Here is a 144,179-nt window from a genome sequence, read left to right on the forward strand (position 1 = left end):
CATGGGAACGAGATGGAGTGGTCCTATTCTTTTTTTTTATTGGTGCCGGGAACCACTCGGCACGGCATTGTAAAAAAGCGAGATAAATCCACTGTTTTTTAATTATAATAATCAAAAAGATTTATTTTGATTATAATCAAAAAGAATTAGGTACGCAAGTTATTCGTTTTTGTTTATGATAATAGTTCATAGTATGCAAGCATGTCTAATTATATAATTATACGTACATTATTAATACGTTAAATTTAATAAGTGTAATGGTTTCGTAACATAATATATTATTTACAATTTCAGTAAAATCCTTCTACATTCATTAGAATTATATCCCATTATCTGCATTAATAATTAAATGTAGCATGGAGTTATTTATGTCTAAATGTGAGTTAGTTTTAGTAAAATCATTTAAATTCAGAACTTCTATTGCGAAGTTGGATATTTATGGAACAAAATAATACTAAATCTAAATCCTACTTATATTATTAATGCCAAAGTTTGTTAGGTTGTGAATAAATAAATAAATAAATATTAACGGGACAAATTACACAGATTGATTTAGCCTCGAAGTAAGTTCAAGACTTGTGTTACGAGATACTAACTCAACGATACTATATTTTATAATAAATACTTATATAGATAAACATCCAAGACCCAGGCCAATCAGAAAAAGTTCGTTTCTCATCATGCCCTGGCCGGGAATCGAACCCGGGACCTCCAGTGTCACAGACAAGCGCACTACCGCTGCGCCACAGAGGCCGTCAAGAAACGAAAGTGAGTTTGTTACTCCTTCAGAAATACTGAACGGATTCTAACGGACGAATCTTCTTCTTACTCTAATAAAATAATTCAAAGTTGCTTCTTACTCTAATAAAATAAGTTAAATTTTTGATAGTAATATATTTTGTCAAGTATGTCGGCAAAAATCAACCTTTTGTAAGCTGTTTCGGCTTGGCAGTTTCTTTGTTCACGTAAAGAAGTCGCGGGTAACAGCTAGTTTTTAATAAATCCACTAATTGACTTTTAATCATTTTGTAACTTAATAATATTAGATATTTAATGGGTCCAATAACGGGATGGTACTAAAGAGAAACAACCCAAAGATGGTGTTAAAAGAAGATTCTTAACATTAAAGTGCGTGATTTACGGGTTAACAATTGTAATCATTAGTGAAGTTATTTCGGGTCATTATTTTTCTAAAGATTTCACGTCATAGGTACTGTTGATTTTTCATGCATTTGCAGTAATTTGATTTATTGTTTTCGTAATCACAAAAAACCTTTTTGACCTTTCCCCTCACTAGCTCTAAATTGGAGTATTATGTGTTTTTAGGTTAAGTGTTTCAAGTAAATGACGGTTGGTATACTGCAATGTATTTTACTAGTACGCAATCATTGCAATATTTCTAATTTGATTTACTACTTCATATAATTTCAGCCGAAATTATAACAATAATGCTAAGTACCGTCGACGTCCTATTTTATTAATCGTTTTCTAATTACCAAAATTTTATGATAATGACTTTATTAATGTTATCAATCAATGCAGCCAGTGTGCTATTAGGTTACTTGTTATAAAAATATTCCGTGATTGACTTATAAAAACTACTGGGCGTAGGAAGCTAGAATTGTTTAAGTTTTAACGTTTCGGAACAAATGAGAGCTTATTTACGCGGATGGAGCCACGGTAGTACTTTTATAAAACTCTTGCGTTATGAAGTGTTTCACAGCTTATTTTCGGCCGAATCTGTAGAGCTGACATTTGGCACGATTATGGTGGAATAAAAAGTATGGGGGATGTAGTTAGTGAAGATATCCCGTAATTTCTGCGGGAACTAGAAATAAATGAGATTCTTCGTTTTAGATAGCTGTAGGCATAATCTAGTGGATTAATATTATCACTATTTTATGTCTCAAGATACTATTTACCCCCGTTACAGTCCTAACCTAACAGTAGATAGGAAATGATGAATAGGCAATATAACACGTAGATTGATAGCGTCTCCTCCAAGTCCGACTTGCCTCCACACAATGGGTTGTCAGCAACCAATTATTCCTTATTGTTGGTCGGTATGATTGATTAAACATGACTGCTAGGTGCTAACAGATATTATTACCTAGGGATGGGAATAACTAAATTATCGAAACAAACGTCGACAAAATACTTATATAAGTAATAGATACTCTAAGGTACAGAATTATTTTCAGGCCTTTCAAGCGTGCTTCCAAGGCACCTATACTCGATAGGCTTTGAAACAGTTATTAAATAAAAACTTTAGCAACAAAGAATGCAATATCACCTAATTTAATAGGTATACGATAAGTACGGATAGGAGTTAACAAAAAGATATTGAGATATGGAAACATATTCACAAAAGGCATGATTTCATTTTATGTATGTACTCGTATGTATGTAGAGTAGAGAGGGAGAAGATATCGTTTGTTCACTTTAAGAAAAAAACATTTTAGGACAAAGTCGCTTTACGTCAGCCTTATCAACGTTCGTTAATAAATTCTAATCACGCCGCAAGTCATTACGAAAGTCGTGCTTTATTTAGACTATACCACTTCATTAATAAGAAATTAATTTAGTCATTATATCGATATCGATTTTCATCATCGATGCTACACATTCACATCATTCATTTATTTGTTTCTTTCGGAGCGGATAATTCTTCCTTTATCTAAGAACAATGTAACTTGTTATCATTCTTGTCACTGAAGTGTTACACTACACGCAATAAGACCGCCATATAAATGTATGGTGTCTATCCCAATACTCATACTTTATAGAAATTGGAAACATATGTCCTTAGGGCTGGTTCAGACTTTGTGAGTTTTCCGATAGCCTTTTTTTATATTAAACCTTTTTTTTTTTTACGTGTGGAAAGACCTTCGTCTACCCGGCCGGCTACGGGAAGTCGGACGGGTTATGTGGGGCATGAACCCACTAAAACCACACGGTGCCATCGCCTACCGCTTCGTTGCCAGGAGTGTGAGCTGCCCTCGCTCATACTCCTGACGCGGCGGCCGCTTCCACGGCGGCCTCGGCTCGGCCGCTCTCCACGGAGCGGCCAGCGGGGTGACCCGTCGGCCTTCACTTCTACCCGCTAGGGGAGGGCGCGCCTGGCACAAGCGCGCCTTCAACTCATACTTTATAGAAATTGGAAACATATGTCCTTAGGGCTGGTTCAGACTTTGTGAGTTTTCCCATAGCCTTTTTTTATATTAAACCTGCCTCAAAATTAAAGACCGCCGATGGTCAATACGGTAATCAGTCGGCTCCGGTGTAAATGCTTGATGCGCATAAAGGTACAGGTCCAAATCCCATCTTGTCTATATGCCAATGACTATTTAGAAAGTTATGTACACTAGTTTGAATACTAACCGATGTTCTGATGGTAGAGAAAATACTTGCACATTCAGGCAACTGGAAGTAAAACCATGATCCAATACAGGTTAGGTCCCGCTGTAAAAGTTAATGTAAAACCTGACTAACTGGAAGGCTAACCCCGGCACCACTCCAAAGTGGTGAGGATGTAACCAGGACTAAGAGCCAGGATTAAGAAGAGCTACTTAAAAAGAAGGTTTCACCAAATTAATGGAGTAGTCAGTGAGTTGCTACATCTCGTTGCTTTACAGTACTAAATACTGAACTGGAAACCTACGTATAGTAATTACAATGTTCAAACAATGAAGCCCATTGAACGAGGGTTAGTTAGGTGGTAGATTAACTCTATACGAAAGGTAAATTACTAACTTATATCTGATTCTTGGTAAATTCGGCCTTTCTCAACTTTGTCTGTTTCTAGTTGCACCTCCTTCCACACTGCTTCCGGGATTGGGGTCCGCTTCTCGACATTTCTCTATCCAACCTTGGATTACATATAGATATAGATATTTACCAATAGCTTCGCCTCCGCGATTTAGCGCCACCGACAAAAGAATATCAGCTTTTCGAAAATCTCACGGAAACTATAGTTTTGACCGGTACTTCTCCAGACTCTAAATTATATAAGTAAGTATACGAGAAATTACCTACAAGAAAATTGGTACAGTTTAGATATCCCGTCAAGAGAAAACAAACAAATAATCTTGCTTTCGTATTTATAATATTAATTCGGATGCTGCGTTTCGTTAATAAATATTTAAGTAGAGCATTTCTTCTATTCGCCCCTGTTCCACGATACATACAGCATGAGTGAATGTGCATCATTTGAGCTTGCGTATTACACTCCTCATCTTGCTGGTCACCAGGCGGCTCATAGTGCGGTCAATCAACTCACTCTTTTAAGAAAAATATTTTCTTAATTTTAATATGTTGACTGCGTTCAACAAAAACACTTACATAAAGGTACGAAGATACTCTTCTATGTTAGAAACAATTTTATTTCGTATACAAACAAGATAGAAATTAAATTTGTTATGAATTTTCCCAGTAAAAGTTGCAGACGTTGTCAACACTCTGGACAAAATTGCGCGCAAACAAGAACAATAAACAGATTTAAACTGTTACCTGACGGACAGTAACTATATAAGTTGTGTTATAGTTTGTTTTTTGAGCGAGAAATTTTCGCCGTGTCTGTTTGACAATATACCAACTTAATCTAGCTGAAACACTTGGATGGAAAAACATACCATGGTCTGAATAAAATATTTATTTAGATTGCTACGCTATGGTAAGATTAGAAGAAATAAGACAAGAATGACGATTAGATAGGAGGCATAAGTCTGATCTTCTCACTCTTTCTGTCTCTGTCTCTCTCTTACTCGTTGTGTATAAAGTAAAAGAAGATAAAGTAATTGCCTTACCAACGTTTGTGAATGGAATCATTTTACTTATATTTGCATTGTTATGCACCATGAACAAATTTACTAGAACCGCTGAACCTGCACCACTGCACTGAAAATAAATAAAGATAAACTAACCATCTCCATCAATTACCATCATTGGCATCTCCGAATAAATAAGCATAAATAGGTATATAATATTTTGATTTATAAGCTATTATTACTTTTTCGTTTCATCTTAAAACGTAGCAATTATTTTATTATTTTTACATATCTGCGTTTATGTATAATGCCAAACATTGACCGAAAATATAAATTTCCTCGGAATATTCATTTCTTAACAACAAAATTGACCAAGCAGACTGGAATCAACGTTTGAACACACTAAGGTTTCAAATAAGCCACCTACCTGTTTTACATTTTTCAAGAAGCTGAGCTGAGGTGAACCTCTCGAGATTCATTTTTTATAAAATTCAATTTCGCATATTGGCTCTAGGTTCATAGTTCAAGTCTTGTTTTATGTCGAACTATTAAGCTATAAGACTTATATTATATACTTACATACATACATACATATGATCACGTCTTTATCCCTTACGGGGTAGACAGAGCCAACAGTCTTGAAAAGACTAATAGGCCACGTTCAGCTGTTTGGCTTAATGATAGAATTGAGATTCAAATAGTGACGGGTTGCTAGCCCATCGCCTAAAAGAAGAATCCCAAGTTTATAAGCCTATCCCTTAGTCGCCTTTTACGACATCCATGGGAACGAGATGGAGTGGTCCTATTCTTTTTTGTATTGGTGCCGGGAACCACACGGCACACTTATATACTTAGCTGAATATAATGAAAAATGGATCGTGTCAAATGGAAAGATGCAGTATACTCTGGAAGACAGAAGACTCTGGGAAAGAAGCGTGTATTGTGTTGAATTTTTTTTTTGTAAACGTCGTCTTTTATACTTTTTTAGCACACTAACATCGAAACATGAAATTTTTTTTTCTATAGTTATGTCATTCAATTGGAAAACCAGTCAATGCACAATTAACAATAATAACTTGGGATTATTTTAGTCGATCAATCGAGTGGCAATCTGTCACCACCTATATCTGAATCAAAATTCATTACCTACCATAAATATAAACGCAGACTTCGAGTCTTGACTTTTCGCTTTGTCTACACTGTAAGGGATTAAAACGAGGTATGGGCAGGTGAATTTCAAAGTGACTTACTGACTTATTCGATGAAATTATATTCCACCGCTTTTGATTTCCCCATTGGCAACGTGAACTCATAATTAAATTACCTACTTATGCTACTTCAGCGTTTAAATCAACATAATTGCTTGTCTAAAAACGTATCAAATATTTTCATGTAATAATGAATCTAGTGCCCTTGGATTAAGGGTAGAAATATGCAGGAAAATAATTTTAGACGTATATCACCTCGTGGCCGAGTTCGTATATGGTTTTTGGATGAATATCGTGTTTAATTGTTTCCGTTGTAACGTGCCCTACGGAGGAATTGATAGATAACATATTACAGTCGGTAATTAATTATGATAAGTCTTATTAGGTTATTAATGTCTTTAAGTAGGTTCCATAATTTAACGAATTGTTGAAATGTAACTGGTTTTGCGGCGTCGTCTGAAGAGTCAGAGAAATGAGAAAGCAAACCGGGACTAACTGCAGGAGGATGATAAAATATTGAAGAGCAAACATTTATCAAGCAACTTTATTCATACTATATATGTTTATAATCACGTCTATATCCCTTGGGGGGTAGACAGAGCCAACAGTCTTCACAAGACTGAAAGGTTACGTTAAGCCGTATGGTTAAATAATGGAATTAAATTTCATTAAGTTTCATTGAGATTTAAATAGTGACGACATCCAATAAAAAGATATGGAATGGTCCCATACCAAAGTGGTGGGAACCACGCGGCGCATTAATATTACTGATGTCTATGAAACTTTCAGGATATTCATGATCTAGACAAGATTTATGCTTTTGAATATTAATACAGTTACAGATGAACGCTTTGATTGAGACGTTGCATGTTCCCCACAATTATGTTACACAAAAGGAGCTGTGTCTGGAATTGATAATTTTTGTAAGACACGAAAGCAATGAAAAACTTAATTAATGTTTCAATTCATTGAAATATTGCGAGGTTTTAAATATCTAACTGCAAAGATATACTGGGAATAAATTTTGGTGTCTTTTGATATATACATACCTAGTTTCCATTCTAAACTTACTTTTAATTTTGGATGCAGATCTACATATAAATATATATAACTAAAATACTAACAATTTAGTGATACCTAAGTGCTAAGTTTCTTTGTCTATCTTTTAAGTATCTTTTTTTATTTCAAAAAGATGATGTGTGTATGCCTACTTATGTAGGTACCTATTCCATTATATAGGTCTAACTTGCGCCTTAAAATTTTCCTGAAATTACAGAAGAGTATAATTGAGGCACGCAACTCTAAAATATTTAAACCTTTATTGCTGTACTTATATCAATCATTATACAAATCGTAGCAATAACTTAACATATTAGGTCGTCATCTGATATGAAAAATACCGAGAGCATATAAAACAAATGGAGATTTTACTACTCGTACAAATAAGTATATCATGAATGTAAAAATCAATCAAGGCATTCAAATACGTATAAAATATATATTTACTTTATATCTATGTTTTTTCCGTACAGGATAAAGACGGAATATTTTTTTGTATTATATTGAAAAATGACATCACCCCGTGGCGTAAATTTAATTTTACTTATCACGCCATCAAGGGTCTTCCAAAACCCTGGTAGGTGAGGTATTTGTATTTATTCGAATTTCCAAATAATCTGCGATGCTGCGATCTGTTTATGTTAGTTATTAATTAGTTTTAACTACGTAAGTAAGTTTAGGATTTAAATAATTGTAGGCATCCAGTAAAACTAGAGAAAATTTCATTACAAATCTTTATACAAAGTAGACTTAAAAACTAGTAGAGCGTAGGAAGAGCTAAGTTCTTACGAAACTCTAAACTGATAGGTATATGTACGACTAGGTGAACCTTATATGGAAATGTCTTGTGCAGAAGAAAGTGGACTTCATAATACTATTATATTATACTAATGATTTGTAAGGAAATAATTGATAAAGAAATCATAGTTACAAAAAATGTCATTAAAAGCGTCATAGAATTCAGAATAATTACTTATAAGTTAATTATCTTTTTTATGAAAAAAACCGTGTCCCATCAAAAGCCGGTTTCAAAAAGCGAAAATAATATTTGGTAATTTAGTACCTACTTATAAACCTAAACCCTAAATATAAACCCTACTTGAAAAGATTCTAACCTTCTTGTGTTTAGAATCAGAGCGGCATCCCGTCAAATAAATAATGCGCGTTCCTATTATACCGTGTAACTTTGAGCGCCACCAATTAACTGATGATTTATCTACATCAATACACCACCGATAGCATGTTACCTACACAATTAATTACTTAAATATCTGAAGATCGCGCTCTGAAAACGATCAAAGGAATGTTTCAACGTAGAAATTGATTAATCTTATATTAATTTAGGTACAGAGCCCGTTCAAATATGCGTAAAATTGTAAATGTTGTTAATGGAGAGGCAATTTTATACGAATTTAAGATAAAGACGATTCTACCGAGCTATTCTATTGGATAGGATAGATAAACAAATAAGAATTAAAAAAAATTATAAAATTATCACTGTTGAATCCTATAAGAAGGTAACAAAATTCATATTTTTTAGGCTAAATGGAAGTACTGAAGAATGAATTGACTTCATGCTTTCGGGCGAAAGATGATGAGATTATCAGTGAATTTTTATAGCGATCGTAGTCGCGGCCAACAGATAGTGAAAAATATAGGCTAAGCCAAAGCAAAGCTTTTTTTCTTTTACGTAGTTATGTCGGAGAACAAAAAGATCGTAAACTCGATGAGTACTTGCTTAATGACTTTGAAATGAATAACGATTTGTTTGGTGCACCGAATGCAACATGATGCAATGCCGTCATTAGGATAAATGATGGGCCCAACAGAGATCCCTATCTCACGAAATTTAACTGGTTCGGTTAATCCTTATTATCAACTATCTGTTATCTGAAAGTTGGTACTAAATTAAATAGATATGAATCTTAAAAAGTATCAATTTGAATAAGTAGGTAGGTAATTACTTAGAGTCTTACTCTATATTTTTCCCAGCACTTAAAAGTGCGACCTCCATCGCCATCACTTTCCTTCATTCGTTAGACGAATAAGGGAATAGGCACATGTACATCCATCGAGTACAGATCTTCTTAGATCCAACATGGGTTACCTTCCTTGGTAAACATAGTCAAAAACAAATCCTGGGCTCCGCTACAAAGATTAACATTATAAAGAAGAAGAGGACCTAAGTTTCCAAGCCAAACAATCATCCAAGCTTAGGATCCATTGAGACCTTGAGGTCACGGAGTTTAGACGGAAGTAGGTTTACATAGCTTATTCACTCCTGGGGTAATACAGGGCATGACGGGATTCCCACCGTTGAGATCTCAACCGGGGAATCACGGCACATCCTGACGGAATTCCTTTCCGGTATATGCTGTTAAAGCTGCTTCATGTCCGACCGAATCTCGTGAGTCAACATTTTACCAGCATCGGCAAGCGCTTAATTTTTTGGCCAGAAAATTGGAAGAATCTCGAAGATTGGAAGAATCTTGAAGAACACGTGCCCATTTGTTTAGACTTAATGGAAACAGCCCTTTTTTCGAGATGAAAGATACCTTATGTCCTGCATAATATATTCCAGGATTAATAATGTCAAAAATTATGGCAATGTTCGTTTCAATCCTTTCGTGTAGGGTTGCAAACTTTCTTAGCGTAGGTATGTGTAGTTACAGCTGTAATTGTTTGCAAAAAACTTTACCTTTGTCTTTGTGTTGTACAAAGTTATTGATTGGTAAAGATATGATGAGATGAACCCAAAGGATAGTATCTCTATTTAGTTTGTGCCCGAAGGTATGTTCCTATGTCTAGTAAGAAACTTATTTATTAAGGGAACTTTTAATTTAACTACAAGCCCGCCATCTCTGGGATAATTAGTAAATTGTAAAACAAAACAAAAGTAGTTACTCAGACGTGAATAACAAAAGCATTAGATTCATAACCTATTTTATTAATGATCCTTTTTTGAAATGTCTCTAATTGAATATTTGAAGAAAAACAAGGAAAATAATATAATACGTCTTTTTTATATTACATTACATATTTGATTATGTTTACAAATAGTTTTGGAAGGGTTACAACGCCATCTTTTATCAATTATTAACATTATCCATTTAATTTATCTGTTACTGTGCTTCCATCTCTTGTTGCCGTAGTTAAATGTTTGAACACATAGTCTGTTTTCTACTGAGGCCATCTGTTTCGTCACTGGTCACTTATCTGGTGTCATTTAATATGGACCAATAGAAATATGACATCAACTTGAAAAAAAAAAGAAATTTATTCATTCAATGAGAACAGGACTTAGGTACTTTGGCAAGTTGGTTTTTATCTCGTGTCCGTACTGTGCAAGTTCACGAAAACAAAGTATATTTTTATGTGTAGTGCATTGTAAAATGACATAAATTGTGATTTGTGATATATTTTTCGGTGTGAACATAAACAGAAGCCAAAAGGATAAAGTGGAAAGCGATATGATACTCTCCTTGGCAGTGTTCTAAGATTGTGGTCATATCGTTATTTTCTTTACAGTGTTGCTGATAAAAACAACTGAAATGGCTTCAAAACCTGCAAATCCAAAGAGGAGGTAAGGCTTATTTGTTTCTGAGTAATCTACAATGCCATCTGACCCGACCGTAATCAGTCAAATATTGTTGTGTAAGCCCGACATAGCATTTTCCTCATTCAGTGTCAAATAAAACTTTCTCTGCATAACTAAAACACTTCGATTATGTAAATTGTCTTTATTTTTCTTTTTAATTAAATTTTCCAGAGACAAAAGAATAACATGTAATCAATTGAAGTCTTTGCTATGCTGACAGAATTAGGGGACGTTCAGTTACCTAGCTACTCTCTATTAGAAAGCAATGGTTCATAAGAGTGATGCAACTATGCACTTTGATCCGTGCCCTAAATATTTCTCATGACACAAAGTAAAATTAGTATGTAGACCAAAATTTTAACAAGTGTAGCTCGTGAACTTATACCCACAAGTATAACATGTTTGAGATAGGTATCTGTTGTTACATAGTTATAAGTAATGAATGCTCCATGTTCACAGTGTCGTTTATTTCTTTTACACTGAATCAAATATTTATACTTATCATACCTTCCTAACATTACTTTCTAAGTAACTACATATGGCTGCACCTTAAACATTGGAATATCAAATAATCAGTATTATTTACTGACCAAGGGTGCAAAACCTTGTTTTGATTTAAACCCATCTTGAAGAGGGTCACTCTTCTACTGAATTGAGATAATTTGATGGCAAAGATTCTGCTGAATTTTGGTATAAAATGCAATGTGGCCTGTACTGACAGGATTTTCAACAATATACACTCTTTTCTATCATTAAGCCAAACATAAAAAATATATGTATGTTTACAAAAAAATATTAGGTTAAAGGTAATTTTTGTTTTTTAAGGCTAGTAATAAAATTGTGTGATCATTACCATCACATACATTGGTAAATTCTTACTTTGCTTAGTCCTCCTCGCGTCGTATACCTCATTGCTGAGGGTCGTGACTCCCCCGCCAAATCACTTTCTCTTTGATCTCTTCCTTCCACCTGTTGCGATCCTTTGCATCATGGAGGGCCTTATGGAGATCGGTGTTTAGTGACGATCGGATTTGATCCGACCATCTTGTAGGGCTGCGACCTCTAGGTCTTTTTCCGTCAACCTTGCCTGTCACCATTAGCTGCTCCATGTTGTGACCGTCTTTCCGTGCAATGTGGCCGAAAAATTCCAGTATCCTGCGGAGACAGGTGGAAGACAGTCTCGTTTTGATTTGGAGTTCACGCAGGATAGATGCATTGGTATGGAAGGCAGTCCAGGGTATCTGTAGCATCTTCTTCCAGCACCACATTTCAAAGGCATCTATGCGGTCTCTTTCAGCCTTTTTCAGGACCCATGTCTCGGCGCCGTAGCAAAATATGGAGAAGACCAGAGTGTGGACAAGTTTCTTTAAATAAAGTAATAAAGTTATCCAATTTTACTGCAATACTGTCAATGTAGTGTTACTTGATATGCATACTGTAGCTGGTCCAGCTCCATATAACTGATGTGATGCTTCCTGGCAGAAACACTTAAATTTCACAAACATAAATATATATGGTATAAGTATAAAGTCTTTGTAAATCTAGGATCTGTGGAAACTCATATCTTTTACTTACTACTAAGTAACATTTTGTCCAGGTTTTGATGAACTGCAGGAGAAGCCCTTTTTTAGGAATATGGTCTGTTTTATCCCAATATAAATTTGCTGAATATTTGTTTTTATAAATTAATAATTATTGGATGTAAATAAAAAAAAATACACTTTATTTACCTACTTGTTGATTATTCACTCCTCCATTATTGCAGTGTAGGTATTGCTACTGTAAAATTTATTTATTTATTAAAATTAAAAAATACGTGAGCAAATATTTATTTAGAGAAGATTTATGGTGATTTTATTTTATTTTTTTATTAAAATAGGTCAGTTTTAATCCAGTCCAAAGTGTGGCAAAGCTATATAATCACAACGTGAGCGCTATTTCTTCCCCGGGCAAGTGCATGGAGGAATTCCCATTACGGACGATGTGCTGCCGAATATGATAGGATTTTCTGAGAATCGTCCAGGAAATATTTTTAGGTATCTTTGTTTTCTTAGTTTATTTACATTTAAACAGCAATCCACGGAAATACTTACTTTAGGGTTCATTTCTTGAAGGCGACGGGCTAGCAGTTTGTTACTTTCCGAATCTCAATTTAATGATTAAAGGCCCAAGCAAACCAAAAGCAATTCAGAACCAGTGCAGTTTATATGCGGTCTGCACCAAGTTGTAATACAAGAAAGTCTTCGAACTCGGTCACATCAAATTGAAACTCGAGCCCACGCTCGAACTGCTCTGCCGCCGCGCAGCAATGTTTCGACTTTAATAAGTTTCTTGTATTACAACTTGGTGCGGACCGCATATAAACTGCTTTTGGTGTGTTAGAGGCTTAGACCATCCAGCTAAATGTAGCCTTAGAGTATTATGTGTAGGGTTAAAGAAATGATATGTGTCTTATGTTCGTCTAACTATACCATAATTAGGCAAAAATATGCGTTATCTTGTTTTCGTTGGTCATGCCTTAGGTATGTACATAGATTATTAGGTAGTTATAAAGGAAGCAGTACATTGCATGCTTTATCTTCAATGGCTTAAATCGCTTTAGAAATATCAGTCATTGGACAATGCTTTGACCTTATTTTGTTTACAATATTAAAATTTACATGTACCAATACCATGTGTACCTGTATCATGTGTTCTAGCTTTAAATTAAAATTTCAACAAACACTACCATGCACTACCGTACCATCAATTATTAAATCATGTTTGTGACCACAAAATTACTAAATCCTACTTGGTTGGTATTTACGTAAACATCAAATTAATTAAGATCCCTATAATAGTTTTTGAGATTAGCGTTATGAGTTTCCTGTTTTGCCATATATGGTATTTCGCAAGGTTGAATAGATACAGGCTGCCCTGTTATTTTGCGCGTTAGTTCGAGACAGCAGACACCAACACCAGTAATTGTCCCTCCAATTTTTGGGAGACTCGCGCCATCGGTAAAATATCTGGCCAAACAATTGGGACTAGCAACATGAAGGGTTACGATTAGTAACAATATATTTTCATCGAAATAATCCTTCTAGAACTTACGGCCAACAGCAAATCAACCTACTCAAATCCACTGAAAATTTGCCTCGCGTCATAGATGCGGTTGATTGTACATCTAATAAATTTATTGATCGATTTTTATGAAATCAATGTTCTTTTGAAGGATTTATAGGTAAGTACATACCTACTATTTACGTACCGGACAAAATTGAAGGAGAAATATAGCGTATGGTGCAACTGGGAGCACACAAAGATGTGAGAGACACTATTTATATATCACGTTTTAATCCTTTACGGGGTAAACGGAGCCAACAATCTCGTAAAGACTGAAAGCCCACGTTCACGACAGATAATTCATACCTCAGTTACTTACATGTAATATTATACCAAGTAACACCATACCCGTCTCACTCTACACTTGTATCACATTAAGTTTAATGTGACAAGTGTCATCGTAATTGAGCAATTTCCCTGATGTGTAATTTTCAATAGTATAAACATACATACATATAATCACGTCTATATCCCTTGCGGGATAAAAAGTGCCAATAGTCTCGAAAAGACATAGGCCATGTTCAGCTGTTTGGCTTAATGATAGAATTGAGATTCAAATAGTGACAGGTTGCTAGCCCATCCCCTGCAAGAAGACTCCCAAGTTTATAAGCCTATCCCTTAGACGCCTTTTACGACATCAATGGGAAAGCGATGGAGTGGTCCTATTCTCTTCCTATTCGTGCCGTATACTACACCGCACTACACGTAGTACTTATATAGTTGTTGGTACAAGTTTTCGAATGTAGTCCTTTGAGGGTACCTCAAAATGGTTGTCTCAAAAGTAAAACCGGAAACAAAATAATTCTTCTCATAACAAATAGACTCGCAGTTCTACGGAACCCTCGATTCAAGAACACAACTTGCACCTGCCTGATGTTTATTTCATCATATTTATTCGAATCGGGCTAAAGTGCACTGATAAGGGTAGAAAGTCCGTATCAATGTCAAAAATGTTCTATGTAAATATTGTTATCTCTGATTGGGCATAAAAATACATTTATTGATTTGTTATGATAAAAGTTAAGCGAATAGTTATATTAAAACAAAAAAAAAAACGCTGCGCCTACGTCGACTACAACCTTTCATCACTTGGTTGAATATTCCGTACATTTTTAACATCTATACTAATATTATAAAGCTGAAGAGTTTGTTTGTTTGAACGCGCTAATCTCAGGAACTACTGGTTCGAATTGAAAAATTATTTGCGTTGAATAGACCATTTATCGAGGAAGGCCTTAGGCTATATAACATCACGCTGCAACTATAAGGAGCAAAGAAATAATGTAATTTGTGAAAAAAAAACGGGGTTAATTATTCATCATTGAGAGCTTCAATGATGCCCAAAATATCAACTTCACGCGGTCGAAGTCGCGGGCACAGCTAGTTATTCCTATTTACACAATAATACCTCTTACCACTCCATATTTTTTCCATGGATGTCGTAAAAGACGACTAGGGCAAAAGCTAATAAAGTTGGGATTCTTCTTGTCGTCCGTGGGCTAGCAACATGTCTCTATTTGCATCTCAATTCCATCCATAAGCCATACAGCTGAACGTATTCTTGTCTACCCCGCAAGGGATATAGACGTATGTATGTAACAGTTCTGGCCTAACACATGCAAGTCTTCATCCCTGACGTTGTAGGCAGGGCCAATAGTAAAATGCTCAAATGTCAAGTACAGCTTTTTATGTTTTGTGACAGGTTAAGTGCCCATCTCCTACAAGGAAAAGCATTTCCTTTGATTGAATTTTACAATGTATGCGGGATGAAAAACTGACGCATACCACATTTTTCACTATTAAACCAGTATGTAATCTAGCACTAGATGAATCCGCTTATTCACTTACTTTGCGCCAAATTGTCTTAAAAAATTACATGACTTATGCATTACACTACACCTGCATACTTATCGTTATCATCTTGATTATCACTACTTATCTTTGAAATGAACATGAAAACATCATGACTTTTGCTTTGTTTTTCTATGTTTGAGATGATATTTTATTCTTCAGTGTGCAGAACCTCACAGAAATCCTGATTAATTAAGACTGGAAAAAAATCCTTCCAGCATTAAGTTCACTACAAATTTCAATAAATACATGTAAACTTTATAATATAAATGATAATGTTTTGAGTTTTTAGGATAATAATATTCACAGCCCAGTTTGAGGCAATTAAACAACATGTTACGTCATATCCGCACGGACTTATTGAGGTCATATGCGTCTAGAAATTTGAATAGTCACTGTGTACTTGATAAAACTCGTGATACATATTAGAATTACGTTGAGTTATGTTAAAATGTAGTCAGGTATGTCAAAATCTACTTATTTTAAGTACTCTGATTATTTGAGCGGTTGAATTTTTACCGTCAAATTTAAGGGTCCTAGTCCAAGTAGAAGCGGCAAAAATTAAATGCATTTATTACATTAACCTTTCACGAGATCAACTGGAAGGAATTTCTATAGAAATAACTTTAGGAACAAAAAAAATATTTTGATATTCAACATTATCACAGAGATGCAGTCCAGCACTTTTTTTTGTACATATAATATAATTTCTACAACTTAACATTCATACTTTCTGTTATGGCCATACATGACTGGTTAGTCCTGCAGGCAGGTTTGCCTGCAGAGTTTGGCATTTCAATCAGAATTGAGAAGATGTACCTTTTCTTTGTTACCTGATACATGCCTTGTCTCCAACTGTATCGTCGAATCTTATCTTTTTAACGTTAGACATGTGATAAACTCGACAGAAGCCGCAATGCTAGCCATAATGGCATCAGTTTTGTGCGTCACCTTCATGCAATGTTGCCTTTCTGATTAGTCTCCCTAACTTGATTTGCATAAATACATGAAGTCACGTCTATATCCCTTGCGAGGTAGATAGAGCCGACAGTCATTTAAAGACCGTTCAGCTGTGTGGCTGATGATTGAGTTAAGATTCAAATAATAAGCAATCAGCTTTTGAACCATTCGGCGAGGGCAGCCTCCACAGAATAGTGGGTAAGCAAGTACAATACAGAATTAAAGACACTAAAGATATTGTATGGAGTCAAGAAAGGGTGCGCTGTTAAAGAGCAAACGCGAGAGACTCCTCTCATGACTGCAGCGCATATAACCGGAAGGTTGGTGGAGTCATGAGTGGTGGTGGTATAGTTCAATTAGCTTTGAGGTTAAGTTTTTCGTCTTCTTAGCTAGTTTTATGAAGTTCTTATCTCACGTACGTAAGATAATTAGCACACGGTCCATGTTGGCCCTTTGACTTTAGATAACAAGTAAAAGAGAGGTTCATTATGCATTTACAAAAATGTTTTGTCTTCATTTACTGAATTCCGAACCGATAAAGGTCCAAGATCGTCCATTATACATTTGTTTTTTGCCTTTGTAATGTGGTTTGAAGTTGAAGTAAGTAATAACTATTTCGTTAATTTAGTTTTGCTACTTACTTAAGTTTCTCTTATTCTCCTGTAAGTTTTTGAGGTCGGTATAGGTAATAACGATTCATTCTGTATCTATCGTTTGTATCATAAGCCTTAATATATTTAAATAGACAATAATTTATCAAAATTTTCTAGATTGTTCTGCATCAATGCACCTTAGACCTCAACTTACCATCAGACAGATTGAGGTCAAATGCACTCAAATTTTTCTATAAAGAATATAATTGAAGAATTTAATCCACTTGATAAGAGCGAAGCACTCACAACAGGCGTGTTTGCCAGTGCCCTTGTCATTAAATTAAAATATGTTTATCAAGTTTGCTTCTGCAAGATAACTTATAGAGAGGTAATTTACTTTCTACAAAGAAATATTTTGTAGTAAGTATATCAAATAAATTGTCGTCATTGTCATAAATTTAAAGAATTTTGTTGTCGGTTTGTCAGTCTGGTGCGTTTAGAAACTACTCGACGGATTGGAACGTGGTTTATACAGGTGGATTACACAAAATTACCAAAACATTGTTTCGATAAAATCGGTTAAGGGAAAAATAAGTTATGGTCAATTGAAAATTTACTTCAAACACTGCTTCAAATCTTTGTTCAGAGGTGAATGCGGTTTACATAAACGTAATTTATTTAGATAACGCTAGAATTTCCACTTTGTTTATCGATATCAATAAAGACAGAAACACAGTCAGTCTTTATTGAATTTTAATAAAATAACACATTGAATGTGGTCGTATAATTTAGCTACATACCTACTCAATACGCACTGACTACTTTAGAACTCGCTATGATTTATTTCAGCAATTGATTCGTAAATTTAAAGTATAGTTGTGTATAATGTGGTTCTTTTGGTTTGGTGTCTATTGTTATGGTTGGGAATAGGAATCAATAGAATTAAATAAAGTCTTTTATAGTTTCCACAGGATACGCGAAAAGCAACCAACACGTGTGCGTAGCCGCGGGCAACAGCTAATTTTATTTTACAATATGATAAAAATATTAGGATTTCATGGCATATCTCTTATTGACTAGCTGTCTCTATATCATAGAATACCTCAGACGACAATTCGCAAAAAACCCCTTTTGATATCATGTTCGTTTTTGTCTATATTTTAAGTATAAAAGTGAACTTGCAATAGCACAATAGAACAATTGAATAAATTAAGATTGCGTAACTTTTTTTATATACATAAAATATTCCAGAGTATTTGAGTGACACCAATGCTGTTAAAGAAATAATATCAAAAAGATTGAACTGAAGATATTTAATCAATTCAATTTGACAAGGTCTTTTGAAGGTGTCAGTTGTTCAGATATTAAATAGGTACCTACGCACAAGATCCTGCTCATGTCAATACATATATTAAATTTTCTGGCAAATAATAGCGATGCCAGGCTCCGGAATTACTGAAAATCTAAGAAACAAGAAACATTATCGTTCAAACATCGATTCTGGACATGGAGATTAAATATTTTAGGTATCGTGCTAATTTTTAAATATTTTGCATTTAAATTTTGCATGTAAAAATGAACTGTAGCTTAGATCCGTGTGGATCTATATCTGTCTAGACGGAAAAACTTTGATCTGTTTTGAAGTGTTTTCACGTTTTGTTCAAATATATCCCGACATGCTTATCGTGATCAGATTTGTTTTATTTGTTTTAACCGATATGAAATTATTGTAACAGACAAGTGATACGAAGTTGAAATCGAATGATTTCAATTCTCCGATAAATATATATAAGACGGGATGTATGGTAGATAGGATCGATATTACTCGTGAATATTGTTATCTAATAATTCGTTATATATCAAGTTTTTGCTACTATGCGACTTCAAACAGAGATAAGAACATCTGCTGCTATCAGTCGCACGTCGATTCCGTTCCCTGATGGACTACTTCGTTGTGCTTTCAGAGCCGTCACCAATATGCTCGTTAATGGTGAACACGGGACGTTCCAGCCAATCAATCAGTTCAATGAGGTTAGCTGGAACTCGTACCCAAGACTAGAGTCGCAGTGGCCAATTCAAAATGTGTGTTCCAGTGTTCAAAATCAGAATTTTGTCGAACCTCAAGTGCAGTGTTATAACTATGTGAATCAAGTGCCCCAGTTCTACCCTCAGGAGTATAGGCCTCCTCTGGTTAGATACATTCAGCCCCCTCAACCTTTGATTCCTGATCTGCCTTGTCATCAAGTTCAACAATGGAACTACAATACCATGTGCTTCGATGTAAACGGGCAGCCATGCCAGTATACGGGAATGGTCGATTTGGAAGACTTTATGTAAGTCATGTCTTGTTTTGTCACGTGGCGAGAATCTTTCCTTAATATTGTTTTGATGTTATTTTTCCATCTAATTGTTTGTTTACCATGCCGCCGATTGATCAACGTTTATTGTAAATGGATAAAGTAATAAAAGTAAAGTGCCGTGTGGTTCCCGGCACTATTACAAAAAAGAATAGGACCACTCCATCTCTTTCCCATGGATGTCGTAAAAGGCGACTAAGGGATAGGCTTATAAACATAGGATTCCTCTTTTAGGCGATGGGCTAGCAACCTGTCACTATTTGAATCTCGGTTCTATCATTAAGCCAAATAGCTGAACGTGGCCATTCAGTCTTTTCAAGACTGTTGGCTCTGTCTACCCCGCAAGGGATATAGACGTGATCATATGTATGTGTATGTATGTGTATGTAAAGTAATTTTGGACCTACATATTTTAAAGGTTGATAAATTATTGTGTTTTGTGGACTTTGACTATTGCGTATTCTTGGGACTTGCGCGGAAGTGCTTGTACCGAAAAATTTACAAATATGAACTGATAAGGTAAATGATGTTTAAATTAAATGTTTGTAAGTTGACAGAACTTTAAATAGATAATTCCGACTAAATGTCATAATTTACAAAACTATTTCATACACTAGATTATCATGACCTAACTGATGACATCTCACGCCTTTACCAGTTTTGTTGTAAAAAAATATTCTCAATCGATAAATATAAACTTTAATTCGTATTAATTATTGATATTTTTCAAACCTCGTATCGTCTCCCCAGCTTCGGGTAGTGTAATCTTATCGTCTTTGACTCGTGTGCCTGAACGTGTTAATTAAGAAAATGCTTTGAGAACTGCTGATTAAAGTTGAAATTATAAAGCAGTCATAATATTTTGATTTGATTGATGTTTGCTAATATCGCACTGTGATTATCATAAATTACTTTGGACTTCAAACAAAGAACTTTTTTGCAGTATGGGGAAATTAAGTTCACCATAACGTCCACGTTTACGGGGGAGATGAAATTTCTACGTTGTATGACCGACTACTATTACATCGTCTCAGTCTGCCGCTGCAACCATTTCAATACCGTGGTTTTTATGATCTTCTTTGTTAGTATCGTTCCTTGCTGCAAATGCAACGCCTTGTGCTACAGACGCATGTAGTTAGTATATGGTAGGTGGCAAGGTGGCAAAAGCAGTCCAAAGTATCAATCTTGCGTGTTCCCAGTTGCACCCTCCGCTACTATGTTTTGGGTCTGGAGTCCGCTATAAGTAGGAGAGCTGCGGTCAAAGTATCTATGCTTGTCAAAATAGTTGGGGCGACTACTTAGATTGTATAAAATGCAATGAAAGCATACTTTGACATACTGCTAGTCGTGTTCTACTGATGTTTTCTTCAAAACTTCTTCAAGAGCTACTCTGTGAAAATCAGAAACTAAGAGCGTGTCACTACGAATCCAAGTAAACTTTTATGAAAGCTACTTTGACAAAGCTGACTTCGACCTTGACTTTACAGACGGATGACCGTTAGATATTTTTGTTATTGTGTTTATATTTTTTCGTGCATAATGGCTTTAGTTGTGATTGCATGGAATGGTCCAGCGGAACTTGTGTGATTAGTACACATTGCACAGACCCTCTTGACCATAGATTTTTCTTTTATTATTCCGATTTCAATGTTTCTGTGGTAAATTAATTATAACGATCATGTTGATTTCTTACTACTGCCATTCACATTTATGTTGTTAAAGACCGTGTGGTTTCCGGCACCAATACAAAAAAGAATAGGACCACTCCATCTCTTTCCCATGGATGTCGTAAAAGGCGACTAAGGGATAGGTTTACAAACTTGGTATTCTTTTCTAGGCGATGGGCTAGCAACCTGTCACTTGATTTGAATCTCAATTCTATCATTAAGCCAAATAGCTGAACGTGGCCGTGGCCGTGGCATTCAGTCTTTTCAAGACTATTGGCTCTGTCTACCCCACAAGGGATATAGACCTGACCATATGTATGTATGTATGGAACATTTCCTTGGATTCATAATCACATGATCTGAACATATGAGACGTCCAAAAAACTAGTAGTTAACGACTTTTTATATACTATTTTGAACATATTTTTGTCGGTGTTCATGGAAGAATGCCAAATAACTCATTTTATCAGCTGATTGAACCACGTGCCGTCTTATGATTTCACATTAAAGTGGGAGAAATTGATGTAACGAAATATTTATTACATATTTTTTCATATATATGGGAAAATTGGAAATATAAATGGGAAAAAAATATATATTAGCCGTGTGTAAATATATTTTTATATATATATAAACACGGCTCAGGAGATATCTGGGCTACCTATCTTACACAACCAAGGTGACATGGCACAGCTATCTTCTGAGCCCACTGTACAAAATTATTGACGTAATTACGTCATTTGCTTTGTATAAAAGTTCCCCTTCTCGTTGAAGCAATTTTTTACTGATTTTTTTTGTTCTCTAACCCTTCGGTATAGAGGCGTGATCGTATGTAGGCAGTGTCCTGCAGAGGCATTATACTTTTTCATAATAAATTTAAATTATACGAACTAAACATTTGCCTGTTGTTAGTCTTACTATAGAATGTACTTTTGATGGCGTGTGCGACTTATAAAATCTGCCTACTATCAGTTGAGGGGGTCAAAGTAGTTATCAATGTCTCGACTAGCAATGTAAACTGCGATGTTTTGTGTCAGTTCAATGATTTATTAATCAACGATGGGTACCTGCGAACATAACATTGTTATTTTTTTCGGACTATTTCTTTAACTATAGAAACTATTTTGTACTTATCCTCATCTGATGGTATTTAATTTCAAATCACCCAAAATGCCTTAAAAACCTATAGTTAAAAATTTTATGCGTAAATCCATAATGTCAAGATGGTCCAAGTGGAGTAAGTGATTATTAATAGCTAAATAATCGATTCCAATAAGAATAACTAATTGAGGAAAATCGCATCCGGTATAATATATTTTAAGTAGATTGTAGACTACCTTCTGCCTTTATAGCGACCAAATGTACTCACTCGTATGCTCTTTCTTTTTCATTTTCTTGTCTTTTTCGGATAACTCTTTTTTTAGTGTTTTTGACGTAAAAAAAAAAGTATCAAGAAACAAGAGAAAGAGGGGTGAACCCTCTAAGCCAGTAGTAGTTAACGCTTACGCTGTGTATATATGTATGTATCGATATTGAAAATGTTAATGTTGCATAATGTTGCAAAAAAGAAGAAAAGACAGGCAGACCCGCCTGTCTTTTCTTCTTTTTTGATGACTGGTGCAGATCGGGTAGACTATATACAACATCCTTCCACTTGCCACGATCCTTGCATACTTCTTTCGTTTCATCCACATTTATGACTCCTTCACGCAAGCTCGTCGGTGTCGGTTACAGACGTAAAAAGTAACAAACAGATGCATTTTAATTTGTTCCTGTGTCAGATCCGGGGCAACGATCGTTGACAGTCATGTAGGACACAATCATTTTACAATCCGCGTTGCTACTCCTCAATTGGCAGACCGACACGATTATTTTTGCAATCACACTCAATTGTCCGCAGTTACCTACGTTAGTTGCTATGATTATATAATGTACATACAATCAAGCCTTCCTGGAGAGATAGGCAAATCTTATCGCCACGGTCTCTGCATCCAGTTTCAACACTTTCATGCAAGCCCGTCAGTTCAGGGTATTTTGACCCGACTTGGCCAGGTCGTCCTATGAGTGTATCCCCGATAATAATAAGACTTGAAGGCCTCGTTGTACGGCTTATAATGGAATCTAGATTCAAATTGCGACTAGCCAATCGCCTAAGGAAGCATCCCAAGTTTATATGAAACACACAATATTTTTTTTCTATGCTACCAGACCAGCACAGAAGATATCATAACGAGTATAACCCTTGTAAAGTGTATAGCCCATTGAGAGTCGTGTAACAATTTGAAAACAATTAAAGGCGTCACGTGATGATGATGAATTGCTATAAATAATTTCATTTTCATCATGTCGTTACAAGAAAACTTAGAACTTATTTGACTCCGAATTGATTTTAATACTTGCCTGATTATAATATTTGTTTTAAAGAGGAATTTAAGGCCCGTTATTTTTATAACAAAATTATATTTTGAAACGGAAATAAAATCTATTAATATAAAATGTCAACTTTAATTTTTACTATAGATAAATGCAATCACAACCACACCAAAGTCATCGTTTTACGACCTATTATATTCTTTGTCATTATAAATGACGCAAATAAGTTGAAATTTGTTTATTTTAATTAGTTTGTAATTATACTATATTTAAATCTAATAGATCACTAACTTAATAAATAAAAATAAGTTGACTGCTGTAGATAATTTATCTCGTGCATGAGGGTTCCTAGAGCTGTTGTACTAGATTCCTCGTTATATTTAGCGCGAAAAGATCGATGGCTTGTAGAGACAGATCGCCGGTGAGAAACCATTTTCTTGAAAAGTTTCTGAACTGGAATTCGAAAAAATGTTAGAATCTATACAGAATGTATTTTTTATCGTAAAGGGAATTTTCACACACATGTTTGGAAGATCAAACTGAGTAGGTTACCATATAAACAAATAGCAAAAAGCGAAAAAAAAGACTTTCGCATACAAACACCGACCGATCAGCTGATCAACTATTTTCCCTATTTGTTTTTATGAAAACCTACTCTGTTTAATCGTCCAAACATCCTGTGAAAATTTCCTTTACCAATAAAAATTCACTCTGTATAAATGGAATTGTTTGTTTGTTATATATGTATAAATAACAAACAAAAAACTAAATGGCAGTGTTCTCGTCACTCAACTGAAAGCTTAATTTAACCGCGTCTACTACACGTTGTCCAATCGGCCGACATTGGCCTAGAAACTGTTGTTTTTCATACTTCATACTTGGCGTTGATTAGATCGACTGATTTGTGTCGATATGTTTGTGTGGTGTAAAATTATACCTTTGTACTTTTGTCTTATCGAATTTGGCTACATGTAGACCCGTGTGGTTCCCGGCACCAATACAAAAAAAAATAGGACCACTCCATCTCTTTCCCATGGATCGAAAAAGGCGACTAAGGGATAGGCTTACAAACTTGGGATTATTTTTTAGGCGATGGGCTAGCAACCTGTCACTATTTGAATCTCAATTCTATCATTAAGCCAAATAGCTGAACGTGGCCATTCAGTGTTTTCAAAACTGTTGGCTCTGTCTGCCCCGCAAGGGATATAGACTCTCTGCCTACCGCTCCGGGAAAAAGGCGTGATTTTATAAATGTATTATCTGTTTTCTATGATCTTTTTACATTTTATTTTTTCAAAAGAGAAATTTAAAGTAAATTTCCGAATTAAATTTCTTGTGTCCCATACTTTTGTGAAAGCCTATTTGACAATATTACATCATCGTGTTTTACTCGGTAAGAAGTTACGATTGCATGCAGTGCCACTTAAAATTTTTCTAAGGAACTGGTTGGGATTGGAATTGGAAGTTGCGCTGGCACTTATTTAATTTAGATCTTAATCTTATGAAATTTTCTACGTTTAAAGTACATTTAAATTGTTTAAATTAGCAAATAGAAGAAAAATAGATAAGTCGTAAAAGACGACTAAGGGATGGGCTTATTAAATTGGGATTCTTCTTTTTGGCGACGGGCTAGCAACCTGTCACTATACTCGTATGAATCTCAATTCTATCATTAAATCAAACAGCTGAACGTGGCCTATCAATATTTTTCCAGAGTGTTGGCGTTGTCTTTCCCGCAAGGAATATAGATAGTGTTTATAATTTTATACGTATGTATGTAGAACAAAAATCTGGTGCACTGCACAGTCACAAGATAGAATAATTCAGAGTGATTTTGTTTTGCTCAAAACAATTTTGTTTACTACGGTGATAAAAACAAATAAATCACAGTAAGGCCAGTCTTAACACTGTTTGATTAAAAAACGGAATTGTTACTCGAATCTTTCACGTTGTTTCATGCTTTATTGCTTCCATAATTATCCGATGTATATTTTTCCTCAACCTGTTGCGCTCTTTTGGTATCCCTGTCTTCTTCACACACAACACCCAAACTTATTTATCGTATATATAATTTAATATTGTATTCAGTCAGTTTATCGCACTAGATTTAGTTATTATAAAAAAAAAACAATTTGTTTCTTATTCATATATGTGTCACATCCATTAGCTTCGATAACGCCCTTATAATTTTAGATTGATCGAAATAAATTATCAAATCAAATAGAATATTTACATTTTCTTCATTTTATTATATGAATTCCGAAGTAGGTCATAGTCTAAAAACACTGACCACTCACACATTACGAAATCTCTAAAAATTCCGATCCAATATGAAGAAATTTTGTAGAAATGTAGACTGTAATTTGGGGACGTCCGCTAAGAAAGGAGTTTTGGAAATTCCCAAATTCCCGTGAAAATCCGCGGATGTGTAAATACTATTTTTTGTTTCTATTTTCCTCTACTCTTATATATGTATATATTACATCTAGGTACTTTCCTACTAGGTAATTTTTTGGCTTTTTTTAGAATTAATTTTTATTCTAGAAAAACCATCACATTATTATATGTTTTTTTAACAATACCTACTCGCAATATTAATCATAACTACATTCCGTACGATAATATATTGTTTCGTGTGCATGGTGACATTTTTATAAAGTGTCGACCGCACTTTAAAGACGATTATCAAACCTGTCACGTTTTGATGTCCAGTGTGCGTCAATACAATTCACCTAATGGCACAATCTGTGTAATGACATCCACCACATCACTTATATCTTGCAATGTTATTGTTTCTACTACCTCTTTGAAAACAATAGTATTAATAACTAACATATTGTAGTCATCCGTATTAATACCTATTTAGTTATGACAATCTTATCATTTTATTTAGATAAATTTTAGGCGTCACATATCAACAGTTACACAATTGTAAAAGTACTTAATTAATTTTGTTTCCTTAGTGAGGTTGTATTTCAAAATACCACATTATCATGATTGCCCCCTAAATACTTGGTAACATTCCAAATAAGCTTATGTGTAACCATTGAAATCTTGTATTCAAAATAAACTATTTATTTCGTTTTAATGTAATTATTTTAAAGTAAATCTCAAGACAAATGTTATTAATTAATTTAATTACATTTATAAATATCCAATCGATAGGCGCCATTGTGGTGGCTCAAACAACATCATTCAGAACCAGCCTAACTACTAACTGCAGGAACCTGTTACAAAAGGCATTTGTGATGACTCATTTTTTTAATGCACTATTTGGAACAAATGATAATTATTACTGTCGTTCTTAATAGCAAATTAATGAAATAACACAAAATATTACTACTCGTACAAGTGGTTGTGAATGGACGCGTATTGTGTTATATTTTATTTAATGTTGATTAAATTTTTAAATTAAATCAAAGTATTAAGTATTTAAGAAGTAATATTTGTTTTAAAAATAAAATGTGTTTACTGGGCGCCCCGGTGATGGGCGAGACGAGGCATAAATTATCATCTATAACTAAAAGGTACTTGTTCCAAATCAATCCGGTTTGTATAGGGTCCAACACACAATCCGATCTGATACCAACTGTGTCTAAACAATGCATCAATCTCTTTTTAATAATGATTTTGATTTAAAAAGGGTTATTTATTATACTTTAAATTTCTTTTGTTGCATTTCTTTTGTTGCATATCTACTATGAACTTATGAAATATAATAATTTATGATGTAACAACGATTTAAAGATAAATATTTTCTATTGCACAGGAACAACGAGAAGAGAAAGGAGAAATCCCGCGTTGCAGCGAGATGTCGCCGCACGAAGGAGATGCAGATATTCACAGAGCTTACAGCGGCCCTTCCCGCCAAGAAGGAGGAGGTGGAACAACTGGACAAGGCCTCCGTGATGCGTCTAGCGATATCTTATCTGCGCGTGCGCGACGTCGTCTCTATGCGTGAGTGTTATCTGATTTTTGGTGAAATGATGCGTGGAAAAGGCCTATATGGAACTATGAGGTGTTTAAAACAATAGTGTAAGGCAGCCCATGATCGTGCATGGGTATATCTCTATCCGCGGTTTTCATATAAGTAACACATTCATTGCGGCCGATGTTGTAGTATGAGATGTAATAAGAATGAGATGTTCCAATATGGATAATATTCAATTTGAAGTGTACTAAATTATTTTGTCCATCGACTACTGACCTTGAATATATTAAAAAGGGGTAAATTTTTAGCTCAATCTTTTTTTTTACTGTACCAAATGTCCTTGACCCTGGCTGAAGAAGTGGTCTGAGCTACTGTATTTAACTTGGGCAAAACAGCAGTTCTACTCGAAGCTATGATGCCACGATGCAATACAAGAGACATCGATCAGAGTAGAAAAAGGGTATTAAAATTCTGTTCAAGGAAACTAAAATTATATTCAACATCGACAAATTATAATAAGTACCTCAAGAAGCACAAAATGTTTGATAACACTAAAGAACTAGGAGTGAATGAGTGGCTTGATGTTATTATGTAGGTACCTACTCAGGTCGTTAATATTTGTGAGTTCCAATACCTATCCCGCCACTGATAAGGCATTATCTGTGGTCGAACAGGTCGTTGTATTTGTACAATCTACTGAACACACAGAGAGAGAGGCATTAGTCAGCGATGCGTTTACGGTTAATATACATACATATAATCACGTCTCTATACCTGACGATGTAGACAGAACCAACAGTTTCGAAATTACTGAAGGTCACGTTCAGATGAATGGCTTATTTTGGAATTGAGATTCAGATAGTGACAGATTGCTAGCCTATCGCCTACAAGAAGAATCCCAAGTTTATTAGCCTTGCTGATCGAATCTTACAATGTGCACTGGGAAAGAACTAGCTACACTATGGTTTCTCTTTGCTACCAGACCAGCATGCCACGTTTGTGTTGAAAAATATAGATATTACTAAAAACCAGACAGCAAACAAATCAATAGCAAAAGAAGGTCAACTACTATCTTATCCCGCCGCCATTGCCGTATTATCGCAAAATTATTGTAATATACGATTAGCAGTATCGGACCGTTGTGTAAACTAACTTTAGGATAACAATGAAATGACTTATTCTTTGTTGAGAAAACCTAGAATTGGCAGAACTTGATACTTAATTTTTATTTGGGGTTTTGCCCCTGTTTTTCAGAAGCAACTTGAAATACCGAGAACTTCCGAATCAATCGTTGTTACCGCAAATTTCCGACTTACAAAATGTATTGTTTAGTCACCTATTGAAATACAGACGCCGTCCGTGACCCCAAAACAATACAGTCTGATATGTTTATTAAATAGATAACTCCAATAGCATGTATAAGTTCTAAAAGGCACATGTGGAACTTTTGATACACAAACACTGAGCCGAGTAGTTTATTAGCGGTTATTGGTTAGAATGCTAAGCGCACCCCATGCCCCGACCACGAAGCAAAGCCGAGATTAACTTTAAGAATGGAATCTGAGTTCTTAGGAATAATAACTTAATACAAATTTATATATACAAACTCCTAGGCGAATAACAAATTCACAACGTCATAAGTTTTTAACTTAAGTCCAAAGATATAAAATCGAACAATGGAAATTTTATTGTCAGGAGTTTATTTTTTGTGTAAATTTCAGCACTTTAGAATAAGATCACTCTATCTTTTTGAGCGTAAAAAGCAAGTTCCTAAGGCAATAGGCGCATTCGTCTAGTGCAGCTTTTACCGTCTACCCTCTGTAAAGGTGCGGGGGTCAGACGGGGACGGGAGTCGCTAAGTTTATAATTCTGACTTACTAATCAAGGTTCAAGGTCAAGAGCACCCTGGTCTCTTCTCCAGGGGGATGAAACGGGACTTACGCCAGAAACAAAAATAAAGTTTTTGTGAAATCTCACCTGTGTGATTCTCAAAATACATACATACATAAAATTACGCCCCTTTTCCGGAGGGGTAGGCAGAGACTACCTCTTTCCACTTGCCACGATCTCTGCATACTTCCTTTGCTTCATCCACATTCATAACATTGTTCATGCAGGCTCGGCGGTTTCGGGTACTTTTGATTCTCAAAATTTGCAATAAAATATAGGCTTGGGAGAGAAAAGGAGAGGGTAACTGAACAGAGCATGTTTATTTATTCACCAAATTTCTTACGTGATACAATTCCAGTGCCCGGTGACAACACAGAGCAGTCCAAACTTGAGAACCCCAAAGGTCTGGAGGAGGTTTCATCCGAGCTGTCGTACATGAAGGCTCTCGACGGATTCGTGCTGGTGCTGTCACAACAAGGGGACATTGTATACTGCAGCGAGAACATTTCTGATCATCTTGGAGTGTCACAGGTAAATAAAGCTGTTTTTACACTAGAATCGGGTCATTGTCGATATAATTTTCACGGCTAGCACATAGCATCATTAAATTCAGCGATGGGCGTTTATATCATAGGTACATTCATCGTTTAGTTTACCATATATTGGTGTAATGGCTGTTTATTCGAAGCTCTTTGTCAGCCTAACATAATAACAGTCCCTCAATATCTAGGGCTAATTCCGCAATTTGACTAAAAGGAAATCTATCTCCTTTTAGTCGGTACGATGGAAACTATCGATAATTCCTCGTCTACTTCTACCTTAACCCGGTACTAATTATACGTTTACCGTTCAAATTAATAAGCAGAAATGAGTAGTCTACCTGGTTTAAGGGGACAAAAATGAGTAGTGAGCCACCTGATCTTGTTGATATCAATCAAAAATAAAACAAAAGACTGTTATTACTGTTATTTAATACATATAGAATTTCTTCTTGTTTTTCTTTAATAAATTTTAATCCTTGTTTATAGAGTTGTTGTCCTCAAAACGGCTATAGCTTTCTGTTAACATATTTATTCCGTATCCGGTTAGCGGCAATATTACCGTAATCGTAGATATCCGATAAGGAAATTGAATCTATGTAAATGTCAGATATGTTGAGATTTTTCCGCCTATTGAAATTATTTTTGTCGAAATTTATCAAACAAAAAGATAATAGAGACTTTTCGCTTTAAAATATTTTCACGAAATGATTGATATAAGAGATTGTCACAGTCTATATCGAGTCCCATGAAGTTAAACGGTATAATCATCATTTTGCAATCATTCATCATGAAAATTTATGCATTATGATGATTATGACAAATCTCGTTATTCGAAACTATGATTAGGTATGCCATGAAAACTTATGGGAATTTTAATCTATTTTTTGAAGAAGACTGACTTAATGATTGAATGAAAACACATCAATGCCCAAACCGCTGGAGCTAGACATTTTAAATTTCACACCAAATTCTCCCGAAATTAACATGGGAATAGAAATTAACTGGATTATTCTTTTTATACAGACAGAGCGGCGGGCGTATGCTAGTATTACAAATCTGAAGTAATTCTAGGTCATTGATCTGAGGTCAGGCATGATCGTATGATTATAAAAAATCACGGAAAAGCATTTAAGTGTAAACGCTATTTACGTTAAAGACTGTAATATAAAAAATGCGCATCAGTTTTCCTCGTGATAACTATTTGTTGACTGGCCTTAGATTTTTAGGAATTAAGTTTAGGTTGTAGGTCAAATGGAAAAAATGCATTGAAGTATTCTAATAAGTACAGGTATTACCTACAATACCACTTACAATTTGCTACGTATTGAGTACCTATGTAAGTAGTAAGTAACATTACTTACATTTTGAATTCAAACAAAAGTAAAGTCATGTAAATCAGCTGTAGTTTAATAAAAGTTTGATAAATTTCAGTAAAAATAAACCCCCAATAAATGTGATAATAAACAAACATAACTTAGAAACTATGTTGCCGATGTCACACTAATGATGTCGTAAATCAGCTTAAGACAAGGCAGTTAACCAATTTTTGAACGTTTAAACGACTCTTTATCTTAGTGCAGTGTGCACACACAACACAGACCACGTGGTATGCATCTACAATCGGCGCCTAGCACATGTAGGTCAATCTATTTAGTAGCTAAATGACACTTAATATGTTAACAATAAAGCTTAAAATGCGTCGAACTAACTGCATATGCGTTAATGTAACTAGCGCCAACAACGTCACTCTTTTAATTAATGGAAGAATCCAATACGAAATTTAAATTATTTTTATTTTTAATTTCAGATGGAAATTATGGGCCAGAGCGTGTTCGAATTTAGCCACCCGTGCGATCACGATGAGATCAGGGAAGCATTACGTTCGAACGGAACAGGACGTAGGGACTTGCTCCTACGTCTTAAATGCACTCTCACCAGCAAAGGAAGAAACGTTCACTTAAAATCAGCTTCGTATAAGGTTAGTAAAAAAATCCTGGCCGAAATATTATAACTATAAGACAATTATGGATAATATTCATTAGAATATTTATGTGAGATAACGCCGGTTTTCAATTGACCGCTTCGAGAATATTCGGAGGGCCTTCAATGGATCATTAGTCGCGTCGCGTGTCCGTAGGCTTGGATATTAATGAGGTTAAAGGAATACGATGGTATGCTTGGAAAGTTTCTTTAATATAATGTTTCTATCACGTTTCTATGATATACACTTTTATACGTACTGATATAATAGAGTTTGACAGTACCAACCAACAGTCTCAAAAGACTGATAGCTGCATGGCTTAATGATGAAAGTTTATATAAAATGTAACGAAAGCTGAACGATTTGGAGTCCAACATAAAAAATCCACGCTTTGTGAATCTGTCCCATAGAAAATAACTCATCTAAGTATATCCTGTATGGTTAGACCGAGGCCACAACAACCTTGGAAATATTAGAAGATTGGGGTTCAAATAATGACATACTAAATGATCGCTTATCATTGCCATACATCCAGAAAAAAAATGGCTTGTGATATTCCTACAAGTCTTGTCAACCTCTGTGACAAATATCATAAAATACCCATTTTGGACAACCTTATCCAATGTTGTAATGGAGAATGATTTGATATTATCTAAGTATATTTTGTTATTAATCATTTTTATACATAGCGCTATGTAAAAGACGATACATACATACATAAAATCACGCCTTTTTCCCGGAGGGGTAGGACCACATCTTTCCACTTGACACGATCTCTGCTGATATAATATAACCCTAGAAAAACATCATAAAATTTATGAATATTTTCACACTAATCTTACCTTCAGATTGCACTGAAGCAATTTAGTACATGTAAGATCTTATTTAATTATTTTTCCGCAGGTGGTCCACATTACTGGCCACATGTTAACTCCTGAAGATAAAAAAGAAAACTCAGAGAAGGAAGATAAGAATTCCGAATTCAAACCGCTGAAGTGCGGTTCGCTCATCGCAGTGGGCCGGCCGATACCCCATCCTTCAAACATCGAGATACCGTTGGATAACAAGACCTTCTTGTCCAAGCATAGTTTAGATATGAAGATAACTTATACTGATGAAGCGTAAGTTTTTTTTACTATTATCTATTTAAAAGATTTTTCTGCTTTTATAAGAGCCATCTGATGAACTGAGTTCGTACTAGTTTGTTAGAGGTAAAACCATGTCTTGGCAAATGAATCACTGAGCCACTGAACTATCGCCGTATAAAAGTACCTAAAGTAGAACAACCTGCTTTTATTTTGTAGTATGAGTACTCGAAACTCCGAATAGATGGCGCTGTAAATAAAACCACTGCCAATATTACCTGACCGAATGCGAGAAGCAACATTATTAGCCACACACCGATAACAAGAAAACCCCACATTAGCCGGTCATGTTATATCAACAAAAATATCACCTTCAAATGCATTGTAGGTTAAACACGGTGTGATTTCGCGGTTTGTCGGTGATTTTGTACACAGTGGATGTTAAAGATACAAGTGTTTATGAAAAGAGTGATGATTGGTGTGGTTTTGTGTTGTGGTGCCATTTATTTATATTGGTATTTTTATGAGTGATTTGTTGTTATCCTACCGGGATATGGCGGGGATTTCAAAATATGTAAGTTCTGCCCTGAATTTCTTATAAAATTTAGTCTATATTATATGTAGACCAACAGTATTTTTTTAAATTTTGCAATATAGTTGTGTTTTTGTGATTCAACCATCGTTTTATACCTACTGCGATGGCCAGAGTATCGATAGGTCATTCAAGGTTAACTGTAAAGGGACCCGTAAACATAACCTAAACTTTAAATCGAAGGAGTTTAGGTCACATTGAGTTTGACCTTTGTGAAAGTGTATGAATTGCATACGTAGTCATAATAAGTATAATGACTCTTAGAATTAAGTTGAATTTCTCTGTCAAAAATATATTTTTACAATCCTTATCATTTTATGATTACTTGAATTTCTCAATTCTTTGAATTTTATTTATTTTTCTAAATACCTACTTTTAATCACTTTTGGTACTGTTCAGAATTTTATATTATACTTTTTATAGTTAAAGGCAAAGTACGTCCTTTTTACTTAAAGAATTTCTGTGAAATGGAAATAAACAAAGGAAATACGTGGCAACTATTTGAGTTTATTTGTGATGTTTAAAGTATATAATATTTAGGAAAAAAATACACTTACATAAATTAGTAAAATATGCTAATTATGTAAAATGACTGGAATTTAGAGATCAATTTTAATTTTTCTAAACGATTTATTCTAATTATGACGATTATTATGTCATATAAATTTATTCTTTTCAAAGTGAAAGTCAGGTGACAAACTTCCTTCATTTTCCAGAATCAAATGCTGATGTAATTTTTTGGACTTTGACACCTTGACGCTATATCACCTAATAGATCGCTTTCTCTCCAATTGTTTCAGTCTGTTGAACACCTTAGGATTCGAACCCGACGAAATGGTCGGCCGTTCCTTGTACGACTTCCACCACGCCGCAGACAGTGCCTCTCTTTCTCAACACTTCAAGTCATGTAAGTTTTTTTTTTTCGCGACGCATTTATATTATTTCTGGACATATAAGACTTAGGTAATGAAAACGACCAACACCAAGCACATTGCAATAGCAAAACAAAGAAGACTTTTGACCTCTTTATTTGTTTTTATTTATCTAAATAAAACATAGTAGTTAATTAATTCAACGCCATCTGTAGCCGAGTTTGATAACTAAGTGGCAGGACTTTAGCGCCATCTAGCAGCATTACTTGAATTAAGAAAGGAAGATGGCAGCACTTGTTTCGAAATGAACTTTGTACAATCTAAAAAAGGTAGCAATTTTGTAGACTAAAAGTAGTAAGTAAAGGATAGAAAGGCGAGAAATTATTGATCATCAATTTTCGCACCAGAAAAGGTAATATTACCAATTTATATTAGGCTAAACGCCATGCTAGCAGCGACGACACAAAAGAGAATACTTAAGCACTATTATTTTTTACTAGCTGTACCCGCGACTTAGTCCGCGTGGAATAGTTATTTTGGTCATCATTGAAGCCCTCAAGGATGAATAATTATCCCCGTTTTTTTTTTCACATTTTCCATTATTTCTTCGCTCCTAATAGTTGCAGCGTGATGTTATATAGTCTTAAACCTTCCTCGATAAATGGTCTATTTAACGCGAAAACAAACAAATAAACAAATTCTCTACATTTGGCATGTAAATTTAAAATAGGCTTAATTAATTTAACTTAGGCTGTAGTTAATGTTTACTTTTTATTATCATTACAATGGCTTTTTAACATAGTATATGTTAAAAATGTTAAAATTATGAAACTTTCACCAGAGGGTGATGATAATATAGTTATTATCTTTGTTGATACTTCTTTAAATATATGTATTTCTTCCAATTAATCGACTATAGGACTATTGCACTAAGAGGCATTTGGCTTTTGTGTTTTAGGAAGGTAGTCGCTAAGAACGGATCTTATATTCCTTTTTGAGCCTTATAAATTCTCTCCAGATTTTCAATCTAAGTATATATAAAACTCTTTGATTACTGAGTTGTTGACTCAAAGACAACGCACAGCCGAAACTGCTGGGTTTTGAAATTTGGCATGTAGGGTCCTTATATGGTCTTAGAGATAGGGTTATGATGCGATGACACTAAGAGATAATTTCCTGATATTGATAAAATAAATATAAAATTAACTTACCGTATAAAACACTGAAAAGCTTCATACGATTACCCTCTTCAAGTTAACGCATATTTACAAGCATCATTAACAAAATGCGACCTAAATGTTGCGTAACCATGTCGCAGTAGAGCGCGCCATTTTTCGCTATTAAGCCAAATTCAGCCGATTTGTTTTGATATTCGAGACACGTGCTACATCCTCTCACCCGCTCTCTAAGGTTGTCAACCCTAAGTAACCAGGGAAAAGATAAAAATAAAGTATTACCGAAGATTATCCTGAAATTACCGTTTTAAATGTTAAGCGTGTATCATAACAGTAATGAGCGTAGAAAGAGAAATCAGTTAGACTTGTGTCTAGATGAACCTAATTTGATCAAATCAAGGAGGTTTTTAGAAAAGAGCTACCTACTCAAAACTACCAAAAACCGATTTCATGAAAAGATTCAACGATATGAAGCAAAAGACACGCGCAAATGCAGTGGTAAAATCTGTCGACTTTTTCGAGTAAGAGGCGTTATTTGAGTGCGATTTCAAATCCAGATTACAAAACGTTTGATGGGAACAAAGGTTTCCTTCATCAAGTTAAGCGAATGTTTGCCACCCCTATTGGCAGTTAAAACCAGCTTTGACCGGTAAGGTCCCGTTCATGTGCTGTATGTTTTATTACAGGGTCGGTTTATTGTGATCTTTGCTTTATTTCAACACGACATTACAGAGTTATTACCACAAAGATGATATTACTTCTTGATTAAAACTCGGAAAGAAGGACTAAACCTGAATAAATTAAAGTCAAATTAATTTCCCAAGGGAATTAGGTTGCTCGAGTTAACCATAAAAATCTATTCTTTTCCTCTTGTCAGAAGTTTTTAACTGAATTATTTATAGTTCTTACAATTTTGTGATACTTATTTCTAATACTTATATCCAATAATTGCAAGAGATTTAATATTTTTTGAGTTTTTTTAAGAGTTAATGAAACTGATTTCACTTCGATATCAAATATTAATCATAAAATATTTTCATCTTTGCCGACTGAATAACCTATCTCAAGATTTTGGCTCACAAACAATAAAATAATTAGCACATTTAACTGGTGTTTTCGCTTTAACAACAAATTTAACTATTCATTTCTAAAATTTTCTGAGCTGGCAATGGCTATTTCAGAATTTTATTACTTACAATACCCTAATAGCATTGAATTAATTAAGCACTTACTTTCTAATGGCTTTTAGTATTAACAGCATGAGGGCCCCTTTCTCCCCCATTCCAAGACATAAAAATAACCAAAATGCGTATACGTCTACTTATATAGAGAATACTACTGTTGACGGCCTTTGCCAAAACAGAGAAATACTTATATAGTACAGATAACAAAAGCTATAAATGGACCACTTGAAATGGTCTACAGCTCTACATAAACTGGTTGTTATATCGAGACACGAAATAACTATGGAGCTAATATGAATAGATAATGTAGTACGTACCTACCGAAAATGTTATTATATAGTCCTCCGAGTCCATGAAGTCCATACTAAAATTAGCCAAGTGAGAGTTGGACTTGTGTACCGGGGACCCCCGTTTGATGAATCATCGCGTTTCTGACAAAAATGATCAACGTTTTTCCTTATGGAATCCGAAATTCTGCGGAATAGCGCATTTGATCGAACTTTATTCACACAACATGATCTGTGTTAGATAAGGTAAATTTTTGTAAAGTTAGAGAATGTTAATGTATGAGACAACAATCTGATATGACTACTCAGTCATTCCAGTGATAATACAAGAATATTCCATGTAAGGCGAATTTGTCACTGTACCCTTAAAAACATTTCCAAAATCGCCAGCCTTGAAATCTATATTCTTGTGCGACAAATACTCTTTGTAACGTTAGCCCCTTAACACACAAGTGCCCTTTCAGCCTTGTGTGCTCCGTACCAATAAGGTGCGTCTATAAAACACGTGTTAATATGTTGTTTACGAGGATCTGATAAAAGTCAAGGTTTCGTGTCGAATAAAATGGATTACTGGAAGTGTGCGTTTTATCTCTTTTCACTTGTTCAGACGGGTTGAGAAGCCGCTTTGCTGATTGGAATAGAAAATACTTTTATTTTTTCAAATTCATTTAGAACTTGTTTATATTAATATGGTCAAATACGATGCTTCTCAGAAAACGTAAAAATATTCTGACGCAAGCATACTCTAGAAATGATATTATAATATAGCGCTAGTTTTATTTATACAGAACTTGATGATTATGATCAGACCATTTAATTACCGAATAATGACGAGTTTTATACTAAAATAGAATTAATTAAGGTAAATAAAACTTAACCTCCAGTTAAATCATACGACAACATGCATTTACAAATTAAATATGTTTATGTACATATATTATTTCGTGTGTAGTCACACACTATTGTTCCATGACGTTTTCCATAAAAAAGTGCTATTGCGTAAATGACTACGTATCTTTAACACAAGTATATAATTAAGTTAAGACGCTTACGTGTTAAGAGAATGAGCCTTTAGTCATTTTTAATTTTGACAGAAATATATATAACCTATCGTTTTCTGTATTGTCCATTTTTCTTATCGTCCCAAAATCAATGTATTTCACAGATGAGTTCTGCTTTTTTAGGAAAATTCTTAATGGGAACAGATCGAATAATAGGAGTTCATAGGAGGGACTTAATCCCGTTTGGCTACCAGTCTTTCAGCTGACCAAACAAAAACGAGATAATGGTGCGATAAAGTGCACATGCATACTGCAAAATACATACATTACAAACAAAGTACATACAACCATAAGGTACATAAAATACATTATAACAATAAATACACATACCTACACTCATAAAATTTCAGATCAAACTGTATTTTTGAATTTTACAATGCTCGGCAGAATTCCTACATTAACGATTTCGTTCGATTTCAGCCTTCTAAACGCAAAACAGTCCTGCCATTTACTGCTTATCAATTAACAGAGAGCCCATCTTAAAATTTACCGACCATATTTCTTAATAGGAACCGAGTAACAAGCAATTTCTCCACCGCTTCAAGCCCAAAAGTAATGTTCCGAAAAGGGTTTATGGCGTCAATTGCGTGATCGAGTCGTATAGTATCGACACGACACCGATTGCCTGATTGCATCTTTATTTTACTGATGGAATGATTCGAGAACGCAAAGTGTCTTATTGTTCATTTTATTGCGATGTATTACTGCTGTTACCATTTTCAGTGCCTAACACTTGTCTAATGTTTATTCATTTGTGTTCAAGATATAGTGCATGTTCCATGTTTATATTCTTAAAAACATACCAGGTGATAACTTTATAAATATACTAGCGACCCGCCTCGGCTTCGCACGGGTAATATTTATAGATATAAACCTGCCTCAGAAAACCCTCTTTCCAACATTTCAAATAGGGACAAAATCCGTCAAAATCTTTGCGAGATTAGCGCATACAAACAGAAAATAGGAATCAATAGACTCAAATGCCATATTTAGCCCGTAATGATAAACAAAGTATATGATGGCTTGCTACTTGCAAGCTCATTAGACTATGGGAAAGTCCATAAAATGTAGCCAACCTCATGTTCTGAAAGGAAATATCCCTGTATTTGGGCCTTTCAGTATCAATTGCCCTGGCGAGATAAGTTTTATTACAGACTGTCCCTGTTATCCCGTATAATAAAATTTATCTCGACTTAGATAAAGTATAACAGTAAAATGCTTTCGTTTATTATTATAGTGAAAAATAGGCCCAAGGGGGTATTCACTTACGTGCTAACTTGTAACGTTATAAATGCGTCTCTAGGGATAGGATTTAGAAATTCCATTATGTTCCTATCACTAAAATTGTCTATTAAATCAAGAACTAATTTTTGTTGTTATTGAAAATTATAATGAAATTGATGACTCACTAAAGTGTAATTTAAAGAGCTTTAAGAAAAGCGACTGAAAAACTAACATAGGAATTTTTGTATCTCGTTCTAGATCGTTTCTGCAAACGCTACTTTTCGTGCTTATATTTTGCAAATTGCGGTCGGTCATAAATTAAATTGCCAGAATTTAGTGTAATAAAATGATAAAAATTTGGTGAAGAAATGAGTAGATAACTATGTTGCGTAACTTAAATAACTTTTTCTAATACGCTTTCCAATGCATATTAAATGCGTAGTAGCGACTTGAATAAATTTTTCTGCTTTAAAATTAGGTGTCTTCACGTATAATTTCCCGCATCGATTCAATATTTCGCATGTAAATGAATGTGGAAAACCAATCGGGCGAGGAAGGAGAAACATCGATGAAATCAGGCAAATTTAGGTTGGTATTCACGAATACGTAATACCGATTCGTAATTTTTATCAGATAAATTTTGACGTGGCGGAAGGTCATGGCCCGCGTCAGCGCTTCACGTAGCTCATTTACATGCTCGCATGTATTAGGTATTTTGATGATAACATACATCTTAAATCCAGTGGCAAAGACTTTAATATTATAGCTTGTAGCTACAATACGGCGTTATAAAGGCGGCAATCAAGGCGTATCACTTTGACCGGTGAACCTCAACAAAACAGATATCAGAATGAAGTTAAGTAGTTGTCAAATTAGATTATCTAAGTGAATTAAAAAAGGTAGTGAAGGGTTTAAAGCGGGAGGAGCATGAGTAGGAAGGCAGTAAAGAGTGTCATTAAATAAGAGGATAAAATGGATATAACCACTGAAAGTAATAAAACATTAAAATAAATTAAATCAAATTCAACTCTTAAATAAATTGGAGGATTGCAAACATTTCTTTACACAATACACATGCCTATTCAACATTATCATTATATAAAGTTTCAAAATAGGTACATAATAAAAAGTATTACGTATCTCATTTTACAAGTTTTTTTTATCTAATTTGTTTAGGTATCAATGATCTATTACGTATTTTAAAATAAATCATTGCCTTCACGTGTTTGATGCGTGATTTAGAGAAACACGCGATTTTTATCTAAAATAGCGTACGTTTATTTTATAAGTATAGTAACTGTCAATACTTCAACTATAACACCCTGTAATTGAGAATTCTCATTGTGTAATTGTGTGTGTGATTGTCACTGTTCTCATTATATATACCCTATTCAAAGCTATCATGATGTCGTTAATTACAATGGTGTTTCACATTTTATTAAGTATCGCATGTCAATAATATTTATTCAGTAAGAAAGGTTCATCGAATTACCTAGCCCTACACTTCTTATGATAATAACTACTTAGATTTCCAACTGGTCCTTTGAATCATGTCTGGAACAAATTTCTAGATTTGTGCTAGATGTAAATAAACGAATGTATTCCGTAAAGTCGTGTTTAAATACTTATGCAGTTGCTCCTCGGGAGTGTAGCTCGGCCTGAATTAGGTGCCACAGAACATCGAACAGCAAACAGTTATAGTAAAATCACAATACTCACTCAAATATACCAGAGTTAATAAAGCACAACAAACATGTCGTAAATGAAGCTACTGATAATAAAAACGTAAACATAATGTTAGATTGTGAAGATAGTAATGAATGTGCACGCATTGATCACGACCACAGTTGCCTTGAACTTGAACAGCATAGAAACGAAAATATACGTAAATGAGTCACAGTCAACGACTATATTTTTATATTCCATTGGCGCCAAACATACAAGCATTTATTTAATAACCATTTAGCGTTTTTAATTAAAGCGGAGTGGACGTTTACGTTTTTTTAATCAAGAGGACTCTGAAATTTGTTAAAGATTGATTAAGTTGATCTTGGAATATTTGGCTAAAATTAAGCGGTAACGTTACTTCTCATACTGTAATGCTTCCACTGGTTGATAATGTTTCTAGCATTAAGTCTGCAAATTTGTATTTTGTGCAATGAAGTCTAAAAAATAAATAATGTTACAAAGTTGTCATTTTGAATAGTTGATAAAATTATAAACATACATACATTTTATCACGTCTATATCCGTTGCGGGGTACACAGAACCAAAAGACTGGTGGGCAACGTTCAGCTGTTTGGCTTTATGATAGTTGAGACTGAGATTGATTTGAAAACATTAAAATTATAAAACTTTCAAAAATTTTGTTCTTTATTACTTAAAGAGTATATTCAGTTTAATTTAGTATATAAAAAGCATTATCTTACTTCGCAAAGAGATCAATAAGGCGATATCAACCATACCTATATCTGCCTACAAACTCAACCGACAAATGGAAATCCACCACGGAATTCAATTTGATAAGACTGACGGCATTACGGGAAATTGGGATTTTTTTTTGTGCGAAAAATGCCCAGCCTCGTGATATGCGTATTTATTTTGGCATACTAACAACTGTCGACTAAAAACATCTCGAGCATTAGAGCTGCATTAGACCTTCGGGCAGCTTGAGAGGTCGAGGTGGCGACCAAAATATACGTTTCGTTTGTGTCACATAATATTGTGCAAACAACAGGATTGTATCATATCTCATATCTTTCATTTAATTATATAATCACGTCTATAGGTATCCCTTGCGGGGTAGACATAACCAGCAGTCTTAAAAGACTGATAGGCCACGTTCAGCTGTTATGCTTAATGATAGAATTTGAGATTGAAATAATGACATGTTGATAGCCCATCGCCTAAAAAAAGAATCACAAAATTATAAGAATATCCCTTAGTCGTATTTTACCCTATTCTTTTTATATTCTGATAGATACTCATATATTTCGTTGATTCGTTTCATGTATTATGATTTAAAACTTTAAACTTAGTACGTAAATCTCAAGGTAAAATTCCTTTTTCTCTTGACTAGTCTCATTCGTCATGTTGTTGTTACTTTACCATTCATTTTCTTCCGCATCTTGTGTGACGTCTTTTGAAACTAAATTTATATTTTCTTTTGATACCTCCGACGCAATTAACAACCATTTAATGAAAAAAAAATATAGGCACTTTTTGATAAAAAATAGAAGCGTTATATTTCCCCAAAGACTTAGGTATGTGAAATACCTAGTGATCTTTCACACAAGTCTTACACCTACATTTAAATACCCAACAAGGGTTTTAAGAGTTTCGTCGTTGGTATATGAAATATGCTTATAAGCAAAGTTAAGATTAAAATGGCTAGCCTGCCTTATGACTGAGATAATAAAGACCATATACGATTTTAGGGCCCAAAAATGGCAACGGTTCTGTCAGCATTAGAATCTTTATTGGTTATGATAATGCTGCCTCCCGTGTGTGATCTGGTAACTGCGTCTTTCCATACCGACACGAAAGCTGTAAAATTCTAATATACAAACATTGCGTTAATATTGCGCAACCTTTCCTTGGAGGAAATTTTAAGAACGCAAACATTTATCACTGCGTGATTTTTCGGCGTTTTAATGTATTTTGATAAAAATTAATGAATAAATACTGTGATCACGTTATTATAAAATTTTCAGTAGCTGTTCTGAAATTTGCTGTTAATTACATAAGCGCACAAAGACACACACATATTAAACTAACAGTTAACTTCAGACTTTTTTCTACGTCTATGATTTCATACTTGCTCGCTTAATCAGATCAGTTAATTTAAATTTCAGTTTGCGAATAACAATAAACTGGCCTTGTACTGGATAAATCATTGGGTCAAGATTTTCATTTAGTTTTTGCCGTCGAAATTTTCAGCTTAGCATAATTATTGCCAACAGTTTTAATTTTGTTAATTTGTTGTTGTACTGAATCGTTAATATGAAACGCTTTTGTTAACCAAATACCTCTCTAATGTTGTACGTGTTCAAACAACGCAATATCGCATTACTACATTCTTGGTCCGTCGGGACCGGGATTATTCAAATAAAGCGGATCCTTTTCTTAAAGTCCTACTTGAATGTAAAATAAAAACCCACACGCATCAGAAGCCCCGCTCGGTATAAATGTGTTTAACTAGTGGCCTAACACTATTAGATTCGGTGTCATAGTGGCTTATTTCCCACTAGGGAATAAATATTAAACCTTGTTTTGAAGAGAGATGCTATCATTTCTATAGAACCACTTTTTCGAATGTAGACAACTTTAGGGCATACAAAAGCACCAGCTAGTGACTCGAGTAATCGATTAAGGAATACATACATACATACATAAAATCACGCCTCTTTCCCGGAGGGTTAGGCAGAGACTACCTCTTTCCACTTGCCACGATCATACTTCCTTCGCTTCATCCACATTCATAACTCTCTTCATACAAGCTCGGCGGTTTCGGGTACTTTTGACCTGACCCTTTACCAGGACGTCCTTAATTTGATCAAGATACGTTCGTCTAGGTCTTCCCACTCCGACCTTTCCCTCCACACTCTCCTTGTATATCTGCTTAGTCAACCTGCTTTCATTCATCCTCTCCACATGACCGAACCATCTTAACATACCCGAAGTTTTATACGAATTTTGAATTGTATAACGTAAAGATATTATGCTTTTTTATAATCGAGCGTTTTATATGCTTTAATGAATAATTAGTTTTCTTAACTCACAATTTAAATATATTTCAGCCACATTCTCTGAATTAAAAGCGTTGTGACTGCAATAAATGATTTAGCTGTCGTACCAAACAAACAATGAGAGTATAAATACATACTTTAAACAACATTTAAGTAAGTGGCTGTATTAACTTTTTTTCGCAAGGTATAAAAGATATAAAAAGTAGTTATTTATTACTACAAAAATCATTGATTATTTGTCATCGATGTAAACGAATTCTCCAGGAAAATAATACCTACCGAACCTTGATTATTTTCGATTATTTATGACACACCGAGATTTATTTCATTGTTACTAAGTCCCGTTTCAATTAATCTAATAGCATATATCCTCTTTTGTCACATGACATGCCATCCCAGTTTTATAATCTAGCCAGTGGCTATTTCGGCTGCCTCTCATCTTGAAGATAACGAGCGGCGAATTTTACGACCGCCCCGAAATTTGTCGTCGACGGGTCTTGTGACTCCTGCGGTCCAGACTTTTCTGGAAATCAAATTTTACTCGACACATTATCTTCTTACTAGATCGATGAATAGGATTCTCTGGGGATTTCAGATTTTATGTCTTAGAAATGTTGTCGTAAAATAGTTTTCTCTTTTACCCGTAAATGTAAGAATGTCCAAGATATCTTCCAATAGCCCGTTAAATTGTAAAGAAGTAAAAAATCCTCATTATCATTTTCATGAATAATACAAATTAGTCACGAGGTTTTGCTATTAGTAAGTGCAATTGTATCCCTATATTCTTGTTCATTAGGGCGGTTGAACTCTCTCATGGACAAGTTTATTTTAGATGCTCTAAATATAATTTTCAATGTGTTCTCTTTTTCTTTAAAATGTCTCTGACGTTTTCGCTGTTTGAACACGCCCGCTAGTCGTGCACTTCAATTATATAATTCGTATTTGTTGTTGTTTGTTATATCATTAGTCAGATTTTAAATAAGTATTGCCATCATTTTTCATTGAAAATCTCTAGGTTCAAATCCAACGTTTATTGTTACGTACTTTCATTTACACTTACGTTAAGATCATATACACATAGAAATTCTCGTTATATATTTTTTACTTTTCACCAGAGTTCTAGCACATTCATTGTCTACTAGCTGTCTTTTAAAAACACCAATTATGTATGAGTTTGAATTTTAATCTATATTTGACCGTTTCTTAATTCTACTAAGAAATGTTATATTTGATTGCGACTTCAATGCTTTTGCTACCCTCTTATTAGTTTATATTTCTTCTATTTAATTGCCAAAATTAATTGGAAAATACTCTTTAAACAGGAAGACAACTCGTAATTCCTGAAGTTCTGCAATTAATAACTCGGATTCGAAAGCCCCTTGTTTATTGCTGTTTTTATCTGTACTAAAAATGTTTAGTAATCGTCGGGAAGTTGAGCGATAAAAAAACCAATTGTCTGCTTCCTACATATTTTAACATCTTTCCAATGCGTGATAATGATAAGCATTATCAATCATTTATCGTAACAGATATACACTTATGATAGCACGTAATTCTATAATCAAGACCCCCGTCAATAAACGTGTATAGGAAAATTGAGAAATACATATGGAACAAATTACACAGATTGAGTTAGCCTCGAAGTATGTTCGAGACTTATGTTAAGAGATACTCGTACTAACTCAACACTACTATATTTTATAATAAATACTTATATAGATAAACATCCAAGAAGCCAATCAGAAAAAGTTCTTTTCTCATAATGCCCTGGCATTCGAAAATCTTGCTGGCGTCCGAAAGTATGAGCATAAAACAATACACACATCAAAACAATATTGAGGCGAAGCACAAAAGTGTTGACAACTGTAAGGGGTTAAAATGTAATTAGATATTGAAAATTCCTGCTTTAATCAGAGAGTCGGTGGTCGAATCGGTAAGGTGCGCCCGGTTCAAATGCGGGTTGCATTAGGCACAGGTTTAAATACTACTTCGACCATGTACCAATGACTATTTTCGTAGTTATGGACATGAGATTGAATACTAACTAGTACTCTTACGGTAAAAAAATATCGTGAGGAAACCTGCATATTCAAGCAACTGGATGTGTAACCATGATCCTATACGGGTTAGGTTCCGCTGCAAAGGTTGGGGAGGTCAAATGGGAGTCGCTTTGTATAAAAAACTGACTCACCCAATCTAGGTCCCATGGTCAAGGGACCCCGGGCTCCTCTCCAGAGGAGTGAGGATGTAACCGGGACTTTAGCCATAAGAAAGAAGAGATGTTTAAAATACCTTAATTAGTTTTGTATATGTATGAACAAGGTGTTCCGACGGGAATGAATTTTCTATTTATGTATTTCATCTTGACAAAAAAAATATTTACCAAAGTTAATCTAGATATAACTTTTACTCTTCGCGTAATAGAACAGAGAAATAATTTGCGTTTCTTTAAATTATTCTCTGGATTAAAGAAAACATAAAATACATTTTGTGGCTTCAGTCAGCCGGTTAATATATTGCTTATGGGTGTTAGACCTAGTAATGCTGAAAAATCTAAGAGACTAAAATAATTTTATAGTTTTGTTTACTTCATGGAGGCGACACATAGCTGCATACTTTTTTATAAGTTTAAACTAGTACGATCAAAGCTTTATTCAAAATTCCTGAGTGCGACCAAAATAGCTGAGATGTGGCAACATCATTCTGACGATAGTTCCAATTGCTTCCCTCTGGAGAGAAGCCCAGGGTCCGCCTGTGGCCAGTTACTTGAGAGGTGCAGTCTAACCATACAAAGCTTGGATGTACGTATAGTTACATATCCAGTTCCTTGAATGTTCAGATGTAACATGTTAGTAGGGTCACGCCTGTACCCACCCACATTATGAACAAATCACGGTATTTTGGTGTAACGCTGACAGAGCCGTATGCGTGTTTTAGTAAAAATTAAAACTATATTAATACTTTACTTATCCTTATAAGTAGTATTGTTATATATTTTTTAAAGCTTAATCAAAGACATAGTATGTTTAATCTAAAAATCTACAATGTAATTTAATGAACGAGTAGAATATATACATAATGATATTCAACATTAAGCTCCATTGTTTACAACATCGCCCAAAAAATAAAAATTTTCACACCATGCTGTCATAAATTCTGCATCGCAATGTTTGAAATCGGGTTTTCACTTACGTCATTAGCTAAAGTGAAGCGATCCATTTGTTCTTTCAATTTACGATTGGATTAATTGAATTTTTAAACATTAACAAAAAAACACATACGAGCTTATAGATCGCCTAGTACATAAATGTTTGCAAAGAAGGCACTGCTCATATGCAAGTAATTATTTCCAGGTCTCCTATTTCTCCACAAATAAAACGTACCTACTTCAACTATTTACATAAGTGAGCGTTGTTATTTTTTCATTTACTTATGTAGCAAAGACATAACATCGCCACAATTTCAGTACTGCTTCGTCTGTTTCATTTTAATTAACAAAACGTTTTGATACGTAAACGGTCCGTGTAATTGTTACTACGGAAATTTCTCATGATCCCGTATTTTCCTTAAATTTTAAAAGATTTTTGCGAGTAATTCTTTATATATCGTTGAGTTACTGAATCAATATTAAATTGCGAAAGAATTGAATATTACTTACAGTTGCTTTTTAAACCGTACAGATTCCTTAAAGTATTACTTACCATAATTTTCTAATTTGCATTCAGACGGAATCCCAAAGAATCCTAGACCCCTGGAATTGCCTGTCTACGCTTTGCTATTAACATAAATCATGGCTAGTTGAGCGTTTATGGCTATATGCTAAACCAGTTTCCCGAAAGACCCACTACTATTGTATTGATTGAAACATTAGGTCAAATGCCATTGGCCTCCGTAGACTGAAATGGATTAAAATCAATTTTATTTGGATGGTTCAATGTCTTTCGCTGTCGTTTTTTAAATCTGTCTACGACGATGGACTTATCGAATATTTTGGCAAACAGCATAGGAACTTCATTGCACGATAGTGAATCACGTTAAAGTCTTCATAGATTTTCCTTTCATTACATCTAATTTTCATATTCGTAAAATTCTAATGTCCATCGGCTCCACGCATTACGAAATCTAAAAGACAACATGTTAAATTTGATTTAGTTCTTGTATTTGAGTAAGATAGTTCTCAAAATAAAAAAGAAACCTCACTTCTTCTTCACCATAAAGTCAAGTATTTATCTTCTGATTGTGGAATTTACAAAAAAACATGAAATTCCAGTAACCTATCCTAACTTTATCCGGATAACACAAAATTGCGAATTATGCTCTTGTTTATCTCCCTCTGTTGCTAACCGCAGTTTTGGCACTAGTCCAACTATTCGCATTTAATTCAACCGTACTAAAGTGGTTGTGGACATGTCATTTCTTCGCATGTCTTCTCAATCATCAAAATGAATTCAAATTGGTTCAAAAACAATACGTTACCCAATCTACTTAATGTGTACGTCCTTGTCCCTAAATTGACCTTTAACTCCTGTTATTTGATGCTTAGAGATAGATGGCTCATACATTATCAGAACAACAAAAACATCAAGAAAGCATCGTCTTATGTTTGTGTTATTGAACTTCTTATGTGACAATCTACTTTAAGACCCTCATCATTTTTATTTTGTTTCTTCTTGTGGTCCGGTAAAGAGAGACCGGCCCTTTTTTACTACGCTTTTATTAGCTTGGGTTGTATGTATGTATGTATGTAACGGAATCTTTGAGCTTAATTTTCACTGATTTCTAAACGTCTGATCAACTTGAAACTTTGCAAACGTATCAAGGACCGATGACAATGCAATATTTTGATAAGAGTTTCTCATTATCCTTATTAAAACTGCCAGGATTAATAAATTCATTTTTAGATCCTTCGTATGAGAGTAAGAGAGACAGAGATAGCACCAGTGCCAGTAATCTCCATACAAGAAACCAAGAAGTTCTGACGTATAAGGAGTCCAAAAAGAGATGTAATATATTTCCATATAATGTTACTATTAACCTGAGGCTTTTTTATTTCATCGCATCGCTCCATTTAGAATTACCATTAGAAACAATAGTAGAATTAGTAGAATATTTTAAAACAATAAAAAATATATAAGTAATAAAACAAAAGTAATAAATAAAAAATTGAACAACTAAATTTACAACAATACAAGAATAAAGTTACTACCTACAGAACTTTGCGATATTTAATACGTATTTAACATATTAATGCAATTCTTGAATTAACATTAGGTATCTTTTGCCTGTTTATAATAGCAACACTGTAATACTCGTGAGAGAAATGAGTGACAGTTTATTTTTGTCAATTAAGTTTTGCAGTAAGTTTTGAATTCGATTAGAAAACCTGTAAACTTTCTTTCTGTTTTTTTATACCGGTGCCTGTGTATTTACCTATTTGCACTTTGTTTTGTGCTGATAACTTGTCGTTATTTGTAGTTTGGAATCTTCCGTTGAGTCGAGCTTTGTTCTTCCGGATATTCGTGTGATTTTATCATCTGAGATTGGACTATGACTGTGTTCACTGTGTTGTGCAGATATTTTTTAGATAGGACTCCTGTAAAAAGTACCTGATTATTTGAGATAGGAGTCCCAAGTTTGTGTTTGTTTTTGTGAAAGACAGTTTTACAACGAAAGTGCCACGATGTCTTCAGATAAACATTGTTGCGTTCCTGGTTGTAAAGGCAGTGGAGGTATGTTTGAAATATTTTTGTTCCTGTATCAATCTGCCTCTTAATCTTGTGGTTTGATTCCTGGCAAGGCCACAATCGAAAATTATTATGTTTGCTGGATAGTCAAAAATATTATTAACAGTGATTTATCACTATAAAATTCTTTTCAACTGGGTTTAACAATCATCATACATACATATAATCACGTCTATATCCCTTGCGGGGTAGACAGAGCCAACAGCCTTGTAAAGACTGATAGGCCACGTTCAGTTATTTGGCTTTAAGATAGAATTGAGATTCAAATAGTGACAGGTTGCAAGCCCATCGCCTAAAAAAGAATCATCATTATGAGAATATTATGAGATTTAATCCAATCAGGCCACATATAACTTTAAGAAAGTTAGTTGTGAAAACCTCCGGCGATAGGCGCATGGTTGCAAAAGTCTTTTCTAGTATGATAGTTATACTAGAAGTGTTAACTTCCAAAAAATAATTGTTTAAACAAACTAAAAAACTACGCGTTTTATTGCTAATTGAACTAAAAAATAGAAAATAAATAATAGTTTAAAAAAAACTAAAAAACTACGCTTTTATTGCTAATCAAACTAAAAACTAGAAAATAAAAATTAATGACAAAGGAATTATAAAACAGTAGTAGCAAGTCGAACAATCAGTTATAGTCAATTACCTCCGATTAAAATTATAACAAAATTAAATTTATAAACAAAACAATTTAAATCGGAGTAAAAAGCGTGGGGTGCATTTTACTTCATTTTCATAACTCTCTTGTCATAAATATATGCTAATAGAATGATTTTAATATTTACTACATCAAGCACCCCACGCTTTTTACTCAGATTTAAATTGTTTTGTTTATAAATTTAATTTTGTTATAATTTTAATCAGAGGTAATTGACTATAACTGATTGTTCGACTTGCTACTACTGTTTTATAATTCCTTTGTCATTAATTTTTATTTTCTAGTTTTTAGTTTGATTAGCAATAAAAGCGTAGTTTTTTAGTTTTTTTTAAACTATTATTTTATCTTATTTTGCGTGACTCCTTGGCATTTCCGCTTATTTTAGTGTTTACTAGCACGCTAGTTTTAACACATGGAAAAGTAATAAGTATTAAATGATATCATCATCTTCTCTAGGTTCTATGTTTAGATTAAGCTATTTGTATGATTCCATTACAAAAGCGTAAATACATGCATGTGTTCATATTGATATTTAGGTTTCACTTCTTATTTTGGTCTGTATAATACTATAGTGAAGAAAATATTTGAAGTGTTGTTCTAATTAAGACTAGTTTATCGATATTGGATCTATTAAAATACTTTATTTTAAACGGCCATCAGTAAGAATTCAATAGCTTCGTGATAAATTGTTACACCTACCTTATTGATAATACAAAAACAAGATAGTAATAGTAATTACGAATATACTTAGGCACACTAAAGTTCAGCTGCTGTATTTTGTGAAAGACACTTTATATTAAGATTTTTATTGAAGTTTAAATATACCTCATTACTATGTGTAGTATTTTTTAAAGCCGCAGAAATAGCGAGACGTAAAACACCCAACAACAAAAATATATTATGCAACATATTTCTTTCGGCCATCCTCTGGTCACATGTATGCGTAGTTTTATTGTTAACAATATTATAGTGATAATCCTCAGGGGCTGATATTGGCGTGACTTCAACGAACAATAAATCTTTATTATCTGTTTTATGTAATTGTATTAGTTCATTAATTACTTAAAAATATTGGTTTAAATATTATTACATATTTTCCGTTCTTGTTTCTAAGAAGTACTGACTGTCAACTTTTTACTAACTGTATGATTTTTTCAAAATATTAAATATCGTATGGTGGCATTGTATATAAAATTTAAAGCATGTTAAAATCTGTCTAATCACGTGGCTAGCAACGTTACTCAAACTTAAATGTTTTGTTGCCAATAGTTAACTTATCGCAGTAAATAATTGACTTTACATTAAGTAAACATGATTTATATCATTATTCATAAACATTGTTACTACAATTATATGCGTAGTAAAATTTTATGCACGTGACAAATGACGCCAATGTAATACGTGCATCTTGATTGATAAGTAGACACGTGTGACGTAACACTGTAATAAAAATGACTGACTGACAGGTCTATCAACGCATAGCAAAACTCATATGAACGGATGTCACTGAAATTTAGCATACCATACAATAAAAAGATGAAAACATCGTCTTAAGTGTATGAAGAATTCTTAAATCTTAAATCTTCAAATTCTTTTGTATAATTATTGTAAGTTATTGGTTCACTGTCAACTAATGTTATAACTATTGTATAAGAAGTATGTATTTTTGTGACAAGGACAAACATTTCCAGTTATTGTCATTCTCGACCCTTTTCCATCCATGCAAAAGATGTACCCTTCATGTCAAGCCCTTTCTCGAACAGATCACATTTTACTCCGAATCATCAATAAAAATATATTCTTTTATTCATTTCAAAGGAAAAGCTTTTGTAAAGTTAACATTGTCCATTTACATTTTCATTTCAGTAAGGAAACGGAACGATACTGAAAAAAAACTTTCGTACATTTCTTTCTAATTCATTGTTCTGGGTAAAGTCCTTAAATGTATCGTTTTGAATATCAACAACTTGTAACTGTTTAGTTTCAGAGCCCTAAGCTTATTAGTTACAAAGTTTCCCCGGCCCTGAAACTAGTTCTACTCTTTCTTGGTACAATGAACTCTGAGCAGACTTCATTTGCTCATGATTATAGTCTATTACCGTATCTGTGACTTGACTTATCTTGTAAATATCGTTTTGTTATTTTATTAAAATAAGCTTTACTACCTGTGTTTTTTTTTCTGTATTTCTTTTTCTTATGGTGCAATAAAGAGTCTATCTATCTTTACAAAATTCTGATAATTTTAGCAGCCAGACTTTAAATTATTTCTTTGTTTTCACAGTATTCTCAAAGGGACAATGCGAAACCGGCCAGTACCGCTTTCTGGCAAAGAAGGGTGGTTACGCCTGGGTTCAAACCCAGGCCACACTGATCACCGACAAGCAACAGAAACCCATCAGCGTCGTCTGCGTCAACTACGTCATAAGGTAGGCCTAGATTGTAAGAACCGAAACAAACGCGAGTGATTATTGATTTTGTGACCTTTTAATAGACATTTCGTTCATTTTAATGAGGAGTTTAAACTACCATATTCATTAAAAGGTAAGTAAGTATTTTATTATTATTTTTTTTTTATTTAAGACTTATGTTCATACTTTTCATATATTGTGAATATCGTTTCGCATGGTGTTCCTCAATTTACGTGAAGACATTGTTGAGTGGTTCACTAAAGAGTGGATATGGAAGCCTGTTTACAAACTACATAATAAATTTACACCAAAATAAGGGATTCCTTCCAATCTTTACTGCTATGTAATTTATTTTTGACTGAACAGAGCAGTACTTAATTTATTTCGGCCGAGCAATTTCTTCCGAGAGTTTCATTGCTTACATGATACCATGATTGAACAATTATTCAAGTGGAAAAAATCTATGTTGGTTTTCAATAGAAGTAACGTGAACATTTTTGTGTACATAGTTATTTTCCTTGTCAGACTACCTTGATCGCAGATTCATGTTTAATGCAAAATCGAAGCGGTCATAAAAAGCTGCTGCCGATAACAGTGATCTGTTTGATCATCAGTGGTGGCTTACGTAACAATTTATCACTAACTTTCTATTTCTGTCGGAACTTACTCATCATACCACATTAAAGTAAATTACAAAATTGTGAAAGAATTAAAAAATATATCTCAATATAAAACAGTGCAAATCATTAAAACTGGGACTCACGGGATGAAATTTCTACGATGTTTACTGTACGTGTAACTCCCTTACAAAAAGTGTTTACGTAAGAAAATTTAGACCCTCGACGTTCCCTGAGCCTCACTTATCCTTAAATCAACTTGTTCATCTTTTATTAGGTTAGGCTTTTCTCCAGTCTAGCCTTTGTTTCTCAAACTCTTTATGTGGACACTTTTTCAGCTGTAGATATCCCTTCACTCTCACCTAAATTCGCAACGTATCGATCTCATAAGAAATGTATTACCAAATGGATAGTTCTATTATAACTTCTCTTATGGACGTCAATTTTTAATCGAAAAATTTGCAACCCTTCAAGCTAAGGGTTTTCAGAATCGATTTCTTTGGCACCAACATCATCAAAGCAAGCAATGTGTTTTCTGTCTGCGCGTGCGTCTGCATCGTTATCTAACGTTAGGTGGTCATCGTTAGATGTTGATTTAGGTTAGGTGTCAGGGTCGCCGCTTTGGCTACATTGACTATTGCCATTGAGCACATTTAATTGGCACAAACTTCATTCTACTTTGTTAATAATTTTGTGATTCGATAATCAACTACTTCTTATACATACATAAAGTTACGCCTCTTTGCCCGAAAGGGTAAGTAGACACTCGAACTTCCACTTGCAACGATCCCTGTATTTTTCTTTCGCTTCATCATCTTCGTAAATATATGATGATTAAAAATTACCAAAATAAGTAAATGAAGCGAAAGAAGTATGCAGGAAACCAGGCAAGTTTGAAGATAGAGTCTGCCTACCCCTCCGGGAAGGAGCCACGATTTATGTATGTATCACCAAAAAATAAACGTTTTTGTAGAACGTATCTAAATTGTGAAAAGTTTCTTTAACACCAAAATAATGTACGCCAACGTTGTTTTCTCAGAAAGACCAAATTTGCCTCGTCTTAATTAATTTTAGATTTCCGTAAAATAAGGCACAACGCCTCAAAATGTTATTTATATACAAGGCAAATGTTCTTCATTCATTGAATCTTAATTATAAATAAATGTAACCTCGAAGTTTTATATATATCACGGTGTTGAAGTTCTAATTTGAAACCCGTTTAAATTTTGCTGTTAAATTACCCAGCTTATTAATTACGTAGCGTCGCGAGGTTTTCTCAGAAATTTATTTTTTTAACGTATATCGTATGTATAAACGTAAATTGCAAGTAGCGACTCTTCGTAATATACATATATGTAAGTCTATCATAATTTAAAGTGTTTACCTGTTAATTTATAAATAATTTTCCACATATAAATAAACTATCCTACAGGTTCTTATGTGCCAGAAAAATTAAAATTCTAAAACCGTTATATCCATTTGAGTTTTTAAGGGGCTACGTACCTATACCTAATTCAATAGAGATCCTGAAACGATTGTATTACGTTGGGAATCTAATTTAACAGTGCCGTTTCAGAATATAAAGGACAAGGTTGCAGCAAAAATTCATTCCGTCTCCGGATTGAGCTTAATTTAGAATAGAACATCAAAACAACAAACCGTCACATGATTAACACGACGACGTCTCTCGTTCTGTTATTGACGTTATAGGTACTTCGTTAAGAATCTCATGCACGGAGATGACGAAAATATTTTTTTTTCTCTACGTAATAAAGTTGACATTTCATTATATTTTTACGATGCCATTCCATTCTGCTGTAGCTTTTATACTCAAGTCGTTACACCACACAAACAAGAGAATCTAATGGGTTTTTCGATGACAGATTTTTGAGTTTATAACATTGTATATTTTTTAATTTTTAATCTTGTTTTAATTTCTTAATCAACATTAACCTTCGTCGTATTTACAAATGATTTCTACCATGCTGTTTTTAGTTTTAGTGAACCTAATATAAGTTGAATTTTGCATTGTATTTCGTAGCCTTAATTTTTAAACTATCACCACAAATATCTTATTTGACATATTATAATTCGACGGCCTCTTTTTCGCAGCGGTAGTACGCTTGTCTGTGACACCGGAGGTCCCGGGTTCGAATCCCGGTCAGGGCATGATAAGAAAATAACTTTTTCTGATTGGCCTGGGTCTTGGATGTTTATCTATATAAGTATTTGTTATAAAATATAGTATCGTTGAGTTAGTATCTCGTAACACAAGTTTCGAACTTACTTCGAGACTCAATCTGTGTAATTTGTCCCGTAATTTATTTATTTTATTTTATTTAAATATCATGGTGAAAATAGTTATCAATAATATTTATTCAGTTTTATAACTCGTTGTAAAACTGAAAGTCGTGCCTAGAAAGATTTATGACTCCGTCCATAAACCCTTGCTCGTAAATCGTTCTTCCCTTTCCTATTCCGCCACCGTAGTTCAAGGCCATATTCATCATTCTACATGGTTTGCTTATACGTTCAAAATGTAAACAATAAAAGCAGGGATGATAGTTCATCTGAGTTAGATTAACATTTTGGCAGAAATTATTGAGCTGAAATCGCGTGGCTTAATAATGGCTTTCGTGATGACAATTTGAAATAAATTGCCCAACTTGATCAAACCGAATATTCCTCCTAAGTTGCTGTATATTAAAACTAGAACTAGAATATAGACCATTTAAATTTATTCCAACATTTTTTTAATGTTTTGCTATTGTTATGTTTTTTAAGCAACTATTAATTAGTGCGAACATGTGACCATCTGGGGTCAAGTTTATCTCGCCACGTTTCTGTATTTTTATTGTACAAAAAAAAATATTACGTTTATATATATGCAAACAATGATTACTTGTTTTTGAGGTCAAGTCTTTATTCATTTCCTAATTTATTTGAGATACGCACGTAGTATCCAATAGTGGCAATTTATTGTATGTCATCGGGTTAATTTATATTTGATAATAATTTTGAATAGCATTAAAAAATATTAATGTTATCCATATGTGTGTCACAATTTAAAATGCTTTTAATTAAAACTTACCGTTCTCGTTAAACAACCCTTGAGTAATGATAAAAAGTTTTTGCTAGTTTTTCGAGATACAAATAGGTCATTCAATTTAAATGTGTAATAATTGTGATCATACTAGAATTGTGAGAAATATAATTTTATTTCTTATTAACGTTATTGTGTGAAATATTTTTTTAAATATGATGATGTTACACCTGAAGTTTGTATCGAGTAAACTTTATATTATTGGTGCATAACAAATTGTTTGGCATCGAATGTAGGCAGCAATTTGCTGCACTGTCACAAAAACTGAACTTTCATAACTTTTTGATTCTCTTGAGGCTAAGAACTCCTAAAAAAGTTGTGTCCTTCACACATACGTAAATTGTATGTGATGTCGTTATATCTTCGAATTACGTGCGCAAAAATATGTGATGAGATTTTGGCTATATTCATTCTCTCTTACTTAAATTCATAACCTCAAAGTCTTATTATGTATTTATACAAAAGGAGAAAAAGAACCTAATTTACGTACGCATACATTAATCAATATTTATATCATAATCTCGGAAACAATAATTCGTCAAGTTTAATAAAGTTCTCAGGAGCATTGTTGACTACCACATATACAAGTTAAATGGAAAATTTATCTTATCAATGTTGACTGTGGCTGATTATGAAACTGTAAGCGCAGCATCCAGTGTCATCTGATGCGTGCGGTATAGGTTATCGAAGTGAACTGTTGCTATGTCATATCTATTGCACTACACTAGCATGTTATCAGCAGTAACAGTGAATTTATTTTAAGGATCAAAAATCATTTATTCACTGGCTGTTCTGAGTATTGTCACGAGATGATCCATTATTTTGGGCTAATGTCATGTGTATATTTAGTTAGAAAATAACTTCAAATCAAATTCTTGCTAATATATAAGCAAATTCGAAAACAAAATGTGTCATTGTTACCAAAAGTCACTAAAAATTAAATTTAACTTGTCTTTTTTATAATATTACAGTCATAATTGTTGGTATAAATTTAGAAAAGTTATAACTACTAACTTATCACTACTAAGGTCTACAGACAGTCACTCATGCAACATTCATACGCAACGCTCGTAAGCTAAACGTACTTACACTCCTGTATCATGTGAATTACACTCCAGCTTAGGAGCACTAACAACTTTCAGTAAACCCTTTTGGTGTTGATTCAGAGATTAATTAAAGTAAGCAGTTAAACATTATTAAATTTATAGTCTTTCCTTCGTAATAGAATTAGATTTTCTATGTTGTTTGTTTAGGTCCATTGTTAATGTTTTGTTGATGTTAATTCATTTGTTCTATATTTTTGTTACTTATTGGCTGGATGATAATAATTGGCTTGATGGCTTTATGTACTTATCCGCAGTAAAATTGTATTGTCAAATATTTGCATCTTTGTGATTTATTCATAACGTGCTATCATTAACGTGCCAATAAAAATCCCAGCAGTCAACCTACGTAAAATTTCTGCTAATTGTTTATAAACAGAAGTCAGACATAATAAAAAAATATTTTACTTATCATCAAGGCCTACGACCAAAATTTTATGGTTTTGCAAATATAGCCAACCATATAGATAAGTTTTTATTTCCACATTTTGATGACCCCCGTGGTGTATGGTTATCAGAATCATAACAGATTTCTATTGTCACTGTGTCAAATACTTCTTCATCGGTTTTTATCTTCATTTGATAGTATTGTGTGTTATTTTTTTTTCGTTCCGTGCCTGGATGGGTCCCATGTGTAGCTTCATAGATTGATTTTGAATGATTCGCGATTAAAATATTGACATTTAAGAGTTTTTTGAATATTTATTTAATTATACTGTAAGTAAAAAAAACATTATCTAACAGTTTACTATTAGGTTAAGCAGATAATTTTTGTGTGTAGGACAATACCTTTTGTATGATACTTACTATAAATTCTTTAAACCTTCGTATAGTTTTACATTTTATTTATTACATTTAAGTATATATCTAAGTTACAGTAGTTACCTATACTCAACCTAGCGTCTAGATGAATATTGTATTAATGTGGTCTCTCTGAGGGTTGTACGGTACATGAATGTATAATTTATTGTTTGGTATATATTCAGCAGGGAATGACGTACAATTTTATTTTTAAATGATGTAACGGTTACCTGGATTTAGGTCGGCCATGTGTAATAACACGCAGGCTGCGATACGTTAAAACCTGATGGTTAAAACTTTGCAAAATGACATGTCTGTACCCCAAGCTTTAAACCAGAGGATGTAATTTGCGCAAACGAAATAAAACATTATTATACTTGTAATAATGAAAACAGAAATATCAATATACAATTTGACCATAAGCTCGTTACAGATACCATTTCTGTAAATTAAGATAGATGGCTAAAATATTCATGACAAAGATCTAAGTTTATAATCAATTATAATGGAATCGACTTGTATTTCCAACAAGACCTTATCAGGAGGCTACAAGCACACCTGTATGCGATCACGCCATCGTGACATACACGACCATTTCGTTTCACACATGTGGGTCATTGCAACGAGTGTATTGAAAAGGGCACACCTCGATACATGATCAGTTTTAATTGTAGGTCTTAACGTAATGAATGATTGTTTTAATCATTTATGATATTGCAAGCCTATTACATTTACAATGAGAAAAAGTGAATTATTAAACACTTATAAAATAGAATGTATTTGAAGGCATGTCTGATTGTAATTTTCAAGAAATACTTACTCTTTTGCTATATATTATACTATATATGTTGAAAAATTGAATACTCTAATCGTACCTACGTTCAGTAACCTATTATAATATGTAGAATGGTGTGTTAATATGCAGTTTTCTTAACAATTTTGGTTATCAAGTGACATTTTATTTCTTGGTCGTCATTATCTGAGTAAATTTCTTAAGACCACTTTTCTTAAGTCGTACGGTTCTATTCTACTCTGGTTGTAACCGGTATAAAGGTTTCTTGGGTGGTAATGTTGAGTTAAACTTTCTTTTTTCCATTTAATTACATTGCATTTGCATTGCGGTGGGTCCACTTTGAAAGTTGGCAATTAAAAACAACATACTTAATTATTCGCAAATGTTAGCTATTTTTATAAGGATAGACAGCCGTGTTCGGGAATTCAGCGCAGGTCGCGATTTTCATTCAGTTTATGCAACTTTGAGCGAATGCACAACCACCACCCTCTTCCTTCCCAAAGGTCATTCAACTCTCCTTCCAGTTCCATTCCAGCTTTAGTAGAACAGCGCAGACTCGTTTCCCTTTGAATGAGACGCGTGGGTGTAATTGCTGTTGTTCCCTGGTCCGAAGTTTGTTACACGTAACAAACAAGCTCAGGAGTTGTATAGCAGTTGTTTCCAGACTTGTAAACTTTTAAAAATTACCGCACTGTAAATAAAATATTATATGGCTGTCGGTAATAGTCTATATATCTTTCATCTAAATATATTAAATAGAGGACACTGACTGACATATCAACGCAGTCTAAATCGCCAGATCTAGTGATTTGAAATTATTTGAATTGATAGAAAATTATCGTGGTTACGTAGGTTTCTTATGTGGTATAGAAGTGCACTAATATTGCAAAAGCAGAAATATACGGGGTTTGTAAATATAAGCGAGCGGTACACTAAAACGTTCACTTTGTGGGTAACAGTTATTTGTTTCGTTCAAATATTAACGATTGATCACGTCTTTACCGTCATCAGATCACGCTTTACGCCAAATTTATTCTCACATGAGATTATCGCGACACAAAGCATGGGACAATGACGTCAATGCGAATTGCGCCCATTGCACGTTAGTTGTAACAGCGTAACAGCTGACCTTGGAATTTTTAGACATCAAATTCTCTTTTAAAAAGTCCACTCCGCATTTTAAATAACGGCTGAACATTTCTTAATGAGTCAAAAAACTTTGAAACTCTTCTGATAGATTTTGACTGTGAAAGCTCAATTTAACTGTCTTTTTATTGATTAATCTTTTTTCGATAATGAGATTCCGAAGACTATTGTCGAAGTCCCTGAATAACATTGTTTGATATCTTCTTCGGAGAAACTTTGAAATTTCAAATCAGTTAACCTGTTTTAGAACAAAGTTAAGCAAAGGTAGTTCTGGATTTGTCATCATTATTATGCCAAAAAAAATGCAAACTATCTTTTAATATATGTAACTAGTCGTTTCAGGTACTACTACACTTTAAATTTTTACAAAATACGAATATCATAAATCTACCGAACCGATTATAATGCCCTACGAACTTAACAATTATGTAAAGATATCTTATTCACATTTTAAATTTCATCAAAATCAGGCCAAATCTTCGGAAGTTTTCTCGTTGCAAACATACCAACATACATACAAAAACGTTTTGTCGCCCCAAGTTCCAATATACTTGAGACTAATGTATACCACACTTCGCTCGCTCGGTCAACTAAAGAATGAGTATCTGTAACTATTTCTTTATTTAGTCTTTTATTTCTACTTAAGACACAGGAGACGTCAAAATTATAGTCACCTTATTTAATTAAGGTGGTCTTATGTAACCGAGGGTACAGCTACTTCTGCTAAATTTCGTTTATAATATTTCAATGATTTTCAACTACTATTGTCTTAACGAAGTATGCCTACATACGTTGTCATTAATTCACGTTCTAGAGTACTCACCCGCGGCTCCTCAAATAAATTTTGATCAATGTGAAGCGCTCCTTTGGCGTTGGTTGAATCTGGAGTAAGTGGTTCAATCTATTGGCAGTGTTCATGTCAATCGTAATGATAACGTTCATTCCTTGTTGCTACCAGAAGATTTTACTCGCATTGTTATTTAAATTAAACTTTTTCCTGTCAGTATACCTAGGTGATGTAATATATGTACATATTTGCTTTAGGCATGAAGTATTACTATTATTTGCAATTTTTTCCAAGAAGTGGTACCAAAAATAAATTTCCATTTAAATAACATTGATGTAATTAACGCTTCCTTTGATCTTATACATACCGTAACTGTTTCCATTAAACATTTCGCATTTTCAGTAATTAATGACACAGATTTAATTATTTATCATCCACATCCCCCAACTACAAGTTTTCGGGGTTGTAGTCTTGTTCTAAAGACGAAACACCTCCTCAGTCACGTAGACAAATATGGTCGCTGGCGGGGGTGGGGCCGTCGGTCGTTGAACCTGATCCGTCAGTTCTCCTTTTGGCCCAAATGGCACAATAGTCTGCAGCAATTCGCGAAGTGCATCACGTCACATCACGTGATTGGCGAGCCTCTTTTTCAACGAGCAACACCGTTACTCGAAATAACAGTAATGATGAATCGATTCGACACTCGGTAGTATCATTTTCCATGAAATTCAACGATTATTTCCTTTTTAAAATAACAACTTATATCTAATATTCTTTTTACACAAATTATTGTCGATGCGTGTGTGTCATCAAAATTAATAACATACATACATACATATAATCATACGTCTATAGTGACAGGTTGTTCCATCGCCTACAAGAATAATCCCAAGTTTATTAGCCTCTCCCTTAGTCGCCTTTTATGACATCCATGGAAAAGATACTATATTCTATAGTGCCCCGAACCACACGGCTATGAACCGAAACAAATGCATTTTTTTTAATAACTCGTTCTATAATTTATCAGACATTTAAAATTGAAAAGATTCATTCCTATATTCTGCTGACTTATATAAAATTACTCACATAAAAAGCGCCAGTTGACACCCCAAAACTTTCTCGCTGATTCAATATGGTGTTAGTCCACGTTCCTCGGGTCACGTAGCCCACGAAACTCGGAAATGCTTGACTCTCCCACCAAACTATGACGTACGTGTTACACCGACATGATATGGTATTACTTCATCAATACTCTTGGGTTTGTTCAATTCAAAACTAAGTATTGTATCACATTTATCGACTTTTTTGCCTGTCAAGACCTTTCGCCTACTGAGTTTGGTACACTATATTATAAATGAGAAGTTTCTTATACATGAATAGTAATATATTACTAGAATGATAATTATGCAGAAAACGTTTGGAGAAAAAAAAATAGTGATGTACTTACTTGCAATGTGAATCTAGGCAGTCTTGAAAAACTGGAACATTTAAGGGACAGGATATTAATATCTTATTTTTTTATTTTAAGTGATTATTGCATCAGTTATTGTGAAATATTTCGTATGGACTATGGCGCATGCGGAATATGAGCTCATTCATAGCGGAGCCAGAGGAACCACGGTTCTAGAGTTATTTCCATAGTTGATTTCTCTGCGAGTAGACCTAATTGTGACCTGTAATTATTTATGAATAGTTATTCTTTAAATTATTACATACGAGTAAATTATAAAAGTTAAACCTTTTTCTGACTTTGCCGTAGTCAGGACAATTTGGAAGAAATTTTATATTGGAGAACTACAATTTTTTGTAAGTTAATTATTTTTTGTATTAATGGTTTTTATTATAATCTGTATAAGACTCTCTACATATTCTTAATTTATTCAACTCGTTCTGACAATTAGTATCCGTTTTAGAATTTCGTCATAATTCTTTAATATTTATCCATATAATAAGTTCATAGCAATCTTACGAAATCGAGATACAGCATCAATACGAATCGAATAAAATACGAATCAATCAATACCAAGCTCTAATACGGGTTTGCCTTTTTTTTATCAAAAACTTCCGTAAACCAGTAATAATTTAAAATTAATAAGTAGGTACATATAAATCCAGATGTAGAAACCAAACAGCAGCACAGTAGCCCACAACAACGGACCATTAGTGTCGAGTATTGTGTTACGCGGCTAAATAGTGGAACAACGCAGCTTCATCGCCGAAGGTACAAGTGACGCTCGGCGGTCGCAATCCTTGATGGATTTGACGTTCTACTTCAGTTGCAGTGCTCTTTTGACATAGATTAGTTTTTGTATGGTATTTTGAAAGCATTTAATAAGAAACATCTTATGTTACTTCAGTAAACTACAATAAAGCACGCCTTTTAGAGATAGTTGTTGAGAAACTTTTTTTTGACTATTTTAGAACTCCATTACTTATTATATTAATTATTTTGCTATAGTTGTTTTTATTATTTCTATTTCTTATCGCCCAAAAACTTTACTGTCTTCTGCGCTGGCATGCCAACTTTGTTAATAATTTATTTGACGATCGATTTTATTTACAATTTAGGATTTACACCTCGCTTTGTTTTGGAAGTTATTTTGTATCGTACTCCGTACCGTAGTCTTGCAAAATGTACCTCCTTCATCTTATTATGGTCAACCTGCCTTACTTCACTTTAAATATAAAACTCACGGTGATTGTACCAAGAATCCAAGATACGTGTTTAGTACACACCTTAATGTGTGTCGTTTAATCAGATTGTTCGTCCCAAATAGTAGACTGTCGACCAGAGCGAGAGTTGACTGAAGTGTGAAAGTCGTTTGTGCTCATTTGTCAACAAGATTTTACTATTCTATTAGGTTTTCCTAGTAACATAAAGCATATATAAAAACAAGTCATAAAACTAGACAATAATTTGATTAAATGTTGTTTAATTTGAAGCCTTTTTATATACTAGCCCCGTATACCTACCTTTTCAATCAATAGCAATGAATACTAGATTCGAGGTTTATTCTTAGTTCTTCCATTTGAATAACTAACGTACCTAAGTTATATATTCACGTATATCATATTGTTTATCTCATTCAGTTTTTACTTCCATACAGTTGGCATATGGCCATTAAAGTCATGTTGTTGTTGTGTGGTATAGATCAGTGTTCGGACATCTGGAAGAATTCTGTGGTTTTATACGATTAGAAAGAAAGTGCCATCTGTAAAAAAGTGAATATTAGAGTTTAATATATATATTTTTTATGTAATATACGTATAAAATCCTCGGAATAATTTTACAATAAGAATGCAAGAAGTAAAAAAAGGAGATTCTTTATAAAGACGAGAGATATTTTTACCACCGATCTAGTACTGGGAAGGTAATATCACCAAATCCATAAAGTAAAACTGTTATTGATCGATGTTCTAGGAAACTGTTTGTCGAACTTACATTGAAAGTGTAGGATTTTCAATTTATGGTACTTTAAGTTTCTAAATCGCCACTTATCAATCCAATATTAAAACTAGAAATTTATAGAAATACTCCAGTGCACACTCGTACCTATATCTCTTCTTCTATTAAAGTTCAATGACCTAGCGCTGTCACCAAAATAACTCTTCCCTGTTATTAAATTTAGGAACTCGATATTTTACATTTAAAGCTCTTAGGATCTATGATGCATATGATATATGAAGATCTCCAATTTATTTTCTTCTCCGTAACTTTGGGTGCAGTAATAGTAGAACCTACTTCGTCTTATTATTATTCTCGTAAATGTTAGTTCTGATAAGTAAACCGTGATCATCGTGCGATTACAGCATAAGTAACGTGAACTTAGTTATCTGTTCGCGTGGCTGCCGAATGCCGACAATCTTCAAAAAAATATCATCGAGTTTATTGTATGTAGTGGGCTATAAAGTCACAATGTGGCTATGTAGACCGCGTCACACCACAAGCGCGCGGCTGCCACCGTCCGGCTCTCGTATCACTCGCGCCTCAGCCGCCGAAGTTATCGCACCTTGCGACAGCCCGTCACTCCGCGCCATATCGTTCGCGTTCCCGATCAGCTGATTCAACTAACCGGCAACACCCAAACTTATTTGTTCATAAGTCCTACTTCCGCACGCATTATGGTAAGAAACAGTGTTATGGTGACAGTGGAGTGTTGTGAAGTGGCCAAGTCTGTACATTTAGGATAATGCGTTTCATTGTTAGATACGGTGTTTCTTGCCTGACTAAAATTCGACTAAAGTTTTGAACATATCGCGGTCTTATTTGAAATTCAATTTGTATTTAAATTAGGAATTCATTAAATTAACTTCCATTGAATTAGTCAAATGAACCATTGCAGTTCCTATATCACTTTCCGTTATGAATTATTCGTGCCTATTTAGTGCTGTGGTCAATTGGTGTATACGTTGCATTGTATTCGTTGACGTCTTCGTTGGACATGCGGTGTTGTTTGCGAGATCTGCTAATATTAGCAGAACCGTCCCCCGCTGTCCCCCTCCAGGTTATATAACCGCGCCACGCCGGCCTTGACTCCCGCGCAGCTTCTTGCGACGCCATTGGCAGACCGATGCATTGATTCTGTTTGATTTGACCATCTTTACATTGTGCGATATTGACACAGGCACTTATATCATTACAGCCAATACCTAAATGTTATATCATTTTATGTGCTGTTTGAACATTTTCATCAATTGCCATATTTTTCAAGTGCTTATATTGTTTTATCATTTAAAGCTAAACGCTGTTATTTATCAAATTTAATCATAACATATAATAACGTAATGTTTGTTAAGTTTTGGTACTTTTTCAAATTAGTAATTTTGTGTTTAATCTTATAATGTCGAAGGGCCCTAAAGTAAAGAGTGCAACTGGGCACATGCAAATATAATATGAAATGAAATTTGCAAACTTTATTCTTATGTAAGCCCTGTGATACATTATATCCATTGAGGAGTTTCGATGATAAAACTATTTTCATCTAAAAATAACGTCATAATACCCAATTTTTATCTTATCAGAATCTCCTTGGAGCAAGTTGATAAATATTTATCAGCTGCTAACTCGTCTAGCTTTTTCTGAGCTAATTTTTGTTTTAATTTCCACTCTAAGCTATGTGCATGTGTATCGTTCGATAGTGATAAAACCCGATAAAGGAAACCGGTAATCTTTCAATATTACCTATTAGTGACTAGCATAAAGGCAACGTTATCATCGCACGTCTGTATAAACTGTTACGAACTTTGCCGATAATATCAGCTATCGTATAGAATTACGCAATTATTTTTCTAAACATGTACTTTTATCCGGATAATAATTTTCAATCAAAACAAAATCAATCAGAAAATCAAAAGGAAAAGTTAAAAAATTTGTTTCTGGTAAGAAAAGTCTAGTTGTCGAATGTTTGTGTGACGTCACGTTGTCCTCGACCATGGCAATTGTAATCGTTGATTTGCGCTCTTCAACGTTATGACGGTCAAGGTTGCGCTTCCAAAACAGTCGTTCTTTGCTTTAATATAGGTAAACTTCACATTTCCGTCTCAAGGCTATCATTTTTAGTGATGTTTATTAAAACATCTTTCTCTGTTACACGAAAAATGTTTCTGATATCGTTTGTCGACTTGACAGGTTTTATCACTTACTGGTTTGCTTTTTTTTCATTAATTCATTAGTTGTCGCATAAAAGTTGTCCGGTTTCAGCACGATTCGTTGGCATAGGCCGGATTGTAATTTGGAGCTTGCAATCGATACAGAAACGAAGTCTGCTTGTGTTTGGTGCGCGCGCATACTTCACTACGATCCTTGTGAATGGCTAGCGTAGAGAGGACTTGGGGGAATCGAGGGGTGAGGTTGCAAGGTCGTCAGCAAGGCCGTCTTTTACGACCATCTTTTTATCCCTTTCTAACTGCTTACATTTGAAATTGCCATCTCTCTTACACAGATTCACTTTCAATATTACGTATAAATGCAGCGACACAATAAAACACACCCCCCTCACGATTTATTTTAATTCAGTCCGTGTAATCGAGAGGCCGTTTGGGATTGTTGCGGCATGATACGTTGTAGTCTCCTTTATAATTTGGACAGATTGTCGTGACTTAGCAGTTTCGGTAACGGCACACGATATCCATCACTATGATACGATAGTACTGTTTCGCAATATTTGTTTTGTAAACAAATTAAAACACATATTGTTATGATAAAATTTATTACCTCGTAATTTTTCCTTAGTATATTGTCAGATTAAATACTGCAAAGTAAATACCATACCTGTGGGTTATTGAATGTCTTTCTCTCATAAATATATTTTCCACTTTTCCATTACGTAAATTGTCTATTTTTATCAAAGGGTTAACTGTAACGTGAACCTATGAACCTCAGTCAGATAATATCGGCTTAGGTTTTTGTTTTTGCCTCTCCATTGACGCAAATATTTCCCTGGGGGTGTATCACTGGGTTATCTGATCGTTAATTAATCTTTGCCATGGTTAACAATATCAGTTGTAGTAGCCGCATTATAGAGACATTCTTATCCTTATCAGGCGAGTTGTCAGTCATGCGAGCGCCGGCTTCGTTTTTAGACGCATGGCCATTCTTACTTCACTGAGCCAAATTTGTTTTGTGATTCCCTGTGAAATTATCTTAACTTTGTTATTATTTCGTAGTGTAATATTTCGTAATCTGTTAACGAACGGTTCAAATTTTATTTTAGTTTTGGTAAATAAAGTGATCTTTTAATATACTCTTATCAACTTGGCAACACCGATATCTACAAAAATATTCATCATGTAAACAGTTTTAAGTGATTATTTATTTTTCATTCATTTAACAGTAAATTAAATAATTATTATTGATATTCTTAAACTGTTATTATTTGACGATCACGTTTTTTTTTAGCTTAAAATGTTTATGTGAGAGAATGTAATTGAAATATCTACGTCTAGTCTCAAACGTAACATCAAACATCCATGTGTGAGATCATCAGCATAAGGCCTTGACTATTGTCGGCTGATTACACTACAAATAAAAGTGTATCTTGCAACGCGTTGCAATACATGATGCACACCACATAAATGAACGTTCTGTTAACACTTCCCTGTTCTTCACGCGTATGCATAACCAATTATCATAGTAATGTTCGATTCTCCTTACACTAAATAACCATGGCGATGTAACACATTAAAAGCGACACATGCGAGACGATTATGCAATAAGTAGTTGTTCTGTTTAGTTGCCTAGAGGCAATGCAATGTTACTATTTTTCTTCCTGTTCACAGCGGTATCGAGTGCAAAGATGAGGTGTTTGCTGCACACCAAATACGACACGCAGATTTGAAACCAGTCGTAATTCAGACCGTGCCATCCCCTGTTGTGGTTTGTCCTCCGTTGGAGGTGGCAAACGGCAGTATCATATCAGCGCCTTCCGAGGAGGAACGCCCAATACCCGTGACAGAACAGATATTATTCCCGAGAAAGAAAGAAATGAACACAGGTTTCCTTACGTTCCAAGACGAAGGACTTACGAGTAAGTGCCACTCGTATGCATACTTTCAGCTTAACCATTCATTGATTGCTTTATAGTGTTTCAATCCTGTTTTATCTTTCTGCAATTAACAATTATTATTGTCCTTTCAGTGCTAAAAGACGAGCCGGACGATCTTACGCATTTGGCTCCCACGGCTGGAGACACATGTGTACCATTGGAAAACAGCTCCTTCTACCCATTCGATGATGATTTTATTCTGAGTGACAATTACTGCAGTCTTTTGGGAGAAGATTTGGCCAGCACTTCGCCGGTCGATTCTTTAACTCCAGACTCTCTGTTCCTGTCGTCGCCTGAGCCACAAGTATATAAGTTTCCATTAAATTCAATGTGTGTTTTAATTTTTATGATATTGCAACGTATTTAAATCGTATTTTATTTTAGGAGACTGAATCATCATGCGAACAATCATCATTACTGAACGACTTATCATTGGATGCTTTCGACAGTACAAAGTCAGATAACGATATCGATGATGGCAGTTCGCCTTTCATACCGATGAACGATGAGCTCCCTGTATTGGAATCGGCAGTCATGTGGGGTGCCTTGCCCGACAATGTCAGTCTGGCCAGGCCCCAGCCCTCAGAACAATACCCGACGACTTCAGCTCCAGCCTTGCAACGCCTACTAGCGGGATCTACCACGGGCCCGGCACCACAAGATCTCATTTCAAATATTTACTCAGATCAAGGTACATTCGAAATACCAAATAATATCTGGTACATAGAAAAATTTGATAGGGATTTATTGCATTATTTGTTGTTTTAGGTTCAATACCAAGCCGAACTGTCTCGCCATGGGACACCGGAGTCAAAAGAGTGATGAAACAGGAGCAGGAACTTAGCGCGAAGCGCATGAAGCGCAGCCCTTCGCCGTCCCCAGCGTCTTCTCCTAAACACAGCTCTACCAAACCTTCGTCGAGTGTCCTCATGAATCTTCTGGTGAGCGGATGCGACGTTGACGCTGGCTATGTCTGCATGGTGCAGTGTCGGCCGCGCCAAAAAGCGAAGGCCTGAAACCCGAACCTCCAATAAAGAAATAACTGTGATAATACACGTCCAGTGTTCAAACAACAATTGCCTCTTATAATTGCGTGCTTCATTGAAACTTTTCTGATCGGACACGATACGAATTTATTGCAGTGCCGTCGAGAGTTGTGATATTATCGTAAAAGCATTGTTGGGGACTCAGTCGCTGTGATTTTATCCAAAGTCCTAGAGACAATAATGTCGGCAGGGGCCAGATTAGAGTCTGAGAAAGCAATATTAACGTCGGGCGGCCGTTCGATCAGGGTTTAGCGTTGAACTGGTTGCACAAATCTTCCAGACTTACTTTAATGTGGCGCCCCCAGGGCGTTTACTTTAGGTTTAGATGACGTAGACGTAGTACAATGTGTACATTTCAAGCAATCGATCGTCGTTCGTAGTTTTCGATTCTAGTGCGCATATCGTGGTGGTAATGTGATGATTGAATGGTTCCTAGGTTTAGTTACCGTGCCGCGCACCCAGTCTTATGTTCGTAGCAGAACCGAGTCAAATTATGGGTAGGTTTTACTATATACTCTATTCTCATAGGTTTACGTTATTTATTCATTATATTAGGTCTTGTTTAATTGACTTATTTTTATATCGAAGTAGGTAGATGATACGAGTAAGTTCCTCATCATATGTTATGTTTGTAACGATGATCGTTAAAGAATCACAGTTTCTATTAGTGTAGAGCTCTGGCAGTATAATAAAGTTAAGTTTGTTTGACGAAATAACTTTTCCCACTGCCAAATGAAACAAAGTACAACTTAGAACAATGTTTAGTGTACATACGGTTTATGTTCGATACTACCGAAAGTTTATATACCTTTTCAGATGCATATTTTTAGCGGGTAAAATGTTTTGACACATGTATGTAGTATGATTACGAACGCAACCCTATGATTAAGATATTAATGTAGCAGCTACGAGTATTTCATTTTTTAACTTTGTGCTTAATATAGTTATCAAATATTACGGCGACGAAAAGAAACAAAACTCATTTATTCGCATATGAATTTTGTATATTTTTACATAACACTCAGTAAACATTTAATGTACTATTAAAAACTTTCTGTTAAACAGAAATGTTTGTAATTTAGCAGAAAACAAAATTTTATAAAAATATTATAAAATATAAGTAAGTATAGTATTGAATACATTTATTGACTGTCAAATTATTGTATTGAATTTGAATTTATATTCAATGCAGTTATTTGGTACTTTTGCTTATGGGATTTTTAAAGCATTGAGACATTTATGTAGAATCGATTATAATTTATTTTCTGAGGCCTTAGTAACATCAAACCCACGGAATTCAGTAATTACATCTCCGTGTTATGTGATCAAACCCATACTTTTCAAAGTTCTCCTAAGATCAATACTTATTGCATTGTCAGATTTATACGGTTGTACATGTTAATTATTGCCTAAAAGAAAGATAATGCGTTCGAATACCCCGAAGTTGTTTTTATATTAATTCGAAATATGCATACAAACGAAAACATGTCTTTATCCATTGCGAGGAAGATCTAATACATAATGACATAATACAATTTTCCATAATGTGAAAAAAAAAACATTTGTATTATATTATCCATCCGATGATTTCCATCAGTCGGAATCGGAATATGCTTATTACAAATACATATTTTTGTTTAGCACACCCCGTATCATATACGATAGGTGTTACTGAAAGATGCCAATAGCATTTACTAAGAAACAATCTACTTTCTATCGTGATAACTTAGATTATATATTTATTTCAAATACTTATATGACCTAAGGATAATACCTATTGAATTCCAGATTCGCCTGACTTGATATCAAAATTATGAAAAGACGTAGGTAAACATAAGATATAATACTTGTTGTTGTTTTTAAAATTTATGGTGGAATGTATGATGTGTAATTAGGGAAATATTTTTCTTGAGAGAAATAAAACTGACGGAGTAAAATGAGAAATATAGTACTGGTAAAGTGCTTCACGTTGATTTCATTACCCAGCTTCCTTATATTCCTTGATCCTGAGTATTTGCTGTAACTTCTAAGGTTATTATTAGTGATAAGAACAAAAATGAGAATAAAACCGACGTAGGAAATCGATCTTATAATATTTGGCACTAATCGCTTGTGGAGTAGCGAAAGTTATGCATGCTGTTTGCCATACGATATTATACTGAAGTCTGGTAATCCAAATAATCGTGTCATATGGATATTCAAACATAACCCAATAATTACTCATAACAAAAGCAAGCTTCTGCTGATAAAACAGTTCATCTTAATGCTCAAATATACCCAAAACAATAGCCAAGTCATCGTTGTCTAAGAAAAGCCGGTAGTTATCTTAGAAACAGTCTTTATTGAACAAGTTTCTACATCTATATTTTCGATTGCGTCCGATTAATAAATATATTTCAGTAGCTGACGCAATTTGCAATCGAGCATTTGAAGAAATTTGTATGAGGAATTATCGTATGTTATTCTAAATGTTTGCCTTTGCAAATAGTATTTATATATCAAGTTGTTCATGCCAGACGTCTGCTAGAGGAAAAACATAAAAATGTTGTTTTGCCTTTATTGTGAGTATCTATAATGGGAATGTGGTACAAATTATTTCCAATGATAAGCTAGCAACAATAAATAGGTATCCGAAATTCCGAATATATTTTAGTAAATCTTCTAAGAGACCAAAGTAAAGATGGGTAGATGACTTTATGAAATTTTAAGGAATAGGTAAGTTGTAAAGAGAGTGTAATGCTTGGTTAGAGTTGAGGCTCAAGCGTGAGACTTTAATGTTTAAACGATGATATTCTTAGTAGGTACAGCACGATTCAAAGCTTAGGCATGTCGATACATTTGAATAAGTAATTAAACTTCCTTACCCAGTGACAATTATTGACTTATGTTACCTTTTCCTCATTAAATCTAGCCGATATACGCGCAAGGGAAAATCGCGTGCCAACACAACATGAAAAATTTGTGCGTTTGTTACTACTGATCGTCTGAATTTTATAGGGGTCGCAAACTAGTTAGCCGAATTAATGATATCGGTAGAGTTTATCGTAGTCGTAAAAACAGGTTTTGGTCTTAATAAAAGAAAGATTTAGAGAACTAGATAAGGAAAATCTGTTTTTTTTTTTTGAAGAACCAGATGTTTTATAACAAAAATTCTATAGAAAAAGCAAAACCTTTGTACAATAAAGTATTTACAAACAAACACACCTTTCACAAATAAAGAATGAATTTTGTGAGGGCCGCGAAATGCATATTGAATATTTTTAATACAGCTTCAAAAATGTGTAAAAATGGCCATCCACCTAGCACGCGCTTCAAGGATACGCATTTGGTAAATAGTACAGTTATTATTTACTTTTCATTCTATAATGTACCGAGAATAGTCAAAAACAGGTTCTACAAACTAGTTTAGTCCCCCAGTATATATCAATAAAAGTCGGTTGTGTCGTATGTCTGCGGCTACATCTGAAGAGTAATGAGAGAGCCCGAAGTTTCTTCATATCCGACCGCCCAATGGCGAGGGAAGTACTGGCTTGGGTGAAAGATAAAACTTACATTGTTGTCATTAGAGCGTGCCTTATCAATAAACTTAACTTTTGATGAAGAATTCTAAACAATAATATAAACGATAAACTTACTTAGAAACAGTTATAGTTAAAAACGATAATTATTTTCTTGGTAGAACTATGTAGTTTAAATAATTTTCGCAATTAATTTAAAAACCAAGTTTGTAGTTATTTTACAGAATATACTTTTTCGGAGATAGGTGGGGATGCGCTTTTTTAAATTAAATATACAACTATAAGTAGAATATTAAAACGAAACGTTGCGCGTTCTGCATAATACTCACTCTAAAACTACAATTAATAACAAAGTTAATGGCTACAGTATTATCAGAGATAACGTAGTGTTACGTTACTGATTAAAGAGCTAACGTAACGTTTGGCTTCGTTGGCGCAGTGGTAGATCAAAAAATATTTTTTCTGATTGATCTCGGTCTTGGAGGTTAGTTTATATTCAGATAGTATTTATTAAAACTTTGGATTCCTCTTGTAGGCGTTGTGCCTAGCAACTTTTCAATATTTAAATCTCAATTTTAATCTTGCGGGTAAACAGAGCCAACAGTGTCGAAAAGATATTTGTATTAATTAAAATCTTTTTTTTTTTTTTGCATATAACTCAGAAATCTCATTACTTTGGGATGTTGTATGATTCGTCGGTTGATATTTATCTATTTACTTTCATTCACGCACTGATACATATATATTTAGTGCATATTCTATTCTGATGGATATATTTTGTACACAAATATGTGTCGTACAAATTCTGGTGTCATGCCAATTTATCAGTCTTGTTTATTACATACTAAAGGTATTAAATACCTACCTGGTACAAATATAAAAGGAAAGCTATTTAAGTATGTATAAGAGTATAATAATATATAATCTTAATTCCAACAAGTTGTATGGCTTACTTAACAGCTGAACATGGCCTTTCAGTCTTTATCGAAATAGTTCTGTCTACCCCGAAAGGGACATAGACATGATGATGTATGTAAGTATTAAAATAGGTCGATAAAAATGCGCTATATTTTTGGCTGGCGTAGATAAGGTTGTTTACGATAGAGGCACAATAGGCAAGGAAATTCCCTTACTGAGAACTTGTCTCTCGGGAATTTTGTCCTCGAGAGATAGCAGTTGTTTTGCGGTCATTGACCTGAACGAACTGATTTTCTTTTTATTTCGAGTAGACTCTTATTTGCTCTGAATTTTTACAAATTGGTTTCTTTATACAAACTCTTTTTAGCGCCAAAATAATTACTAAACTTCTTGTAGGCGATGAGCTAACAACCTGTCACTTTTTGAATCTCAATTCCATCAGTTAGCCGTACAGCTGAACGTAGCCTTTCAGTCTTTTCAAGATTGTTGGCTCTCTTTTACTCGGAGGAGATATAAACGTGATAATATGTATGTATGTATATCATTACTAAAACAAAGTTCTTAGATCTTTATTCATTATAAATACCACGGGAACTTAATGCACTGCTATAAAATAAACAGTGCGGTATTGTTTTGTCGTAGTCATTGAGGAAACAAAGTAAGCACATTCCCTACTCACTATAAAAGTCCCCGAAATAAAATGACTTCATCCACGTAACACACGAAATATGAAATGACCTTTTCTAAACAAATCTCTTGAAAAATAATAATCTAGATGATTTATAAAAATGGGAGAACCCCTCAGGGAAATTCACGATAAAGACCGGGCAGTCCTTTGAATGGGCTGCCACTCAAGAGACAATGAAATAAGGAGCATTGACCCAAAGTAAAAAAAAAAATTATGTGTCATACCAAACTCCTCGAGGAAACTATCGGACACGACCAGTGTGTCACAAACATATCCCTAGGGAATACCAAAAGTCAATGACGGCGCACACAACGAAAGGAGTTCAACAACGAACTATTGTGTGAACCACAAATAAGGGCCCATTAAAACTTGCCGTGTCATGGTTTTGGGTAGTTTCCGGTAGATTATAGGACCACCAGGTTTAAGTAGCATATTTTGAAGCTTGCATAAAGTTTTGACAGAATAGTTACATCGTTTTGTATTTTACGTACCTAATTACTTATGCATATGAGAAGTTATGGTATATGATCATATGGACTCGCTCACGAAATGTAAAATATCATATTTTACCCAGAAATTTAGAACAAACAGGAGATAATGCTATCGGGAATATATACATACGATGAGTAAGAGACTCCTGGGCTTGGTGTGCATTTTAGTTCACAAATAAATGAACATTTTCCTCGTCTGAGAATGGCTAGAGCTTAGGGAGCTCCTGGAGACACGAACGAAATACTTATGTAAGTTGTCCTTATGCACTCTCTTTATTTTTCTAACGTTATCTACCGGATACGCCAATAACTTGCGCGGGAATAATCTCGTTATCGCCCTACCCGTAGAATCTGCATTGCCGTGATTGAATTAGACTTTACTAGCTGCGCCCTGGGACTTTCCTCCTACGGGAAATTCGTTATTCATTGAACCCGTAAAATAGTAACAAACAAACATATTTACAAATTGTCGCGTTTATATATGAGGATTAATGGATCTTTTGTTTGGGGGTCGCTATTTCTCTTATAACTAACTGAAGTATTGGGCTATTTATAAACTTCGATATGGCATGCGGGCTCTTCAAACACCATCGGAACCGAAAGAGAGACAAAAAATGAGAAGTATGTCCCATTTAAGTTCTCTCACTGATGACCGGGTTATCAAGGAGCAAGGCATCTATTTAAACTACCTAACTATATTTAAACCAATTGGACGTAGTATAGCTAAAACAAATATAGAGGCGCGTAGGCCATTTAAGGCAGGCGTGTCTCTTTATCATTCCTCAAGGATGGGTAGTCTTGATGAAATACATTTAGTCTTGCTTGTTAAAGAAACTTAAATAAAAACGTGAGATGTAATTTTTTTATTGAAAGTTGATTTCGTCCATATCCATACTAATAATATAAAAGTAAAGGTGTGTTTGTTTGCGAAACGCTCGCAAATAAACACACGTACAAAACCACACAGCCGATCTTCATGAAATTTTACAGTCTACTGCGAGTACGGAGAAGGACATAGGGTTTTATAATTTACTCATGCTCTTCTCAACAAAGAGATCTAATAAAAAATGCTATCTTATAAAACTTTCGTGATAGTTTTAGTTTCTCGCGCACTACTACACATTTTTCTTTTAGTGTGATTTATATCTTAAGACAAAGTAAGCCTCTAAGTTATTCAGTGACTATATTAAACTCAGCCTCGTCTCTTTTTAGAAATGAAATAACAGCCTGTAGTTTTTTATATTGAAAGGCTTCTATAATTTTTTTATGTAAATCATAAATATATAGCCAACCAGCTATGACCTTGTTCATTAACTGAACTAATCATTGTTTCAACTTCGCGCTCTACCTTCATAACTTTATACTGATAGAATTACAATGTAAGTTTGACCGATTCTTAAAGTGCCAAATAAGTATTCGATACCGACAAATATAGAGTACTATTGTAATAATTTCACCTAGCAACAACGTATTACCTACGATAGTCATGGAACATACAAGAACTACTGAAAAATCTCGGTTCTATCTACATATACTTAGGAATTATTTTCGCTTTTCACACGATGCAGATACATTACAGAATTTGAATAATTTACCCAATGTCAAGGTTACAGCAAATACTCAGATTTATTGTGAACATTTTACCAGTATTTCAAGTTATAATTTTGAACACTGGACGTATGTTTAAATTTTTTTGTGAATCTGTTATAAATTTGCTTGTTGTTACATATTTATAAAGATGTAATTTTTATATCTAAGTATTTATAAACAACAACCCAGACTTTAGACATTGAAATTTGAAGACTTTAAACGGAATTATCATTGTTTTTGTTAACGTTAATCATGTTTTGTATATCTAATTGTTTTCCTTTTAACACAATAACATGTATACTAACATTTTTTTTTATCTGCATTCCAGGATGTACAGCAGCAACGCGCCCTGCAGAACAAAGTTCACATCAACTACCAAATGGCCATCAACTCTCAGCAGAACTCTCACTGCAGCAACATGGCAGTACCCGTCATCAACATACAAACTATTCCCAGACTAACACCAACAAATGCAGTACCCAACAATATTAAATACAACGTTATGTCACCGCTCAGCCTGAACATCGGCAGCCCTATGTATTCCCTACCATCAAGTCCCAACACCCCGAACTACAGCCCTAACATGAGCCCCGCACAAAAAGATAGGATGCTAAGTCCTTATTCCACACCGCAATCATTATCCCCTGTAGGTCAGTACATGTATAGTCCAGGAAATAGGCTATCACCGACAGGGTTCATTCAAGGTAACGACCCCTACTTGACCAATAAAATGCAGGCCAGTCCAGCGTTCACCATTCAACCGGACCTTCTCTTAGATTCTAGCGTAGGGCTGTCGACAACAGACTTTTGGACCGATTCAGAAATGCTGCAAACCAACGATTTGTTATCGGCATTCGATGATGTAAAGCTAGCCTAGTCTTGTGTTATCAAGTGATTTCTCGTTGGAAAAATGTAGGACCATACAAGAAGGCTGCATGCATTTATGTTTGAGGAAATTCAAACTGCCATTTTGTATTTCCCGTTCATAACTTCCCACATTCCAGTACAGGAAATGGAAGGAATTATTTTCTCGATGTAAGTTTCCAATAGAAATCACTCGAATTGATGCAGGGTTGGTTAGATATGGGCGTATTAAAAGGGATTCCACACAAATGCGGTTACCAAACGGACAATTTTTTAAAAATAAAAATTTATGAATGATTTATATATGAGTATACCTACAGAAAATATAAGTAATCGTCGGCTTAAATTGTTTTGAATAGTTTTCAAATGTTTGAATATTTATTATATGGGTATTCGTGGTACCTACCATTTGATTCAGATTGCTTATTCCATAATAAAATTGTTTAATTACTTTTTCTCTTTATTCTTTTTGCAAAAATAATTCATGTTAAACTTTTTTCAACCTGGTTTTAATAATCTGGGTTTTCTTCATTATTCTGAATATCCTTTCTATATGGTATCACGTTATTTAGTAATATTTTACACGAACAACATATTTGAAACTGGTTATAGAAATAAACTATCATGTTGATCATGAAAACAAAACAATAAACAAACAATGTAGGGCTAATATTGTTTGCGCCACGTCTCCGCTTCTTGTTTTCGTTGAGTTACATACTTCAAACTATTCAAATAGTTTTAAAAATAGAACATTGTCACGTGCACAATCAACTGATACATCAATCATCGTCATTTGTTTTCGAATAGAAACGATCGCCCTAAGGATGCTAACTCACTGGGACGCCTCTATGTATATAATTTGTAATTGTGGTATTACTGGCCACAAATAATGTGTACAAATATAAAATTAAGAATAATATTTTACGCAACATTTATAATTGTTGCGTAAAATATTACTGCATGCAGACATTAAACATTTATGAAGGTATTAGCTGCAGTTAATCAACAGTCAAATCAAAAGTACAAGGCACGACTATCTACTTGTTTATGCAAAAATTTATAATAGCCAATCATTTCGGTAAGATTTTTTTATACTTTGCCAAGGTGTTCCAGTGAGGTAGCGCCCTTAATTTCAACAGTAGTTGGATTCTAATATGTACTTATTTCTCTATCAATCAAATTGACCGAATTATGAAGCAATATTTAGTAAACATACAAGTTTACGTTACTGATGTACATAAAACATTGACCGCATACACATAACAGTTTTAAAAAATTGAATGGAAAAAATTGGTCAGACATAAAAATCAAGCATATCATCAACCTAATAAAATCGATACAACAAAATCGATTTTATTAGGTTGATCGCCCGACATGTTGATTATAGAAAATGGTAGTTCCAGTATCCACCACAGAAAATATAAATTACGGCGCCAGCCAAGCCAACTAGCAATATTTTGCTTCCAACACATCTTAGCTTTTGAAGAAATCTATTGCACTGCAGAAGAAGCCAACGGCGCTTCTTAAATAAACATCTGAACTTTTGAAGAAGCTATCGTTAGCGGCTGATGCTAGTTTCTAAGGCGTTTTTATTTCATCATTATTTTTTTTAATTAGTGGAATCCCTTATATTATCAACGATGTGACTTAGTTACAGTATATATTGAGAATTAATTATATATCTTAATATAACATGTTTTGTACGGAAACATATAGTTTTAAGGGTGGAATCTAAGCTAAATGACTAATCTTAAGGAATGAATAAATATTATTATATTTTGGCTTTTTAAGCCTACTGTAACGTTGCATTTAGCCAACTTATAAATAGCATGGCTAAATGTTTGGTTAATGATTTGGAACTTTTTTAAGCAAATGAAAATAAAAGAAACTAAAAAAATGAACACCCCCAACTGCAGTCCTCGATGATTTAAAGGCTTTTTTCAAAATTCAAAGCACCTTTTCGTTAAATTTTTAAAGTAATATTCCGTCCGCCTAACTATCACTTTTATATATTTTTAATTTTCCCGGAGTTTGCGATAAACCGATTCTGGAAATTGTGTTTTAAAGCATTCAAATTTTACTTCACAAAAAAGACTTTAGTAAGCTCATTGTAAAAAGAGAGATGTATTACATGGTACATGTGAACTGTGTAGATACTCATATAAAAAAATCATAACAATATAGATCAGATCATTATTTGCTTACACATGATTTTATTCGTTGGGGGATTATAAAAAAAAATACTAGAGTTGGATTGGACTATGAATTATGAAAATTGGCATATTGAATAAGCAGTATAACATGTATTTAGTTTTTTCAGTACTACCTATAATTTTATCTGTTCTACAAATTTAATTTTATTTTGTTAAGTATATGAGGGCTAATTAAGGTATGAATTATAATTTACGATCAAAAATTATATACTCATTTAGATAAGTAACAATTTTACATAATTCCATTTTGATTGTCATATTTCCTGTATATTATTTCTATAAAATAATATTTTCTTGCATATATTTATATATATATTTCCTATTGATACGCACATTATTTTTTGTTTATAAAAATTTCGAATGTAACAATACAATTATAGTGCCCGGCACTTTTGTTGAACCATGCTCAGGGCATGTGTACAAATGAAGTTCAGATTAAATTACGGGTACGGTACAAGAGGTGACCTTAAACCTCATGACAAAAGCCTATAGTCCAAGATCCCAGAGCCGTAAGACACAACTTATTTTCTAAAGAATGGATCTTTCGATTCTCAGTAGTCTTTCATGTACTTTTAATACCTGCATGTTTGTGAGACTTGCCCGGTGACACCTGCGCAGGTACCAGGCGAGAAAGGGAACTAAAAATCACAGTTACTTAACTTAAATTTTTATGACTGATTTTTATATATATTTTATAGACTATTACTATGAAGTCATATCAGAGAAGTCAGACGCTTTCCATGCGCCAGAACTTTTGTCAGACGCTTTAAAGCTCTATCAAAAAAAAATTAACTTAATTTATTTTTAAATGTCTGACTTTTATATATGTAATTCAGATAACTATTACAAAGTTGTATTAAATCAGTCAGACAGTTTGTAATGACCAAACACCCCTTAAACACAAGAATTACTCAGCCTCGAGTATGAGCGCGATAGCACAATGCGCATGCGCGTCAGAGTAAAATATCTAATATTTGAAAAGTGCTTACTGTTTTCAATTTCATATTTTTGCATATCTATTCAAATACGATGAAATTTATAATTAAAATAATAATTAATCATTTTTAAAATAATATAATATATTGCATACTAGCTGTTGCCCGCGACGTCGTCCGCGTAAAGTTCGAGTTGAATCTTAATCATACAGTCTGATACAGACAGACAAAAAATGTAAAAAAAAATTCTCTATTTGTTTCAGTCAAAATATTAAATGTACAGACAAAATATTTTTACCGTATGATTATATGTAGTATTTTGATTTTCAGTTTTTTTAATAAATACTCAAACAACACAAAAAAAACATTTTTAATAAAAATTAAGTTATTGTTGGGACTCGAACTCGGACCGCCAACTTCACAGTCTCACGCGCTAACCACTGGACCATCGAAGCCGTTGCAGTGGTGTCGAAATTAAAGTAGACTACATACATATGGTCACGTCTATATCCCTTGCGGGGTAGACAGAACCAACAGTCTTGAAAAGACTAAATGGCCACGTTCAGCTATTTGGCTTAATGATTCAAATAGTGATAGGTTGCTCGCCCATCGCATAAAAAAGAATCCCAAGTTTGTAAGCCTATCCTTTAGTCGCCTTTCACTTATATTTATATGTTATAGGTTTACTATTACTATACTATTTTTTAATTGTTTATGATTTTATTTTTACGGAAAATTCTGCCAGCAACGACAATCTAACTGATGATGAGGACGATGACTTGAGTGGACAGTATAGAGATTTAATAAATGATGAAAATTCAAATGATTATTTTGATGATGAAGATGATAAAGAGACAATAAAATAATTTTTCAATTGATTAATCATAATTAATTATTTTTTTATTGAAATTATTATAATAGATATATTTTTTTAAATAAAATAAAAATCATTCTTTTTGAAGGCTATTGCTACAAAAAAAATCATTTTCCCCTATTTATATGCAATATATTATATTATTTTAAAAATGATTAATTATTATTTTAATTATAAATTTTATCGTATTTGAATAGATATGCAAAAATATGAAATTGAAAACAGTAAGCACTTTTCAAATATTAGATATTTTACTCTGACGCGCATGCGCATTGTGCTATCGCGCTCATACTCGAGGCTGAGTAATTCTTGTGTTTAAGGGGTGTTTGGTCATTACAAACTGTCTGACTGATTTAATACAACTTTGTAATAGTTATCTGAATAACATATATAAAAGTCAGACATTTAAAAATAAATTAAGTTAATTTTTTTTTGATAGAGCTTTAAAGCGTCTGACAAAAGTTCTGGCGCATGGAAAGCGTCTGACTTCTCTGATATGACTTCATAGTAATAGTCTATAAAATATATATAAAAAACAGTCATAAAAATTTAAGTTAAGTAACTGTGATTTTTAGTTACCTTTCTCGCCTGGTACCTGCGCAGGTGTCACCGGGCAAGTCTCACAAACATGCAGGTATTAAAAGTACATGAAAGACTACTGAGAATCGAAAAATCCATTCTTTAGAAAATAAGTTGTGTCTTACGGCTCTGGGATCTTGCTCTACTACTCTGATTGAGCCCAGTATAATAAGTTTCTGCGGGTCAGTCGAAAAAAATAACAAATATTAACTTTACCAATATTCTCTTTAATCAAACGGAAATCTTTCAATGATTTTGTAAAGAATAGAGCGAATTGTTAACATTTTTGTTATTACTCATTGTCGTGGAAACGATAAAACTGCGCACTCGAATACTTTTATTTATTTTTCTCTATCACTTCCGTGTGAGAAGTATCTTATTCATCTAATATTCTGTTACTATAAACTTTGTGTGGGATACATTCAGTGGCGATCTTTATTCTGCATTAATATTTTCTTAGCCTTTGCTATCTAGCTAGCTATCTGGTGGCCCTGATGAAAACCACGTCGGCACTGGAGGGCACTACATATCTCCAAAATACGATCCTTTTGTTATTCAGCCATTCATCAGACATGGTTATAGAAACTAATACCGGAGTGTCGAGTAATAATTGATAGTGTTGTATACTTTCATTCACATTTCCGTTAAATGAATTCTGGCTGAATCATTGGCATTCATTTCAAAGCAAATGTATTTTTTCCCACCTAAGTTACCACAGTTGTATCAGACACGAATTTGAGTTTCATCGGATGGTTACAATATGGAAAACAATGAGCCTTTTTCTACACGCTAAGTACAATTATGAAGTTATGTCACCGTAATGCAATGTTTTCTCTCAAATCTCGTTAGATTTTATATAATTTTTAATTTGTAAGGTTAACCCCGTTGGGATTATAACGTACGTTGGATGATGTTGTATTCGTTGTTATAAGTGTGTATATTGCATATGAGAAGCGTAATATAGATGTTAATTTGTACTAATTTTATGGGTGAATAGATGGGTACATAGGTCTTACAATACAAATGAAAATAAAGTAAAAAAAATAAATAGCAGCCAATATTACTTTTGACAACTTGTATCGATCTGTGGTTAAAAAAAAAATTGTTGCATTAATATAACTGTACCTCGTCAAATGTAACCTTGTTATTTTGTGCAATGTTTTTAGTACTGCGTGTTTGTAACTACATGTGCCTACCACATAAGTTAATTAACTTTATCTGTATTAAGAAATCATACTGCCAATTTTACTTGACTACTTTTTAATGTTCTGTCATTATTTTATAGTGAATATCTTGAGTCCGCACTCGTGCCATTATGTCACCATTTATAAAAAAAAATGAGAATTCTATAAAACTGAAACCATACAAAATTATATAATGAATTGTAAATAATAAATCAGATTGTTTATATAGATATTTCGATATTAAATTACTATCATTGGAATTGTTATGTGGTTTTATTGAAAACTTTCTTGTTTCTATCCAGCGAAAATCATTCGAGCGGAAAGCTGCGAAAGCGTAACAAACAAAGAAACCCACTTTCCCGTTTACAATATTAGTATGAAATCTATATCGTAAGAACTTCGTCACTTGGTTGTTATGATACTAAACTTAGCTTCCATGTTGATCTCGCAGATGGTAGAAGTCAATCAAGGGAAACTTTGTATTATACTTTCAGACGATGGGCTTGCAACCTGTTTCTCTTGCTCACAGGTCTCACTTCCATCATAAGCAAAGTTAACATGGCTTTTAAGTCATGTGACTAAATGAATCTCGTTTCGTCTGCCTCATAAGTTGGTATCTATAAAGACTATGTGTTTTGTTTTTAACTATCAGATATAACAAGTACATTAGCCTATTCATAGCAAGCTGTTGCTTAAATAAGCAAAATGGACACTAAAAAATGTAAAACGAATTTATTCAAATAACACCATTACAAAAAAAAAAAACAAGATTACAAGTTTACCTAAAAGTACGTAGGTAGGATGGTGTTCCCGAAAGAGTAACCCCTCATTAAAAAACTGGCTGTAAACAATAGGCCATAAAGCGAAATAAATGAATATACTATATGAGACAAATTACACAGATTGGGTTGAAATGGCTAAGAACTCTCAACGCTACTAGAAAAATAAGAAACATTGTCGACATGCTGGTGCTACCGAACACGTCGGGTACCTACCTAAAGTATCTCTTCGTGTTCATACCATTATTTATAAAATCGTGGTTATAGGAGGACACCGGGATGATATCTAGAAAAGGTAATTATGCAATCAGGAGTCATTTACCAAAGCGCGACACTAGTATTGGAAATTTACACTAACTTTTGATGGTACCCCAAAAAGTGAGAAAGGGGGAAGTAAATATATCCACACTGCTAGGTATTACTCGACAATTATTGACTGGACAATCATACGAAATATATGTATTTAAATAAATAAAAAACTACAGTCTATGGCTGTACGGGCTCAAAATCCCTTTGCCAGTGCCAGAAATAATGATAGCGAAAAAGTCTATGCGCAGTTACATTGACAGATTTTAAGTTTGACATAAACTATGACAATGACAACGACAGTTCAAAATAGTTCTTTGTAGGAGGCGGTCGGTTGTTTGCTAACGAATAAAAATACAAATTATTAAATTTTCAAGCATTGGCAGCGGTTGTTTAAATTCTTTACGATGACAAAAATGTCAATATAATTTTTTTCACGTAATAAACCGATATTTTAGTGCTGAATAAATCATAAGTGTCGCATCAATGGCTTCTACACCGAAGCAAGTCAACGGGTCCAATAACGGCCTTTTGGGAAAGCGGAAGAAACCGAAGCGCACCAAAGGATCCTATTTATCTAAATGGCTAGATAAAACTATACAGCACATTCATGAGGCGACTCCAAGTATGGACACCTATGAGCCGTTTTTAAATACCAACTGGCAGAGTTCTCAGTTCGCACCCGGCTACGAGCCGTGTAGGTACAACATGTATGGCTGCGCCGAGCCAATGTCGCTTCCTACTCTGCCCACTTACTATAACCATGCAATGCCGCCTTTCTACAATTCTGAGTATCGATACCAGCCCGTTAATAGGAGTACACAAGTTCAACGGCCAAGGCCTCGACGGCGAAGCGATCAGAAAGTGGAAGAGGTGCAGACAACCCCAAATAGCACTTTGAGTAACACAAATTACTTGCAACCAAAGAATTTTACAGATAGTCAAGACTATGCGAGCTTGCCGCCGATCGTGACGTCAGTTGGCGACACAAATTCTAATAGTGACTTGCATACTAATGATAAGGATGATTGTAGTAACACTAGGAGATTCAGTGACCCCTGTGTTAGGGGATTGCCGGATGTAGCAAGGCCTAATGGGGATGTGGAGTCTGATTCAGAGTCAGATTCTAGCTTCTCTGGCAGCCAAGTTGGCAGTCGACTCTTAGCACATTTACTAGACCAAATAACTGCAATGAAATTGGCAAATGATAGACTGAATAAAGAATTATATGAAACTAGAGGTGAGTACTTTAATTTTATTGTCAGACACAACAAAAAAATGTAAACTCATGTGTTGTGTGGTTCCCGGCACTTTGATGGAATAAGACCACTCTCTTTCCCATTGATGTTTTAAAAGTTGATTATGGTAGCGGCTATTAACCCTTCATTGCATGATTTTTCCTATTTCAAAAAAAAAATACAGGTTGATGTAATTAATGCTCGTGATAAAAGGAAAAATATTTAAAAAAATCCTAGTATTAATAAGAATTTGAATTATTTAAAAAACAGTGATGAAAATTTACATCATTATGCATTGTTACATATATAGCTCAGTACTAAATAAGTCAAAAGATATTGTTTACTTATTCTCCTTTATTCTAAATGATAATTTAAAAAACAACTATTATTTTTATTCAAGCACAAATGAACTCCACATTGATTACACGAAATTGTGGAATAGCCTTTACATTTGGGAAATTTACACCGAAGTGATCTTTCTTTTTATTTATTGTAATTCATCTTCTAGTAGACTGGTACTAGGGTTTTGTTGTACGCAATAGTCATTTATAAAGTTGCCAGCAACAACAAATTTAAAGTTTACAGTTTTTGAGTACCTTTTTTTCTTCACTTAATGTTATGATTGAAATTTCCATCATCATGCAAAGAAGGGTTAAACTTGTAATTCTTCTTGTACATGATGGGCTAGCAACCTGCCTCTATTTGAGTCTCAATGCCATCATTGGGCCATACAGCTGAATGTGGCCTTTTAGACTTTTCAAGACTGTTGGCTCTGCCTACCCCACAAGGGATATAGATGTGATAGTATGTTTGTATGGTAAACTCAGCAATATATTTAATCAATTATTCACTACGTGGGACAAAGTAATATGCTTGTATATATAACATATTCATATTATATTTATCTGTCCCATATATACATTATTAATTTACCAGTAGTCCCTCAGGCATTAGTGCATTAAAAATACATTTACTTATTAAAGTTTAAACTATATGTACTATATGTGTCACTCTAGCAATGAAATCCATTCTAGCAAATTTCTTTTGAGGCTGAAAACCCTAACTCTCATTTGATCATGCCTAATTGTGTTGTTGGTTTCAAAGTTTCAGGCCAATATCACTTAATAATACCCTGTCAATGAGTAGAAAGTAGAAACTATATATGTCTGTCATCAGTCCAACATTGTTTTTCAATAATGAGAATGCTATCATGTCAATGTTCATTAAAGTAACTATTGATACATAACTAAATGGTCTAAAATTCTTAAGGATGATGGGTTGTTTTCAAATGTTGCATAAAAACAGGTGTTAGTGAATCACTCTATGATTATGGAGTAAGCCACTTTTTATTTGGGTTCATTTGAACAGGTTTCTGCATTACCTAAGATAGGTACCACCTACTGTGATTTTTAGAAAAGAACAGTTTCACTCTGTCTGATCTGAGCCAAATCTGTTATAATATAGATCTAGAAAACTCAGACTGATTTCTGTATTGTTTATGACTAGTGAAAATCTCTGATACAAATCAAGACAAGAGTGTATACATTGTTGATAGAATACTTAATACTCTTGACAACATTTAGAATAATACCTAGTCAAAGGTCCTGTCCGATGAATTATTTAGGAACAAATCAACTGTTACAACTATATTTACATGGAACCAGTTAAAATTAAATCTTTATTTCAAGATGGATGTAATTAAAAGTTAATTAAATATTCCAGATTATTACAAGCAAAGTTTTTATGTTATGAGTGCATGGTAGTCAGCATTAGAAATATTGTTTTGACTATAATTATCTACTATCAACCTACCAGTACCTTATTTAAAAGAAATATGACCTTTGCTTTATAGTGTGAAAATAAATCTTTACATGTTAAAAATTAAAAACACTACCTTTTCAAGAGGTTCTTTCAAACAATGAATGAATTTTGTATTACAAAAACATTATAAAAATAAAGCCTAATGGTTAAGTGAATGGTTTAAATAACAAAAAAACCTTCAAACTTTTTTGACATATTCAAACTGATTCACAATCTAGGTTACTGCCTACACCACACCTACACAAAGCTCAAGTGTATATATTCAATCCTTATACAAATCACCCACACATAAATATATCAAGGCGAATGGTCAAATGTAACAAATAATATTTTTCATATTGTGTGGAACATACCAGAAATGCGTTTAGCCATTGTTATTAAAACAAAGAAAATAGAATCTGACCTCTATCTGTCATATTGTCAGTTGTTTCCATTTTGTGGACACACTTTGATTTTTAAAATGTTTTATGTACAATGTTTGTTTGAGTGGAATATTTCAACTGAATTTTGAATTAATTGTCTGCAACTACTTGATGTGACTTTAGTCCAAGAGTGTGATATCAGTCACAAAAATATAAATTACCTAGTAACTTTTTCAGGGAACTTCAGCTGAAAAATATGTCTAATTTAAAAAATACTTTTAGTTATTTATACAACTAAATAAAGTAATATATTCTGCTATGATAAGATTAGGCAAATATGCAAATAATACGTCCAATCCAATTGACAGTGCTAAGTCATATCAGCTGTTTGTCAGACCGATGATAATAACCAAAATGTTCATAAACTCTGTGGACTCGGGGCTCAGGTTTTGAGAGTGATACATCCACACATGAAAATAATATTTTGTTAAGGACTTATTGTAATAAATTGTAGTTACAAGAAAAGACATGAATACTTAAGTTTTATTTATTTTATAATTAATAGTTAATGTCTAATAGACTGCACAAAAATCTGGATAAAATAAGTATCACAATTTCTTGCAAAAAATGAATTACCATTCACATTTATGTTTCAGCTGAATTAGAGAACATGCGACAACACCATGCCATTCTCCAAAAAGGACCCAGCTCAAACATGGGCGCCACCTCCAGCCACCCACACCTCACCGACAATGGTAAATTTATACTATTTACTAGCTTTTACCCGCAGCTTCGCCGGCGTGAACTTAACGCCATCTACAAAAAGTGACGAAATTAGCCCCGCCTACCACAAACAACGAATTAAACTCAACCTATATAAAAGCCTCATTTATATTGTGTATATATAAAAACCACAGTTAAGTTTTTCTAGGCCATTGACGGTTACAAGTTTATCTATTTTAAATGAATATGTGACCGAGTCGCCCTTTGTAAACAACCTATATCTAAAGAATGTTGTTACGAAGCAATTAGTAATGTGCCTCACCTACGACCAATACATGCACCAATCCCATATTATATGGAACTGTATAAGTAAATTCCTTTTTTAATGCCGTAAAAGTCTGGTCGCAAAACCCACAAGCCACAAACGGCGTCAATTTTGCATCGCACAAGAAGTATCTACGGATTGGAGATTGCACGGGTCCTTTTGTGTTGTTTTATATACGTAATATATACTATTGACAACATTTATTTTGCTAATACCGCCCATTAAGTAGCAAAAAAACTAAAAGATATTGGTGGTTTTCATGGCCATTTCTGTGCTTCCTCAGGGACTGCGCCCTGTGCTTAGCCGCCGTTGGCACATGGAATTACTATAGTCTATGGTTGGCACACCCCTATTTATGGTACTGATGAGAGCATATAAACCCCTCACTCGGACATAACAGAAGCCGCGGTTCAACGCCAGGCCTGGCGGAAGATCTTCCTTTTGATGATGATCTAACCAAATATGTAATCGCTATCGCTACATATAAAAAACATACATACATATGGTCACGTCCATATCTCTTGCGGTGTAGACAGAGCCGACAGTCTTTTCAAGACTGAATGGCTACATTCAGCCATTTGGCTTAATGATAGAAATGAAGTTCAAATAGTGAGAGGTTGCTAGCCCATCGCCAAAAAAAGAATCCCAAGTTTGTAAGCATATCTCTTAGTCGCCTCTTACGACATCCATGGGACAGATGGAGTGGCCCTATTATTTTTTATATTAGTGCTGGGAACCACACGGCACAATAAATAACATAAAGTAATATTAATAATTACGGCGAAGGTTACTACGCTTCTTACTACGAAAGCATCCACCTTTGGCCTACTAATGAGCGCCCTTGACTGTCCGATCATTAGACTCAAGGTTTGTGAAACATATGTTTATGAAATGATTCAGGATTTATATGATTGCTGCTTACCATATGACATTGCAGATGTTTTCATTTTCTTGTGTTGCTGTTTATAGACATATCCGCCTACTTCTGTGCGCATTCTTACAAGCTCAGGCACATAGGTTACCTAATATTAATCTATTTTTATCATTTATTGTAATATTACAAATATCTATTACCACTCAACATACTAATATTAATGTACCTAGATACATTAATTAATCATCTTTACTGATGCAGAGTACCTATATTAACATGGAAAAAGATAAGCAGGTGGTAAGCCACTTACTATGATCCCTGCAAACTACTTTTGAGCCATCTACTTAACGATCATTAACCTATTCATGCAAGTTCGTCGGTTAAGAGACAGGTTATAAAAATATGAAATCACTGCATGCATTAAGCATATAATTTCAATAAGTAGGTACGTATACCTTATTGAATTTTTCCTTAGGATGGTAATGATATTGCGTGCAAGACGTGACCTGAGATACCCTTTATAATGCGAAGTTTAATATTCCACAAGTCTCTTCTTTATTTTGTTACATATAAAGCATATTTTTCATCGAATTAATATTTCGTGTCGTACTGGATGGCACCAAATGAACTTATTATTTTGATATGAAACCCCGTTCGAATATAAATGAAAATGATTTTATTTCGTTTGATTTGTATAAGTTTCAAGGTTTGTATGTACTTATTTCTATTCATGAGGTTATGCTTTCATTTCTATACAATGGCTTCATTCGACTTTTGGAAAATATTTATATTGGTTCCCACAATAATAGTTACATCTACTTCACATTAAAGTTGGTTGGATATTCACTGAAAAGGAAATGACGCGTCACTGTATGCTAATCACCACAAATGATTAAAGGGAAGAAAACTGGTGGTATGCAGCATATGGTATCGTTATAGGTACGGAGTCTTGAAACTAAGCTATGAATCACTTTGTAGTAGAATATAATGAGATCAGGTGATTCCTTGCGAAATAGTCTCTCAAAGCAACTTATGAGTAAGATGATAAACTTAATAAATGGCTCAGTAACTTTTTCTTATTTTCAGGTGTGCCAGGTGGGCATTACTCTCCTGGCTTCCTGTCTGACCTCGTGAGGGAGATCAGAGACGCGGCCAGGGTACGAGAGGAGGCCCTGTACTCCAGGGTGCGAGCTATGGTCATCGAGAGGACGGACGTAAGCTATTTCCTTATAGTTCTGAAGAAAAAAGTAGCATCAAGCTTTAGCCTTGAAGAATTGGTGTACTAAATCTTAAAAATATATTTCTCACTGCACGATATTTGTGGTTATTTGACAAGGGGCTTACGAGCCTTGTGACTTGATTGACTTTCACACCATAAAAATTGAGGAAGAATCCCAAGTTAACAGGCTCTTCCTATAATTTTGCTTGCAAAATTCATTGACACAAATCTCTTGTGTGAGCCGTATTGCTTCGTAATAACTTCAACACAGAAAAAAGTAGATGTCAATGATCTTTACTGTTTATTTTAGATTTCATGTCAGTGTTAGTCCAGTCTGGACATGGCATTTAGAAATATGTGGCTGAGAGCCAAGTCGCATTAAATGAGTATGTACTCAAATTACACACATTATAATTGTCTAAACTTCCTTGTCAATAAAGTGGGTAATGGATTATAGCCGATTTAATGTATAGCTAAACTATTTAATGTATAGCTAAACTGATTCTTCTTTGTTCAGTTTAAGTGTTACTCTGCCCACTATGTTGTCAGTTTTATATCTATTTTCTTCGCCATTAAACAAATGTAACTTGACCTATCTAAAACTTCATTAGGAATTATTAGAGTCTGTTTTCTGAATTTCCCACAGGAATATTTAAAACTTTAAAATATGCTTTACTCACGCTATATCAGACAAAATTTAAACTCGTAATTTTAACGCAACCTGCGAATTCTATAGCAAAATATCTTACAGCTCCATTCACGTTATCTGTTAGTATTAAGATAAGTTTGATGCATCTGTCTTCCCGCGTTACGTAAAACTATTCGATGACAATCCAATTAAGATCGATAACCGTGTGATCTGACATCCGAGTGATCGCACTCGCTCTGTGCCATTGATATGGCTTCCCTTTGACGATGTTCGTTTGTATTCGTTTGTTGATCGCTCACTTAAATAACAATTATCTTACATGTATATCAACATCATCTTTGTAATTTACATATGTACCTACCTAAAAGTTGTTCAGTGTGATTTCGTTCATTCCTTGAGATCACTGTTAGGGAAGAATGTTGTAATTGTTAATATACCTATTGTTTTTTTTTCAGAGTGGTATGGCATCGGCAGAAGCAAAATATCATGAGAAAACTCTTGAAGAGGTCAAGGTATGAAGCTTATTTTTATTTATACAATATGCGAATACATTTACAATCAATCATGTTTATTTCCCAAAAACAAGTATTGTTTTTGTACAAGTAACGCCATCTATCTGTGGTATGCTACACTTTGAATGATCATATACAGAAACGAAGCCTGCTCACGAACTTTGTATGCTTGTAGCATATCTTTTATAGTCTCCAGTAAAACTCATAGATGGCGCTTTCAAAAATATATTTTAATCCCATTCAATATTTTTATTATTAACTAGCGACCCGCCCCGGCTTCGCACGGGTGCAAAATTCGGAAAAAATTATACATAAAAACCTTCCTCTTGAATCACTCTACCTGTTACAAAAAACCGCATCAAAATCGTTGCGTAATTTTAAAGATTTAAGCATACAGACAAACAGATTAAAATAGCGACTTTGTTTTATACTATGTAGTGATAACAAATCTATTCCGTGGCTTGAGGTTTAGTTCATAATTAAAACAAAATATTTTTCGAAGTTCTATATGCAAAATAAGTATGTTAGTAGTAGTTGATCATCATGCTATAGTGTAGTCCCGGTTGCGACTTCTCTTGAGAATCCGGGGTTAGCCTATGACCATAATCCAGGAGCGGGTAATTCAAGTACTTAACTTAATAAACGCTGATTCCTGTCTGATTTAGATTATGACATAGGCATAATACAAAACACGTTTTAATGCTTTAAACGATGTTTATTAAATTAAGAATACTAACTTACTTACTTTAGTTTAAAACTAGGGCTCGTTAATGTTATTTTTCGTGTGTTAATTTTTGAACCTTATTTTATTTAACTCACTTAAGAAAATAAACACAAAAATCCTTCATTCCTTCTTAAAATTTGTGTTTATTTACAAAACCCTGCATTTTATCCAACACGTCAAGAAATCACGAACGATAATATTTTCCGTGCACGGTTTTTTTTTCGCTTTTTTTTCGTGTTACCTCAATTCGGTGCTATTAAGGTTTATTTACCGATCTGGGTGGTCCCATGGAGGGCACTTCACGCCTTGCTGTTGCGCCGCCGTCGCATACTTTTGTACAGAATGCACGCGTCCAAGCGAAACAAGTGACAGAACTTGTCTTTGCACGCCCTCTTGAGATGCGAATGCGTTGCAATATATGTAGGTATGTAGGTTCGCTGTGATGTCGTGACGAGACACATTTCGTGAGTGCAATTTCGTTTCAAACGTGAAGTGGAATAAATTCGATTTGTGAAGATTTTTTTCTTAAATGATACATATATATGTTATCTTTCACGTTAAAAAGTACTTTTTGAGTTCGATTTTTTCGTTATTGTAACCAGATTTTTTACAATCGGGATTTTTTTTAGATTTATCGTAGGTATGTTCCTTTTTAAATATAATGAACGTAAGTTAAGCTTGTACTCGAAATAATATTTTTTAATCATACTTCGTAGTTTATTTGTTATTATTATTCTGTTCGACATTTTTGAGCAAACGAAGATAATTTCAAAACCTCTTGAATATGAGGCGTTTAACAGCGTTTTTATTTGATTTTTGTTTTAATAAAATTCGATTTTATTTCAGGGATTGCGTTCTTGCAGGATTACTAATAACGTAATATTGTCCTCAAAATAATGTTTACACACCACGTTATGTGGATTTCACGCTTATTACTAAATATTCAAATAAAAAATTAAACGACATTTTATCTCTTGTTTGAAAAAACAAAAGGTAATTTTCTAAATAAGAAAACTTAAATACCTACATACATAGCTCAACGTGGCACCCCTATGTACCAAATGCGTGTACATTTTCGTAGCGGTAAACGCCCGCGGATTATAAAATCACGGTGATTCTGAATAAAACGGAACGCATCGATTCAACTGAGGGCATTCGCACATTCGCGGGTGATGAGACACACTATCACACCGTAGTGTAACAAGAATCTTAATCAAGTAATTTTTTATAGTAAGTTCGAAGTAATGGCATTTTCGTTAACTGTTACTGTTTTTATAGTTATGTTCTAAAACTAAAGAGGAGTTTATAAAAAAAAGGTAAGTTATATTAAAATAGTATAGTAATACTCCTATCATAACAGGCACACCCGGACTCTCCAAAGAGTTGAAAAAAAATAGTTTTACTATTATTTATGAAGCTTAAATTAAACCGTCATTAGTCATGAGTTAGACTTAAGGGTAGCTATTGCGAATATTTGAAAACATTTGTTTGTGCTTTTATATGTCAAGTAATACAGCTAAGCATGCTAAAAAGGTGTGGCGACATCTCTACGCCACTTGTCACAACATCAAATCACACAACAACTGTCAATCATCGCAAAGAAATTGATGCGCTCAACCAATAGCAGCGAAGACTCTAAATCGCGATTTCAGAGATTTCACGGATTGGAGCTATATATACAACGAATCATCGCTCCCGCTACAAAGGTTTTAACCTTACGATCATTTAAACTTTCGCTTATCATTAAACTAGAGGCCGCCCGCGACTTCGTCCGCATGGAAAACCTATTAATCCCGCGGGTACTCTGGGATAAAAAGTAGCCTATATTTTAATCTGGTACTACCTACATACTAAATTTCATCGTAATCGGTTCAGTAGTTTTTGCGTGAAAGAGTAACAAACATGCATACTGACATCCTGACATACTCAAAAACTTTCGCATTTATGAGTAGGATGTCACGCTACGGTGTAACATAAGCCCCGTTAACTTTGTATTTTGTAGTCTTTAGTGTCTCCCCACACCAGGCATTTGAAATATGAACGGGTGTGCGTGCGGGGTGGGGTACTGAGCAAATATTGGCAGATGTAAGTGGATGGCTGTGCAGTGTGGCGCCACCCTTACTGACGTCATCGCACCCGGCCGGTTCGATTCCCGCGTCGGGCCTTTGGGTGATGTGACGTTCGTGATTGTTGGTCTATGGTGCATGTCTTGAAAATAGGTAGGAGTAGGTGAGGTAGTGGAGGTGACTTCAAAAATTGTAATTCTCGTGTCTTCTTTTGATAACAGGAATTATTTATCTCTCTCTTTTTGTACAAGTCTTTATTTCATTTCACCCATCCTGTTCATCAATTCAAATTAAAATTTCATACATTTATATCCAAGTCTTAGATCAGCTTATATAGGTATTATTTATGTTCTGCCTTCTCGAGGTCTAACAGTCTTGAGAATTTTTGATATAAATACACTTGTTATTGTGATTTCATACTTATGTCCCAAAATAGTATTAGAATATGCTATTAACAGTAGGAACTCATGTAGTTAGTACCTTCATTATGTTTTATATCTTCGCAACTCTATACCAGAAGAGCTTCAAGCACCCGTATAACTTTAGACTATACACTATGGTACAACAAAGTATTTGCCCAAGAATGTTTTAACACTGGTATGTTTACTCTTCGCAATAAACTGCCTTTTATGAACAAGTATTGATGGAGTACCTAGTATCCTCTGTTAGCGGCGCTTTATTGATACATTAAATTAAAGGGCAAATTGAAAGGATTCCGCACTTACAATATAGGAATGCTTTGTTTTTCTAATAAAAATATAGAGAAATACCTCGGTAACTTATATTTTAAGTGCAACAGTGACGATTCACGATTAGACATGTTTTGGTAAAATTTTACACACTTTCGTGAGGAAGGGAAAAAAATAGCTATTTCGATTTTTATTATATAGTTTTTCGCGCGATAAAAACGCTACTACTAACGCTACGGGGGCTGGCGTCGGTTCTAGTTATATCTTAGATTGTGATCATATCCTCCCAAAGAATTCGGCACATGACCAAGACTAACGCCAGGATGAAGAATTCTGGCGTTAAAATAATTTGCTTACTCTATGGGGGTGGAATCCGCCAATGAAAACGTTATCCACAATCCTGGAATGACAGAAGCACAGAGCGACTTCCATCTAACCTCTGTGACCCCGTTAACCGTTAGCTTACATATCATGAAAATGTGTACGTCCAAAGAAAAACCGGTTAAGTGCAAAGTCGGACTCGTGCACGAGGGGTTCCGTACCATTATGTTTCAAAGCGCAAATTTTACAAAGTATTGGCGTAATCTAAAAACTGAGTTTTTGTGACGTCCATACAATTACCCCGCTCAATCCAACGATACCAAGGAAAGAGTACTTACCCTAAATTAAAAAATCCCACCGAACAATTTTTGTAACAGTTCATTAAATTAACTTCTAAATTACCTTTTAAAAACATATAGTATCTGAATAAAATGTCTGTTGCATTAGTTACGGTCTGACCGACGCACACGAATCTAAGAATATCGTTTTTGCCATTTAGCTAAGGAACCCTGAAAATATTAAGTACATGCGTAGGCGCTTCTGCATAGTGTATAGTGTGAATTAACACTTACCGCGCCCGTAATAAGTTAATTGAGGTGCAAAAACATCTCGTAAGGCGGTTAGCGCGGTAGGGTTAATGCGTTACGCGCTACGCTAAACGGATTATACTTAACTGGTGTTCGTTAGCGGGGTTTGTTCGAGATTTTTAAGACTTTCTAGCGTGGGTGGTTTTTGGTACGGCGGCGTTGTGGGGTTATGCGGGTTAGAAAACGCGATCATTGTAGTGTTGTTCAAATGAAGGACTTAAAATTAGATGTTTGATTTCTAGCAGTGACATGCACCTAAAACATATCGCGTCTCAGTCTCTCGGGGTACACAGACTTGACTCGAAAATAATGAGAGGCCAAGATCTGCTGGATGGCTTTTACACATGAAATCACGCCTTCTACCCAGATATACAGGCAGAGACTACTTCTGACACCAAATTCGGTCACAGCATGCTTTACGCATACATCGTGAAAAGGATCTGTTTCTTTATAAAGCACATTTAATCTAAGTGCTTACCTATGCCCTAACGGTTAGGAAAACTATCGTGAGGAAACTTGTACGCATTCAGCTATCCACCCATCCATTTTTAAGTCTTCTATTTATAAAAATCTGCCACTTCTATCATTGCCAGACTTGCCAATGCTATTTGGTCGACCTTTTACCAACATGACATTGCTAAAAGGAACGGTAGCTTGTTTAATAGTTTCTGCTAATATTGCTATCCTGAAAACGTTGCCAATATACCTTATGTACCAATGATAACAGCTAATACATCAACAATGTATCAACACGAAACGAGCGGAACAAACAAAATTAGCCGGTCCGTCCGCTGTCTGTCTGTTTGTGCGCGCATATAGACTCAGTCGTGTAATCTTACTTAACGCGAACCCTATTGTATGGTACACGTTGTTGAGATAAAGCGAGCGAAACTTTGAAATGAATATTAAATACTTTTAACCGTCTTTATCACACCTCTATGCGGTTCTATGATACTTAGCAGAATCCTGCAGAGAACATGATCTACGACAAAATTATAGGGAGTCTTGTTTTTCTACAGGCAATTGCACATAATGTAATACGGTTTATCTTTAAATTGTGAAAATTTAATGATAAAGACTATCAATACAGCATCTGTGGTTTGAATCATCAAATTCTGTGGCGTAAGTAGAAGATGAATAATGAATTTTGAAATACTAAAGAGATTTTTATTCACACCACCTTATCCGCTTGAGCTTATAATTTCCTCCAACATCAAATAGCTTCATCGCTCGGTCTAGGGTCCCAATGTAAGATAATCTCCCTCCCTTCGCTCGCCCCCAACGGATGCGACATAAAAAGGGCAGTCTCCAACTATAGGAGGTTTCATTTTACGCTGGTCTTCACGTAATCGACTCCCGCGATGAATTTGCCAAGTAAATGTTGCCAGTGTTTTATAAAGTCGATGTTGAGTCTGTTGATCGGTTTGTTTATATTCGCGATTATGGTTGACTTTGATCAGCTGATACGTATCTTTTTTATGCTTTATTCGATACCTTTGTTCGACAAAACTGGAAATGCACACACAATAATTACACGAGCATGAGTGATTTTCTCTTTATACTTATAATAGTATAAATATATAAATATTCTTAATTTTTTCATGCCACATCGTCGGTTAATGTTACTTTTGAAAAGACCACCAGATATTTAATCCATTAAGTGGAATCAGACCCTTAAAAAATTAATTATGTCTTCAACTAACGGAAAAGTTTCCATTCTGTCAACTTATAATTTTTGCCCTCAGGGCCGAAAGTTGTTCTCACGCACAAACGTTCCTTTAAACAAACAGATAACAGGTTTTAGAGTTACGACGCCTACATTGAAATTTCTCCAAACTTACACCTAAAGAATAAACTCGCAAGTTCGTTCAGTTTAATTTCATACTTAACTTTTTTCATGCTACTTGCATCAAAGTAAATCACAATTCAGCTAGTCCCGTTTAAAGTGTTGACTAAATTCATAATATTTTTTATTAAAACTGTTATGTTCAAGTAAATTACTGAGAACTTCACCTATATTTTTCAAATTTGGAAACTTATAGTTTTTAAATCAAAATATTTGCGTACGGTTTCTATCGTGTCAACGATTTTCGTATACGCACAGCTACCTGCCCCAAAAATAGTTTATGCTAAACCGGTCCAAAGCGGTCAGCATCGCGTGACAAGGAATACATTACAGGCAGATTTTACGAGGATCCTAAAGTCCTAACACTATGTCGTATGGGAGTTACGAGTAGTTATGGTTTCACATTATAATAATCAAAACAAATTAATATTCTATTAAATGTAGTGAGTGATTTGGAAGTGCCTAGGTTCTTACCTCACCTGTATAAATCATGGTTACATACATATTAGAATCGGTTTAGTAGATTTTGAATTCAAAATAGACAAAGAAAATAAATATGAATCTTTTCTTTTAAAATGATATTGTAGAAAAGTTTTCATATTCGCCCCGGGGGGGGGGGCTTCGTTTTTTTGGGAATTTCGGGATAAAATTTATTCTAGATTTCTCCCATTATCTACCCATGTTCAAATTTCATCAAAATCCGTCTAGTAGATTTTGCATAAAAAAGTAAAAACGTCCTTACAAACGTTCGCATACATAATATCAATAAAAAATAATGTATGGTTGTCGTAGAGTTCTCTGCGTGCTTCGGAAGCGGACAAGCGGCGCATGATGGATCGTATAGCGAAGCTGGAAGACGACCTCCGGCAGCTCAGGGTAGCCAGCGGGTAAGAGAATCATCATACTCCTGACGTAAATCCGGGTTTCGTCCTTTACTTCTCCATTGAAGAGAATCAGAAATACCTAAAATATAATACGACGAAATAAGATAAAGTAAAGCATTTTATCCTAACGAACCCAAAAAATAATAACATGCTCTACCGATCCCAAATGTGAGTTATTAACAATTCAAGAGAAGAGAATTATTAGTGAAATAAATTTTACTTCAACAGATTGGAATCAAACGAAATAAAAACGAACGGTAACATAGAGGACGCGGAGGCAGAACGCTTGCGCCTGCGCAAGGAGGTGGCGGACATGCGCAAAGCGAAGCAGAACGCGGAGGACCACGCCCTCAAGTAAGTTGTAGGTATAGCCCCCTTTATTATCCGGCTCGAAGGACCATGTGTTGTGACGTCGTGTCTGCTTCTTGTGCTATGTGTTGCATGTTTTGTGTTCATATAAATTTCCCTTCAAGGCTACTTCGATGCGGACGGATAAGGACCATGTGTTGTGATTGTAATGTCTTGTACGCTTCTTGTAATAAGCGTTGCATGTTCTGTATTTTTTTTAATACTATAAGTACTTGTATGTTTTGTTTTCTTGATCTTTTATAGCTTAGTTATGAATCATATGTTTGCATGTTATGTCTTTTGCGGTTAGACGGTAACAGCTCAAGATTTATAAGTAAAAGGTATTAAACTTTAACTTAGTTTTTTTGAGTACTGCTCTTATTCTTTGATTATTAAAATATCGTAAAAAAATTGCGTATTGCAGCGTTTTTCGTCACAACGTCATCAATCATACGTTGCATTGCATGTTTACTTATACTTTTTATTCTTAGCAATATATATTAAACACATAATTTCGTAGTGCTAATCTTTTTAATGTTTTTTTTTTTACTTTAATGTTAGTTTGCTTCACTATTAATTGTACTGTATTCAGATCAAATAACATTAAAAATTTAAACATTTCCGTAAGCCTATAATTGTTCCCAGACTGGAGCGCCTAGTGACGCAACTCCGTTCGAAATTCAACGGACTCCAACTGTCGAACGGTCCCGACTCCCTGCCTTCCGACATCGACGAGACGACTCGCCCCCGACGGACGAGCGTCAACTCGTCCAACTCCACGGTCGTATTCGGCCCAGTCACAGACTTGTAGCGAACGGAACCTGTATATATGATCTGCGCTATTGTAGCAGATCTCTTCTGGTCCTTACTTTATAGGTGGCGTTAAGGAATTGATTATAATTATTCAGAATAAACAAGCGGTTTGATATCAACCAATCACACAGCTTTGTTATTTGTAAACGTTACCTGATTGGTTGAATTTTTCACGCGTCTGTAAGATCTACGAACTGATGTCGCAATTGTTCTCTGCCATAAAGTCCTGTGGTGCTTGGCGTATTTATTATGAGAAAAGCAAGAACTGTATAGATAGACTATTCGATTATATTGTAATTATCGAATAGGTTTCTTTTGCATCTTTCATATAACCTTTTTGTGACTTTGAAAATACAGCCATTGGACATATTTTTTTGCTATTAAGACGTGTTTCTCTTTTGGAGGTAGAAATTCAGTGTCAGACATCTAGTCGGCAAGTAAATGGACCAAAGACCACAATGTGAACATCTTATTCTCCATCATTAAAATAAACAAGTTAACTGATGATCAATAAAAGGTAGGAATCTCGGTGGCAAGTATATAAAATAACTATTAATTTCGACTATTATTTGCAAACAAAAATCTTTATCTTAAACACATCAAAGAAGGAAGTACAGTTCTGTGCAAAAGTGATTACCTATCGCACATTGAAATTTAAACGCAAATTCCAGTACATTTTGCAATATTTATATAACCGGTGTGTGATTAGAAACATCACATACATTATGTATTCATAATATAATATACATAGTTGATTTGTAAATGTGTTTGCCTACTCATTAAAACTCAAAGATACGTATAGAAGAAGCGCGTTTGTTGGTATTTTCAATTTTCGACCAATTCGCTTTTCACGCCTCCACATTAAAGCGCTTTTAATAAATATTTACATCGATCGGTAACTACGGTGATGTTTTTTTATTCACATATCATTGTTATTTTTGCTTTTAAAATTATCGTTCTGAATGTGCATTTATGAGAAATGTATGATTTACACGTTTAAAATATAAATGTTATTGTTTTCACATACATATCCTATTTAATGGTTTGCTAACTGCTAATATTATTCATTTATCAAGTAAATTTGAAAATTCTCTCATCCTATCTACATATTGCCATTAAAAATGACATGTTAAATCAGCGAATTAAAACAAGCATTCTAAGTCGCTCCTGAAAGTTGAGAAATTTATCTTTAACTTTTAAGATATTGAATTTTGTGTGCGATTTTCCGTCTATATTTATGTTACAATTATCTAGATTAAAGACTAACCTAAATATTGTTTCTTGCTCATTGTGCTTATGTGATTTTTTTATTGTAGAATTTACTAATCATGATTTTCAGTTTGCGTAATTAGTTTAACATGTGTGAGTTTAGAAGTTTCAGAAATTATTTTATCGACAAGTTTTTTTGCTCGTTTTAACATTTCACTTGGTTTATTTCACTGATCAACAAAGTGCAACAAGAACAACTAGTTTTCGCTTCGCAAAATAGAATACTACAAAAACGGGACTGACACCATCGAAAAGATATTCTTGTCGCACATCTAGTTTGCTTTTAAGTTTTTTATAAATTTTGATGATAAATTTCCTACTTGATTCAGGTCCTCAAGTTAAGCTCAGTTCAGACGGAGTTCCTTCACGGTAAAAATCTGACGTGCTCAGTTCTCATTCTGTCTGAAACTATTCCCCGACTATTGTCTTTTTTTATCATCGGGAGATTGGGCAGGACTTTCTTTTAACATTGACAGAAAGTTTAAAAATTAAAAAGTCTAAGTAACAAACGATCGTAGGAAAGATATCAAGAAGGACGCAGACTGAACAGAAACTTGAATATGACTAATGTGATATACAATAAGCTCTTTGATGGTGACAATCCTGTATGGAAGTGAATGATCAATGTGATTATAATATTATGGATTAAGGTAAGGCTAAAAAAGTTAATAGTATTTCGTTTCATTTTAATTTTTAATATCAATATGAATGATTGGTCTCAAAAGATAAACACAAATTTTAATCCCAATTGTTATCGATGAACAAGTACTGATTTTTACGATTTTATAGACATTGGTCACATTACTAACCACCGATCACTTAGAATAGACTGATTTACTAACTTTTAATGTATAACATACCAAAATTGAGATTTTAGTGCTACTAATTACTTATTTATTCGTGTGATGTGAAAAGCATTATGTTAAAGAGCGTGTGTGAATTTGTTTTATGTATTGTGATTTTATTTTTACTTTAGTATAGATATATCGTTATTGGTACACATACTTTTAATTTCGTGACGTGTTCAATATATACGTTAAAGTTAAAAGTTGGTAATCTGTAAACGAAATCACCTTTTTTATCAAAGAATATAAATTCTTAAAGAAAATTATCAGAATATTTTCATTATGGTTTGTAAATGTTTACTTGAAACACTAAAGTCAATGCTCCCAGTATGAGTCAAGACGAAATAAAGGACTTAAGGTTATATCCTAAATTGGAATATTTGACCATTTTATCGACAGAATATTAATGACAAATGTACACACCTATGTATCCTAAGATGACTTCTGGCATTTACTTGGCTCCACTTAATGTATAGCCTAAATAGGGATGGTCACTGAAAATGTGAAGAAAGATTTCAGTAGAAAAATTAACTTACGAAAATAGTGTCATCCAAAAATGGTACTATGTATCTATCATTTTTGTGAGTAATTATTAAACTTACGTAAATCAAACTTAAGTCCTAAAAAAAAGAAAATTTTATAATGTTTTTACTTATATTCAGTACCAGAAACACTAAGCTATCTATTACTACTATAAAATATATTAATCACGATAAAGTGTCTAAAAGTCTCTTATTAACACATTTTCAAGCTTGTATCACAGTCTTAGGGCTCCTTCATAGAATTATACTCTAGTAAGCAATATTAATGATTGCCAAAACACGTTTGTGTCAAATAAGTAATTATTTAACAAGAGTCATATTATTAATCAATAAGTTAATATGGTTATGTCTAAGCAATCGTATTGTATATATAATTGTATTGGCTCCTTAAAGGCGGAAAGTTTTACTAGTAATTGTAAACCAATGCTTTTGATATAATTTATAAATTATTTATGAGTAGTTTGCTGTAATGAAAAATGGGATAACAGCCCTTGGTTTTGCAATTTTACGTAAATTTTGATATAAATGTAAATCCGATTTTAAATTCGTTAGATACTTCCATAAACGTTCCTTAAAAAAAATGCTATTACGTCATAGAAAGAGCCAGTACAATAATATTTGATATAAAATTATGGTGCCTTATTGTAACGTGTCCGCCCATTAGAAACGGTTGTTGTCGCATGTTGTATACTGCTATTAGTGTTGTAGTGTTTTATTATAAAAATTCGAACAAATTAAGTAAAAATATTTGAATAAAGTTGAAAGAAGAATTCCTTTTTATAATTCCAGGATTACACGTGATGTTATCCCTTGTAATCCTTGAAACCTTTCCTCAAAATTATTTTTACTTCATTTATTCGGATCGTATGCAGGGTGCAACAAAAAGAGTAAATCTATATTTACAGCTATATTTCAGTGCACACATCTTTAATTTTTAATTTAAAATTATCACCTTAATATTTTATAGCGAACAAATTTGATGGGAAATGTACTTACCATTCATAGTTCGTAAGTGTTTACTGCTAAAAATCTACAATGGCCTACAAAAGTAAACATTTACGCTTTTTGTTGCGACTTGCAAAGTCCTGAATCTGCACATTGATAGTATTTGCATTCAAGTATGTAGATACCTTTATTTTGACAAAATAAAATATCTATTTATTCTTATCTTACATCGACTGCTTGCTCAATTAAAAAGCGCTAAGCCTTTAAATGTAATTTTCTTTTCGATGTTGCTCAATTTGTACGAATAAATAAAAAAAAAATATATTTTAAGGGCCTGTAAATGTGTTTCATCAATATATAGTAACTATATTACCTCAATGTCAGTGTTTTCACGATAAGTGTTATTTTTTTATTAAAACTAAATTACAAAAAAAGTAATATTAATTCAACGTGCAGGTTCGGGTCTTTTTATTGACTTTGTACTCGAATCCCGGATATTATAGAATATTCATAGAATCCAATAAAGCACTTACTCAGCGCGGAAGTGAGCCGGATCTTTACGTGTTGACTTAAATACTCAATTACAGTGTTGCAAATGTTTACGATAGCTAAATCGATTGTTAATTAATATCGGTGAAATAAGGGTTTAATAAATTATTATCAGTATGAAAGTTGGTTTAATTTCTGCCCTAATTTGAGCTTTAAATTAACGAAAAATATTACACTTGCGTGCATTATTTAATATTCGGTTGTAATTTTGATCATTAACAGGTTTTTGGGGTAAGCTATGCTATAAAGAGAGAATACTCCTTCAATGTCATCTGTCCTCATAGACTTGTAGAATCTCGATGGTTTTTTTTTTTAATAATTATGAATTAAAACTTGTTAGGAAAGTTCTTTTATTTTGAAAAATTATCTGTTATAGACATAACATTATTTATTGGAACTTAACCCTACAATTAGATACCTTATGCGTTAATAATGACCAGTTCAATTGCGTTTAACCCTCGCCGGAACTAATTTATTCGAGAGCGACCACCAAGCTTTGTTTCTTTATATCGGAGCGTTTTCAATAAAAACAGTAAAAGCGCAGAGGGCGCGGCTGTGCACGCGCCGGCCACGTGAACACGCGTGCGGGCGCCATCTTGCGCGATGGGTGGGAACTTCCGGAGGAAAACTCGTCATTGTGGGAAAGTTAGATGTCTGGGTAGGTGTGATAATTACCTTTAGGTCAACATTTTTTTATAATTCTAGTATTTGTTATGTAGGAATATCGACAAGGCATATCTTATTAAGAACTCTTTGATTAACTTGTGTGATTTATAATTCTTTTTTAATTTTGCGCTAATTGGAGAAATGCCAGGTAGGTACTGTTCCCAAAGAAGCTCTTAATAGCAAATTTCTGCTTCACAGTTTCGGCTATTAGTTGTATTTAGTCATTATGTAGGGTTAGACTAACTTAACTACTATCTTTATGATAAATAAAAATGAAAAATGTAGATTAGTAAGGTATTATGTGTAATACTTACATTAAGAGAGTATTTACAATATCTATGTAGATACTCAATATTCAATCTCAGCTAAGTAAAAGTCTAAACACTTACATATAATCACGTCTTTATTATCCCTTCCGGGATAGGCAGAGCCCACAATCTCAAAAATAATGGAAGGTCACGTTCAGGTGTTTGGCTTAATGATGGAATTAAGATTCAGATAGTGACAGGTTGCTAGCCCATCGTCTTAAATAAGAATCTCAAGTTTTTAAGCCTTTCCCGTAGTCGTCTTATTCTACCGTAATCTCTTAAGTAAAAATTAACAATTACCTGTACATAGGTATATTTTCTGCTGCTTAATCAAATAGAGACATAAACATACGCTTTATAGGTATTTGTTCTTTCTAACATAAAAATGTCTTAATTCATATTAATCAACAAACGCCTTCACAAAAACATTACCAACATAAAATTTCACGAATTCGCGTACAATTTTATTACTCAAATATAAGTTATATTTGCCCTCGCGACAGCAATTTAACGACCACAATTATATTTAATATTCGTGGGTTCACGCAGACATGGCAATCAAATATTAACGCAGGACAAATTGAGCACAAATCAATTCGGCCGAGTCGCGAGCGCTAAAAAGCTCGACCTCATTATTGGACATGAATTAATCACACTTGTCGATTGTTCTTTAGTGAGGGGCTTATCGGTAGTCGATGATCATAATATTGTCAATTATAAGCGACAACCTTTATAGACTGCCTTCCATGCCGCTTCCGCTGCGTCCAGGTCGAAGTAGGCCAAAAAGAGGAAGAGTGCGGTGTAATTGTAGATACAATTTGATTACGACCGATAATGGAATGGCGCTTGAGGAAGTGGGCAGTAATTCCATCCATTCAAATACCTTCATAATGCACCTCTCGATTCTCCAAATCTTTTAAACTTGCGCGTAGGTGTATTAAATTAGACCTCATCAGGCTGATTGACATCAAACACGCTAAAAAAATCTATCAATTTTTTTTTTTAACTTATACTTTTACTAAAGAAGCTTTATATCGATACAAAACACGAAACTTATCGATAGCACCGCCTCCCTACCACATGAATATTGTATGTTGCAATTTGTATAATTTGATTAAGCCCTACCTGCGCTGCTGGCATTATGTTCGATGATACCTACTGCTAGTGCATTTATACAACCTTTAAAATGCATGAATAGATATTAAAAACCATGTGCAGAGCTTTTAATTACAAGTAAGTACCTTTTTACCTTTAAGTATCTAGTTTCTGATTTTTAGCTGTATTCGAAGATTTATTAGGAGGAAATTACTTAAGTATAGGTACCTACTTTGTACGAGTTTGTTTTAAAATAATGGAGCATACTAGACACATTGTTTGAACATGTTTGTGATTTTTATTTCTTCTGCTTAGTACAGAAAGTATCTAGCAGTAGAGATAAAATCAGATATAAAAAAAATATTTCAAGTTTGAACGTTGTGTTAGCGTGGTCTTTTTGTTATGAGAGTAATTTTGTCCAGTACTTACTCAATATTGATAGAAGGGCTTGTAATAAGAATTCGTCATAGCATAATTAATTAAATCCAAATATTAATAAAATAGCGCGTGTCGGCCACGAGCTAAAACACACTCGATCGGCCACGGCTGACCGAATCCGCCGCAACGAAAATTGCCCGCCAAAACTATTTTCATACCAACAAATATTTTCTTTTTGCCGTCACATAAACATTGATTAACCCTTATTAGAATGGCATAATGCTTAATTTTAAAGAGAGTATGTTTAGTTGAATTATGTTTTAATTTGGCATAGAGTAACAATGTTCAATGCATTAAAAAAATAACCTCAAAGGAGGGTCACACACTTGATGTAATTGAACTGCGATTTGTTTGCGTTAAGGCCGATAAAGATAATGATCTATATTCACACAATGATGAGAAATTCAAAGGTAGCGCAGTGATTTCAACTGGTTGAGGTACGGTCTTGCGAACTTTTTACAAACAAATATAGATCTTTATGTCTTGTTTTGATAAGCCCTTCCCTATTTTAGTAACGATTACTATCTATACGATAAAGGTACTCGTGGCATACCCAATTCGGTAAATTATAACAAAAAAAAAACTAAATTATAGGTAGGTATGCATTTGTTACATTAACACTATGACTCATTAAACGTAGATAATCTTTCAAAGAGAAACCACAAATATACCTTATATAATATAGATTAAGGGCTTTAAAGTCAAAACACCTGGCCACACGTTATTCATTCGCAATAAGCACATTACAGACTCATCCCTTTTACTATCACCCCTAACAATACCTGGACTCACCCTCTTCCCTCCGCTCCCACGCAACCCTCATATTAAAATAATACTTGTAAAAACATAATTATAATCATATGCGCATCAGTGCTTCCGGAGTGTGGTTGCAAACTATTTTCATTATTATTAGGGTATCGGACTTGGCTGTTCAATGCAATCCCTTTGCCTCTTGCCCGAAACGAGTGGTTGCTGTCACTTTGACAGCGTTCTCTTTTTAGTGTTGCCAGTAACTACCCATTTAATATGTAATTTGTCGGGATGGGCGCTATGATAAGCGGGCAGAGGGTTATTTGATTGATTAAATAAGCGTGCACAATGCAGATAGGTGATGTTTTAATGCATTAGAACGATAACTATATCACGTGACAGTTGGAATATTCAACGAACTCTAACAATGACTCCAGATCGATATTTATTTACTTCACATTATAACTTTGTAGGATGTTTTAGATAAAATGAATGAAGATCAATTACCTATATCCAGGCATTTACTTGGCATATAGGAAATATCCAACATCCTTAATTATTATACGATTCACGTTACCCTTTAACAATTATGACAGGCACTGACAGAGCTATAAGAACTTTATATTAATAAGTTCTGCGGTGGTGGGTAAGTATAGACCTATTATTAGTTGACACCTCGTATACAGTTTTTTGAAATTCATACCATTGATTTATAGGTACAACAAAAATATAAGCTGTAGCGGGAGCGATGATTCGGCTCGACCGCCACCAAAGGGAAGATCTTCCGCCAGGCTAGGTGTTATGCCTGGGGAACCGCGGCTCCAACGATGTTGAGTCGGAGGTTGTATATATAGCTCCAATCCTTGAAATCTCTGAAATCGCGATTTGGGTTCTTCGCTGCTATTGGCTGAGCGCGTCGATTTCTTCGAGATGATTGACAGTTGTTGTGTGATTTGATGTTGTGACGAGTGGCGTAGAGATGTCGCCACAGTACTCCCCCCCAAGACCGGAGGTCTGAAGTCTTGATCTTGCTGTGCAATCTGTGCTTCTGTAGCTTGCAAGTGCCAGTAGTCTTCCAGTGAGTCGGAAGTTGCTCGAAGTCCTAGTGAGTCAGGAGTGAGCTGTTGCGTTGCTCGTAGTCTGCGGTGAGTCGAGACAGTAGAGAGCGAAGTCGACTTGTTGGCGCCGGAAGATATCGTGCAGAGCTGCCACGCTGGAGAGAAGAGCGGCCGTCGAAGTGATCCAGGCGTGGGCTGCGGTAGATGCGTCGGTCGCTGAAGTCGATGAGAGTGAGTGCGGGTGGAGACAGGACCAGGAAGCTCGGTGAGTCGGCTGCGATGGACTTGATACCCAGTTGCTGGCTTGCTGTGAGACTGCTTGCAGAGTGAGGAGTGATGCTGAGGATTGGAGTGGATGATAAAGAAGGTTGCTTCCAATCACGTCGGGGTCACCAATGTAGCGGGAGCGATGATTCGGCTCGACCGCCACCAAAGGGAAGATCTTCCGCCAGGCTAGGTGTTATGCCTGGGGAACCGCGGCTCCAACGATGTTGAGTCGGAGGTTGTATATATAGCTCCAATCCTTGAAATCTCTGAAATCGCGATTTGGGTTCTTCGCTGCTATTGGCTGAGCGCGTCGATTTCTTCGAGATGATTGACAGTTGTTGTGTGATTTGATGTTGTGACGAGTGGCGTAGAGATGTCGCCACAAAGCTAACAGGGGAAACATTTATTTTCTGGAATTTCCCACGAGAGCGAAGCCGCGCGCAACAGTCTGTCATAAAAATACATAGTAACAATTACATTAGTCCCTAAAAAATTTAAATTTTAAGCTTATGAGTACTAAAATCAATTTTATTAAACTAACATTACCTACTCCATATCGTTCATATTCACAGAGCAGGTGCGATGTAATAAAACGCGTGCCACTAACTCAAAATGCGAAGTCACATCCGATCATATGCCCTACAATTATCAAATTACAGTTCCAAATGTTGTAACTAGCAAGTGAAGCTAACTAGGGCATCATCCCTGCATACGCTTGTTGGTAAAAATAGCAGCTGAAATATTATGACCTCATCCTAGAATAAGATAGGGTGAGGTGATAACATTTTATTTTATTTATAAGTAGTTTTTAAAATTAAATTTCCTTCCTCCTGGTTGCATCCTTGCCACTCTGGAGAGGAGTTGGGTGAGTCAGGTTTTTACACGAAGCGACTCCCACATGACCTCCGCAACCTTCTCAGGTAAACCTACCCCGTATTGGATCGATCACGGTTACACATCCAGTTGCCTGAATGTGCAGGTTTCCTCACAATGTTTTCACCGTATTCAATAAAATTACTGATAGATACCAATATTATTAGGTACCATCTCACGAATATTAATGGCTCTACATACCTTTCGGTTAACGAGCCGAATCATGGGAGGAGTTCGCTGCTCTCGCGTTAGCTCTCTAACAGCGCACCCTTTGGTGTCCCTTTAGTTCTGTTTTCTTTACCTCTTTTACTAGGGTGGGTTAATTGATGGAGAGCACCAGATCATCGCTGCATGCGACGAAATCCTGAACCATAGCGGCCAAATACAAAGTTGACGTCGAAATACCTAGATTATTATAAAAGTGTCTAGAATGCGAACTAAGCCCAGTAAATAATAAATTATATTTATGATCAATCATATAGATAAAAGTCCAGAAAGCCATCCCAAAGTGGGTCTGAGACTTGTATCACGGTAAGTAAAAAAAGTGTTATGTAGAATGATAAGTTATATTTTTTATGTCTTTTCGTCAAAATACAACAATTTATTATATAGTTTCTTCAACTCTAGACCTCACTCGGTCAAAAATCACACATTTTTTGCATCGTAACTATGAGTGAAGTGTAAAACCGCGCGGTCACGGGATGACCACCCACGCTTTGTTTGCCCGACTCTTGCCTCCGTTTAATTGAATGAACAAACACACTTTTTTCTCCGACGAAACATTGAGGCAGGTCTTTATCGTGCTGGATTAATTGGGACATGGTTGAGGTCAGTAAGACTCTGACTTGGGTTACACTATGTCAAGTTATCTACTGAAAACTACCTCGATAGTGTTGTAATGCGACACTATGCAGCTACTTAATAAAGGTCTCTCATGGCTCTCATAGTGATAATAGGCGTTTAAAAAAAATTAACACATACAGATATTTAAAAAAAATGATTGTTTTTATTCATATTATAGGTACAATACATCACGCCTCTTTTGGAGGTAGGCAGAGACTACCTCATTTCAGTTGCCGCGATCCCTGCATTCCATTTTTCATGAGTGTCCGCTCTCACATCTTGGTTAAACTGAATGGTTTGACATTCAATAAATTTGGTTCTGGCCCACCATCCAAAAGAAGATTGACTTTGCAATCTCCGCGACTAGGAAACAGCTGATAAACTAAGTTTCTTTACCATCAGACTAGCATTGAATGCAACCTTTTTAGTAGAAATTTCAAGTTCAATTCCGATTCTCGTCCGCCCACACTAGCTTGTTAACATGGCTGGTGCTACAAAAACATACGGGGTGATGCGGGGGTGCATCTAATTAGAGGGGAGAGGGGGGTGGAATACGGTAGCGCGTTAAGTGGCTCTCCCAGTAAAACCATCATAAACTTGTGTCTTGTATATAACGGGTACGGACGCAGGCTGTCCTAGCCAGTGTGTTAAAACGTTTTTACTGTGATAATTAACTATAGATGTATGAAAATGAGAGGAGTCCGATTCCCGCTTGTAACAATCATTCTGCCCCCGTAGCATGGCACGCGTGAAAAACTATTGCTGTCTCGCTTTTTATTATGACGTGAAACGGCACAGCGATAGTTTTTCGCGCGACAACAAATGCGTCGAGCGTGTAAATCGTACCTATACGAGTACTTACACTAAGCCACTTTCATCTGCAACCTTTTATAATATTTTGCAATTATTTTTCGGTTCTATTCAACTCCAATTCGTCTTGGAAAAGTTTTTTCATTAATTTTTGTTCATTACGCGCTTCTTATAATTCCCAAGAAGAGATACTTAGAATGGTTATATTTTATTTTACCTGCAATTAAATTTCATATTGCATGTAAAATCTCATACTATTGAATTGAAAAAAACTTAACCCTTTCCTAGATATGATCTTTTCAGATACCTTGTTTACTATAAGAAATGCCTCCTAGGGATAAATCCGCCGTTGTGCATTATTGTTTTTGTGTAGGTATGTTTTCTGTAACTCTATTATGTGCAATAATAAAATAATATTTACCAACAGACAAACTTGATTACAGTTTTAACAAAAATATACTAATGTAAACATTAAAAAAAAAAATATTGATTTTGGACGGAACTGTTCAATTGTTTAAATCCCAACATACCCTGTGTGTGTACCGGACCACCCGTATTCAAGCACTCTCGACTAGCAACTACTCTGCCTCCTGGATGCGCTCGCCTCGGGAAAATCCATCGTCCTTCATAAGGGTCATTCCATTCAGGAAACAAAGATTTCATAGGGGGTAACTTGATTACATATTAAAAATTTTCTTTAGATGTAGTTACAGGAATAGAAAAGGGTATGTTAAGATGGTTCGGTCATGTGGAGAGGATGAATGAAAGCAGGTTGACTAAGCAGATATACAAGGAGAGTGTGGAGGGAAAGGTCGGAGTGGGAAGACCTAGACGAACGTATCTTGATCAAATTAAGGACGTCCTGGTAAAGGGTCAGGTCAAAAGTACCCGAAACCGCCGAGCTTGTATGAAGAGAGTTATGAATGTGGACGAAGCGAAAGAAGTATGCAGAGATCGTGGCAAGTGGAAAGAGGTAGTCTCTGCCTACCCCTCCGGGAAAAAGGCGTGATTTTATGTATGTATGTATGTATGTAATTTTCTTTTCATGCAAGCTCGTAGATTTAGGATACTCTTGACCAGATCTTTAGAAAGAACCTTGATTTGATCAAGGTTAGTGACTTATTTCTAATACTGCCATTAAAATTTTGATTAATGTTGAAAAATAAAAAAAAACCCAATGGGTCGAAGATGCGACTAACGCATTGAATCTCTTCCATACATACTCGTATATAAGACGTATATAAGTTTTATACAACCGCCATATTCATCAAATTATAAATCAAGAAGAAAACTAACATACGTACATATGTTACCATACCTACGTACCTAAAATCACGACTATTACTAAAAAGGATGAAACTACATCTTTCTCCACATGCCACAATCCCTATATAGGCACTTGCTTGCTTCGTTCGTCTCATTCTCTCTTTTTATGCAAGCTCAAATAAATAATGAAATAACAAAACATACCCCAAACAATGGTTGCAAATAATTGCCAATAAAACCACAACGAAGCAATCGAGCCACAAATTACTGCATTACAAAATATTCACGTCTCAGCTTAAGCCGATACCCGAAAATTAAACGGGACTAATAATGTTCCCAGGAATCCCCCGGGGCGGCACTCGACCGGGATTTAGCCGGGATTAGGGCAGGCCGCGGGATTCGCCTTGCCGTGACTGGTATCGGTTATTGCTAGGTTCACATGGTGGTTTTTAATGCTGGTCTTGATACAGGATGACCTCTAAACAGTTTCCACATTTTGCGACCAAACATGATTACCGCAATTTTATCAATACACAATAATTTTCGTGATAATTAATTAGACATCGTATGGAAAACCTTAAGTTCATATTTTATCCTTAATATTTTTTAGACTTTAAATAAGATAAAAATAAATGAACGAATCTAATCGGGGACATAATCGGTCACTTGATGAAATTTATGTCATATTCGTTTTATATCTTCCAAGAGTTTGCCGTTTTGCTTGCTTAGCATTCTAGTGCCAAGAAAGATTTGGCGAAGTTATCTTAATATCTTTATCTTTGCATGTTCCAAGATTTTTACTTTTGCTTCGGGCATGGTTACGCGCGCATTTCATATCAAAGGAATTTAAGAAATTTCAATCCAATTGCAACAAGTTTTCAAGCAATGTAAGCAATTAAAAAGAAAATTGTTCCATGTGATCCAAGCGTATTTTCGTGATCATGGCATAACTTTAATTGTTTTTTAAGTGTGCATGCGGCCTCACAGTGGGACGTAGGGTGTAAGCTGTGTTCTATGGGAATCCTGTGAATGACTCTTAACCATGAACTGACGCTTAACTGGAGAGGCCTTCAAAATAGCGATAGTTTAGCGCTGATGAGTTTTATAAAATTATTGATTTGGTATTAAAAGTGCTCACAAGATATGTGATTGGTGGCCTGTGAATCTTTAAAATGGGTCTTAATTAAAAAAGTGCATACTGTTTCCTGCACATATGTATATAAAAATCTTAACTATAAAAAAATACATCATTTTTTGGTGTCAGAGTCAACAAAGAAATATTTAGGTTTCTTATGCCCGATTGATAACTGATACTAACATACAGTTATCCAATCCATGATCACTATCACAGGTGGACATAGGTACCTATATAATGACATTCGCAATCAGTGATTTGAATTGCAATTCCACCATAAAACCATACAACTTAACGTGGTTTTTCAGTCTTTTCGAGACTGTTGGCTCTGTCCACCCCCCAACAAATAAAGACGTAACTACCCCCCAAGAAATACAGACGTGACTATATGTATATATGATACTACTATTTCTTCACATCGAATGCTAATGTAAGTTTTTATATTATCCCTAAAGTCTCAACAGATACTTATCCGCGCCTTTATTTATTTACGTTGCTAACTTAAATCCCACGCATTTTTTTTTACCTGAGCCTTATCACGTAGGGCCTGGACGAGGTTTCATTATCATCTGATGCAGAGAAAATAAGCGTTTAGAGGGATAACGTACCTGTGTGCAGGCACACCGTACCTGACCTAGGAAAACAATAAAGAAAGTTTAGTAAGGATATCTTTACTTTTTTTAAAGTAACAAAATAGAACAAGATTAACGGATTTTGATTGTGTTAAGGATTATCTTCAGATAATGCAGAAATACGATTATACGTTATTAAGTGCAAAATCGTTTCTTTTCAATTTATCGCAATAGTTTTCATGGTTTTTATCTTCAACACTTTATTGATAACCATCGTCACTTGGAATTTTCAAATGTAGAATTGAATAGAGGGGTTTTTGTGATTTGTCTAGGCCTTGCGATAGCCAAGCTCTTCTTCTTTGTCCTGGCGTTAGACCCGCTTTCCTCCACACCTATGCTGCTTACCGATGCTCTTACGATGGGGTCAGACATCTTGAGAAAACATTTAGGCTACGATGAACGATACATATGATACAATATTGTATAGTATATTACCCGTGATCCAATAAAGGTTAGGCTCTCCAGCAAAGCTTTAGGAGTAAAAATCTGGCATGCGCAATCCGGTATCATGACAAAGATGTAAAATATTTCAATATCCCGCTGTCAAACAAACAGCATGTCCATACTATTCCCCACACATTATGAGCGAGATATTTTCATATTTTTGGTAGTGACTTTTTGTGAGGTGTGCTAAGTGGCGTGATGCGATGGACCACCCATGGGGATTCCAACAGCAATAAACATAATTGTCTTAATTATTACATTTTATGTCGACGATGTCATGGTTTTTATCTTTGTCACTTAAGTTATGAAAATAATGATAAAAATTTATTTTACAAAAATCAAACAAAAATCTCTATGTCAAAGTTTTGTATTTTTATGCAATATAGTGTTCAGTCAATATAAATTATTCAGATGTTTGTGCATTATACCTACCTATAAACTAAGACTAAATAACTTGGTCAAATCGGATTCGGCCTGGTAATGAGTCAGGTCAAGAGTACCCTTAACCTTAAATGAAAATATCAATGACTGTGAATAAAGCAAAAAGTATGCAGAGATCGTGGCAAATGGCAAGTGATATAAGTATGTATACGTCAATATGCCTTGCGGGGTAGACAGAGCCCACAGTCTTGAAAAGACTGAAAGGCCACGTTCAGCTGTGTAGCTTTATATATATTCAAATTCAAATAGTGACAGTTTGCCAGCCCATAGCCTACAAGATATATGTACATACCTATGAAAATTGATAAAATATTTTTATTATTTCATCTAGACGCGAGAGCCCTCGTATGAAGTATGTACAGACATAAGTGGGCTACTATTGGGTATACATTTGCATCGTCAATACATCTATCGTAGTTCACTACTTCAGCACATACTACCGCGTTGCGCGTTTAACCCTAGAAAGATAATCTGCGTCAAATTGACGCATGTGTTTTCGAATTATTGCAGTCTCTTCCTAAATAGCCCGAATCTGTCGCTGTGCCTTCGGGACATTTCATTCGTCGCTAGGAGCTACCGGGAGGCGTACGTATCGCTAAGGTAAGTGTCACCGATTTTGAAATATAACGTTTGAGTGAGTCAAAATGACGCATGATTATCTTTTGCGTGACTTTTAAGATTTTAATTCAAGTGATCCTTTTTGTGTTTTATTGTTTTTTATTTATTATTTCGCACGTTGTATTATTGTTTTCTTTTTTATAGATATTGATAACTATATTTACTATTATGGGGAGAAGAAATTTGGACGAAGACAATATCCTGGCCGCTCTTTTGCAGAGTAAAGATGAGGTTCCTTGTGAGGATACTGATGGTGAAATCTCGGACCACGAAAGCAAAGACGATGTGCAGAGTGACTTGGAGGAAGGTTTTGGACAGGACAGCTATGAGAAAAGATAATCATATGTCCACAGATGAGCTCTTTGATCACTAGACCAAATGTGTTCTTTGATGTCCTGTAGCAGGAAGACGAACAGATGGCAAATGGCATTATTCTACGGAATGATGAATATTGCGTGCATAAATGCTTATATTATTTATTACCATAATGTTTGCGATAAAGGTGAAAACCCCTAAAGTCGTAAGTTTATGAAATTCTTAGCAGGGGACTGTCTTCAGCGTTTAGGACTAAGCGCTTAGAAGCTCCTACTTTGAAGAGATATTTGCGCGATCATATATCTAATACGTTACCTAAAGAGGTACCATGTTCATCAGAAGACATCCCCAAAGAGCCACCCTTTAAAAAATGCACTTACTGTGCTTGCTGTCCCTCTAAAATAAGATGAAAGGCTAGTGCGTCGTGCAAAAAATGCAAGAAAGTTATCTAATTGCCGAGAGCACAATATTGATGTGTGCCAAAGCTGTGCTTTTATGTATTATTTTATGTTTCTATTATATATTATATGTCAGATGTTCTTTAATCATTTTGTGATAAAAAAAGTCTAATTATTATATAAAGAAAGTACTTTTATGATGGTAAAACCATTTTTCAAAATTTTTTGTTGGTTTATAGAAGAGGTTTAAGTTAATTTTTTTTCTTAAAAATAAATAAATATAATTTAAATATTTGATTTTTTTCTTATTTGTATATGTGTAATTATGTATATTAAACAATATTTCATTCAAAATAATAAATACAATTCGACTTATAGTCCGGAGAAAATATGCGTAAATTTGACGCATGATTATCTTTTACGCGCATCAAAATAAGATTATCTTTCTAGGGTTAAGAGCGGAATGAGAACTTAGAAAAATAGAGACGCAACATTTCTTTTTTTTCAATAACTTTAAATTACTACTTTTGACTGATCCTAAATTGGTTGTTACACGTAGCGACTCAAATTTGACCTCTTTCTTCGACGTTTATCTACATTCTGTTAAAGTATAGTATTGTTGAGTTGAGTTAGTATCACATAACCTAAATCTCAAGTACTAGCTCAATCTGTGTAATTTGTCTCGTATAATATACCTTCTGATATTGTCATTGCGCACATTGATGTATTAGTGTCGTAGACTCAATAAATCTACGACACTTATACATCAATGTGCGTATGCTATAAAAAGTCAATTAATTTGTGGATGGGTAATTTGGGAAAGTCGTTCTAAATCCGGCTTATGAAAGTAGCAATACCCATTTTAGTTTTCAGTGGGCATATAAGGCACAATGTGAATGGCCCCTTATATGATATCTCTCTCTAATGTAAACATACGTATGTACATATATACAGTCACGTCGATATCCCTTGCGGGGAAGATAGAGCCAATAGTGAATTGACGATTCGAAAGTGCTGCAGTGTACTTTATTCAGCCGCTTCTTCCATGCGCTTTGGCAGCGGTTGTAGGTATAATTAGATTTAAGTAATGTGATGTCAATAAGTGATTTGTAATTTAGAAAATAAATCTATTCTATTCTGTGACTATTGAAGTCATGTACCCATTATGATATAAGACGTGATGAGAGTGTGTTGGAAGCTCTGCAGGGTTTTATGAAGGCTGTTATAGATAGCTTAATTCATGACAGGTATGTAAGTAACTTACATTGTTGCCACCACTTTTCAATTCCTTTCTGCTTCCTCATAAAACAATTTAATGCAAATTTAACCCGAAGATGAAACGCAGACATTAACATATGTGCAAATACCATTGTATTTTACTGTAATTAATCGAAGTACTTCTATTTTCGGCGGCGGAGTTAAAAGTTTACATCATACATATTGTTCGTGATAAAACAAGAAATAAAAGTTGTGATAAATTGGTTGACTTCTTGTGTAATTTGAATAAAAATAAATATTACAAAATAGTTAAGGATTGATGCTATTTTTTAAGATATAAATTTTAGAGTTGTGGGTCGATTTGAGTTGAGAGAAACGAAGTGACATGTAAAGATGGAATGCGCTAGATGGCGTGCAGTGAGCGGGTTCCGGGGCGGCTGCTTGACAGTGATTGACGTTTCCGGATAAGGCGTAGACACATATAATCACGTCTAAATCCCTTGTGGGCTAAACAGAGCCAACACTCCCGAAAGACTGATAGACCACTCTCAGCTGTTTGGGTTATTTATAGAATATACATACATTATATTCACCGTTGCGGGGTAGGTCAGCTGTTCGGCTAAATGATAGAATTGAGAATCATTTAGTCACCTTTTACAACATCCATAGAAAGAGATGAGAAAACCAATTTTTTTTATCAATTGGGTCTGGGAACCACTCGGCACGACAGTTAAAAGTTTCTTGTGTTTATTATGGACTAATTAGACTTTCACCTATGATTTGACTCACGTTGAATTCCCATAAATAAACGTAATCTATATTACCTTTGAAAAGGTTTAATATCTGTATCAAATTATATCGAAAAGTGTATTGAGATTTATTTTTAGTTATTATACACAAAAGTACTTACCAAGAATGTAAGTATGAATAATCGACTTTTTCGCTAAATTTCTACATGGGCAGAACACGTCGGCGATTTCTCACGTCAATATCGACTCAATCTTCCTTCAACAATTAACAATACCTTAAATGAAGGTCTGCAATAAGGATTCTAGCACGATCTGCAATCCCACAAACTTAAATTGTCCATCTTTCACAACCCAATTTTGTCATTTGACTAATAAATTCATATGAGTTACCTTTAGTTATGATTTTTTTACACCTGTATAGATAAATTTGTAGCATTAAACGTGAGTATTTGGTTTCATCCCAGCTTATCTGCCTTTTTCATTCTGATAATGTTATAGCCCATTTTGTTGTGGTCAAAATTTTTTCACTTATTTTTTTTTTCATTCATTCATCATACTATCTCTGAACGTTGTCAACCATAATAATATATTTTAGAAAGAACTGGTCGTCTTTTGTCTCCAATGACTAATAAATGACTTAAGTATATAAAACAAAAGAGTTGACTCCTTTGTACCTAAGCTTTTGCATATTTTCGTTTAATTTTCGCTTTTACAAACCTTTTTATAGTTAAGATTATGACTTTTTACTAAGTCGTAAATATGACGAAACTTTACCGTTTTTATTTATTAAAAACTTTATTGAGCCTCAATTGCCGTGTAGTTCCCGGCACCAATACAAAAAGAATAGGACCACTCCATGCATCTCTTTCCTATACATGTCGTAAAATGCAACTAAGGGATAGGCTTATAAACTCGGGATTCCTCTTTTAGGCGATGGGCTAGCAACCTGTCACTATTTGAATCTCAATTCTATCATTATAAGCCAAATAGCTGAACGTAGCCATTCAGTCTTTTCAAGACTGTTGGCTCTGTCTACCCCACAAGGGATATAGACGTGACCATATGTATGTATGTTGAGCCTCAAAGGTAAGTGAAACAAGTGGACTTAATGCTAACAGCATTCTCTAATAAAAGATAAATAATCCGGTGTCAATTTAAGAAATTTTAATTATCAATCTATTTTAACGTTGGGCACATGAAATTTTAGAATTAAATTTTTGTAAGTATGAAATAATCATTAAATCATTGGATTTTGAAAACTGCATCTCTAGGGCGAAAAATAAGGGTTGGAAGTTTGTATGAAACTTCGTTTTTTGATGGGTGTCGAAGTGCGAGAAGTCTTAAATATTGGTTAGTAAAAATACGTATCAGTTGCGGAAAACAGGATGGCACTAAATAGGATGGGATGGGACAGGATAGGACTGGACGGGGCAGGACGGGACACAACAGGTTGGGACGAGACGGAACAGAACAAGAAGAGACGGGACAAGACGGGAGAAGCCATATGAATTTAAATCAAATATAAACTTAAAACAGTCCCGCACAATACGGGATTAAAAAATGGGTGAAGCCGCGGGCAAAAGCTAGTCATATTTAAATACAATACAAACTACTTAATATATACTAATAATAAACGTGGCGTATTTACAAAACTGTTACTCTGCCTGAACCGTAAGGGAGAAAGACGTGATTATATGTAAAAATTAAATCTCTAAATTAATGCTCTCAATAATACAGTTTCTTATCTCAAATTCGTAATTACCTAATGAACTTTAGTTCTTATACCTACTTAAGCACCGTGTTTGATTACCATTAGATATAGCAGCAACTAATTAGCATTGTTTGCGCAGTCTCAAGACATTTAGGCTGACTCCTTGTTGTCTCATTAAATGTTTTGTTTATTTCTGATAATTTACGCCGACTTATCACTATTTTCTGCAGTGTGCTTTTCATTCCTATCCTCAACTAAGTATGATTTTTTTACTTAGGTATTGTTCAGTACCTACACATGTTGCGAAAACTATACGCCACAAGTCACAAAAATAAAAAATTAAAATCACGCGACGCTATTAGTCAAAAACAGCGAAAAACCTTAATCGCGCAAGCAAAGATTTCACGGATTGGAGCTATATATACAACCTCCGACACAACATCGTTGGAGCCGCGGTTCCCCAGGCATAACACCTAGCCTGGCGGAAGATCTTCCCTTTGTGGCGGTCTAGCCCGTGTCATCGCTCCCGCTACACCCGCTTGATCAGGTTGCTTCCTTACTCCTCTCTGGAGATGAGCCCAGGGTACGCCTTTGACCCATGATCTTGGATTGGCTAAGTCAGGTCTTAACACCAAGCGACTTCTGTCAAGTCCCGTCTGACCTCCGCAACCTTTGAAGGGGAACCTAACCCATATTGCACCATGGTATAACCATTAGAAATGCTTGTCTATTTCATCACTCGCTTTTGACTTCATCGGGTCGTAAAAGTCAATAAAAAAAAAGGCTTATGAACTTGGGAAACTTTTTTTTGTTTGTTTTTTTTTTATTGCTGGCCACAAAAAAAAGATGTTACAAAAAAGAACCAAAATAAAAAGTGACGATCGTCAGACGAATTTAAGAGCAAAAATTACCATCTGATTGTATTTTAGTATTAAAAAAACTACAAGTTATATTATATATACTTATATTTGTAGAAATGGACCGATGTCTGCACATAAGTAAAATACGAGTACCATTGTTCAAAGACAGTAATGAACAAGGTGATAGCAACCTGTCACTATTTGAATCTTTAGGTTCATCATTAGGCCATACAGCTCAACGTAGCCCATACTTATTAAGGCTGTTGGCTCTGCTTACCCCGTATAGGATAAAGACGTGATTGTATGTATGCATATTGTATGTAGGAAAGAGATGGAGTGATCCTATTCCATAGTGCTGGGAACCACAGGGCTTTTGTTCTTTTGTCTAATAAAAAATATTAAGCACCTTAGAAATATTAAGTAAGAACTCAACAATAATATGATATACCTACCAAATTCGGATGTCAATGATCTGGTACATCCCATCAGAATATCCAGCTCATGTTTCTCGGGAGGGTTACATACACGCATCCGCCATTAACCTCACTCCCGCCGCCTGGTGTCGTGTTGCAGAACTTCTATTTTAGTTTTTATTACTATAACTGTATTAGGTCCTAAATTGTGTGACGGTATTGTAGATGGGTTCGTAGATAATTTCTATTGGATAGGATTTCTTGTGATCAACAGTGCCTACCTAATTGTCTCGTATTACTAGAGTTTAACCGCGGCTCCGCCCGCGTAATAAATGTCCCATACATTTTTGTTTCCTTTATACTGATATCATTCAAAGTCCTCTTTTATATATATATATATATATATATATATATATATATATATATATATATATATATATATATATCAGTTATATTATTAAACTATTTTTTACTTACTGTATTGTAAACAAACAGCTGAACGTAGTCTATCAATCTTTTTAAGACTGTGGCTCTGTCTACCTCGCAAGTGATATAGATGTTATTATATATATGTATGTATGCATGTATTTATTCGGTTAATTGGGATAAGTATTAACAAGGACAAGTTTTTATAACAATTCTAGAATTTCTGATGCAAAAAGAAAACCTTCTTATAAGTGTCATTAAAAAATACATACATACATACACTAAATCACGCTCTTTCCCGGAAGTGTAGGCAGGGTCTACATATATTTCCCCACAGGCCACGATTCCTGCATACTTCTTTCGCTTGATCTACATTCATAACTCCCTTCATGCAAGCTCGTCAGTTTAAGGTAGTAGTGCAGTTTACTCTAAAAGAATAGGGGCACCATCAAAATATTTTGGCCTAATTAAAGCAGATCTTAATAAACTAATAAAAAAAGCAATAATTAACGATAAAAGAAAACAATAGATGCGTAACGATCACGGCTCCCTTTTAACTGCAAGTCAAACAGGTCGTAAAGCGGAATTAGAGCGAAACAAACATATTAAAATCAGCTGGCTTTTTATGGCCTAAATTAACTAGGGAGTAGTATTTCAATCCATAGGTATGTAAAAAGTTAGTAGGTATTTACTTACAAACATAATCATTTTTTCTTACAGGGTAGACTCGACTTACTTTCATACATAATCACGTCTTTATTCCTGACAGAGTTGACAGAGCCAGTGGTCTAGAAAAGCCTGAGAGAAAACGTTAAGCTCTATGGCGTAATAGTGGAATTGAGATTCAAATAGTGACTGTTGCTAGTCCATCGCCTAAATGATAAATCCCGAGTTCAGAAGCCTTCTCCTTGATTGACTTTTGCAATCTTCACGTTGCCGTGTGGTTCCCGGCACCATTAAAAAAAAGGAATAGGACCAGTCCATCTCTTTCCTATGGATGTCGTAAAAGGCGACTAAGGGATATGCTTATAAAATTGGGATTCTTGTTTTAGGCTACAGGCTAGCAACCTATCACTATTTGAATCTCAATTCTATCATTAAGCCAAACAGCTGATCGTAGACTATTAGTCTTTTGAAAATCGTCGGCTCTGTCTACCCCGCAGGGGATAAAGACGTGATTGTATGTTTGTATGTACTTATGTATATAATCTTCACGGGAAGAGAAGCAGCTGGAACACATTATGCTTCTTCTTCGCTACCAGGTCAGCGTGGAAGCCTTCCTGCTTACTTTTTTTGCTTCATCTAAACCCATACGTATAATAAATAACTGCCCAATTTGTAAGTACATACATATAGTCATGTCTATATCCAGTGCGGGGTAGACAGAGCCAACAGTCTTGAAAGGTCATGTTCAGCTGCATGGTTTATGATAGAAAGAAATGTGATTCAGGTTGCTAGCCTATCCCTTAGTCGCCTTTTACGACATCCATGGGCAAGATATGGAGTGGGTCTATTCTAAGCTGCCGAAAACCACAAGATCGGTTTGATTTGAATGCGGTTTTCTCATGATAAGCTTGGTCCATCTTTAAAAAAAATGGTTGAAACTAAGTGGGACTCGAATCCCCAAAACCAAACGACATCCCATGTCAAAATGTCAAACTTTTGACCCGACCTATGATAAAGTTTATCATTATATGTAAGTACGAGCATGAAAGTCACTTCTATCATCAAGCCAAACAGCTGAACGTGGCCTTTCAGTCTTTTCAAAACTTTTGACTCGGTCTATCCCGAAAGGGTTATAGACGTAATTATACGTTAGCACCTATATACAAATGATTTAACAATGGGACCAACTACCTACTAAGTTATTAACGTAATGTTTTCCAAATCACTGAACAAACATCGTAAACAACAATACTATCATTAACTAATTTGTTTACATGTGATTTTTGTTTACTTTTGTTGTAATTAGACGGTTCATCCTTTTCTTATCTTGAAATTATTTTGTAAGTTTTATAAAAGATACTTAAGTTTTTTTTATTGTTGTTGTAATAATATAAAAAATATTCTTATGTAAAATATACTTATGTAAGTACCTATAAATTAATTATTCAGCTAGCCTAAAAGTAAGTAGTTTTTATTACTAACTCAACAATAATTAGGTAGGTACTACCTACCTGCTAATTAACTATTTATCACAGGTATAAAAAAATCCATCACTTAAAAAGTACCTTTGCAGGTATATACCTACCTAGGTATAAGTTCTCTGTAATTAAAAGATTGAATAAAATTCAGCTTTTTTATACATACATATTATTATTTATTTTATATAGGAATTCTATACATTAAAGATATTTATTATCGTAAAAATCTAAATCATCAAACAAATAACATTAACATCAAATTATCATCATCAGTTGATTTGTTCACTCTTGCTTTCTTTTTTTAATCTTTTGTAGATAAGTACTTACCTAGATATTTTCATACATTCCTATTGTGTTTGAATAATTATTTTATTGTACTCTTTTTATTGCAAGCGATTTTGTTTAAATATTAGTACCTACCTACTTACCTACTGGAAATAAAATTAGCTGCTTGGAATCCTGTATTCATTTGCCCGTAAATATTTCTCTACGATGTTTTACTGCAAATAGCTTTCAAATTGATATAATTTTTTACTTATAACTCAAAAAAAGTTATTAAATTAGTCTGTAGTGAGGATTCAAACCAATTCGGATATCTTAAAACTTGTTCATCGACAGCTTATACTAGAAATTAGTTCTCTGTAATTAAAATCATATTTTTACGCAATCATTTTAAAATATGAACAAAAACTTAACGGTAAATTGTGTTAAAACATAAAATACAAAAGAACATTATTTTTTTTATCGTAGCAAAATACCGGCGGAAAAAAATGAGGCCGATAACAACAATACTACGGCCGTCGCTCGTAGCGCGTCGTAGCTGTCGGCGCGTCGTAGCCGCTCTACGAGCTCTTTTGTTTTAATTAATATATGCATTTAATTATGTAGGTAGGTATTAAATGAAAATATTTATGGAAGAATATGTTTTAAAATAATACTATTGCTATTCACATGAACCGCAATACGGGTAGGCTCCAATAGTAAAACAAAGTGAATTAATAAACTTTATGTATATTTATATCTTCAATATTTTGATGGCTATTACGACAAAAAGAAAACTTTCTTGCTATCATCAACATTTTATGATTTGAGATATGTTTTAATTCTTACCGTCAATTTCATAAATTCATACCTTTAAAACTGTCCTTATTTACGATGCCATAAAATATCTACGTTCAATTCCACGAAGTTCGTAATAATGTCGCTAGCAGACATACATATAGGTAAATATAGATACATAGGTAAGAAACCACTTCAACGGAATACACTAGAGTCGGTTGAACTGGACGTGTTCACACGATTCTCCGTATCCTAAATGTAAGGAAACGCGAAATAGAACTAAATGCTTCGCGGTCGCACATTGAAGATAACGCACTTACGGTTATTCCATGTTTTAGTCGTTAGAGCACGGTATTATTAGCGACGCGAGGCCGAGGTTCTGCGGCCGGGGGGTGAGACCGGGGCGCGGGGGGAAGAGCTGCCGCGCGCGCAGCCCCGGCGAGGCGGGCCTCGCGCGGCCCCGCCCCGACGCCCGCCAATCGCCGGCGAGGTGGAGGGGAGCCCGGGCCCCTAGCTTCTATTTACTCTTTCAATCAGTGCGAGTGTTTGCCCCTGGCCGGCGTGCACGCGCGGGTGATGCGCTAGCCATGATCTCGCAGAAGCTGTCGTACGGCGACGTGCCGACGTCCGCGTCGCTGTCGTCCCTGTCCCCGGGCCTCGCGCCGCACTACGTGAACGGAATGGGATGCATGCCCACCCAGCCCTACCCGAACCTGTACTCCAACAACATGGTGGCCGGCGGATCCTGCATGGGCTCGCCGGGCGTCGGCTACTCGCCGCCCAGCACCATGGCGTCCTGCATGGGCGGCGGCGGCGCCGTGCCCTACGGCTCCCTTCCGCGCGAGCAGGAGGCTGCCTCGCCGACCTCCGCGCTGCAGCGCGCGCGCAATGACAAGACTTACCGCCGCTCCTACACGCACGCGAAACCTCCTTACTCCTATATCTCGCTCATCACGATGGCGATCCAGAACAACCCGTCACGAATGCTCACGCTCTCCGAAATCTATCAGTTCATCATGGATCTGTTCCCGTTCTACAGACAGAACCAGCAGCGCTGGCAGAATTCTATTCGACATTCGCTGTCGTTCAACGACTGCTTCGTGAAAGTGCCACGGACGCCTGACAAGCCCGGGAAGGGCTCGTTCTGGACGCTGCACCCGGACAGCGGGAACATGTTTGAAAACGGGTGCTTTTTGAGGCGGCAGAAAAGGTTCAAGGACGAGAAGAAGGAGACGATAAGACAGGCACAGAAGGCGGCGCACACGCACGGTCACCACGGGTCGCACGAGAAGCGCGGAGAGCACGGGCACGAGAAGACGACGGCGGCGGGCCCGGGCGAGGACAAGGAGATGCGCGATGACCTGCTGGCGCAGCTTCACGCGGCGCCGGAGCTGTGCCTGCCCGAGCACACGCCGCTGGCGCTGGAACACTACGCGCAGCTGAAGCAAGAGCCGCAGGGATACGCGCCGCCGCCGCACCCGTTCAGTATCACGCGCCTGCTGCCGGGCGCCGACACCAAGGCTGACCTCAAGATGTACGACGTCAACTATGGCTACGGGCACACGCCCGCGGACAACTACTACCAGTCGCCCCTGTACCACCACCACCATGCGCACACGCAGCCGCCCTTGTGACAGTATCCGCTGGCGTAGGCGCGTCGTGCGCCCTGGCACGCCATCGTCGACCCCGCACCCTAGGCGCGGCCGAAGTAAGTCCCTAGGGCTCGGCAGAGACGTTCTACTAAAATCTCATGTTGATATTGGACTCCGAGTGAGCGTTGTGATATTCGAGGCACCGTCCGCCCTGACGTGACTGTGACTGTTATATATGTGTAAATATTTGGGAGTATTTTCGATTGAGTCCATACTGTGTGCGTTTAGTAGGTAGTAGTTAGTGCACGAGGCCCGCGGGGCGGTCGGGCGCTCGCGATAGGCCTAAACCGTGGGACTGCGACGAAGTGTCCTTTTAGTCCTCTGTGTGATTCTATGTTGTGCCAACTCTTATTGATTCCACAAAAAACCTTTCACCAACGAGTTAAAACAAATTTTCTATATTTCAATGTGTTCAATTTTAAACATTTCATCGGAGTCACTTTTAAGCTTGTTTCACTGTCGTTTTGACACAAACTAAAGTAAGATGCATAAAAAGTAAGTACCTAGAATGATGATTTATACATTCATGAAAATTTATACATCACTTTATTTTTTTCTGAAAATAGTGTATCATATAACAGGGTGGAAAGCTTAATCATTATACTATGTAGACAACAGCAAGACATAATGCGGCGTGATTGTTGCAAGCGATCAGCGATCGATACGAACTTTATCGCTTTATCTAACAGATAATAAGCCAATGAGAGTGTTAGATAAATTATACGTATATTTATTTGATCAGGGCGCGTTGAACTCTTTTCCCTAAACAAAGCGTTATCGTCAATTTACTTGATTATCGCTTACGAAACTAAATAATATATATTTTTTTATTTTATCGAATTTATTTTTATAGTTGCTCAAAAAAAAGAAATCAGGCATAGATAAATGCAATTCATTTTTAATATTAAGTTAATCTCTTAACATTACATATTATGTGATAAAATTTTAAAATTATGAACATGAGTGCATTATGAATGAAAATGTGGTAGGTAGGTTGATAATGGAATCGTATTGTGTGTAAAAAAAAATTATGTAAAAAAATCTGATACACTGATAACAATTAAAAGAATCAGGCAGGCCCTTATTAAATCAGTGGAAAATATCAATATTATCTATTTAAAAAAAATTTGCTCTTTTTTATTTATTCTTTAAACTGGTTTTTAATGAAAAACGTTATTTATTAAATTATAGTTGATAGTTGACTTGTGTCATATCATAAAATCTACTAAGAGTTGGCATATCGTATTGACCACGTGACGTCATATCGTGGACCGTCTAACTGTGCAATGTATGTTCTGTAAAATGTGTATATTATAATATAATATTAGATAGGCAAAGGAATTATAGTTCTGTCATCGACCATCGCATTTAGGAGTTCGAATTAAGTTGTATATATAGATATAAGGTTTATACATGATGTTTGAAAATAATTGATTGGGTATAAAAGTGATAAACGGTTGCTGTACATTGGAAGATATTGCATAATTCTACAGCTATAATTTTTGTTTGTTTTATTAATTAATATTGTGTAAATTTACAAAGGAGCGCTTCGTAAAATTACACATACATATATAGAAACTTGACGAATTATTTCGACGATTAAAACAAACCAAAATGTATGGAACTAGCAAGTACTCGTAAGCAAGAGAAAGAAAAAATTAATAATTTTAAATTGTTCTTTTTAGATGTAGGCCTTCTCCATAAAGCCTAAACCTTAAAATAACAGTTTAAGGCAATACATGGATGGATAGAAAGATAGATAATATTATGTTGATCATAAATTTTCTGTTTCGAATTTGATGAAAATTTTTTTTGGGCATCATGTATAAAAACTTCTAAATTATGGTGTTTGGTGTAAGATAGGTTCCTATCTATGCTTCTGCACATTCCATTTAAATATATATTTATATGCAAGAGTAAATTTAGCTATGATATTAGGTAATATTTGACAAGCGCATTGGTAATGGTAATTATATTACATATTTAAACGTTATCTCTTTTGTTTTTATTGAACCATTTTTGTCAATGAATTGATTGAAACAAAATTAAATAATAAAAGATAAAAGTAATGAATGTATTTTATTAAAATACGTTCAGAATTTTACAACGATAACTTGGTTTTTTTTTTATAACTTGACAAAGACATAGCTTACCTTGAGACATACGAATTAAGTAAAAAAGCCTTGGTAGGTATATTATAACCTTTACAGTTGCTAATGACACTAAGATGGTTGTCATAGCATTGTAGGGAAATATACCGTGAATACAACAGGACTGACGGCAAAAAATTGTTGAAAAGGATGGCAGGATTTTTAAACAGGAAAACAATTTATAAAATTTATAATATAATTTTTTGATTTAATCTTTTTTGCATCACCAAAAAGTTGACATCAAATAAAAGTAAAAAAAGTATGTTGTCGTTAGATGAAATAAATTATTAATCGCTAGCCAGCTACTAACATAAAAAAGATAAATTTTTCTTTTTACAATTTTAATAAAGTACTTACAAAAAAAGGGAAAGGTAGCATTCCTAGAATCTGTCAATGAAATCACTTTGTGTTGACATCAGATAAATAAAATATGAGTCAATAGTAAATAATTATTAACATAACTGATTTTAAAGCTTTTAAATTGAAACTATGTATTTCAACTTATTTAAACATTTTGGTGTATTACACTCTGAAATGTCAGCATTTATAGATTGACTTAAGTGAGAGTGAACTAAAATAGTAACATTATTCGAAATCAAGAATATCCTGAAATATAATGTCTAAAATGTAGTGCTATGAATAATAATATTAAGTGGTCTTTTGTTCTACATACATAGTAAGTATTAATTTAAATTTAAAAAATGCGTTTATAATAATTGAGGTATAAACGAATAAATCAGTTTTTAATTTGTACTTTATTTTTTAACATTTTTTTTAAATGCGCTTGCCAAATCGCGCTTTTTGTGGACAAATATCTCAATATGGGTCGTGCTAAATTCATCCTTGTAGTTATAAATACATATTAATGTCTCATTACTCGAATATAGATAGGACACTTATTATATATCATCTGTTAGTTTCAGAGTTAATAAAATTAAGTATTTACAAGATGTCTTGTTTTATTTTACAAAAAAATATGCGATATTATGCGATCTATATATACCTATAAAAATTTATATAGAGAGTGGCCAGCAATTCGTTCATATAAATTGCAGTCTTATGTTATTTTGATGTACTAGAGGTTATGTTATATTATTGTATCAGCCAAAATGAAGAAAATTTTAGCGTTAAAGTTAGTTAGTTACTTACTTTACCTAGCTTAAAAATTCTAGAGTCATTATTGTTTACAAACACTGTTTGTGTTTAGGCGAAAAGTTTATATACCTAAAATAAAAAAAATATACCTACATGTATATGGGCTGACATGTCAAAATGGCAAAAGCAAACAAAAATATATTTTTTTTAAAGTATTTTCGTATCTTTACAATGTTGAGTTCCATTGATATCAAACTGCGCTTAGCAATTTTTAAGAATTTTTCACATATATGATTTTTGATCATACTAATATTTGTCCGCGGCTCCGTTCGCACTAATTTATGTGTTATTCTAATGAAGATATAAGAATACCTACAATTTATTTTACGTATTACTCACAGCTTATTATTATTCATCGGTATGAAAGCAACAAACGGCGGAAACCAGTAATAATACTAAAATATGTATGTCTCTAAACTACAACTACAAATTAAAAAATTGTCTCTTGTTTCCAGCCTACCTGACAGAAATAAAACTTTACAAGCGATAAACCTTTCAATGTTATACGTTATCGCATTTACGCTTACTTATTTTTTGGTATTAAAGGTACAATTTCTGTAAAGTTTTACAAAAATGTTACCTTAAATATCCGAATATGATGCCTAATTTACACGAAGCCGGTAATACAAAAAGTAGTCGCCAACCAACTTACCTGACAGAAATAAAACTTTTTAATAACTTAACAAAACGATAACCCGTTCGGTGCTACTTTTACTGCATATTTTCACTTTTGTCGGCGTTGCGCAACTCTTGAATCGGTTGGCCATTCCGGCCAGACTTACCGCGACAAAGGAGGCCCATAAAGCAATAAAAATGCACAAAAGGGGTTAACACGTGTCGGTGCTAATTTGTTTTGAGAAATCGGTGAAATGACACCGAATGAAAACTACAAAGTTTTGCCTTTTGCTACTCGGGCTATTTTTAGTTAATCGTAGAGCTGACGTTGCAGACTTTGGGCTATATCCATGATATACTTATATAATATATGTGATGGCGTTTGTTCGTCCGTCTTTCACGTCAAAACCATTGAACCGATGTTCATGAATTTATGCATACATATGGTGTGGAATACGGAGAAGAGCATAGGGCATGCTTTTAAGAGGGCGGAGGCTAGTTTTCATAATAAAGAAATCTATTACAATACATATTTATTTACATTGATAAAAAAAAGATAATAAGATAAAAATTTAGATCTTCGAATACTTACGTAAGTACGTTTCAGTTTAATCGTGATTAACTAACATTAAAACTAGTCACAATGCAAAGAGAGATAATTTCTTTGTAAAAAATACAAATGTTTTACAACGAAATTTCCTTTTATTTACAATAATTATTTATTTTTTATTTATAATTTTAAATACGTAGTGTTTAGTTGTGACCAAACTTTTATATTATGGGCAAATATTATTAGTAGTTTATTAGCATTATAAATTTATGGACTTAAAGATGGTAAAAGTACATTATTCTAATGAATCGTTTTATAACATGAAGTAAAGACCCTTGAAATTTACAACGTCATAAAAAATGTTAGCAAATTTTGTCGCGCGCTCAAGTTAGCAATCCCTTTTTTCGTAGACTTTTTCTGTTTAACTCTATGTTTTAGTTTCTCTTAAGATAGCGTGTAAATGATATAAATTTGTGAATTAATATGACAGACTTTTTACAATTGGCTAATAAAATTGTAGTATTATCATTCCAAGGGTACGGTACAGATTCCTGGATGAACCAGGAGACCCTTTGTACACCCAGGAATCTGTACTAACCTGTAGGTACTATGGTTTCCCATATGATTGGAAATCAATAGAAGCGATAAAAACAGGTCATCCTATGAAGCTTACGTGAACACCCTTACATACAAAGTAACTTACTCCTGCCGCTACCTAGAAACATTGTAACACTTTCACTACAATATGAGAAACAATAGTATATTTCGATAGGTAGTTGATAAATCCATTCACTTTTTATCGTCTCTTTAGCGCCTGGCTTCGAACCCGGGTCTCCGCGGGTGGTTTACAACTGCTACAAAGCTAACCACTTCATTGCTGACCCACTGTCATTAAAAAAAATATGAATGGCGGGTCCATTGTACCACGTTACGTAACTAAAGGGTTAGGAATGGGAAAAATATTTTTTTTTTTTACAAAAAGATTATTATAGTATATTTTTTTGTCATTGGCGTCGTCTGTTGTGTTCTTTCGGAAGGACGTTTGGATTTTTTACAATTCTCTAACAATGCTAATGAGTTGGTTCATATTGTCATGTTCGTTACTATTCCGTATTGCTTATTTCTTGTCTTAAATGTGTTTACACTCCTGTTCTTATTATATTCTTATTCTTAGATAATTTATTTGTTTTCTAAGATATGATCGCCACCATGAGGTTAATCGACTTCATTAATAAATATACACATTAAGATATTTTTCAAAGATTTATTTTCCAATATACTTTTAAGATCATCGGTACATTTTAATCATACATATAAAATAGTTAATACCTAAATAAGAAAAATATATCAAACAATGAAAACTCTCCGACGAAATGTGTGGGCGATTATTTTGTTTGTTCATTTATTGATTTTATACGTCACACAATTCATCTCGTTTCCGAACAGGCTACCGGTCTTCCTCCCACCTTCTGTTAACCACCATTCAATAAATACAAGTCATCAACACATTACAACACTATCCATCCAACTCATCAACTATCAATTTCGTGAAAAAACGTCTTTATTACCATTGAATAAGTAAGATATCTCTTAATTCGATTTGTTTAATGTAAATGTTGATGCTTCTTTTTTTAAAGTTTTATAGTGAATCACTTGAGGATTTCTTGTCAGCCAGTGTTTCTCTTGAGACATATTTTTTATTGTGATATTATGTCAGAGGTCCGCACTGGCCGTTATGTGATTTCGGTGCTAATAAAAATAAAACACTTTCTTTGTTGGATGTAACGGTAGTCGGATCCAGCCTGTGTTTTCGCGCCTTACTTTCGAGACATTTTGAATTTATTTTCAAAATACCTAACTGAAGTGCTCTCACACATCATTTTCAGTTTCATTTTCAAAGAAAGGTGGAAGACAATAGCAAACAAATAAAAAGAGGTTTATATTATTTTTATTTGAAACTAATAAACATAAATCTACTGGACCGATTTGGATGATATTTGGTACTGATACCGACAAACAGCGAATCTTGCAGATAGGATAGAAGTACTATGAAATTAATAAAAAATACACTACAGTTATCCAAATAGTTTAATATAAAATAAGGAATTGTTTAAAATACCCTCAGAAACCAATTGGAAATGATGCAATAAGAAATGAGCTTTGCTGCAAAAGAGATTTTGCTACAGTCGTTTAAACTCTACATTCTTTACGTAATTTTATAATATGTTGCCCTAACCTTTACTGTCTGTTTCCAGAGGAGAGCAAACACTGATAAGGCAAGGTCCCATGTCCCCTTTACCGAGAAATGCATATTTTACACGTTATAATGTGAAGTCGAGATAGTGCCACACCCCGGATGATGTAACTACATAAGGAAATTAATGGGTTTTCGTGTTAAATTACTTTCAATGGAAAGTAATTTAACACGTTTTGCTGAAGAATCATGTAGGTGACATCTTATATGCCGTGAAAAGATTGCCATGAAGACATTCATATCATTCATGATGGTATCATTCATGATGGTAAATGTGTAACCATAATCAAATAAGGGTTACGTTCCCCTGCAAAGGTTGCGGAGGTCAGATGGGGTGGGAGACGCTAGAAGTAAGGATGTAACCGGGTTAACCAGGAGAAAAAAGTAGAAGTTTGTTAATGTTCCTAATTATAATTAAGCAATTTACTCTCCTCAGTAGGTAGGTATTACTTTCACAGGAAAAGGTGAAGTGAACCTAACCCTCCCGAAAACTAAAACGCATTCAAAATGGTAAGTACTGATAATTTTTAATCTTAGATTTACTACGCTAGGTGCCAACAAAATAAAATAGCTTGCAATGTTTATTTGAATGGAAAAAATTCTCAATTCAAAATGTTCGCAATTCGAAATTTGACCATATTCCTTATGTAAAGGAGCGACCATCTGAAAATCAATACCCCGAGCCTCTAATACCAATTTCGTGAGTGAAATCTCCACCGATCAGGGTGCGAGTACTGGGCGAGCGGCCGACGACATAAAATTGAAAACTATTTGCTGGACAAACATCATCCATCACGGCCGAGCACTTAGCCATATTGCCGGAACGGAGTCGGCTAGATTTGACGGACCCAATTGATCATATAGTTGTTTCTTTTGAGAATACCGTCGACTTTGCACGGTTATCGGGTTGAAATTGAATATGTAATGCTACATTTAATATAGTTTTTTACCCGACTGCAAGGAAGTTAGTTTTCGTCGTGAATCTTGTTATTTATCACCTTCTATCTAAAAGGGCGTGTCGTACTAAATTAAAACTAACGATACCCTAAAAACAAATTATAGGGTATCGTTAGTTTCTTTTTGATAGCCTAAGTTCTTAAGGAGGCATTAACATATGTGGAATTTTAAAACCAACAAGGCGGTTTTCATACATTATCTAAGTAAGAAATTAATTTTGATTGATCTTATAAGATCTTATTGGTATTGATACTATTTAAAAAATAATCATTCATGTAGCTGAGTGGTTGATTCTTATTGGACACAGTTTAAAAAAACTTAAATGTAGATAAGATCGTTTTTGTGGCGACCACTTTTTTTTTCAAATGAGTCAGTCTTTGTTGAAAAGGAAAAACGGAAGTCTGAATTTTTTTATCATTAAATCACCACTTTACATACGTAGCTAACATTAAAATAAGATGACGTTATATATTGATAACATAGCATGAATCACACATGCTACATTTTACCAGATTATAATTTCTAAGATGACCTTGTAAATTCACCCAACGTCCCAATTTAGAATTCAGCTCCAACTATGCTTGAGCTAACCTAGTAAGTATACTACTAGGAAAGTAGAAACAAATTGAAATCACGGCTAGCTATTGAAGCATAATGTCAAGGCTGATGATATGGCATATGTTGAGTGATGTAGTATTTTTTTTAATTCATACTTATAATATATGTGTGACGCAATCTAAGAACGAAAGTGAAAAGTTTCCTATATTTTTATTAGTAAGAATGTTTTAATATAAGGACTCAATACATACATACATACATAAAATCACGCCTCTTTCCCGGAGGGGTAGGCAGAGACTACCTCTTTCCACTTGCCACGATCTCTGCATACTTCTTTCGCTTCGTCCACATTCATAACTCTCTTCATACAAGCTCGGCGGTTTCGGGTACTTTTGACCTGACCCTTTACCAGGACGTCCTTAATTTGATCAAGATACGTTCGTCTAGGTCTTCCCACTCCGACCTTTCCCTCCACACTCTCCTTGTATATCTGCTTAGTCAACCTGCTTTCATTCATCCTCTCCACATGACCGAACCATCTCAACATACCCTTTTCTATTCCTGTAACTACATCTTCTTTCACATCACAACATTCCCTTATCACGCTGTTCCTTATCCTGTCACTCAATTTCACACCCATCATACTCCTTAACGCTCTCATTTCCACTGCATTTATTCTGCTTTCATGCTTCTTTTGCCATACCCAACTTTCACTCCCATACATTAATGTCGGGACCAACACGCCCCTGTGCACAGCCAGTCGAGCCTTTTTGGATAGTTTCTGACTGCTCATAAAGGCATGCAAAGCTCCATTCACCATGTTCCCCGCGTTCACTCTCCTTTCAATATCACTATCATACTTGCCATCTGATGTAAACTTTGATCCTAGATATACAAACTCTTTCACTTGCTCCACTTTTTCTCCTCCAATCAAAATATTACATGCTGTCATTTCTTTCTCCATTTCAAAAACCAGTGTTTTAGTTTTACTTACGTTCACTTTCATTCCTTTCTCTTTTAAAGCTTCATGCATACAGTTTACCATCTCCTGTAACTCCTCCGCTGATGACGCCAGTATAACCTGATCGTCGGCATAGAGCAGACATTTGACGAGTAACTCATTCATCCTTAATCCACTTTTAGACTCTTTCAAATCTGTCAAACAGCTACCCATAAATAGGTTGAACAGCCACGGTGACGCAACACATCCTTGCCTAACGCCTTTCTCAATCAAGGACTCAACCTCAAAATAAGTATCACAGGTAAGTTTTATCCTTTTTTTTTAAACTTGAATTAAAGTTTTATTCTTTAAATCGGTTTATATGGAAACAAGCACCACTAAACGAATCCGGGTGACGCAGTTAACATCTAACAGAATGAGTTGTTAGATCGTTACGTTTTTAATTAACGTGGGTGATGCAACAATTAGAAGCTAGGAACAAAATGGCGCGGGTTCAACGTTCTCGCCGTGTTCACAATTAAGGAGGATACAGATACAACCCTGTGTATAGAATTAACGTACTGCCTACTATTTTTAGGAATTACTATCGACTGTTTACTACTATTTCACAAGAGTTAGAATTCTTATTTTACCAGTGTTGTGGGTTTTCGGTAAGTACTCGCGTCATATATTTTTAACACAAAAGAATTAGGTTAGGGTGGCCAATATTCTTAACTGGCTATTAATTTATAAGATCTAAGGCATATTAGAGAGACCTCGTTTTTCTAAATATGTTTTAATTTATTTTTATGAAGTTGGAATGGCACTTTGGGAATTATTGATGTACTAATTGGATGCCCTTTTAGTTTTTAGTTGCCCCTTACGACATTTGAAGGAAAAGAGAGTGCGAACATATTTTGTGTGTAATAAATCTTGCGGATTCAACCCTTTGGCTTTGGCTATAAATTATATTAACCAGTTATAATGTCACGAGTTCTCAAAGACAGTAATGTACCTAATATCCTGAAAGTTGCATAGTTATCTAATATTACAGAAAGTCACATTCATCATCCGTACCATTTTTTGCGGAGTTTTCCACTATATTTCATCTTCGTGGCCGTCCGGTCATAAATCAAAATGACGGGTCCAGACCGGTGCAAAACAAAGACAACACAGGTAATGGCTCTTCGAGTAGTTTTGACAATCTCATTTACTTGAAATAAAGTATCTAGATCATTATGAAAAAAAGAAAGGGATAGACTATGCGCACATAACACATACAATTTTGTATAGGTAAGTAGCTGTTCTAAATCAGTCAATCACAACACACCATCTGTAATCGCTTTTTTTTTAATACATAAAAAAATCACGCCTCTTTCCCGGAGGTGTAGGCAGAGACTACATCTTTCCACTTGCCACGATATCTGCATACTTCTTTCGCTTCATCCACATGCATAACTTTTTATTATTAGCTTTCTGTAAAGAGTCTCGGTGGCCAGTACTTGAAGATGGTTAAGAAATAAACAGAGATAAATAGGGAGGCTATCTTTCTGTAAACCGTGTACGCAGTGACATAGAACTCAGTATTTCACATACATGTTGGAAACTAATTTCAACGAATACTTAGTCTTGTGTGTTAAGAACCTCTTTGTGTGACGTTTGAGATTCACATCTGCTTAAATAGGGAGAGATTTTAGGTCTTCTCAGATCTAGATCTTATAAGCCGTGTGGTGGCCACAAGTATTTGCAACTCTATCTCTTTCCCATAGATTTCGTAAAAGGCGACTAAGGAATGGGCTTATTAACTTGGTATTTTTCTTTTTTGCGATGGGCTAGCAACCTGTCACTATTATATAATTAATGTATGTAGTTTGTTCTAGATTTTGGCTGTTTTTTTTTCATACTAAGATCTCTAATTTTCATAAGTTAATGAATTTTTACTATTGTACAATGCATATTAAAATCAATACGTCAATTAACAACTTAACATATTAGAATTTGTCAAAAACAAATATAACTTATTTTAACAAATAAATCAGTGTTACTTTGGAGCTAGCTTAGTCTGTGTGATTTGTCCCGTATATATTTATTCTATTAAATGTATTAACAGTATATACCTTAATACATAATATTTGCATCATAATTATGTTCGAGACCGTTGTTTAAAGTTAAACGCCTGTGATCTTACTGCAATTACATACAATAATTAATAATTGTCATTTCTGATTACAGATTGACTAAAATGGTCATACCACCTTTACCTTTTTGAAGTGGGTAATTCTAACTTAATAAATTGAAACTTAATAGTTTGAGATTATTGGGGTTTTAACTCAAATACAGAGTCCAAATTTTCAGTCTTCTATGTATATCGCCCATCGGCGCGTAATTTTTAGTCTGTTTCAGTTATAATCTTGGTAGTGTCGCTTAGTATTTGCTCATCGTCGCGATAGCGTTGTAGCTATCGATTCGCGACCATCCGTTATCGAATAGTCGATATTTTTGTTTACAGAGCCCCATCAATGGGAGGCTTGAGTGTATCTTGCGTATTTGAGCAATAACTTGTTTGATAATGCTTAACAGTGCTTGCATTATGATTAGTCTCGGCTGTCTAGATTGCGTTTCTGATTTTTTTTTGTTTTATCTATTAGAACTCGATTGCGGTTAATTTTCGATGAGAATGTTTACAACGTTTAGTGTTTGTTAATATTTATCTATTTGTTATCGTACTACTATGATTTTGTGATGCTAAATAAGTCGTTGCGTTGATGTAATCGTTACGGCTTTATGATATGTGAATAGTTAATTTTTGTGTGAATTTCACTAGTTATATTAATATTTTCTTCTGAAACCAGGTGCTAGAGGTACTGACATAATAACTTTTAACTTTAACCATAAAGTTATTATTGGTTTGGTACCTAGATATATGAATACCTAGTATCTGTGTACATAAAGAAATTATTTTAATTAAGAATCAGAATTAACATAAAAGAAAAATATGACATCAAAATATACTACTGAGAGATTTAATTAACATAACTTATTTTCCCATAAAGATAATAACCCGCAGCCAACCAACGCATTACCCCAGACAATCCGAGATAATCGAACCACAAAGCGAAGGAAATCTGAAACAGGACCGTTATCCCCTTTCCCACAGTAGGCGAGCACTTATGGAAGGAAGCATTTGGGACTATGTAATAAAATACTAACCTACGATGATGTAATATAAAAGCCGATCGCATTAACTAAAGGAGCCATTATTAAAAAGTATCGAGTTTCGGAACGCGCGCTTTTGTATGGCCAATAGCATTCGCCCGCCAACACAGCAGCCAATCAGCACACAGAAGTTTTTTTTTTTTTTTGTAGATCGAGTTAATGGATTGTTCATCATTTTGATTTATGTGTTGTTTCTTTTTTTATTGATGCGCTTTTGTTTTTAACTGTTGCTGGATTGTTTTTTTTTTTGTTTTAGGAATGGAAAATGGAAATGCTGATTTGCACATTTTTCATTATTTATTTAATTTTTGTTGACCAATGCAGGGTAGGCTTAAATAACGATCTCTGACCTCAATAGCGCAATAGTTATCAGGCGTGTTTGCTGCATTATCCACAGGTCTTTTCAACTCAATACTTTTAGGTAAATTTTGAGTTTCGTTAACGTTTAAGTTAATAATTTCCTTAAGAAGTCAAGTAATTAAAGTTTAAATTAGGAGCCTTAAGGTAAGTAAGTAGTACCTTTTTAATGATAACAAAGAAAAGTCTTTATACAAAATCTTTATCTTTAACTCTCTTCGGAAAGATCAAAAAATACACTCAGAGTACTACCTACTAGTAAGTACATAATATAATTACTAACTACTTTTTCCAATTCTAATAATACATTCCTAAGCTAGTATCTTCTTCTCCAGTCAAACTGATCCAAAATGAGTTAGGTTCCCCTTCAAAAGCTACGGAGGTCAGACGGGAGTAGCTTCGAGTAAAATCTTGACTTATTTTAATTCAGGATAATCAACAGGCGCACGGGCTCCACTCCGGAGTGGTTGGAATGTAACCAGAATTAACGCGAAGAAGATATTTATTTATTACTGTCAGCTCTAACCACATTTCTATATCTATGTACCCACGAAGACATGCGCAGTGCACTCAGTCAATACAAGAGTGCGTGCGGCGACGAAATGGGACGAGTTAGCCTCGGCCATGGGAGTCTTACATCAGTTTTATTTATTTAAACCTTAGACCTCATATTGCTTATTACCAGGCAGATTGAGGCCCAAACGCACAAAAAGTTCCAGTTCGAAAAATCTTTACACAGCCGTGCCAAGTGCCGTGTGGTTACCGGCACTAATAGAAAAAGAATAGGACCACTCCATCTCTTTCCCATGAATGTCGTAAAAGGCGACTAAGGGACAGGCTTACAAACTTAGGATTCTTTTTTAGGCGATGGGGTAGCAACCTGTCACTATTAGGTATGTATTCTGTGATACAGCGTTTAGTAAATTAATCAGTCTAAATTTATAGGTAGGTACAATAAAATAAACGGATGTACCGTGTGATTCTCGGCACTTAAATAGAATAGGCAGCCAAATGGTGACTAAGTGAATGGTTTTAAACTTGGGATTCTTCTTGTAGGCGATGGGCTCGGCACCTTACCTTACCGTATGTATTAGTTAGAAAAAAAGATAAATAATGTATTAAGTATATAGATTAAAAGGAAAATATTGTGAATTTATTTCAATATTGAGTATGAACACATGTATCTAGTTTCTATTCAAAGACTTCTATACACTAAAGAGATACCGCCATGGCATGCGATGTAATTAAAAGCAAAAAAATTCCCCAGATAGTTTGGACATCGACCCTGCGATATTAGACAGAACAAATAAACACTGAATCACGAGGGAACGTGACTGCTCTGTGGTCACGTACAGAAACCAACCCCTAGCTGATTCAACCCTTATATGCTTACGCGTAAAGTTCAAATTTAATAAGCAATAGATTGCGGTGTTGCAATATTATTGGTAAGATTAAGGTATATAATTGATCTGACCAAAGTTATAGTGTTTGGGAGCTTTGATCAATAGATGCAGGCTTTGGTATTAAGACATTTCAGCCAAATGAAACGTACTGATTAATCTGTGGGTTATAAGTGTTATTATAAAAATTCATAGTGCATGCTAGTCTAGTTTAAATGTAATATTTATACATTGTCACTTCTATACATAACTACATAAAAATAATCAGCCTTGTGGGGTTGACAAAGCCAACAATCTTGTATAGACTGTAAGGAGCCGTTCAGCTGTATGGGGCTTAATGATGGAATTAAGATTTAAATTGTTATAGGTTGTTAGCCCATCGCTTACAAGAAGACATGCTTTGTGTCAATGTCCACACGTTCATACTTATATTTTCATTATTTTGTTTTCTTAATCCATGACGCCATATGTTTTAAGTACTTAAGTATTCAACATTAAATAAAAATGTCTTGTTCTCTTCGTGTGATTAGCTGATTTACGCCTTCCCGGATTGTGGTCATAGGTCATATCTATACTCATTACATACAGGAACCACAAAGGTTGAGTCAACCCCGAAGTAAGTCCGAAACGTGTTTTGTATTACCAGTAAGTTAACGAGACTTTATGTATGATCTTTTATAGTTAAGTAGTTAAAATATATCTTCATACCAATATATAATTTGAATCATGTTTTAAGAAGCCTATGTTTTAAAATACATATTTAATAAATAGATACTTGAGTCCAGTTACCGTTGGTACAATATACGGGCAACGGCAAAAGAAGTCAATTTTATGAAGAAGTAACAGTAGGCTCACATGCTGCAGAATTGTTGAAATTGCTTTCCGGCTTTTTGGTGAGCGTCAGTGGTCCAACGGTCCATGAAACTTTAAAGTCTGCTGGTTCTAATGGGCACAAGATTTAACGAAGCGCGGTTATCTTTCTTGATTTATATTAAATTTTTTAATTGCTAGTATATGTTCTTTCGTGTTTTGTTGTTTCGTGAGGGAAGACATAGTGAGGGACGTGCACATGCAGGCAACAGCACGTGTAGCCATGGCACAATATGGTTGAATACTTATTTAAAACTAGTGTCTTCACTAGTTCCTTCCTTCATGCCAGATTTCAAAACTCAAAAGGCAGCGGTTTGGGCTGTGCTTTGATATATTAGTCAATCAATAAGTGTCTTCTTTCATAATTATGAGTTGTAATGAAAATCCATTACACCTAATTTAATAATTTAATATTTATAAATTTAAAACAAAAAGTAAATCATAAAACTGTCAGTTTTTCATTTTGTCTAAACTTATTTTTTTTAATAATAAATAAACGTTTTTCGCCATGTGACCCTGCTACCGAGGAGACGACGCTAAGCTAACACAGGTTGTTGGCTCATTATTGTTTAAGTCGTCCGATTTAAACGGGGATTTAATATTGGACGGCTTTTTACAGAATTAAACGAAACTGGACATTTTTCTGATATGTTTCGGATCGTTGAACTGAGAGACATGATTTTGTTTTTACTTGCTTTTTCATATCTTAAATATTTAGCTAGAAAATAACCTTTAATTTTAAATTTATGTAGATATTTTCTTCTTATAACGAAAGGGTTTTTTTAAAACTTATTTCGTAAATTGGCAATGTTTGTTGCTCTAGCAATATCAGCTTTGCTATCTGACTTTCTAGGCAATGCAGTGCTTACTCGATACTTAAATTAAATTTCTTTCAGTATCTATTTGTAGTTTTTAAAAAGAGTATCAAATAAAGTGGAATTTAAAGCGCGCTTTTGAAAATCAACCCAAAGTATTTGTACCCTTGAGTTTAAGAGGTATTTTGTAGCTAGTATAAAAAGTTAAAGTTAAATTAGCTACGAAAAATGCGTACTGATGTATAAGACCTCGGGCTTGTATAATGAGATCAAACAGTCATTAGGCCGCGACACTTTTCATAAGTTCAATTGAACGGAAAAATCGCTCGGACTAATCAAGACGCAGGGACGTTTTCATGCAAAAGGTTGTAAGCAAATTTATTAATAATAACTAAGTTTTGCTAAGATTATTTCAACTCATAGGTATATGATAGGTGTTTAAATGAATTTATTTCAGATTAACTTATCCATACAGGTACAGTAAGTAACATAAGATTTTAAACAGCTATACGTATATACTATAGTAAAGAGATAAAGGGGGAGAGCAGGCAATTCTGAAAATAATTAAGATTATTAATTTATTTATGTTCTTCCAGAAGAAGAACGAACAACAGTGGACTGTCGTTCTATCTGAAGTATACTCGTATACCATCAATTTAAAAATTTGTACTTTAGATTTTTTGGTTCGGACTTATCCCATTTTTACATAAGAAACAGACATGACGTAGTTTTAATTGTAATGTATTGAACAGCTGTGTCAATTGCGTTATCAAGTATTCATTCGTGTACGTTTACATT

The 144,179-nt window shown here is 34.6% G+C and overlaps 3 protein-coding genes across 7 annotated transcripts; all 3 read left to right on the plus strand.

Annotated features, from left to right (window-relative positions):
• Window positions 1–10,337: 10,337 nt before the first annotated feature.
• Window positions 10,338–83,979, plus strand: LOC106129491 (hypoxia-inducible factor 1-alpha). 3 transcript variants are annotated; one of them, XM_060949063.1, is made up of 12 exons: window positions 10,338–10,616; window positions 27,307–27,494; window positions 29,717–29,889; window positions 31,708–31,878; window positions 32,785–33,002; window positions 34,359–34,465; window positions 52,799–52,943; window positions 68,554–68,801; window positions 68,912–69,123; window positions 69,204–69,510; window positions 69,588–69,760; window positions 77,399–83,979. In XM_060949063.1, the coding sequence occupies exons 1-12, from the start codon at window positions 10,585–10,587 to the stop codon at window positions 77,945–77,947; spliced, it is 2,523 nt and encodes an 840-aa protein (XP_060805046.1). In that variant the 5' UTR covers window positions 10,338–10,584; the 3' UTR covers window positions 77,948–83,979. The 3 variants fall into 3 exon arrangements, with proteins under 3 accessions (XP_060805046.1, XP_060805047.1, XP_060805045.1); XM_060949064.1 differs by lacking the exon at window positions 10,338–10,616 and adding an exon at window positions 16,727–16,745; XM_060949062.1 differs by lacking the exon at window positions 10,338–10,616 and adding an exon at window positions 19,001–19,473.
• A 1,109-nt stretch (window positions 83,980–85,088) lies between these two features.
• Window positions 85,089–105,064, plus strand: LOC106129474 (uncharacterized). Of its 3 annotated transcripts, none has more exons than XM_060949065.1 (7): window positions 85,089–86,044; window positions 88,882–88,980; window positions 91,234–91,361; window positions 92,471–92,527; window positions 99,553–99,647; window positions 99,873–100,005; window positions 100,638–100,777. In XM_060949065.1, the coding sequence occupies exons 1-6, from the start codon at window positions 85,291–85,293 to the stop codon at window positions 100,000–100,002; spliced, it is 1,263 nt and encodes a 420-aa protein (XP_060805048.1). In that variant the 5' UTR covers window positions 85,089–85,290; the 3' UTR covers window positions 100,003–100,005; window positions 100,638–100,777. The 3 variants fall into 3 exon arrangements, with proteins under 3 accessions (XP_060805048.1, XP_013183507.2, XP_013183500.2); XM_013328053.2 differs by having other exon boundaries at window positions 99,873–100,009; window positions 100,638–100,765; XM_013328046.2 differs by having other exon boundaries at window positions 85,090–86,044; window positions 99,873–99,998; window positions 100,638–105,064.
• A 20,856-nt stretch (window positions 105,065–125,920) lies between these two features.
• LOC106130490 (silk gland factor 1) lies at window positions 125,921–130,642 on the plus strand. Its single transcript, XM_013329343.2, has one exon. The coding sequence runs from the start codon at window positions 126,480–126,482 to the stop codon at window positions 127,524–127,526; it is 1,047 nt and encodes a 348-aa protein (XP_013184797.1). The 5' UTR covers window positions 125,921–126,479; the 3' UTR covers window positions 127,527–130,642.
• Window positions 130,643–144,179: the final 13,537 nt, after the last annotated feature.

Source organism: Amyelois transitella, chromosome 18 (assembly GCF_032362555.1).
Source record: "Amyelois transitella isolate CPQ chromosome 18, ilAmyTran1.1, whole genome shotgun sequence".
In the NCBI taxonomy this organism is placed as follows: Eukaryota; Metazoa; Arthropoda; class Insecta; order Lepidoptera; family Pyralidae; genus Amyelois; species Amyelois transitella.

Bases quoted from the DNA above. Each gene is read 5' to 3' on its own strand.
- LOC106129491 (XM_060949062.1), top strand. From the start codon at position 19,016: ATGCGACTTCAAACAGAGATAAGAACATCTGCTGCTATCAGTCGCACG. The intron at 27,495-29,716 runs GTGAGTGTTATC...ATACAATTCCAG, and splicing joins GCGCGACGTCGTCTCTATGC to TGCCCGGTGACAACACAGAG. The intron at 69,124-69,203 runs GTATATAAGTTT...ATTTTATTTTAG, and splicing joins TGTCGTCGCCTGAGCCACAA to GAGACTGAATCATCATGCGA.
- LOC106129474 (XM_013328046.2), top strand. From the start codon at position 85,291: ATGGCTTCTACACCGAAGCAAGTCAACGGGTCCAATAACGGCCTTTTG. The intron at 88,981-91,233 runs GTAAATTTATAC...TCTTATTTTCAG, and splicing joins CCCACACCTCACCGACAATG to GTGTGCCAGGTGGGCATTAC. The intron at 99,999-100,637 runs GTAAGTTGTAGG...AATTGTTCCCAG, and splicing joins GCGGAGGACCACGCCCTCAA to ACTGGAGCGCCTAGTGACGC.
- LOC106130490 (XM_013329343.2), top strand. From the start codon at position 126,480: ATGATCTCGCAGAAGCTGTCGTACGGCGACGTGCCGACGTCCGCGTCG.